The sequence below is a fragment of the Haemaphysalis longicornis genome, unplaced genomic scaffold (assembly GCF_048455015.1).
Source record: "Haemaphysalis longicornis isolate Haplotype H1 unplaced genomic scaffold, Haemaphysalis longicornis Haplotype H1 scaffold_1, whole genome shotgun sequence".
NCBI lineage: Eukaryota > Metazoa > Arthropoda > Arachnida > Ixodida > Ixodidae > Haemaphysalis > Haemaphysalis longicornis.
This window is the reverse complement of record NW_027526203.1, coordinates 435514833-435659011: the sequence shown is the minus strand read 5'-3', so window position 1 is coordinate 435659011 and position 144179 is coordinate 435514833. Positions and strand designations below refer to the sequence as shown.

The 144179-nt window shown below is 46.3% G+C and overlaps 3 protein-coding genes across 10 annotated transcripts; 2 read left to right on the top strand and 1 right to left on the bottom strand.

Moving 5' to 3' along the window:
* Positions 1-27589: 27589 nt before the first annotated feature.
* Positions 27590-64021, top strand: LOC144155781 (uncharacterized). The gene is made up of 8 exons (XM_077687437.1): positions 27590-27667; positions 46220-46755; positions 52508-52634; positions 53612-53730; positions 57187-57342; positions 60102-60399; positions 62088-62237; positions 63870-64021. Exons 1-8 carry the CDS (start codon positions 27628-27630, stop codon positions 63977-63979), a joined length of 1536 nt encoding a protein of 511 aa, XP_077543563.1. The 5' UTR covers positions 27590-27627; the 3' UTR covers positions 63980-64021.
* A 475-nt stretch (positions 64022-64496) lies between these two features.
* On the bottom strand, positions 64497-71056 carry LOC144155783 (COP9 signalosome complex subunit 8-like). The gene is made up of 7 exons (XM_077687438.1): positions 70648-71056; positions 70102-70172; positions 69977-70025; positions 68458-68587; positions 66386-66493; positions 66254-66316; positions 64497-65644 (listed from the first exon to the last, which is right to left on the bottom strand). The coding sequence occupies exons 1-7, from the start codon at positions 70732-70734 to the stop codon at positions 65565-65567; spliced, it is 588 nt and encodes a 195-aa protein (XP_077543564.1). The 5' UTR covers positions 70735-71056; the 3' UTR covers positions 64497-65564.
* Positions 71057-71280: 224 nt separating this feature from the next.
* On the top strand, positions 71281-116148 carry LOC144155780 (MPN domain-containing protein-like). 8 transcript variants are annotated; one of them, XM_077687430.1, is made up of 18 exons: positions 71281-71539; positions 72849-72964; positions 73601-73786; positions 77608-77754; positions 82189-82257; positions 83513-83578; positions 87943-88001; positions 88083-88102; positions 89855-89942; positions 90046-90142; positions 91097-91169; positions 91654-91730; positions 93507-93678; positions 93757-93786; positions 100307-100377; positions 102660-102749; positions 109446-109599; positions 111815-116148. In XM_077687430.1, the coding sequence occupies exons 3-18, from the start codon at positions 73604-73606 to the stop codon at positions 111895-111897; spliced, it is 1479 nt and encodes a 492-aa protein (XP_077543556.1). In that variant the 5' UTR covers positions 71281-71539; positions 72849-72964; positions 73601-73603; the 3' UTR covers positions 111898-116148. The 8 variants fall into 8 exon arrangements, with proteins under 8 accessions (XP_077543556.1, XP_077543555.1, XP_077543560.1 ...); XM_077687429.1 differs by lacking the exon at positions 72849-72964; XM_077687434.1 differs by lacking the exons at positions 72849-72964; positions 83513-83578.
* The last annotated feature ends 28031 nt before the right edge of the window (positions 116149-144179 follow it).

The following is a 144179-nucleotide window of genomic DNA, read 5'->3' as shown; positions in this document are numbered from 1 at the left end:
GTGCGGGCGAATGTATCTGAATTAGTGCATTTCGCCAGCCGATTTTTCAGAAAAAGTGAAAAAAAAAAATGACTAATTGGCGTATCTTCTGCCAATTTTTCAAAAAAAGTGCGAAAAACGATGACTAATAATCAGCTTAGCGAGTTTGTTACATCAAGGTTAACCGTCGCAACGCCTTCGTTATATAGAGGTCCCAAACACATGGGCTTCAATGGGGCTAGCAATAGGGAATTGAAAAACCTTCAAGAATTTCTTGCATAGAGGTTCATTACACACTGTATGGTAGCCGCATCTCCCTCGACGGGGAATCATTCGAGTCGGTGGTCGTTCCCTGTGAATTTGTAAACCAAAATTTCATCCAAAAGAAAATATAAGAATTCGTATTTTGGTCACTCAAATAAATATAAATACCATGTTTATTCGCTTGCGCCGGAGCGCGCCACACATGCGCAATGGCGCTCCCGCTTGCTACCGCGGTCCATCAGGAACCTTCAGCTAAAACCCTCTATTGTCGCTTACGTTGGTGCTCGGCACCACAGCTTCGCTGGTCATCCTTCTTTAAGAGCGGAAGATCATGTTGAATTCCAATGGCAGTTGCGGAGCGGTCGCTGAGCTCCGCCGCCGAGCACACTGCTCCCTCGATGAGCAGGTGCTCCAGCCACCTTTGGAACGCACCCGCTCCCTCCGGAGCAAATGCCGAAGCATGACAGGAGCAGCTAGGCAGCCTTTACGTCCTACCATTCCAAAAACGTCTGCTGCCCTGCGAACATTTTTTCCTTTCCCGGCCTCAACTGAAATCGTTTATGGATTTCGTCTCGACGGCGTCCAATGCTGACCACGATGAAAGCTTCGTCGGCCTTTTTTCATAGGCAGGCAAAAAAAAAAAAAAAAAAAAAAAATCAGCCACGCCACGTTCATGTAGTAGTCGTTCGAGCTTGGTTGCTCGCCTCTTGATTCCGAGTTCCGAGTTTTGGCGTCGCACTCGCTTCCCTCGTGTAGCAAGCACGAGCGCGACACGGCGTGCAGTATGTTTTCCCTTCGTGGACGCTGCTGTGCGCGTTCGCCGTGCGGACGCCATGGCGGTTGGAAAAGGAGAATATACTGGTAGCACATGGCGGCGACGTCACCAGGGCCGGATTAAAGGGGGGGCTACGGGGGCTGCAGCCCCGGGCACCCAGCTGTCAGGCTCGATCATATGAAAAAAAAAATATTTTGAGTGTGCTCGCTGACCGCATTGAAAGTTGAAGGTAGGAGCTTCAACCTCTCCTTCACACCGAAGCTGACTAACTCGTGACAAGTGGGGAGGAGTGGGGGCCCCTCACGTTGTGGTTGACAATCTTCGAGTCCATTTCAATTTAATTTGGTTATTCCTACTCCTCCTCGTTTTCCCAAGGTTTATGAGAAGACGTCTTGAACCAAAAGTCATGGGTACACAGCTTGACCGGGCCTAAGAAGCCACATAAAAAAGGTCCCGAGCTCGGCTCCGGTCTTTTTCGGCACAGGTCGTTTCGGTAGTCTTTTCGGTACGCGGACATCGAAGTACGCGGACGTTTCGGCACGCGCACGTTTCGGTATAAGAAAGGGTCAGGCATGCGAACAATAAAATAATGTCTGAAGAACATTGTAAATTGTTTCAGCCGGAGGGACGTTATGTATAATTATTGACAACTTAAGCACTGCCTACGGGCTCATACACAGTTTCTGCCGCAAATTTCAATGTATAGCGCTTGACAAGGAAGTTCATTGCGATGACGACCCGTTCAATAAAGCTAGTGGATTAGTTGAATCGCATAAGCGTGATTGATATCGACTCGATATTTCTCGCTGAATGGTCAGCGTATATATGGTTATTTAAATGTTCAGAGGTTTTGTAGGCCACTCGCGGGGTCGTTCGGCTTCAGCCCGCGCCTCTGTGCTGTAGCCTCTGCAGGCTGTCTGAGCAACAAGCGTTGCGGAAGCTACATGTCCGCGCGACTCCATTCGTAGCGTAATTCTCTAGGCGCTACTCCGTGTGGACACAGAGGCTACCGGGCCAGACCGGCCCTAGCGGCTCCCTTCGAGCTGGGGAATCAGCAGGCCTAGGCGGTGTGAAAAGCTCAGGCGTGGAAGCCAAAGCAACAACAACGTCTGTTTCCTTTCGGGATTACGAAAGCTGTGTCCACTTAAAAACGCATCCTGCGTGCGGCCCCTTCGATGCCGCCTTGAAAACGGACCTCCGCCGCTACTCGGGGACGGTAAGCTGCTGGTTCCCGTGGGCGCTTTTCGCTTTGGAATGAGCCGGCGGACGGCGCAGACCAAAGGGTGGCCCGCAGACCTGGCCCCGCTTGGGCGCGGCTAAGGTGGCTAGGGCGGCGGCAGGAGGAAAGGAACCCCCGAAGGAGCGCGGGAAAACAGTGGACGCGGAAGACGTGTTGAGGACTCGAAAACGAGAGGTCCACCCATACTCGCCTCCGTCGTAGACCCCGAATTTAGACGAGAAGCGTCAGCGTGTTTCCACTGCCAGTTACGACAGAACGACGACCCCGACCGATCGACAACAAACTACTGACTGCTGGAACTGTTGCGCGACACCTACGGGAGCAGCAGCGCGGGGGTGAGCAGATACATTCTATCCCTATTAAACTGTTCTCTGATGCCATCTCTCGTGCTCACCTGTCGCTCTCCAACCCAAAGGGGACCCGTTAATAAGTAAAGGCTTGCCGACTAGCAAGACCATCACAGCTGCGCAACAGTTCATCGCCGCTGAAAGTTCGACGGCATGCGCAAACCCACGCACGAAGCGGACCACTCCCCAGACAAAAAAGTGACATTTTTTCTGCTTATCGTCTTTGTGCTAATCGTGCTGCGATAGGAAGGTTGCGTTGCGCGACATGTCTGAGCCCCCTTCCCCCCCCCCCCCCCCCCCCCATTTTCTTTAAAGGTGGCGCGTGTTCTAATTGCCGCGTGCTTTCTCGTCTGCGCGGGTAACCTACAGGATTTTGTCCCGTAAGCCGTGGCGGCTGACTGTTTGGCAGATGTCTGTGAGTGACAGCTGCCTGCGCGGACTGAGCCCTCCCATAAATGCAGGTGGAGAACTTTACAATGAAACTAAAACCTTACAGGCTTAAAATATGCTTCTTGTAAGAAAATACTCTTCTGTATGTTGTGCAGGCCGACACGGCGCTCCTATTAACTGTGAATCTGTGATGGACCGGAAATCAAACCCTACTAACTTTTACGCATGATAAAATCCGTTATATAATACCACACATCAAGCCAAGAAATTAGTTTCCGGAAAGCGTAAAATTATGTATAATTTATCACTGATTTTCGCATATTAAAGCGGAATCATTGTCATCATCACCATCATCATCATTATCATCATTAGGGCCCCAAGGACGCAGTAGTCCCGGGCCCCAAAGTTTCCTAATCCGGCACTGGACGTCACGCGCACCCCGCGAGATGGTTGCTCTGAAATTGCTCCGGATCTGCCCTTGGAATTCAACATGAATTTCTTCGAAAACTTTCTTAGTGGGACCGATGGCGTCCTGTCAAAAAACTAACGCATTGCCTTTTCGAGGGTGGAAAAACTGAGCGTGAGAGACAAGACAATAAGGAAGGGACTGGACGGGCGCTTATTGTCTTGCCTTACTGTCTCGTGTCTCACGCGCAGTTTATCCACCCTTGAAATGCAGTAGCAACTAGCCCAACAACATGCGGTAGTAATGCATTGCCCCATAGACTGGTTGGCCGACCGAAAAGCTCATAAAAAGTACAAAAAGGTCCGAGGGCCTCATACCTTCATGCAAAATAGCTGATTGCTCATAAAAAAATGTCTTCCCAGCAATACGTGTGTGTCTAGAGGTGAAGCCGACTATCAGGGTATCGATGTAAGCTTGGTCTTTGTAAGCTGGCTTCCCCACATTGCCTGTCCTGCAGTGAAGCATGGTCAGCTACGGAGGGAGTATGACTATTGTTATCAGAGGTAATCCGAAACAAATTACATGACAATTACCCGATAAGACGACTCTACATGCATGAAACCGGGCTTCTATTGCGTGTTAACGCGGTAAGTTGGAAATCGCGAAAAAGGAACGGTTCCGGATAGGACAATATATACATCGATCATGAAGAAGGAGTACAATAGTATATATCTTATAAATCACGTATTGTTATACATTTAGATCGTTCTTCGATGCGTTTACTTAGTGCGCAAAAATTGTCGCTTTCGCGCTTTTCTCAACTTCCTTTGGATGATAGGTTTTTTTATAATTACCTTTTTGCGATTGATTCTTTTCGTTTTTTAGGAGGACTTCTAATCGCAAGACAAAATTGTGTGTGACAGTTAATTCACGCGAGCTATGTATTTCGGTGGCTGAAGCCTGCAACAGGGACCGCGAATCAATGGGCCAGCCAGAATTAGGTTCTCATGCATGACACCGCCTAAGGTACGATCAGGTCACAGACCGTGTACATTTCAAGCAGATAATGCTGCTTAAAATGCACAAACGAAAAGATGCTTTCCCGTGAAAAGTAAAAAATAGCGTTATGTTATGCGAATAAGTAAACGGTGTGGACGAGGGGGGCGAAATGTCTTTTTCTTGCAGTCCGTGCTGTTGAACGCTGATGCGACGGATCGATGCATTCGCGGGGTGACAGTGAGCTGCAGTTGCAAGAGTAGCGCGCGACCCCCGAGCCGTCGGCTTGGAGCGGCCGCGACACCAAGTATCCGGAGTGTGGTCACTTGTGGGCTAGGGGTGAGGGTGATAATGACTGATGGGTCTTGGTTGCGGGGGTAGAATTTACTGAAAATCTACGAATCTGTTATGGTAGCTTCGTGGAGCTAGCACGACACACTTGCGATGCAGCAGTAAAAAGCACCACCAGGGGAAGTTTCGCATTTTATCCGGGTGGCCCATCGTAGCGCCGTTTTTTTAAGGCATGCAGAATTTTCGGGTCTTCCGCTTCTCACAGTGTCGTGATTTTGGCCTTACGGCAGGGGCGGATCCAGCCACTCATTTTAGGGGGGGGCGGTCACTTGAAGTACAAATGAAGAGGGGGAGGGTGACTTTTGTTTTTAGTAGTTACTATTATCAAAGGAACACCGTCAGAGCATAAATACGGTCAATTTTTGCTCACAGTGGTTCTACTCATTTGTTCTAATCAGTTTTCTAATCTTAATGAATTTCAAGAAATACTACAAATATCCGGCTACCATACTTCAGATGTAGGCACATTTTGCTGTGCTAAGCCTTTGTTAGGAATCGGGTTGCGTGGGCGGTGCGAACACGGGTTGGTGTCGTGCCGGGCAGTCATCAGGACAAGTTGATGTGAGAAAGAACGCTTTCTTTATACAAGTATTTACATTATCCGGATCACAGTGAACAGGCACGGCGATTTCCGGTGCACCGGCACCATATTAAATGAGCCGATTGACGTCCAATCATTTTCCCTCTTTCGACGTGGTCACCAGAATTCCACTAATTCTTGGATATTTCCGGGGTCATAATGATGAGCACATACCTGCACTTCAAAAGTGAATGTCCCATTGATAACCAAGCATTACTGCAGATACAATGGGAGTTCATGTACGAGACTGCAGAAACAATGCCACAGAAATATGTGCAGCTAGAGCACCACGACGTCTGGTTGGTAGATTTGGGAACTTCTACTGAAAGTTCTAATGTGAGCAATCCAATGCTACAACACAAATTCCAACCTCCGTCGTCCACGATTTCCGTTGGCGAAGCGATCAATAACTTTTTCACAGTCAACAGGGATGTCTCTGTGCGTATGTAGCAAGGCGAGGCCGGTCAGGCGTGTCTCACTCATCTGTGATCGCAGCCATGTCTTTAAGCGGCGGAGCGTAGAGAAGGATCTTTCGGCGCTGGCGACGCTGACAGGGAGGGTGGCCAGTATTTGTAGTAGTGCTTTGATCGAAGGAAAGATGTCGACGTCGCACATGCAGAATGCTTCAACAGCAGTCGCAGGAATGTCGGCTCTTTGTTCAGGATCGAAACTGGAGACGCGCTTCCTCTGAAGTGCAACCCAAGGCCCATCAGTCTGTCCAAAAGGCAGGTGACCGATAAGCTGCTGGACGAGATGTTAAAGGATGGCGTAATTCGCCGCTCTCGCAGCGCCTGGGCGTCTCCAATCGTGCTGGTGCTGAAGAAAGGCGGCACCTACCGGCTCTACGCAGTGGCGCCACAGAGTGGCAGCCGGCTGGTAAAGAAAGCGTCACATACCTTCGGCCAACGCCTTCGGCGTCCTGGAAGCGTCTCCCCGAACGGACCCCCGCGCAGGGCGCGCGTTCGCGTCCAAGCGAGAGTCGGGTTCGGGCCTCGTTCAAACGGACCAATGAGGTGAGGTTAGCTCCGCTACCAGGGCGGAGCGCCCGCTGCGTGACAGTGTTTTATCGCCGCAACGGTCTCTGCAGGCTTCACCTCACGCAAGAGTTTGAGAGACGGCTCGGCTCTACACAGAGGCGCCAAGACGAGCCGGAATTTCGGAGGAGAGAGGGGAAAAGCGCCGCGTGATGGCACAAACCCAGTGATCGCGCAATGGCCTGGGCGACAGGATCCCCACAATGCACATCAACGCACTCCTTCTGGTAGAGACACTCAACGGAAGCGTGTGAGCCAAAAGGTCCGAGAGGCAAACTATCGCCAGTATGAACTCACCATCGCCAACGGCGACGCGGAGCGTCCTTGCTTTTGCAGCGCTTTGAAGCTCCTTCCAGTTGGCGACGGCGTCAAGAGCTTTCGCCACGAAGACAAGAGAGTCCCGAAATTGGATGACACTGTCATGTCGCTCCACCGATCTCGTCTCGCAAAGGCTTTTCAGCTGGTGGCCAAGTGTGTTCTTTAATACACTGTTTTGTTTTGGTGAGGCGATGAAGAAGGAAATTACCTCCTTCATAACCCCCACCGCGTTCCTAACGGCTTGAACGCGCGATGACTTCGAGATCGACAAGTTGAGTGCGTGGTTAAAACACGGAGAGCGAACTGCTTTTGAGTCACACCGCTTAATTTCTGACACGGCGTTACGCAGCTCTGACACCATGAGGCTGCATCCATCTGTAGCTATGCCGACGCGCCTGCCCAAGTCGAATTGTAGGTCCTTCAGCATCTTCAGAACCCGCTCACCAAGTACTCTTCCTGTCAGGATAGGCTAAGTTATGTTGGCGTCGACAGCATGGCTGTCATTGCGAGGGTCAACAAATTGGAAAAAGCCCTCTCGTACAGCGTTCTCGTGTACATAGCGCAGAGCAAGACTTGGCTGCGACGTGTGAGATACATCGGTTGTTTCGTCGAACATAATGCTGTAGACGCCCGACTCGTGCACCCACTGAGTAAGGGTAGCAAGAACCTCTTCTCCACAGCACTTGATCAATTCGTTCTGGGTCGTCTTGCTGATGTACGTGGCTCGAGATGTGTTGGCAAGGTGCTTCTGAAGTTCAGTGTCCCCGCTTGATACTCGAAAGCGCAGAAGCTCGCGGAAATTGCCCTCATTCGAAGTCATTGAGGCCTCATTTTACCGCTCAAGAAGTCTTCCGTCGTTTCGATGCCCACGAAATGGTATGTTTTGGCGCCCTGGAAAGATGATAGACGTTATAATTGGGACCAGGCGGTTTCGGTTCTCGTTCACTTGATGTAGACGCTGATTGCTGATTTGGTTGGCTACATCTTTTTCGGGTGCCTTCAGACGTGCGAGAAATTCCTCCCCAGCCTGGATTGCTTCATTGTGGTACTTGCTTGCTTCATGTACAGAAAGATCGCCGTCCTTTCCCAGCAGTTTCGCAAAGGATGTGAGCGGCTTGGTGACCAGTTTTTGGAGGGGGACATTTTTCTGGTAGCCTCCCATCGCACCTGTTAGCCTCCCATCGCACCATCGCACGAACAAAACGCAGTACTTGCAGTACAGGCCCCTGCTATAATCGGACAGGACAAGCCACTTGAACTTGTTTAAATGCGACCGACTTACGTATCGCTTCTCATTTTTGCCGTTTTTCCGGTGAAGTGAGAATGGAAAACTGTAGTTATCCGGAGGGCACCAATGAGTTTCCAACAAACGTCGTTTAGTGTAGTCATCGACTTTCCTACCGATGAACTTTCCTATGTCACTAGAGAATTCCGCGGAGATGCACGGAGATACCACGTCCAATCTTTCACTTTCAAATTCGGTAGTCTGGTCGCATGGAGAAGAAAGGGGTGAACATTCGCCTTGCAGAGGTAGCGATGGGCTACGTGCTGCCGACCGGGGAAGAATACAGGTGTTAGCGTATTTCTCGTCCAGTCGTAGCGTTGGCACAACTGCTGATGAGGTGGCCTGTTCCGTGCCTTCGACTGCAACATGTAGGGATTTCTTAGCAGCAGGAAGGAACTTGTCGATCTTCTGCGAACTTGCCCTCTTCATTCTTCAGAGAGAGCTTTGGGGTTGCAAACAGGCGAAAGAAAATGTGATAGTCCAATGCTGTCGGTGTACATGACAAGCCGCAATTGCGAGCTTCATGTTTTAAGGGGCTTCATGTATCAATATGCAGACTACAAAAAGTAATATTTGCTGACCTGACGATAGAACGAGAACTCATGACTTAAAGCCACATCCTAGAATCTGTACAAGAGTATATGAGCATTTAAATTACTAGCAGGGGAGCTTACCCATGCAAAGAAAATTCTTCGAACAATAAATGGATACACACAGGAGATTGCGCAAGCACTGCTCCACTTGCTCATCTTCAATCGTGCGTTGCATCGTTTTAACAAGTAAAACAGAGCGAGAGCAACTTCAACGTGCAGAAGCATCACAGACGACGAAAATTAGCAAACGGCGCAGTGCTTAGGCATATTTACGTAAACCTTACAGGAGACTTTCAGCGGAATACTTTAAAAAGAACTGTTCATCGTGTAATCGAAAGAATGAATCACAAAGCGCGTAGCGACATGATGTCGTGCTAAGCTTGAGCAAGAGAGGCTGTATCGGCTTGCGATAATCAAATCGCTTGTACTTTAGCAAAATTATTTCAGTCTATATATGAGACATTGCTTCACTACCTTTGAAACTCCCCAGCATAAAATCGTGGGCAGTGTTCATTTCATCAATATGAAACAACACATGCTTGTATTCTTTGTAAACGCATGTTTAGAAAAACGTACCTTGAAGTTTTATCATATGAATAACCTATACTGCTGCAATAAGTACTTAGTTCAATCACTGATGCATATCGTCGTAGCGGGTTCTATAGGATTTTGGTACATTCCTCGTAACTGCGTTAGAAGGGTCAGTATAGTAACTACAACATCCAGGGTATGCTTGGCTGAATACTGGCGTGACTGGCATCTCGAATACTGCAGCTAGCAATGATAGGCACGTTTCAAGTGTTCTTGTACTCAAAAACGAAACAATTAAGAGGTGCGGGTATCAAATCTAAAGTTCTAAACGCAAGCTATACAGGGTGTCCCAGCTATCATGCACCAAGATTTAAAAAAAGAGAAATTGCGTAACTCGAAGAAAACCTAGTGCATAATGTTCGCAGTACTGTGAAGAAGCGGAGAGTATTTTTTTCGTTAATGAGACTTAATTAATTAATTGTAATTAATTATCTAACTCGAGAAATACTGTCCTAATCACTAAAGTGTCAATGAGGCACTTGTAGGTAACCACGAGGGGCATCTAACCGCGCTATTTTCAGCGACGAACTAATTGCGTACTCATTTATTCTGAGTGATAAAGGAAACCCGCGAAATATGAAAAATACCACGTGACGACGCTTACGCGGGCATTGTAAAGCAGCGTCCCCAAACAAAGCTGATTGAAAGCAACTGCTTCGCGTGTTACCCGCCCGAAGAGACAGCGCATCACCTTGATAATAGCATGCATGGAAGGAGCAGCAGCAGCAAGATTCGCGGGACACACGTGCAGATAAGGAACAAACTCGGTCGCGATTTCTTCTTTCTTTTATTGTCTATTTCATTCTGGCTAACTCAGAGGCAGCCTGTTTGAGGGCGTTGCTTTACGGTCCGCGCGGAGGCGCCGTCACGTGGTATTTTTCATATTTCGCGGGTTTCCTTTATCAGTCAGAATAAATGTGTACGCAATTAGTTCATCGCTGAAAATACCGCAGTTAGATGCCCCTCGTGGTTACCTACAAGTGCCTCATTGGCACTTTAGTGATTAGGACAGTATTTCTCGAGTTAGATAATTAATTACAACTAGTTAATTAAGTCTCATTAAACAAAAAAATATTGTCCACTTCTTCACAGTACTGCAAACATTATGCACCTGGTTCCTTTCGAGTTACGCTTTTACTCTTTTTTTAAATCTTGGTGCATGATAGCTGGGACACCCTGTATATTTGCGCGTGGCCAACGCTTACCTCGAGTCGTCAGGATGGGTCAAGTGGCTACTACAGTACCAGTCGTCAGATTCATGCGACTCGGCCGACGAAATCACGTGCTGGTCATGTAGTGAGCACGTGAGTGTTTCGTCACCTTCGACTACATGTCACATCTCCTTCAACTTGTGCCGCAGTACTGAACCAACTGAACCACCGAACCTTCTTGCCTCGTAGGCTGACGAATGACGATAAAAGCGTACACACCGATAGGTTGCTGGAACTCAAGTGCCTTTATTAAGCGAAGAGAAATGGTGACCCCCCCCCCCCCCCCCCCCTTCCCCGGTCCCCGATGGCGCGGCAGCGCAGGCGTGGAACACGATATCTCACGTGTCATACATCCGGCGGGTCAGGTAACGCGAACCGCCCGAGCAAGCGTGAGAAAGGCACCTTCAGTGAGCCGTGAAGTGCGCGTCCACTACACTTCTGTTTATTTTGATGGGAAAAAACAGAGCGGTCAGAGCGGCTGTAGCTATCCCGGCTACGCAGCGGCGGCCGCAGCTTATTGCACCGTCTGAATAAATACAAAAACACACAAAAATGTGGGAGGTCACTGCTCTTTTTGTTTCAATCTCCTGAACGACAGCATGCGCGAAGAAAGCGGGGGCAGAGAGAAAGCCCAAGCACGGCCCCCCGCAGCTCCGCGAAGCTGTCGATTAACTTGCGCCGGTTCACGGCTGGTGCACCTGCAGCTCCTCGGTTTGTGAGGGTAAACCGTGCTTGCCTAGCTCGGTTTGCGATAACCATGGTTAGGAGACTAACTTCGGTTATGCCTGCCGTGTAGCTACCTCTCAAGCCGTGAAGGCCGATCATAACAGCCGTTCTAGCCATTCGGTTTCCTCTGCAGTTAGGGCAGTCGTGTCGGGGCAACCTGCCCAAGGAGGTGGCCACATGCACTGAAGGGAGGGGGGAGAGGGGGGGATGTTGACACAGGCTTTGGGGGGGGGGGGGGGGCGATCGCCCCTACCGCACCCCCCCTCTGGATCCGCCACTGCCTTACGGTGTACAGAATCCTTCGTATTAATATACTGCTGCCGCTCGTTGCGTTGTTCACGCAATTTGCTAAATAAGGATACGCATTTATGCTTTGTACCGTGATAATGACCACAAAAGTACATCTAAAGAGCGCGATTAGGACCGAATGTCGTGTGCCACTAGCCAACCCCTCGGCGGGGTAGTATCTGACGGCCTATGTATTTACTGAAGTCAAAATGATCGCAGCGCCGGCCACAACAGTGGTGGTCCCCGAAAGCAAGTCTAAGTGCCAAATCAATACTGCAAAGTTTTCTCTTTCGCTGTAGCGTGTAAAGCAGTTCAAAATGTGTTGTCACGAATGCGTTCATTACGCGCAAGCGTAAGCGGTCCGCCAGTGAAATCGGCGTGACCGTTTTTTGGGGCTCACAAAATGTAGCTGGTCCCTGCTGATTTATGGCCAAATTCCCAGCTGGGCGCTGTTGGTCCCTGTTGGGACCAGCGGGGACCAGCAGCACCCAGCTGGAATTTGGCCATAAACCAGCTGGGACCAGCAACCATTTTCTCTAGTCTCCCAGTTAAAAAACTCGCTTGCGCAAACTTTGATGCACAGTAGAGGGTGGTGGCGACGAGCTGACGTCAACTGGTTCCCACAGCTTGAGAGAGAGAGAGAGAGAGAGAGAGAGAGAGAGAGAGAGAGAGAGAGAGAGAGAGAGAGAGAGAGAGAGAGAGAGAGAGAGAGAGAGAGAGAGAGAGAGAGACTTTATTTGAGCCCCATGGGGGTAGTCTGGGTGGCGGGTGACCGGCGGTGGTAATCGACCGGTGACCATTGCAGCTCGCTGCATGACCTTAGCCTAGACCTCACGGTCCGCAGCTCGAAGTACAATGAGTAAGTAGGACGTTGCTTAATTGGAATGTCGTAAGTCTCAATTAGAAGGTTACCTAATCTTCGGCCTAAACTTAGGATGTTAGGCCTTACACCTTGCTTTGTTGTCTAACGCCGTAAACCGGTACCCATCGGAAAAAGTATTCGCTGTGGTCAACGCACATCCAGCTTCGGGTATACCGGTTGACGTCGTAATAGCTAACAGCGTGACGTTAGGCCTAAGCTCCGGCGCTACGCCACATATCCGACAGTTGCCATCGGTAAAGTAGCAGAGTTAAACATACCCGAGAGTTGAAAATATCCGCAGCAGTGCGGTATTGGACAACGATTTATACACAGGAACGAATGCTGCTGCAGTGCTCTTTGCTACAGACGCTGCTGGGGTATGCAGCAATCAGCATTAGCGCACCCAGGATTTTTGTCTGGGGGGGGGGGGTTAATATTTTGACAAAAAATATAAAATATAATATTAAGCAATAAAAATCTGAAAGAACAAATATAAAGACAAATGTAAACAATAAAAATAAACGTAAATAAACATAAATAATAAAATATATGAAACACAAAAGAGTAGTCTTATTTTTCACGAGAAAAAATCAAGCGTCAGATCAGCTCCCATATCCTATATACAATTGGCCTCCAGGTGGAATGTGGATACACCTTTACATAACAACAAAGAGACACGTGAAGCCTTTTGTTATTGCCCGGACCCGCATTTGGAAGTACAATGGGAACGAAGGTAAGATGGGAGATCAGGGTGGGAAGGAAATGTGTACAATTAAAGCATCCCTGAATGCCTTCTTCGCTGATGAAGTCGAGCAAAGCGTAAAGCACGTGCAGTCTCCTCGTGACCTTTATTTTTGCAAAAATGCAGAGAGAAAAAAACTTTGCACTACAGTTGACTATTATAGTCGAGAGTTCGACGGAATGCCGTCTGGTCAGGTAAAGGCATTTGTATAAAAAGCAGGACACTGTGCAACAAAATTGACGTTTCGGAATCCGTACGGATCCCTTGTTCACAAGGATCCCGAAACGTCAATGTGCAAGTGATCCGTAGGGATCCCGAAACGTCAATTTTGTTGCACATTGGTCAGTGTACTGCTTTTCATACAAAAGTTGACTATTATGTAACGACGAAAATTACCCCTTCTCTACCGCTACGGTAGCATGGCGATCGGCAGTGAAGCAGTCGAGAAATGTCAGTATTTTTAAGGTTAACTGGTATAATTTACTAATAACATTGGCGGACCTTTAAAACATAAAAATTTCAAACAATACACTTACTACGTGAAATGAGAAATTGGTCAAGGGAGCAAGAGTACTAAACGGAACATAGCTGATGGTGCTATGTTCCCTTTAGTACTCTAACGACGGGCAGCAGCGTTTCTGAAGTGAGACCCCGGCGCCGGCAGCTGCTCCCCGTGAATCCGGCGGACAGGGCTTTGATTTGCTTCGACCGGACCATTAAAAAAAAAAGCGCATTCTGCAGGACATATCTTAACCCAAAGCGGCCACAATCCCGCTACAAAGAAAGAGACCGAACACTAACAGACACAAAGTTTGAACCCGAAAACGCGCACTTCGACAAAATAATTATTTACGTAGACGAAATAGTTGAGACAAAAGCGTGAAGTAAAGAGTGGAAAAAACAGGAACTGCCGTTAGAAGTAGAGAGGGCTCGGAGCCCGTGTCAGAGTGGCCGGTTTTAGTAAGGACTTGTCTTGGAAAGAGATTAAACTGTTTAATGACAGGAAAACTGATTACATTGCGTTATAGGATCGGGGAAACAGCACTGAGAACGTCCGTCGCGATGAGCGGCGGGACTGCGCACGAAGTTCAGTTTACCCTCGCAAGCGAGGGTCCGAAATCCGAACCACACGTACACAGCACGTATAAACGCGGGCGCCGCTCGGGGCCGCGTGATGGTACGTATAAACACTGGCGGCGTCTCGGGGAGGCGTTGGCGGCAACGTTACTAGAATGGTTGGCGGCGTAAGCTGTGGCGGTGTCGTATACACTGCAGGGCCGTCTTCTCCGCTTTCCGTTCGTGCTTCTATTTTCTTTCGTTCGTCGGCCCCCAGCGAATTCTTCGTAGCCCCTGACACGACCTCCCTTTAGAAGGATCTGTCCCCAGGTCCTTCACCGAGTTGGCGCCCGATGGAGCTATCCGCGAGGCGGCGCGAGCTATGTGGGTGTCCGCGTTGTTTGACGTCCGTTCGTATCCAGAGACTCAACTGTGCACGGCCGTTTGCGCAGTTGCTCGATGCTGGCGGTTTTTTTTTTTTTTTTTTTTTTTCGTTGCTCCCGATAAACTTCGTTTAGTGGGCGTTCATTTCGAAGAGGTCGGCGAATTTCAAACTGACTTGATTTTTTGCGTACCGTGGGATTCGTTTCGTCGGACGTGAACTTGGGAGCATTTACGGCGTTGCGTTGGTCACGTCGCTTCCGTCGGCGATTGAGTCTGTGTAGCTTCTTGCGGGTTTGATGCGCGTGGGAACGTTGGCGTGCCTTTCGTCTGGTGGCGAGATGCGTTCCGTGAAAGTCGCGGAGTTCGGTGCGTTGAGGGCGTTGTTTTGCTCGAGGTGTGCGTTTCGGACGGTTCGGGAGCCGTTTGCCCTTTCGTTCAGCCTGCGGTGGCGTGGCGTTGTCGTGAAGTGGCGCGGCTGATCGGACAAATTCGTTGCGACTCCTTGCTCGCCTTCGCCGTGGTTGCCCTCGGAAGCGAAGCTGTTGTAGGAAAATGGGCGTAGTTCGCCTCGTCCATTCGGTCCCACAATCTTTGGCGTCGTAGGCGTGGCTTCCTTGGTAGGGCATTCGATGCCTTTGTCTGGGTCGGTCTCGTTCGTTGTCGTTCTCGCCGTGTCCGTGTCGTCGCTCAAGCTCTCGTTGCTTGCCAGTTCGGTCGAAAGTGCTGCGGTCGGCATTCCTCTCGTGCAAGCAGGCTCGATGGCGTCTCGTTCACCTGGTGCCCATATATGCTCGCGGCTGCATCCTCCTGTACCACGGTGGCGTTTGTCGGATGAGTCTCGATCGGAGCAGCGGGGGCCGGGGAACTTGTACGTTCCGGCTCGAACGTGCCGCGTGCGCTGGGTGCGTAGTTGCTCGTAGACGGGTTCACCTGCGCGAGTACGGTGTCGTTCGTTGGGTGAACTCGGGCTGGAGCAGCGGGTGCCGGAGAGCTCGTACGTTCCGGCTGGGTTGAACCACGTGCGCTTGGCGTTTCGTTTCTCGTGGCAAGGTTTGTTCCTGCGGTTGTTACGTTCGCTGGCCAAGTCCGGAAGGCAGCAGCGGGACCGGAGGGTGTCATGAATAACGTTTCCTCCGTGCGTGCTGGCTTGGTCGTGTTCCGTGCGTCGGGCGTTTCGTTGGTCGTGGTCAGCGTCTCTTGTCTGGGTGCGATGTCGTTCTTGGGCGGTACCTGGACTGGAACAGCGCGTGCGAGGGTTGTCGTGCGTACCAGCTCGGGTGCGTTCCGTGCGCTGTTCGTTTCGGCTGTAGTGGTGAGCTCCACCAATCCGGGTGCGTTGTCGTTGGTTGCGTGGACTGTGGCCGGGACAGCATGTGCGGAAAATTTCGTATGCACTGGCTCGGTTGCGTTCGGTGCTCTGGGCGTTTGTTTCGTGAGCTCCACCAATTCGGGTACGGTACCGTTCGTGGGCGAAGTCTGCACGGAAGAAGCGGGTACCAGGTACGTGCTGCGTTCTGGCTCGTGCGCGCTGAGTACGTTGCGCGTCTCGTTGCTTGTTGCCGGGAAGACCTGTGCGTGGGTGATGTAACTCGTCGGTTGGCTCGGTGTCAGAGCAGCGGTTGTTCGCGATCTCGCCAGGAATTCACTGACCTTCGCGTGCGTTTCCGTAATCGTGGCGATCACCTGTGAGAGGTCCAGTGAGCGGGCGGTGCACCGTTTTGCATGCGTCGTTTCGTTCGTGTGCGTGCTGTTGTGCGTGCTGCGCGTCTCCGGACCAAGGTGTGCGTCGTATCGTTGAAGGCTTGCCGCTGGCTCCGGCACCGTGGGAAACGTGTGGCCGACTCTCGCCAGTTGTCTCCGAAGACGTTCTCGTTCTTCGCGCAGCCTCCTGTTCTCGAATAGCGCCGCTTGCAGGTTCGTCTGCCATTTGTCGTCGTAGGCAGCCTGAAGTATCGTTGGCACATTCGATCGTTTGGAGAGCTGGCGACGTTTTTCGTTGTCCTCTAGGAGACGCGAGACGATGTCGTCCTTACGGCCAGAGCAAGGGAGCCCTCGTGATCGTAGTTCGTTCACCAACTGCTGCTTCTTCGTTGAACACAGGACGTCGCGTTCCGTTGAAGTCAGGAGCCAGTCGATCACCGTTGACGTGGAGTCCGTCGTTGCCCCTCGTCCGCGTGCACTCTCGTAGTCGTGGTGCAGTTCGTCCGCGTCGTTCGTCTCCTCGTCCGTTCGTTCCGTGGCCTCAAATCCTGATCCTGTCGACTGCGCCATGTCAGAGTGGCCGGTTTTAGTAAGGACTTGTCTTGGAAAGAGATTAAACTGTTTAATGACAGGAAAACTGATTACATTGCGTTATAGGATCGGGGAAACAGCACTGAGAACGTCCGTCGCGATGAGCGGCGGTGGGGCGACTCTCTGCGCACGAAGTTCAGTTTACCCTCGCAAGCGAGGGTCCGAAATCCGAACCACACGTACACAGCACGTATAAACGCGGGCGCCGCTCGGGGCCGCGTGATGGTACGTATAAACACTGGCGGAGTCTCGGGGAGGCGTTGGCGGCGTAAGCTGTGGCGGTGTCGTATACGCTGCAGGGCCGTCTTCTCCGCTTTCCGTTCGTGCTTCTATTTTCTTTCGTTCGTCGGCCCCCAGCGAATTCTTCGTAGCCCCTGACACCCGGAGCGAACATCACAGGGGGTGCAACGCGGAAACCCGAGCTCCTGCGACACTCGGCCAGGACGGTCTCCTCACCCCGTAATAGCCGCGTCTTCTGATCGGTCGGCGCGCAAACACAGGCCACATGCGTTTCTTAGTAAAACGGGGGCCTTGACTGCCGAAGCAGTTCTCAACAACAGGGAAAGACAGCAAGTGCAACGAGGGCTTCACAGAAATTGCTAAAGTTTGCCGGGCGAGGGCAGCGCTGATTCTATCGCGAAGCGGCGTCCTTTTCGTTTCGGGGGAGTGATGGGCGTTCCCGCCGCCCTTTGTACGTGCTGGCTTAAGTGGCTCGTGCAGCCGGCGGTCGCTTTGTTCGCATTGCGGAGTAGGGGGGACGGGTACTTCGAGCGGTCGGGGAAGGCGGAAATGAATCCGGGAGTGTGACAGCGTGCACAGCGAGCTGCACGAGCCGTTGTAACGGACCGCGCGGGCCGGCGGGCGTCTCCCTCGGATCGGGTGCGCGGGGCGAAAGAGCAGACGCTCCCGCAGTCGTTTCGCGATGTCTAAGGTGGTAAAACTGAAAGCAAAGCAAACCCCTCATATTGTTGCATGGTCAGCTGTTACGAAATTAACAAGAAGGCGAAAGAAAAGAATCCATCCGTTAAATTCTACGAATTCCCGGCGAAAGCGCGCCAAAAGAAAAGTCGGTAAGCATGGATCACTGTGGTTCGAAAGGTGAAATAAGTTGGCCCATTTTTGTTTGTATGTGTGCACTTTCAGTTTACATTTCCCGGATTTGAAAATGCGAACTAGTGTTCTAACGAGTCCTCCCTTCTACTATTTTTTGTGTGCTGCCAATGATTGTTTTCCGCTATAATAAATTAGCTTGGGATTTGTTTAGCTGGTGCCGTTCGATATCGTCCGTATATGGCACAATAGGTTCACATTTTGCATTGGTGAAAAAGAAAAATAGTTTCTACCAATTTGACTGGCTGTACGTAGTAGCTCCATTCATTCTTGTTAGCGGGTGACAAACATTGCAAACAAAAATTTCATCAGGGACAACTGAAATGGAAATGCGGCGCTGTGTAGCGCACCCCTTAATTGGCATGTGCCTTTTTAATGCGTTTTTATAAGATGCAGCTGATTGTTTCAAGAGTAAGAAATAACCTATTAACCATAATCAATCACGTTTATCTTACATTTCTTGCAAGCCTCAGTGTTGCTGCAGTTCATAAAATCCGAATGTCCGAAGCGCGAACACGTGAAGGAAGTAACAAACAAGAGAAAACTACGCTGTGACAAGCTGCACAGCAGCCGACGACCGCCGAACAACGCGCTTCTCTCCTTGAAATCGTCGGGGCAGTCTGCCGGTCGGTCGAGCGGCTGGTAGCAGACGGCGCGTCTGTAGCAGACGACAAGACAAACCCCGACAAAAATAAACTCACTAAATACTCTACGTTTGAACCGAACTTTCTGGACATGTGCTGACGCGTACGGTTTCATAAGTCGAAAGGAAATTTTACCCAGCCCTCTTCCTAACGCGAGAAATGCAGCACGCGCGCAGCAAAAAAAGCACGTGCCGAAGCGGCGGCAGCCGCCGCCTACTCACGCGGAGGGTTAGGGACCTTAGCGGAGGGTAGAGTGCCTCGATGCGCGCGCCAGCGCGCGAGCATCAAGGCACCCTAGCGGAGGGACCTTAGCGGAGGGGAGAGTGCAGCGCCACCCGGCGATCGTTCCGGAACCTATACCGGATACAAAAAGAGGCTGTTCTCCTGTCTACCAGATGTAAAATATCGTTTGCACGGCGAAGCCAGTTTCAAGGAACAAAGATAGAGCTCAAACTTGAAATACGTCTGAATGCGAAAGTTTACTCAAATTTGGTCTACCTGCAAGTGAAGGAGATCTGTTTGTATACGTTGGCACAATTTGTGCTGAGCAGTCAAATTAACCCATATTTCTAAAAGAGTATTCAACACGACATCATTGTTACCCGTGTTCACAGGTTTTCCTAACTGCGTACAAAACGTTGCCCCTTTCCTCACTATACGCCTCGAGCGCTGCCTGTAGGGGCGCCACTGAAATCCCCCTAGCGGCACGTTTCGAAAGCAGTCGCGGGAGTCGCCGGCCCGCTCACCACTGTCGCCGTTGCTTTTGTGGCACGCTTGCGACTGATATTTTCCGTTTGTATGCGTTGGAAATACATATTTATGTGGAGCGGTCACTCTGTTCGCAAATGTGGTGTATTTACGAGAGTGTAAATGCTCCTGACGCGATCTCACTGCGGTACATTCGGTCCGCAGTAGCGCCAGGTATGTGTCACAGGCCGGCGTCACGAAACCGGTATATATGTATGGAGCTGATTGTAATTCCACTGCCCTGAAATTTACTAACGGTACCTCCGCAAGCAGCGTTCGTTCAGATGCTCATATTACAGCTTACACTGCGATGTAAATCGGTTTCGTGTGCTTTCATATAATCTAACGGAGCACTCATACCTGACAGCCCGCCAGTTACGCTTCATATCTCGGATATTGATCCCTACCCGGAACAAGCAAATGTGGCACAAATTTCACGGACGTTGTACGCAATAAGTACGATGGATAATGCAAAATTACATGCGGGAGTCAGCTCAAAGAATTTACTGCTGGGTCGTCTTGTCGCGAGGTGAGCTTTCCCAGTCAGTCATCGGTTACATATATCCTCCGGTTATATCTGCGTCCGTGACTAAACGCTTCTTCGAAACATCATCATATGACACAGAGAGCCTGCAGAATCTAGCACACACTTCCAACGACACCTTTTATCGCTTCGGAACTTACTGTATACTTCAAAAGTGTCCGCCGAGTGATCAGCTGTTAAAGTCGAAAAACAAAACAAAGGTGCACGCGCAGATTGTGTGTGATTACTAAAACGGTCATTCCTTGATTTCGCTCCGCAATTGTACACAACGACAGTTATGCGCCTCCCTCCTCCCCGTCCCTGCCTTGGAAAATATCAGTGCATTTCGCATCTAGTTGGCCTAGTGAGTTCAACCTTGCTTGTAAGACTAACGTCTCAAGGATTTCTGAAACTGCACTGGGTTTCTTTCATTCCCGCACGAGCTATTACATTGCTTTCAGACTTGGCAGACCATTTATTTTTCTGTGGTTTCATTACTCTCCTTGGTCTATGGTATCAGGCGGGAGTTGGCACATATTTAACGACCCACAGACTTGGAATATACTTAACATGTTCGCGTGGCCTCTATTTCTATAAAAGGCACACGTTATTGTCAGGTCTTAGGTAATCACCTCCCCGAGTGATATTTTTCTACGACGTGTGCATTCAAAACAAGACCGAATTCGTTGTCCGCGCGGCAAAACAAAACCAACCTCGCACTGTGCCAGTATCAGGTCTAAACGAGGCGTCAATAGAATTCACTTGCGCCTGAGATATTCGGAGGTGACAGTGGTGATATGCCGCTGCCGTCGCCGACGCCCGTAAGAGAGGCGAAGAAGCGCGCAGTACCGCGTCCCCGGTTAGCTCCTGTTGGCGTTCAAGCACTTTAATCAGGACGCAGCTGTTTTTTGAAGTGCCCTAAACGTACTACAGACATCAACATAACCAGATGTTTAGGGCGCGTAAAGGCTAAAAGAAGCGAAAGAGAACCAAAACACTGCATGAGCCGCTATCAGCTGCGCAGTGATCGCGAAGCTCGAGGCGTATAATGTTACAAACTCAGGTGATATATATATATATATATATATATATATATATATATATATATATATATATATATATATATATATATATATATATATATATATATATATATATATATATATATATATATATATATATATATATATATATATAGCACGAGAGAGTAGACACACGTATGAAAACGATGATTGAACTAACGTTTCGACCGGCGTCCGGTCTTCGTCGAATATCTCAGGCGCAAGGGAATTCTATTGACGCCTCGTTTAGACCTGATACTGGCACAGTGCGAGGTTGGTTTTGTTTTGCCGCGCGGACAACGAATTCGGTCTTGTTTTGAATGTACATGTCGTAGAAACATATCATTCGGGGAGGTGATTACCTAAGACCTGACAATAACGTGTGCCTTTTATAGAAATAGAGGCCACGCGAACATGTTAAGTATATTCCAAGTCTGTGGGTCGTTAAATATGTGCCCACTCTGACGAAGACCGGACCCCTGTCTAAACGTTAGTTCAATCATCGTTTTCATACGTGTGTCTACTCTCTCGTGCAGTTTTGAAACCAAATCCCGGATCTTATTCTTCGCTATATAAATAAATATATGTATATATATATATATATATATATATATATATATATATATATATATATATATAGTCTGAAAAGATAAAAACTCACACAGAGCGCGAAAAAAATAAGGTTAGTAGAGACAGAGACAAACGAGAAAGACGTAGAAAATAGAAATAAGTTTACTGACGTTTCAGGGAGATGAAGAAAGGGAGTCCTCCCCCTTAAACGTCAGTAAACTTATTTCTATTTTCTACGTCTTTCTCATTTGTCTCTGTCTCTACTAACCTTATATATATATATATATATATATATATATATATATATATATATATATATATATATATATATATATATATATATATATATATATATATATATATATATATAAATATATATATATATATATATATATATATATATATAAAGGAAAACCGTATCTTTTTTATTCAACGGGAGAGGGAGGGCTATGTAAGCTGGTACAGTGCGTAATGTTGAAGAAAAAACAGTTTAAGCTTTCAAATTAAAGAAATAAAGAAAATAAATTCGATCTGATATTATTAGATATGAGTTGAGGTCAGAAGGCAAGCTCGACAATACTGAGTCCCAACCTATGTGAAATTTTAGTGTCCTTTTTTTTCTAGAAGACGTCGAATGATTCAGATCTCGTGACAGAAGTTGCGCACAAAAGTTCAGAAAATCGTATAATGTGGCCCTACAAAAATTGTGCTACCAATTGCACTTTAGCGTGGGCTATGAGGCGTGCCGTAGGAGGGAAGGGGGGCTGCGGTATAATTTAAACCCCTCAGGGATTCTTCAGCATTCGGAAATTTCCTACCTACGGGCACTTTTTGCCTCACAGAAATTTTTTCTCATTCTTTTTCTGAAACTACTTCAAATTATACGCAGTTGGGTCCGCACAGTCATTTGTATACGCACAGTCATTGGTAGGCACAGTCTTAAAAGATCGTGCCCTTGTATTCCTCCTATTTTTTAATACCTCTCAAACAATAGTCTTCGAGATTTCGCTACGAATGTCCAATAATAAAAGCTTCCCAGACAACACACTTCGCTCGGTGAACTTCGGTTTCGGTTCGGTGGAAGAGGCCTGCGGAGGGGGTTTGGGTCGACGGATCGACCTCTGGGGGGGGGGTGGTGCTTACAACCCCCCCCCGTGGTTGCGCCACTGCAATCAATCAATCAATCAATCAATCAATCAATCAATCAATCAATCAATCAATCAATCAATCAATCAATCAATCAATCAATCAATCAATCACAGTGCAAACGTACACTGGCAGGGTTGACCATAAGGAATCCGCGTCCGTGCTCTGAATTCTGCGTGCTCTAAAGCCCAGCAAAGTACGTGTTACACACAGAGTAACACATATGTTGGGCAACAATTTAAAAGCAGCAACGTATATGCTGCTTTTACACGGCATTCCGTGGTTGTTCAGCCAAAGAGTCGAAAACTATAAAACGCGCTTGCGCGTAACGTACATTCACGAAGTAAAATGTCTTGCACTCACCATACTTCTGCGGATATCGACGAAAAGTCAGGCCTAAGCTCCGACGCTCCGGAGCTTCTGTTAAAACTATAGTGCCTAGAATATACTAGGCATTATAGTTAAACCAACACCGAGGACACCTACGTACTTATGAAATGCGAATTAAATATGCAAAGGCCAAATGCCCAAATAAATGCCGCTGATCAGTGGCGTTTGGCGCTGCCAAGGAGGTTATACTAGAAAGTTTAGTATAACCTCCTTGGGCGCTGCGACTAGTGGTTACATCTTGGGCCGCTATGCGAACTCAGTGGGCGCGTGCTGCGCCGCAGGTGTTTTTCTTATGAATGCTTAGAACTATAGTATTTAAATTGGACATTAACTAGAGGCCTCAAGATAATGCAGAGTTTTACGTCATGGGGTTTATTTCACAGCCCACGTCACGCACGGTTAGTCAACGCACAGGTGTCGTCATCTTGCAACAACCGCTGGCATCAACTGCCGTCGCGGTCTTCAACGGCAGCACCCATTATGTTCTCTAGTTGTCCAAGGCGTTACTACAAAAAACATGGGCAAATAAAGATGTGTTTCTTTCCTCCGTGGTTGAGTTTAAGACAACATTTCATTTTATAAAAAAGTTGCAGATGACATCAACGTTTATAGGTCTTAAGATGTACGATGTGGTTACTTCGACGCCGACAGAGCGTTTCGGAACGAGATTGCTGTATTTACAATTTATGATTTTCAGGCACTGAAAGGAGACAGTGTCAGTGTTTTAAAGTGTTTTTTACCTAACGTCCAGCCGGTATGAGCGTCTTGGGTCTTGCTGAGATAGGAAGAGAGGGAGACAGAAATACAAAAACTTTGTTAAGTAAGAAATACTGGCAGTTAGGGGAGATGGGGACCCGACTTCCAGAGCCCCAGATGCAGCAGCTCCTTCCCTGATCCCACAATCAATTCACGCTGATCTTGAGGCGATGAGCTGGCCAAAGCTGCTCCCAATTTCTCAATAGAAGTGGAGTATGTAATGTCTAAGTTCTTTCCTGAGCTTACCTTTGAAATGGCTAGGTTGCCTGGAAGAGGGTGGATGTTTCCCGCGTTTAGCACAGTTAAAGGCTAACGTCGGATGTTCACTACCCAACACCCTCAACCATCTAGATTTCGAAATTTACGTATTGCTTTGTATCATGCGCAGAGTTTGTGATTCTTCGGCGTTGAGACCTATAGATTTTCTCAGTAAGAAAGAAACTCCATGTTGAGACCCCCTTATGTCACGAAAAAGATCGTGTTCCTAAGCACAGGAGGAGTAGGCTTTTCTCATATTTCCACGAAGCATATGCTTATGTTTTGGTTACTTATGTGTAACATCCGGCTTCTGGCCGCGCCAGGCTGTCTTGTCTGTTTTCGAAGCGAAGCGCGTTCCCTTCTCTTTCTTTTGTATGCCGCACAGGCTATCTTATTTGGTCGGGGGAGTACGTGTTTCTGCTGTTCTTTTATCGGAAACATTCTCGATCCGAATTAAACGGTTCCAAAAATAATTACGTGGAAAGATAAATGCTCGCCGCGGGCAAACGCCGTTCCATTCGATTCGTATGCGCTGGTCTGTGCAGGTCACGCCATTGACTGCTTCTACGCCGCTTGTGTTTTCCTTAAGTTTATTACGGAGCGCATGTTCGCTACAATAAACGCTCATTGCTACAAGAACTTCGTTTTCTTCTTCACTTCGTGACAATATTTTATGAGGGAGGGGAGTGTGGTAGTCCTTGGCAAGGAACACGGCATGTGAGTTGGCGTTGTTCTTGGTCGGCTCCGGGTGTCCATGTAATGTGAACTTACTTCATTGTGAATGGGTAAATCTTTCCGCGGCATTTAGATATTCTGTCTATATTGATGTCTGTAATGCTGTAAGGATAGTCTATAATAATATTTGTGCTTGGATTTGGTAGTTTTGCTTGTTGTATTGCCAAGAAGACGGCTCCACTTTCCCCTTATTCCATTCCTGCGTGTGTGGGAGGGTAATGCAGTCACAAAAATTGCCGGGTTATTTCACTGTGACGACTGTTGCCTTAGCAGTTTCGTACATCCAGGCGTCGGTGTAACTGCGGTTTCATGGTTTTGGTACTTTAATGAAAGGAATTCGATCCTGGCTTCTCTTTTGTCCTTTTGGAGGTTTTGATCGGATGGTCTCGGTAGGGAAAATTTTTGGAGGAGCAGCTTGGTCGGTGGCATGTCCATCATGGCGTCCAGTTGTTTCTTAGATGTACACGGTCACATCGCAAGAATCCTGGCTGAGCACGTCAGCGGAGCCCCAGCCAACACGTTTCACGACATTGCCCGGAACTTCCGCTTCTGAGCTGATTTGTTAGGCACGTACAACAAACAGCATTCCTCATTTCTTGCACAAATTGTTTGCTGCATCATTTGTATCAGGGGTTTCCCCAGGCATCGAATCAAGGGGGGGTGTCTCAATAACTCAGGGGGGGGGGGGGGGGGTTCACAAACTAGAAAAGCTGTTTTTTTATCCCACTAGTTAAATAATAGACATCTGTTAACCAAACGCTCACCCCGTGACGTACGTTTTTCATTTTCTATATATATATATATATATATACATATATATATATATATGTATATATATATATATATATATATATATATATATATATATATATATATATATATATATATATATATATATATATATATATATATATATATATATATATATACACCTGAGAGGCGGTGCTTTCTATCCAATCTAAGAAAAAAACATATTTAGAGAAATTCATTTTTTACCATGAAAGGTCCGTATTCAGTTTTTTTTTTTTTTTAATTTCTCGCCATTTTTCAACGTATAAGGACATTTTCGAACTTGTTACCAGGGCCAGTGACGAAGTTTGAGTTCTCGAAACAATGTTTAGGTAGTACACGAATTATGCAGCACTTATAACAGGCACCGATTGCACGCTCCCGATTTATTAAAACGCCAGGATTAGCTTCCGTCACGCTTTTCGCTACTCCCTGGCTGGTAGCAATGTGCTCGCGGCGTGGTCAGCCTCAAACCACTTTGCCCATTTCCTTTGAAAGCCTTTTTTGTGTGCACATACGAACTTGCCACGAGCTGTCGAAAAAAAAATAAATACGTGCAACGCTAACAGCAAGCTCGGGGGGGCGCACTTTTGTTTATTTTGCCCGAGGCTACTGCCAAGAATAGCGGACGGGCAGCCCGCGCATGCGCAGATCGATACTGAAAAAGGTCCATACAAAGACTGACAAGAGTGAAATTTCGGGATTCAAGGGGGGTGTCCAGAAAAACTAGGGGGGGTCTACACACCCCCTAGGGGGGGTGTAGGGAATTCACTGATTTGTATATCATTGTGTTCTTACTTTTTCTGCGTATTACGTAATACAAAGTTGAATCCAATTATCATTTTAGTTTAATTAACGAAGTGCGACGGTATGTTTATCTTGCTTCTTGCCCATGTGTTATATATTTATGTAAGCCCTCTACCCTATCCCCCTGTTCCTATGTACTCTTTCCTCCCTATCCCACCTCCCGTATACCAGCAGGCGTTCCGGTGTCCGCCCCTAGGCGAGACAATTTACGCCTGTAGGTGGACCTTCCTTTCTTTCTTATTTTTTACAATAAATTTTTTACAATAAATTACAATAATTTTTTTACAAAAACTTTGATGCACACTGGCTATACTTTTTTTTATTTAACGTTCCAAAACAACTTCTTAATGCGAGTTTTCCGCGTGAAGAATATTCCGGTAATACGAGAATTCCTCGTACGAGGTTCCCATCACAAGTTGGCATTCCTGACCAGTTTGTATAGTATGACGAGTGGGCCTAGACCCAGTTGTGGCGTTTGCTATTGTGTCCTTGTCGTTACCAGGGAATGAACTGAATAAAATTCAACCAGCTACCAAGTGGTTCCACTTCCCTCAGAAATGTGGGAACAAATGTTTAGGAACTTGTGGTCAACAGCCATCTTGGGCCTTCTAGGGGGCAGGATGAGGTTAAGGAAACTCCAGGCACGGACAAGGTTTCACGCCCGAATGGATGGACGAGCTGCTTTATTGATACTGGTAGCTTGTCTCCTCCCCCGAGGCATCATCGCTTCTTGCGTAGTGTTAGTACGCGCTTTGCCGCTCGTGCATGCGCGGCATGGGATAGGACGTTATGTTTCACGCGTGAGTACACAATTTATTCTGTATGCTTGATAAAAAGAGCGAAGGGTCGTCAATGTAGTTTTTGCGTGCTGTTTCTGATTGTCCACTTTATCACAGTGCAATTAAAACAAGTCTTAAGCTCGAGCCTTCCTCCCCCACCACCACCGCGCGGCAAACCATGACACAACCAGCTTCGTTGACATGTCTGTTTGTTCCAATTCGTAATTCCAGCCACACTTACACTTTAACAGTTGGAAGTGTTCGCCGCGCGTCGCTGCCATTGTGCTTACAAGATACGAGCACCGTTTTTTTTTTCCTCATGTGCTCCAATCAGATCATGACCCTTATTACAGGGCAATGTTTTATGACCGGTACCTACAAAAAGCGCCGCCTCGTTATCGACTGCCGAGCCATCTGGCCATATCCGCTGTCGAAACTGCCGGCGTGGCGAAAGATCCTCGAGATCTGTGGGTGCAGCTCCTGGCTGCACGGCCTCGCATGATGGTCCAGGGGGCGAGGGGGAAGGGAGAGGGGCGCCGCCTCACCGCGCACGCATCAGCGCGGATGGCTGCGACCAGCGGCACTCGGCCTCTGGGTGCAGGATGAGATGCTGGACCATGTTCCTGCTCCTGCGCATCGCCGGTGAGCCGCCTGCCTTTGACAGCTGCATTGGGGCCTCTTGTTCGCATAAAGTGCGCCCACCCCATGCCAGCTACCGCAGTCTCTGCGCGTGCTAGCGTGCTAACTTATCACGCGCACCACATGCTGGCGGGGTGGCGCTGACGATAGCGAAGTGCGGACCCCGAATTTTTCTCTTTCTCGTGGGGTGATTGCTCACCGGCAAACGTTCAATGCTTGCGCACTCGAAACATTCACCCGTCACGCACGCGTCCTTTGGATGATAGTGCTATCGTTTATCGAGGTTAAAGCGACAATAGCCTTACCATGGACCCGCTGCTATTTTATTTATAGTTTGGTCTGTGTAAAGATACAAAATTAGCTAATATCACTATCACTGTGGTCAGATAGAACCTCGTCCGTGGCTTAAACTATAAAAAGTGCGGAGAGCTCAGTGGGCATACAAAAAAAAAAAAAATGGATACAGTGGAATTTCATTGATACGATTCAGCATATTGCGTTTTTCGGCCTAATACGTTTTTATTTTCGTTCCCGGCCAGCGTCCCTTAGAAATAATGCATTTTCGTACGTTGATTACGATCACATTCTTGCCTAAAATCGGATAATACGATCGCAAAAGCGAATCTCGGCCGACATTTCTGGTAATCTTACGTTTATTCTTCGGTATAATACTCGCTCAACCCGCATTGCAACAAGCCACGACCTGCACGTTGCAGAGACACCGAGGGAGCGGAAACCGAGGCGAAAACATTACTGCAATGCGTGGCCATTCCGTGCAAGGCTGACGATGTCAGGTGATGCACCCCGCCGTGTAGCAAATTGTATCATAATCAAGGAAGAAGGCGCCCAATGCTCCCGGCAGGCGCGACTTCCCTTCCCAACTTCTCCATGAACCGTGCTTCCCACGCCGTGATTTGTTTTTGTTTTTTTGCCTTGTTGCTATGCGCGGCCGTGTTTCCAGGCTCGTGACAAAGTCAAAGAAATGCAAGGCGCAAGTGGAAATCGTACGCCAATTCGAAGAAAACCCGAAGAAGAAGCGCGTGGGAATGGCAAGCGAGTTCGCTCTGCCAGTGTCAGCGCTCAACACTATTGTGGATCAGCAATAGTAACTTCTAAGGAAGCTGCAAGTTTTTGGACCTGGTGTAAAACAAACGCTAGGTGCAAAGCATGAGTAAAAGGAAAACATCTTGCTTACATGGTTCAAGGAAGTTAGGGCGACAAAATCAGTCCTACATCGCGCTCTCCTTGGATATTCAAAACTTTCAAGCACCCGAGGCTGCCTTCGCCGATTTACGGCACGACACGGATTGTCGTACAAGGCAGTGTCTGCCAAAGCAACAAATACCGGCAGCTTCTTTTTGTACGTTTTAGGAGAATTTACTCCCGGACATTTAATGAAGAAAGGACAGCACAAATAAGAGCAGATACTTCAATGTTGCTCCATAAAAGTGAGTTGCTGACGGAGCATACATACTTTCCTTCTTTTGTTAACCTATTTGGATAATAAGATTTCTGGATAATGCGTTTTATTTTCCGGTTCCTGTGAACAACGTATCAACGAGATTTCACCGTATACATGATGAGTGATTTTTCTTTGGGTACTTGCCGTCTTTCTCGCAGCATTTATTTTTAGAATATGTACGTGTCAACATGTCCAGCAACGTGTATTATGAAGCTCGCCTCCACCAGGGTACATCACAGTTGTTCGATCCGTCAGGTCAGACGTATTTCTCGAGCTAAGCTATCTCTGCAAGCGTTGCGGGCATCGGAGAGACTGAACGCAACCACAGACTGGGTCGAACAGTGGGAATTCAGCGGGCAGCGACAGGACGGGTGACGTTTTTGCGGTTTAACTTGTGAGGTGGTATGACGTACTAAGGAAGCTACACATATGCCAATGGCGGCAGAAGATGTGCAGTTTCGCAGTAGTCAGAGCATAAAATGCTTCACAAACCAGTACACGTATGTATACTATATTGGGAGGCAAAAAGATCCTACCCCACGAACCCTTTATAAAAGAAATAACTCCAACAAAATATTGGCAGCCTTTAGTGCTTGTGGCATTGGTCGTAGCATTTATTCGAGATATAAGCAGTGTATACGGGCGTAGCAGCATCTGCAAGCACCACTATTCCGTGAAGATAAGAAGCGAGCACCGTACTAGAAATTTCGGACAGAAGTTCGTTCCGAAGTTTAGTACGTTTAGGGTGATGTTTAGTACGTTCTTCTTTTTGTCATTATATTCCACGGTCAAGCTGGTGAGGGCTGCAGTTTTGTGAGTTCTGTATGCTCTGACCTGTCCGTGACATGACACGCGCAGACGCTAGCTGTCGGTCTGTTAGGGCTGCTTGAAAATTTTCTGTAAGTACGGGCGTCCACACTCTTTGCTTACTTTACGCTAAGGCAGAAGGAGACGATAAGTTGGTAAGGCGGTGCTCCAGCTAAGAGGATGGACGACTGTACCTCGGTTGCAACAATAAAAAAAACTCATGACACTCAGTTCGGCTGCTCCAACCACAGGATATCGTCAATAGCTGCACACACCCCCGCGGGCATGTGGAATTCTATAAATATATGTTACTTTGCTAGGCTTATGAGCACGCGCTTATATAGATCCAGAGGTTTCTTGTGGTCGACTCTCCTGGGGTTTGCGCTCTATGTAACTGATTGTTTGATTGATTGATTGATTGATTGATTGATTGATTGATTGATTGATTGATTGATTGATTGATTGATTGATTGATTGATTGATCCATCGATCGATCGAACTTCTTTACTGACTTAAATGATCGAGTTGAAACGCCGTTTTATGAACTGCTGTTCAACAAACCTCTGCAGCTCTGTGCCCCCGCCGGTGAGCTTGGTTCTACTTGCCTCCATGTTTTCGGATAAATACTCAGAAATAAATCTGAAAAAACACTCGGCGGTAAAATGTTTGTCAATTCGGATTTATTCGATAAACTCCAATTTTGTAGGTGATGGTGGCAAAAAAATTATGGTCGAAGTTCCGTCTCTAGAACGTTTGAGCTAGAACTCAGTTATCTGAGGCACTGGTCGTTTGCACCTATCAGGTATACGAACCCTGATATCATGAGCGAACCCTTGGGTGTGAAAACTCCCAAAGTTTTTCATAAAAATAGGTTTATGGCGTGCGCGGAAAAATCGCACACATGCAGGCGTTTGTTTTTACGGCGCAAGCTGTATATGTCTAATCCACCCCCACCCCGGTCAACTTTACTCGGCAGAGTCGGCATCGCTTCTCCGCTCCTCCTTGCCACCACCGATGCCTCTTTAACAAGTTTTATACACCTCGCCACCACCGATGTATCATTAACAAGTTGCACAATTGGACTATGGGTCCGTCGCGTGTCGTTCGCTTGGAGGAAGAAGAGCGGGAATTGAATTAGGGTCGGCGCGTGCAGAATCGCGAATGGGGGCTAAAATAACGGAAAGTCGCTGCCGCAGAACGTGCAGCCGCCACCATGGCCGCCTCAAGTTCCACCTCGTCGAGAAGCTGCGAATCCCTCCCGGATGAAGAGCAACTTGTCCGCTTGGAACACCGACGTGAGCTAATAATTCTTGTTCAGCTTGGAGGGCTTTTGGAGCGACGTTATCGCCGATGTCTTTCTCGTGTAAGCACGCGCACATAATCCGTTGCCGGTTTATGCATGCACGGGTGGGGGCTTGGAGGAAGTGGGGAGCTAGGCCTTATACCCTCACCGATTACATGTATGGGGCTGATGGGAGAGTTAAGCGTGGACGTCTCATTATCTTATGTCCCCTGTGGTCGAGCGGTTTGGGTTGGTGTGCTGCACAAACCGTATACCACAGCCCACGACGCGGGAGGAAAACGGGCAGCCCTAAGTTTGTCCGCTAGAATAGAGCTGGACTCCTTCCACGTTTCATTATGCTAATTGGTTAGGAAGTATCCTCAATCGCAAATTACGAACAAACGTGTTTTGTATCCTGCACTGCTCGGACTGCACCAAGCTTCGCTAGTCATGCTCCTCCACAAGTGGAAGGGCACTGATTTTTTTCCCTTTTCCGACGCGACTCCCGCGCATCCAAAACAACTTTTGCTCCATCTATAGTAGCTTTGCTTAACCGCGCTGGCGCGATCTTTTCTCGCGCGGCCTGCCGCCGATGACCGTCTGCATCGGATGCAGTTTGCGGACGCCACACTTCATCAGCACACTGCTCTCTGAACAATGGTAAGATATATTTGGAGTAGAGCGAAATTAAGCTTATATTTTTACACGTCTTCGTAATCACTTTCCAGTACCTGATTTCCCTGATTCTGGGGTTTAATGCGCCAAAGCTGCACGCAGGCTATGCAGGGCGCGCCCCTACTATTTTAACAGCGGAGCTGCTACAGCGATGACCCTGACGAAGTCTCTGCTGGTATCGGGTCACGCCCTGCGGAGTACCGACACGCTGACTGTTTCGCTCTGGCAGTAGTTACTCACCCCAATTCCCTCGCCGTACGCACCTCTTACGGCGGATGAGGCGTCAATAGCTCTGGCTCTTATCTCCAGGCCACAACCACACATTATAATCACTGAATCGAAGACGGCCGTTCAAAACTTTAATCGCGGTAGCATTTAGGATACGGCACTCAAAATTATCCTCCAAATCCCCTTACCCAACCAGTCGACATCGTCTGGGCCCCGGCCCACACTGGGGTGAGACCGTGAGAGGCAATAAGGCAGCCCACAAACGGCACGAGAACTTACTAGCTCCCGCTCCCCACCACGGCGCTCGGTCACAAAGAAATCACGGAGCGTTGCCGTCTCTCCCACTGCCGCTATCCCCCTGCCCAGACGGCCCCCGTGCCCACATCGCTCACTAACGATCAGGAGCGCCTATACCAATTCCCTCGCCAGTCGTTCCCTCCTGTACAACATATATCCTTCTCAATTCCCTTCCCCCAACTGTCCCCTATTTGACTCCCTGGACAGTCTAACTTACGCCATGCAGGCCTGTCCCCTCAACCCCCCCCCCCCCCCCCCCTCACTAGCATCGAGCAGTGGTTGGATGCGCTGGGAAGCTTGCAAATGGGGGTGCAACTAATTCTGATTGACCGAGCCGCCACCGTCGCCGCCAGTCTTCCACGCGGTCCCAACTTGGAAAATAAAGGGATCTCTCTCTCTCTCTCTCTCTCTCTCTCTCTCTCTCTCTCTCTCTCTCTCTCTCTCTCTCTCTCTCTCTCTCTCTCTCTCTCTCTCTCTCTCTCTCTCTCTCTCTCTCTCTCTCTCTCTGGAGCAGGTTTTTCCGCCGCGAAAAAACCACTTTCCACTACAGAAAAATTTTAAAAATGAAACAAATGTCCTAGGGCCTCAATATTTTGATATAAGACGGCTTATATTGCTCCTGAAACAACGTCTTCCCAGAAATGCATATGTGTTTAAAGGTGAAGCCGACTTTAGGGGATCGGTGTATTCTGGTTCCCAGACCCACCCACAGATTGCGCAACTGCCGCGCAGTGGTTAGCAGGATTCAGCGTACCGCTACCCTGTGTGCGCGTGCTACAAGTATGGTGTAGTGCGGGGAAGCTTCGTGCGCTTGGCGGCAAAGCCCACCCTCTTCAATAAATCTACGACACGCAGGAGCGTGTCCGCCGCGCTGGCGCGTGCTGGCGGTGAATCACGCCGGCGGCAATTGAAAAACAAGCTGTTCAAGCGGGGACGTGTGGAGACTTGAATCTGCGAACAGACTCCCCTCGCCGAGATCTCCTCTCCCACCTCTCTTAGACTCAACATGCTCCGGCTTTCACGACCCCGGGAAAGAGTGTTCTTGTGCGCCTGTATCCTGTTTGGGCCGTGTGCAAAGCCCTGGAAGTAGCGGAACCGTTGCCGCTTCTGTGTATAAAACCCACCCTCTCGGTGGTTAGAAACAGTCGACATTTGAGGCTGAACTAAGAAGAGCGCTGCTTTGCCCGTCGGCTTCATACTGTTCCTGTATCTTCACTGTTCATCTCTCGTCATGCATTAAAAACCAGTTAAGTTTGCTCTTGGCTTTTTGCCGTTAACACCAAGGCAGTTCATCTGTTCACCGCTCGGCCACCACGCTACCACTACATGACGGAGGTGACGGAGCTCGATACGGGGACGCCTTCGCCAATGTAACAATGGGCTTCCCAGGATAGAAAAACAAATGAACGAAAAATTTAAAAAAAAATACCCTTGTGCCTTCATATTTTGATGTCACACCTCCCATATTGACCCCGGAAAAATGCCTTCCCAGCATTGGATTCTATCTTCGGGGTGAAGGCGACTTTAAGGAGATCAGTGTAAGCTTGGTCTTTGTAAGCTGGCTTTCCCACATCAGGGTTGCACAGTGAAGTATAACCACCTATGGAGGGAGTATGATTACAGAAAACGACTTTAACTCTTGTGTTATCTAAAGTATCCCGAAACAAATTATATAACAATTAGCCGCTAAGCCGCTAATTTACTTGTCGTCATCACAGCAGACTCCCGTGAAGACGAACTCGAAGGGACCGTAAACATTTGTTCCTATTATGAGAAATTCGTCTTAAGCGGATATTTTTTGCATTGTGGACGTTACAAGAGAACAAAAATGTTGTTCATCTTAAGCGAGTTTGTCTTAACGGGAGTCCACTGTAGTTAATCCACAGTGAAGTAGTAAACGCTACAGGATTAGTGTCTGTTGTCAGTGCATGACCATCTACGGAGGGAGTACGGTTTCAAAAAATGGCTGTAACTGTTGCTTCACCAGAACTATCCGGAAACAAATTATATGACAATTAGCCGCTAAGACGACTCTAACGTCACGCACAAGAAAGAAGCCGAAGCTAAACGGAATCTTCGTAAAGACAACCCACAGCTCCGCTGTTATAGCAGATTACCCTCAGGGTAGAACTCGGTTTAGTTTTTTAACCACCCGAGCATCTTTAACGTGCGCCAAAATTTTGACACACGGGCGTTTTCGCTTCCGCCTCCATCAGCAAAGCAGCCACCGCGGCCAGGATTGAACCCGCGACCTCGGCGTCAACGCCTTTGCAACTGCCCCACCGTATACTTTCCAGTACCTGCGGTAATGTTAACTTACTCAAGATTTCCGATACGGGCATATTGGAACATCTGGGCCAGCCAAGTGTTGCGTGTACCCCTAAGAACAACGGGCGTTGCTACGTGTGCGCACCCGCATGCTGCGGTGAGTGCTTGAAGGTTCTTTGTGGAGCAAAAGTTAGAAGGCTTCTAACTTTTGCTCGTCGCGAAAGAGCATTATTTATACTTAAAATAATAAAGACGAACGTGTTTGGTTGGCGGAATTTCGCTCTGCTGCGGGTTGAAGTTTTAAACAACTTTTAGAAGGCAGTCGCTGCTTTCGGTTAGTGCTCAGTTACTGTGCACGAAGGGTGCAACATTGAAAATAGCGCCATTTGGGTGGGTACCCTTTACAAAGCAGCACAATTATTGAATACCCTTGTAGTCAACCTTCGGATAGTCCTTCAACCTTCGGATAGTCCTTCGGATAAATTTCATTTCATTTCATTTCATTTCATTTCACTTTATTTTCAATTCCAACATGATAGTTCAAGAAAGCATTGCATCAAACTTGGAAAGCATTGCATCAAAACGAAATTGTCAGATTCAGTTTAGGAGATCCAAGTACGCACATAATTTTGGCGTGAAACAGGCACAGGCTTGGTGGGTGTATGCGCATTATCTGAGAATTCGTTTGATGGCTTTCTCCTTGTTGCCCATTTGCACGACAAAAAGACACTTCACGCTTGGCGAATGAGAATTCGTGTGTATAGGCGGGGTTACATGCTGCCAAGTGTCCAATCCATTGCAAGGTGCGCATGCGGCATGCGGCTTTATGAAAAGTTGGATTATTTCCACATATGTGCATGCAAGGCCTCACAAATATGCACCACTTGACATAGTAAGTCCCATGTGTGATAACAGCCGCTGTTACGCAGTCAAAGTAAAATCTGCAATCGCCCACTCAATTAAATGAAACCACAACTTCGCGAAAGTGTTCTTTTGGGCCATTCTCGTCAACGACGTGCGGCAGTGACTGCAGTTGTCCCCCTGCTCATGGAGCGGCGCTCAGAAAATACGCGTATTCCTGTAGAACCACTGGCAAACGCATTCGGAATTGTGGTTATTATACGCGGCCACTAACTCTGCTTATCCTTACATAACGGCTACTGATAACTATGTTTTTGTCACAAGCTACACACCACCTTTACGATGTTTGCTCTCACCCCTAACGATTTTGCAATGTCTTTTAGTTAAAACGGAAATGAACAAAACAATCCGAAGGTCATAGGAGTGCGCCCATGGCAACCCGAAGTTTATAACCTCTGATGCTGTGTGCGTGTCTCGGATTGATTAATTGAAGAGCTTTTACTGAGCTTCAAATAAAGAATGGTGCGCGCAGGCTCACCAGATGGGATGGTTCCCTATTCGCGGGACCCATATGTGTCCAGTAATTCTTCCCCTCGAGCCAGCAGCTGTTGCTGAATGGCGAGGTCAGAGCTGGACAGTAAGGTCTCCCATCGCTCGAGCGGGTTGGGGTTGGGGGGAAGGGTGTAGGGGGGTGTCTTGAGTTTAGTGCACTCCCCAATTATGTGCGCGAGAGTGCGGTCTCCCTTGCAGAACGGAAAGATTTCTTTGTTTTTCTCTAGGTTTTTCGTGTTGTTTTACTTTTATTTTTCCTTCCATATTCCGCCTCTCTCTTTGGTGGAAATCGTTCACCCCCCTTCCCCTGAAATCGAATCCTGCTCACGCCACTACTGCATGCAATCATTATCACTGTCATCGGCGATTTCTTATCGCGGCGACAGAGATGAGCGGCGGGTCCGTCGAAAATCTAATCGACCATGAAGTGCTTTAAGAATAATTCCCTCGTATTATGCATAGCCTTGTTTTTCCATTCAGCGCGGAAGTGTGGGGTTAGAGCTTGTAGATCCTGCCTTTGTATTGCAACTGTTCTTGGGCTTCGGAAAACGCACCATGTTATCGTCGTCGTCATCATGGTCACCATCATCACCTCATTCATGTCCACTGTAGGATGAAGGGCTCTTTCATAGACTCCCATTTTGCGCTGTGCGAACCTATTATTTGTCATCAAACTTCCTCCTCTCCTTCCACCGTAGAGTTACCGTTTTCTCCCATTTTTATTCCCATATCTCGGCCGGCTGTACGTCAGTTCTCCTGCGCGTCACATCATGCCCAGCCAAACTCCCCAATTCTTCCTATTAATTTCAGCTGGGATGTATTCTGAGCCAGTTTCATCTTAAACCAAAACGCTTGTTTCCTACCCCTAAGCGGTACGCCTATCATTCTTATGTCCGTGGTTCGCTGGCCGACCCAAATTTACTTTCAATGCGTTTAGTAAGTCCCTAAGCTTGAGTCATCATTGGGAGTACGCTCATGCTGTATACCAAGGTAGCTCACTGGTCATTATGACAGAGTGCAGCTCTGTTTATGATCTTACGGCCTCGTAACCACGGGGCCGTAAGATCATAAACAGAGCTGCTCTCTGTCGGCGCTGACAACTTATCAAAGGTAGTTATATTTATCCACCTCTTCTAGTATTTCGTTACCTAGACTAAATGTGACACTTTCTGCACGTCTGCTTAAAAGTACGTTCAACTTGTTAATAATTATCTTTAACGTTTGGCTAAGCTTTCTGAGTATAGTTCCTAAAACATTCGTTGCAGATCACCAAATTCACTGAACAAAACGGCGTCCGCAAATTTCAACTGCCGCAAATATCCTCTGTTTACTTGTGTCTCTAACTTGTCCCGATCAAGCTTCCTAGATATACCTCCATGTCTTATACTTCCGTAAATATGGTTGGGGCTGAACTGGGACTCCTGCAAGCACAATGCATGCGCATTCTATAGGTATAATGCTGATCGTAGCACACGTTAATAACCGCGCTACCACCGACAAAAAAAAAAAAAAGAAATTGTCTGAGCAGTGAGAGCTTTTGGCTTATGTGTGTCAGATCAAGCTACACGTCAAGTTATCCCATATCTATGCGCTCATTTTATTGCGGATATTTTAGCCGGATTCGTATTAATCAATATAAAGCAATATGGTATAAAACATTCCTATAAACCAACTGGAAACCTTTGGCGAAATTTCAGGGTCAATGTCTCTTTTCAAAGAGATCAGAAAGATATGGCTGCAATCGTGCACCCGCAGATACCCTCCTTGCGTTATTGAGGGCCGCCTTCTATGAGGCGTGAATATCCGCCGTTCACTCCGAGCCTCACATCGGGAGAAAGTTGGTGACGATGATTATTGCGGCCATACTTCATTATATATGGCACTCGGATGGGCACTTCTTGGAGCCAGAGAGGCATCCATTGTCTTCTGCGATAACGCTCTTTCCACTACTACTGCACACCTCATACGTATAAAACTGCAGGAACATATACAAAAGGACACGGCAAACAAACGTTGAAGCATAGGGTTTATGTTGTCCCGAAGCCATGGTTACAGTGGTTACAGCTTCGCGCTTTGTTTTCTTCGCACAGATAGTAGGAAGCAAAGGGAGGAGAAAACTGTATATAGTACATAATGACGCATGGCGCTATTTGTTTTTGCTCCTTCTAGCAGGCTTTTGTGCAAGCAATGTCGCAGTGCGGTACCCTGACGTGGGAGAGCGCACGCGCGTGCTGGACATCGTGACACGCGTTGCGCAATGTTTTCTTGGGAGCTCCTTATGGCGTGCACTCCGCTGAGCATTCGAGCTCTCTCGGGGCGCACGCAGCAGGAGGCAGAGCTGCTGCATTCACAGAGCGAGTGAATGCCCACCAGGCCCACTCCCAGCGGCCCGGTGCACACGGACCAGCGACTTTGCAGCGCGTCGGGGGCGAGTGAGATAACGCCCGCCGAATTACAATTAACATTCGTGGCCAAGGTCGCCGCAGCGCCACTGTCCGTTCGAAAACGTCTTCACGCTGCGCTGGCGGAGCATAGATTCGAATCTAGGCCGAGGTGCCCTTTCAGGCCTGCCTCGAAAGGCGGACAACAAAGGAGGGAGAGGATCACACGCGGTTCCGCATCCCCTGCCCCTGTTGCCGCGTGACAGCGGAGCTAGCCGGCCGAGGACAGTCACTCTGGCCGGACGCTGCTGGACGGGGCGCGACTCGGGCGTTGTCCAGGAGATCCGGACCCAGAGTTGAAGGCCCTTCGGGAGACGAATGCCCCGCCCACGCGCCCGTCTGGACCAGAGGAGACGATGTGTCGTCCCGGAAACAATCGTATACGTCGATTTCGGTTTCCGATATGCGTACAATGTGTTGTGGAAGGTGCAACGTAGTGGCGTTGTTGACTAGTCGTATTGCCAGTAAACGGTTCGCAAGCATACCAGTTCTTGTGAATTTAAAAAGTGAGCCAAATCAGTTTATACCAATGGAGGGCATCTCGTTGCTATTGTAGTCGTGTATACATTCGTTTTGTGCAGGCAGCAGAATCCTGTTAAATTGAAGTCATATACGAGCTGGGAATAAGGTCGAGTTACCGAAGTTTCGGTGTAGGCAAAATAGTAGCAAGTTTAATGCACAGGTTGCACATTACCCAGATCGCACATTACTGGGGCAGTACATATAGCAGCCGCACAAATGAAAAAAAAAAACTATTTAACAATTATCACAGCGCAACTGCGGCTTTGCTCGTTATGTAAATTGATTGATTGTGGGATTGAACGCTCCAACGCAACGCAGGCGACGAGGCGCGTCGTAGTGGAGGGCTCCGGATTAATTTTGACTACCTGGGCCGGAACTTGTACACACGGGCGTGTTTGCTTTTCGCCTCCATCAGAAAAGCGGCCGCCGCGGCCGTGAATCGAACCCGCGACCACGTGCTCAGCAGCGCAACGCCTTAGCCACTGAGCCACTGCAGCGGCTTTCCTCGTTATGTAAAAAAGCAGTATTAAGCACTAGGCGCTCTTCCACGCTGGCACCCTGGAGAAACACAGGAGAATTGATTTTTTTTTTTATTTCAAACTAAGTATAGCACTTCGCTCTCAAATGCTTTCACATCTGCTTTGTTTTTCTGTGGAACTTGGTTTAGGAGGACATTTAAGAACGCTTAATGCGTCGAACAACCAACTACAACCGAAACAAAATTACGGAGGCGGTGGTCTTAAAGAGGCCCGTGGCCAGGGGGGGCGTCAACAATGGGGCAAAGAAAATGATCCATGAAAGTCGGCCATGCAGCTTTCCTGCTCATTTCGGTCATTTCGCTAGTCACTCAGGGGGTTTTACGAGCTATTCAAAATATTTTCCCACAGCTGTTGCAGACACCATAGAGCTCACTTCGTGCACAATATGAAGTTCGTGTTTTAGATCATGCTAAGTTACGTGTCAATAGAGAAAAAACGGCCATAGAGAATAAAACGAGCGCAGGTCGTGTTCCTGTCGGCTTCAAAACTGTCACGCAGTTTACTGAAGAGCTGACACGAATGCCTGGCCCGCTGCCAGTTGCTTTCAGTCTTTGTGAACTGCGGTCCGCAGTTGATCACACGTTTCTGAGTAACGGCGCGGCGTTCCGCAACCGCCTTTAAGCGGCCCGAATAAGTTTCATCAATAATATTCAAGTCAGGTTAGCGTGTCTATAAAACTTTTGAACTTCTTTGTCCTGGAGCTGCCATTTTATCAGCGGTCTGTGCTGGCGGCCCTATAATTGGCGCTGTCGACAGGAAGATGTACCTGCGCATGCGCAACACAGCCCAGAACATGTCATCGTTTTATGAAAGATTAACGGATGAAAATGTTTATACACCGACGAGTTGATTGTGTGCTATCAATAACACCTGTTGGGCTAGCTAAAGGCGAGTTCCTGTGGCGTGAAGCTCAACTCGGAAAGGCGAACGAGTAAAATACAGCACAGCGCAAGTCCTTCATTCTACTCGTTCGCCTTTCCATGTTTATTCACACCTAGGCATCTGTGCGACTATTAATATCAATCTGGCACGCGTCCAACGGCCGGCATAGCATGATTGCAAAAACTGACCGCTTGCAGATATGTTTAGGCTGCAGAAAATGAAGGTTTATAGTGTACGCGCAATAAAACGCCCCAAAAGAATGCTCTAAAAATTCTACACAGGCGGTGGCGTGGGGCAGACCACCTTGATGACGAGATGCATGCAGATGAAAGCGAACGCACTGTACAAGCATCGCCCATGTGCGGTGTTTTCGCGGCAAAACCGGTAAGCTGCTCTGGTGGTGCCGAATGACACGCGCTTCCGTGTTCACCCTATAACTGTGATCCAGATAGTACAGTGTGCACAACAAATGTACAGAGGATTATGAAACAAGTTTTATCCTAAAAGAGAGGAGGGGAGAATAGAAAGAGTATACACGTGCCGCCCGTCTGTCTGTCTGTCGCGAAAAGCAGAAAGGTGCGTTGCCAACTTAGTGGTCCCGCAATGCAGAATTTCTCGCATTCTAATGAAGGCCGAAAAGTTGTTTCTGCTGATAAAACAAAAACTTAATTTAGAAAGGAAAAAAAGTAAGTGGTAGGAATCAGACCCAGGTCTCATGTTTCCAGAAGCGGACTCAGGCTGACCTCCTGACATGAAAGGGGAGATTTCCTTGGGAATTCGCTACAGGATTGGGATGAAGAGCACTGCAGACTTGACGGTGATGATTCAGAAGATATTTAGACTGCTCCACGCTCTCCGCACACCGCTTGGATCCGGCACGGCACTGCACGGCACGGCACTGAACTGCACGAGTAGCAATCGCGTACGATGCCACCTCTATGCCATAAACAGTTTTGTTTAAATTTTATTGCGCCGAAAGCATGTCAACAGGCACGCGCAGCACAGGAAGCAAATGGATAATCCTCAGTAGATATGGGTTGCGCGGAAAAAAATACGGTACCAGCTCCGGAAGAGTGGGTCACGGTATGGCCGGCCGAGAGCGTAAATGAATGCGTAGGAAGAGCGCGCATGTGCTCAGAAGAGGGTCCCTTAGGTGTCCGCGCTGCTACGCGGCACTGCGGTCAGGGGTTGAACGAGGCAAACCAAGCGTGTCAGCGGGCGCCTGCAACTGAAGACGGCTTGAGAACAATGGTGCCACCGCCGGAGAAGGACGCGAGGCTTCTTCCTGTGGCCGGCCGCGCAGCGCCGTGTCCTCGTACGCAGCCATTGCGGCACAAAGGAGCGCGAACGACAGCTCGCACGAGGGCACGGTCATTAAGTTTGAGGCAGGTGATAGCCAACTAAACTGCCCGCTCACCTCTCTTGATCTTAATATTTCACCCTCGTAAGTTGCAAAACATACATGTGGGGCAGTAGGCGTGCAGTTGTACACCGGGAATCTACTCACTGTGTCGATCCTCACTACTTTCGGGCTAGATGTGTTCGACACTTTGAATTTGAGCGTCGGTATCCTGAGACACGTTGTTGGACTGGGGACTACTTGGAGAAAACTTACGCTTACATAATGCGGTATTTGTAAGCCTGCCCCGTGTGTCGTAAGCAGATTACACGTTTGGTTTACGGACAAAAAAATTGGCTCGTATCAGCTCATTTTACGGCAAATGTCGCCGAAAAACGACAGTATTCTGTCGCCTCTGCAACGTAAATGCCTCTCTTCTCTCTCTCCCCCGGCCACCTCTGATGCCGTTCCCCTCCTTTGAGATCCTCCCAGGATAAACACGGAGGAGGTTTGCTAACGTCAATTCAATTTTCCCGCGATTCACTGCTCGCGCCGTCTACTGGAACATTTTGTTACGTTTGAAGTTTGACGCTGCCACGAGGTCCAGGCTCGCGCGAGCCCTTTTTGTATTTTTGGGTCAAAATATTGTTTTCGGCGCGTATTAATTTTTTGCTATCGCAAATATCACGTCCACATTTATTTTCAATTAGAAGAACACTGCGAATAGCAGTTGTGCGTTGACGTTTTGCCTCAAATAGGCCTAATGTTTTCGTTTTGCTCAACGATGTTGACAAGTATGCAGTATGTTCAGATTTAGTTGTTTGGAACTTCGGAAAGGTTTTCACTACATAAACTTCTCGTTCAGGAAATATTTATGATGGGTGAATTTACGGACAGACATACAGACAGACAGACAGACAGAAAGACAGACAGACAGAAAGACAGACAGACAGACAGACAGACAGACAGACAGACAGACAGACAGACAGACGGCTTCTGTAGCATGGCAAAGAATGGAAGCGCTAACACAAGGACAAGCGAGTAGTCTGTACTTGCTTGTCCTTGTTGTGTTAGCGCTTCTGTTCTTTGTCATGTCCTACCAACAGGCCCAAGCCAGCACTCTCCTGTAGTGTGATCTTCAAAATGGTGTTGACAACTGGTGTTTTCCCTGCAATGCAGTTGTTTTCTCTTCTTATGCATGTCTTTTTCCTTGGTTTACTTACGGCTTGGTGCCATTGCTAAATTAGTTCAAGTTCTGCGCAAGCGCCCACAACGGCTGAACTCTCCGAACGCTAGTTGAAATCTCCGAAAAACGAAAAAGCGCGCACGTAGTGAAGGCTTCACCACATAGCATAAAAGCGCTGAACGAAGCTTGAAGCACAGCGGCGCGCTGTGCTTTGCTTTTTGAGGCTAGAGCAGGTTGCTTGCGAGCTAAGAGCTTTGTGAGAAGTATTTACAAAATGATGGGGTATGCGTGGTCTGTGGAAATTTATTGCGGCGAGCTTCAGGCGCTGATGGTTGGGCGCCCGCAGTTACAAATCAGCTGATGATGATGATTGCTATTGGTTTCCCATTTGTAGCGGGGTGATTGCGTGTCATCTTACCAAAAAGGACTAATATACCTGTGTTTTATACTCTTGGTTTAATACTAGCGCTGCTTAGGGCAGGCACAAAAACCTTATTAGGCCAAAATACTTTTTTTTCCTCTTACAGGTGGTAACTATCCTAGGCAATATTCCCCTGTCTGCTTTTCGTCCACCAGCATTCTAATCTTCTTTTCGTCGCCTCGACAGCCTTTTACCGTTCTCTGTGCTACCCTTAAATCCTAGGGCTTCTGGAAACCGAATATTTCCCTCATGTATATTTGGATGGATACCCTCGCATTCTAACATTATGTGCCACATAGTTTCTGTTTCTTTTCCACAGACCACGCATACCCCATCATTTTGTAAATACTTCCCACAAAGCTCTTAGCTCGCAAGCAACCTGCTCTAGCCTCAAAAAGCAAAGCACAGCGCGCCGCTGTGCTTCAAGCTTCGTTCAGCGCTTTTATGCTGTGTGGTGAAGCCTTCACTACGTGCGCCTTTCGAGTAAGCGTTTCTGTGTCGGTGACTCAGGCTTGCCGCGACAGCCAACAGATCCCAACGAGCCGCAACGTGCCTGGGAAGTCCGGATCGCTGGCGCCTCGCTGTCGGCGGGATTCAAACTTCGGCGGTGCAGACAAGGCGTGCAGAGACTTGTCCGAAGGACGCGGAAGCCGCAGCGGAGAAACCCTCCCTCCCCCTCTCTCGAACTCAGCGTGCGCCGCTTCTACCGACCCCTCAAGAACTCTAGAAGAGCGTTGTGTGTGTCTGTACTATGTCGCGCCGTGTGCAAACAAACCAGAGGGAACGCTTGTTTGACCGTTAGCGCTTTGGGTATAAATTAGGCCCCCCTAAGCGCTGAAGTTCTTTCCTGTTGGAACAGTGAATCAATACTGTCACTCTGCTCGAGTCCTGTACTGTAACCTCGCCCGTTGGGGCATTGTTCTTGTCTTGTTTCGGCTCATCTCTCGCCACGCAGTAAACCAGTTAAGTTTGCCTACGGCTTCCGGTCGTCTTCTCCAAGGCAGCAACATTTGCTGGCCGCTCTCTTCACCACGCTACCACGCGCGTGACGATGGCGACGGAGCTAGGAGGATACGCCTTCCCGAATGCAACAACGGGTTGACAGCGGTGGAATGGCAACGTCGCAACACCCCCCATTGGGGGGCCGGCCTCCTCGAGTCAGGAAAGCTCTGGTCCGCGCTGGCTGCCCTGGTCCTCTGCATCTGCACCAGGCTACTCTGGATTGAGAGGGCGGTGCTGGCCAGCTGGCCCGCCCACTGCTCGTAGGCTGGGTTAGGACTGGGGATAAGGGGCGGGGTTTTCTGAAATTCCCATACCATGTGGTACAGGGTGCCAGGTTGAGGACAGAAATTATAGGTAGCGTAGTGGAGGGTAGGGTACATGGCATGGAGGGGAGTGCCATGTGGATAGAAGTTAGTCTGAAGTCGGCGAAAAGTATTCACCCGCCACGGCGGCTCAGTGCGTTGTGCTGCTGAGCACGAGGACGCGGGTTCGATTCCCGGCCGCGGCGGCCGCTTTTCTGATGTAGGCGAAAAGCAAAAACGCTCGTGTGTACGAGATTTCGGCGCACGGTATAAGATCCCCAGGTGGTCAAAATTAATCCAGAGCCCTCCACTACGGCGCGCCTCATCGCCTGTGTAGCGTCTAAATTACGTTGTTCCACAAAAAAAACTGTTCGGCAGCTGAACACCTCTTGAAAAATGCACTTGAAAAATTTGGAAGTGTATTTGGCAGTGTTGGGACGGCCTGCCTGTACAATTCGGTTAATGCATACGCGAAAATTGCCGGAGTTGTACCTAGCAGTCCTCATGTAAGAACATGTTTTATTTAAGTACCGCCCTTCTTGCGTTTATTAGTTGTGTCTTTATGTTGTGTCGAAATTTAATTTCGACATAAGAAGCGTTTTTTTTAATCAGTAGTCCCAGGTATCAAGTGCTCTTTTCATATGCGACGCAAGTGACAGTGGCTATTGAACATGAATGTGAGCAGCGCGCTTGTTGAATTAGACCAATGGATTTTAGTAGTAAAGTAGTTGAACGGCTATGTTCAACTGTTGGCTTCTTCGTGCTATCATAAACAATAACATTTTTGGTGTTCCTGTCGTGGATACAGGTCGCACATGTCCTCGTTTGATATCTTTTTGCAATTACGTAAAAATTTATGGTGCCTATATTTACGACGCTGGGGGCCTAAAACGTTGTTTGGCCTGCCTACTTTTGGCGCCTAAAACGCGCTTTTTGATGCCTACAAATCCGGCTTCTAGTTGTGACATTCTACGTTTGTCACGTGTGCGCCGCGGTCTTAAGTGCAACATAGCCAAGTTCACATGAACTATCGAGGGCTGGTTCCAGCTCCATTGGAGATACCAAGAACTGACCCATCCATTCTGCACTCCAGCAACTTTTTCCAACTTCCCTCCCTCTCCATCCCGCTTTCCCATCGTGACCAGAGGTCCTTCTTTCCAGTTAAAGTTTTTCTACTGCTATACTAGCCAGCGCACTTTCCTTTCGCTCGCGTGTACGTAAGAGCGGCGGGCTAGGTGTCAGGGATTGGCCGCTCTTACGGGTTTGTTACCCTTGTTGGCCTATGGCTGTAGATATGTTACCGGCGCGTTTATATAGGCTGTGGTGGCGACGCAGACCTTTCAAGCTGTTCGTGAATTGGGGTAACAAGCTGCGTTACTGCTGCCGAACGCTTGTTCCACGTGTACAACTTTTATGCAGGATAGGTGCTCACGGAAATCGGATTGAAGGGAATACGTTTTTTTCTTCTTCTCTCTTCTTGCTCTCAAAGGGAGCGTCCAGGGTTGTGGCGTGCCCAGCGGTATCTCCCAGCTGCTGCTCAAGATGGCCAAGCGGTCTGTCGCCAGCCCGATCGTGCATTCCGCGGACCCTCCGTGGACGACGCCACGGCAGTGGGGGTCGCCGCAAGGCCGATCTGGACGAATACCTTCGCAGGAGTTCCGCACCACCGTCGTCCTGACAGATGAGGAGTACTTCGCTTCGCTCCACCCGGCTGATTCGCAGAATAGCCCCGAGGTTTCCAAGCGGAAACCGTTCTTAGACGGATATCCCTATGGAAAACCGCGAGAGCCTGAAGGAGGTGATGCCGAGGATTCTGCGGCCGCGGACAGCGACACTTACACGGCAGCTCCGAGATCAAGCGTCAGAGTTCTCAGAAACCACCTGGAAGGTTTCTTGAGCAACATGAGAAACGACCTCGACACAGGCCTCAAGGAAAGAGCCAGGGTTCGAATATTCAACGAATTTCTCGACTATGGACTCGAGACCCGTTACCAGAACTTCAGTGGCAAGTTTTACAGGGACTTGGTAATAGTCGAGTTTGTTACGTTCTCTCTCGGGGTGTTTATTTTGCATTATATGTATACATATGCTCTTTTGCGCGTCGCCACTGTTTTTTTAACAGCGAAGCTGTTTAGCATATGTTATTTTTTTGTGTCTGCAGTTAAAAATACCAAAAAATTGCCGAGCGCTCGTGTGTGCGTGCCACGCGACGACCGCCCAGCGTCCCCAGCGCACGTTTGTCAACTTCAGCATACCCTCTTAGGGAGATTATCCAAGATTGGCCAAAAAAACTCTAGCGTTCGCCGTAATCGTGGCAACATTTGCTCGGAACGAGAAAGGAACGTCATAGCGTACACCGCTCCAAGGTGATGTCCAGTGATTATCACTTCAAACAAACAAACAGAAAAGCTGACATTTTGAACTACAATGATAGAGCAAAGGTCGTTGCGGCAGCAAAGAAGAAGCAAATCGGCTGCAATCATGGACTTAAACCTTCATGATGGTCGTGATGGCTGCGCACAACATCTCTACCTTCAAGTCTTACGCGCTAGTGTGAGCTTCCTTAATTTTTTTATTTTTTTGCGGACTATGAATAATACCATTCATTTTAATGGAATTTGTTTTATCAATATGAGCTCATTACAACACATTTTGATAAAAATATTGCCCACTATTTCAACGGCGCGCTATTGCCAAATTGGTTTACTAGCAACAGCTGACGCCGGCCCGTCGTGTCACACTGAGTGATTGTTCTAAGATTTAGTTTACACACGATTGAATACATTTTCATCGCCAGTATAGGGTTTTTATTACCGGTGTTTGCGTCATAAGTACTTCATTATAGCTAGGTTTTCATTATCCGTAATGAAATTAATACATTTCGTTATTGGTATTTGCTCGTTAGACAGTACTAACCAAATTAATAAAAGTAATTAGCGAAGGGGCCTGGGATCTGTCTCCTCTAAAATAGTGGTGTGGTGGGAGCACTGTTCCTCAAATTCTAGAAAAGATCCCTCCTAAGGCCCCTCATGGGACGCGAAGCAAATAATTAATCAATTGTGCAAAGCCACTTGTTGTGACTGAGGGTTTGAAAGAACAAGGCTCTGTGATATGGCTTCATTTTCACAAGCTTGAACTTCGAGGTATCCAATATTGGTCCTAACGGATAGAAAAAAGAACAGTCACAAGGGCGAACAACCGCCGTAGCCACTAGCAGAGCCGGCTTGGGTCACTTCAGCAACGCGGCTCACGCCGACAGCGGCAGCATGCGGTACTTAGTTTTTTTACAGTGAAGTGGTCTATAGCTAGTGTGCGGTATTTTATGGCGTCCGCGCGGAAAAAACGTCATGCGGTAAAGGCAGCTTACAAAGACCAAGCTTGCACCGATAATGTCATGGAGCTTCATGTTATGATACAAGACGGCTTACAATGCCCCTGGAAGAACGTCCTCTCTAGAAATGGATTTGTGTTTAGACGTGAAGACGACATTAAGACGATCAACGTAAGCCTGGTCAGCTTACAAAGACCGAACTTACGCCAGTAAGGTCCTAGGGACTTCATATTTTGATATGAGACGCCTTAATTACACTCCTGTAAAAATGTCTGCACAGCAATGCAGTTGTCTACGACGACGATGGTTGAAGGCGAAGCTTTCTTGTGATTGTGATGGATTTTTTGGTTGGCCAATCCCACACTGCGAGTATATGGCCCACGCTGCGAGTATGTGGTACTCTGGAGGTACGCACCACTTTTCGAGAATACCCCCAGCAACTCTCGGGTGTGCACTCCGTAGGCCTAACGTTTGGGTTTGGGGTGTGGGGCGACTCGGCAAGAATCGCTTGGGGTTCGGTTCGACCATATGTTGAAACTGAGCAATCGGACAGACGCCGGCTTCATAACGCGAGAGACCCAGGTTCGATTCCGGCCTCGGGAAGCGCTTTAATGCGTAGCATTTTTTGCCGAGTACCACGCAGCCAGGACCGTGTAACGCCCTGCATTTCCACAATAATGCAGATTTCGGAAAAGTTCCAAATGTTATCGTTGTAATAATGTAAACAGAGATAATTGGTCGGACGAAATTGTGAAAAAACCAGAAACTAAAAAAAAAATATTAAAATTACGGAAAACATTAAAACGTACACCGCATGGCATTTCCACAATAATGCAGATTTCGCGAAAGTTTCACCTGTAGTCGTTATAATAGCGTAAGTGGAGATAATCGGTCGAACAAAATTTTTAAAAACTAAAAAAAGAAAAGAAAAAATTAGAATAATTACGGGAAATGGCGAACCGTGTAACGCCCCGCATTTCCGCAATAAGGAAGATTTCGCGAAAGTTTCACTTGTAATAGTTATAATAGCGTAATTGGACATAAATAGTGACACAGGATTTAAAAAAAACAAAAAAATTTGACTGGAAAAAACTCACTCAAGACAGGCGGCAAAGAATGCTAGGCATTAGTAGATAATTATCAGAATTTATGCAGAATTTTTTTCTTTCACTGCACCCACGATCATTCATCATCGATGATAATGATGATGATGATTGCTATTGGTTTCCCCTTTGTAGCGGGGTGATGATATGTCATCTTACCAAAAAGGACTAATATACCTATGTTTTATACTCTCGGTTTAATACTAGCGCTGCTTAGGGCAGGCACAAAAAGCTTATTAGGCAAAAAATACTTTTTTTCTGTTGCAGGTGGTAACTCTTCTAGGCAATATTCCCCTTTGCTTTTCGTCCACCAGCATTCTAATCTTCTTTTCGTTGCCACGACAGCCTTGAAGTAACTTTCTCTGTGCTACACTTAAATCCTATAGGGCTTCTGGAAGCCGAATATTTCCCTCATGTAGATTTGGATGGATACCCCCGCGTTCTAACGCCATGTGCCGCATAGTTTCTGATTCTTTTCCGCAGACTACGCATACAGTGATGCCAACCTGAGGCAACGCTTTATCCCTAGAATGACCCCTCAAAAATCCTTAGATAGCAGACAAAATCCCCAGATTGCATTTTTTTTTATTTTCGCAAGTTGGCATTCACCTTTATTAGTCTAAACGCAGCTTGCTCTTCGCTTCGTTTGCTCTGAATATTATTGGAGTTAAGATACAGCTTACTAGCAGCAACGGCAGCTCTTTTTTTCTACATTTTCTCTTCGTCCAGAAGTTGCCATTTCACATGGAGCGCGCCTTCACTTTGCACAGTGAAGGTGCGCGGCGGAGGTGAATTTCGCGCGTTTTTCCGTGCAAGTCACAATTGCACTTTCACTCGCGAAGCCAAGTAGTCAGTCGTGAAGACAAGTTCGGAAAAGTTCCTTCGAGTGTACAGCACACCTCAGAGTTTCCACAGTTGCACTTCACTTGCGAAGACAAGTTGTCACTCGCGACGACAAGTTCGGACAAGTTCCTTCGACAGCACACCTCACAGGTTGTTACTGCGAGAACCTCGCGTTACAGAACCACAGTCGCCCTCTCTCGGCTTGCACAACACCAATGCTGTTTTAAATGAAAAAAATAGAAATAGCGAAGGAAAGTTAAAAATGAAAAATAGAAATTAGCAAAAAATTACATTCTTTGCATTCACTTATTGTTGAAAACGCGTGGTTACTCAGCAACACCAGTCACTAAGCTGCATAGCGTTTCATTTCAACAGACTCTAAAAAATCCCTAGATTTCACAAAAAGACGCCAAATCTTTAAAAGAGACAAAAAACCCCTAGATCTAGGGATAAATCCCTAGGGTTGGCATCACTGTACGCATACCCCTTCATTTTGTGAATACATCCCCACAAAGCTCTTAGTTCGCAAGCAACCTGCTCTAGCCTCAAAAAGCAAAGCACTGCCCTGGGAATTATCATAGAAATTTTCCTTTCTGATGTTCAATTCCTCAGCCCTGTACATCGTCGACAGAGAAAGTTGACTTTCCTGTAGGGCGTATTGGCAGTGAGGTCACTAAAGCTTCGGTATAAAAATCGGTGTAAGCTGATGATGATGATTGCTATTAGTATTCCCTTTGCAGCAGGGTGATGACGTGTCATCTTACCAAAAAGGACTAATATACCAATGTTTTATACTATTGGTTTAATACTAGCGCTGCTTAGGACAGGCACGAAAAACTAATTAGGCACAAAATACTTTTTTTTTCTGTTACAGGTGGTAGCTTTCCTAGGCAATATTCCCCTCTGCTTTTCGTCCACCAGCATTCTAATCTTTTCGTTGCCTCGGCAGACTTGAAGTAACTTCCTCTGTGCTACCCTTAAATCCTATAGGGCTTCTGGAAGCCGAATATTTCCCTCGTGTAGATTTGGATGGATACCCTCGCGTTCTAACGCCATGTGCCGCATAGTTTCTGTTTCTTTTCCGCAGACTACGCATACCCCATCATTTTGTGAATACTTCCCCACAAAGCTCTTAGTTCGCAAGCAACCTGTTCTAGCCGCAAAAAGCAAAGCACTGCCATGGGAATTATCGTAGACATTTTCCTTACTGATGTCCAATTTATCATCCCTGTACATTTCTAACGACGTTTTAGCTTCCATTTTTTTCTCTCCATTTATTCGTTTCGAACTTCCTTGCCTCTTTTCTGGTTACCTTGGCTGTTTCCACTCTTCTTTCCGTACGTTAGCATTCTAGTCTTACTTAACCAGTCCACGCTTTTCAAGTATAGGTACCTAAAAACCTTAGCTGTCCACCTACGTTGATCCACTGCTCTCAACCTTCTCTCAAAACATATTTTACTCTGCGCTTCTCGAACTTCAAACGACGCCCAGCCCAGCCCATATCTCCCTGCACTGCTTTGTTAGTTGTTGTAAGCTGGCTTTCCCACATTGTTTGTTTCACAGTGAAGCCTACTCAAAAGAAAAAAATTCCCCGCATTTCCCCGAGGGGAAGAATGTGAAAGTGCGAATGCACGAGTTGAATTTGCGCGGTTCGGTAATGTTCGCGAAAGAGAGATCACACACACACACACAACTACAAAGAAAGAAAGATGCATTTATTCACAGACACCTATTTGTGTTGTCGTTGTACTTGATTGCTAGAGCGGATCTCAGCTTTGAAATTTCGTGTCAGTACTCCTTTAAGCAGGTGCATTAGCCCTTCTCACGCCCGATTCTTGGCCAATCCCCCACGTGGGTATGTGCCATGTCAGCGGCCAGGCAGCGCGCGCCCATCTCCCCCCGTTGCCAAGGAAGACGAGGAGATTCCTGGCCAATCCCCCACGCGGGTATGTGCCATGTCAGCGGCCAGGCTGCGCGCGCCCATCTTCACGTGCGCGGACATCGCCGGTGGACGCAGGTTCAGGGTCGCTTAAGAAGTGCATTGCACTTAAAACGCGACGCGGGCGGGCCCCGATAACAGCGACGCTAGTGCAATCGCTGACGGAGTGCCAACACTACTGCGGCGCCCTGCGAGCGTGTCCTTAAGACTGCACGTAAGCGACGAGCAAAAACGTATGCGGCAGACTGTGGTTCGATAACGACCTGACCGCAGACACGAAAGTGCGACCCACACTCGCCGCTGACAAAAGCGCCGTATTAACATCTCCCCCCCCCCCTCCCCCCCTCTTCTAGAATTTCACAGAGTGGAATGGCAGGGTGAATATTAGGGCGCAGCCCTTTCTCAGCCTTTACCTGGATGTCGCTCCACATAGCGGAGCTGCACAGAATGATCATAACCATAACTACGCGGCCAATCATAATCATAACTACACGGCCAATCATAATCATAACTACACGGCCGCGGTTTCACCAATAAATGTCTGTGCATTGCATATTGCAGGTTGGCAACAGCCAGCAAACATCAGGCGTCAACATAATTGGCGTGCTTTCTGGGAAGCGCAGGAGAACTCCAGAGGATCAACTCATCGTTTTAGGAGCCCACTACGACACGTTTAACCGAACGAAAGGTATAAACTGCAGCAATGCTTCCGAAAGTTTGCTACCGTGCTTTTCGCGTCACGACTTCTCCCTCCCCCTTCTTTTTGTGATGCTGCATGAGATGTGGGCACGGATCAGCGCTGAGCATGGCAAGGTCCCGTGAGGAGGGTGGATCGTTTGTGCCACCCGAACGAACGTTTCCCCACCGTGACGTTTCAATCTGTGACATTTCAGTCAGATGATGCACTCTCCTTACGCCCACAAGAGATATATTTTTCATGTGAATCGACCCTTAGCGGTGCGACGGGTAGACATTATCCTGTCGCGGGAGTAGGATGGGGGGAAGGTTAAGGACCATGGTGATTTGTGTCTGCTATATCTCACGAAGTATCTACACAGCGCGTATCTCGATTACGGTCACAAAGACCTCCGTTCGTCCACCCATTCGCCCGGAAAAAGAAATATGTCCGCCCGTCCCTCCATTCTTTCAGCCTCAAAAAGCAATCTCTTGTCTGTATTCAATCATGAAGAAAAATGTTTTCAGTGGTGAACCCCGTAATTACATCTTGCAGTTTTCTTTCTTTCTGGTGTTCCTTTACTCATATTTTGGCCCATTGCTTGCTTCTTTGGTCGTTTAGGACAAAGACTAGGTCCTAAACTCTAGGTTCTCTTGCTATATTGTAGCAAGAGAACATCTATTTGCATCTGTGTTTCGTCAAGAACTAATGTGGATTGCCAAAAATATGCTGTTTTATCATTCTTAGCTTTAATTACCCCTTCCCTCCTCCCTGAAGTTTATTCTGAGCATTTAGAGATTTTTAACGTCTATTTATTTATTTATTTGAGTGTATATTTATTTATTTTGAGCGTTTAGAGATATCCGGGTTGAACAGCGGCTTTCATTTTTTCGAGAGGTTTACTTGCGAGGGTTGAAATTATGCATACGGGAGATTGTATTACACGATGCTCGCACTCTGATGTCAGTAACATACATGTTGAGTGACAGGCGTCAACGACAACGGCTCCGGTGTCGCTGTCTTGCTCGAAGTGGCTCGGGTCATGACAGCGCATCAGTGCGAACTTGATTACACGGTCATCTTCGTCGCCCTGGATATGGAAGAAATTGTAAGTTTCAACACTGCCCGCGAACCGCATGCTATGACAGTTCTTTCCTTTTGTCAAGGCCACGAAAAAATTGTGTTGCAGTAACTCAAGGTCAGCGACAGCTGTCCGCTCACCACTGACCCAACTCTTATCAATAACTGGAGGGAGCACGTTTTGTTACCTTCTAGATAGATGTTGCGAAGCCTGTGACTTTTTGCAAAGCCACAGGCTTCGCAAAAATAAGAATTTCTAGTTCAGAGTTGCGTTGGCTTTTCAAGACTGGTCATATAAGACCAACCTCCTAGCTGTTTATATGGTTTTAGGTAGTGATTTAACATAGATAGTATACTCGAGTCTTAATACGACCGCAAGTGCATTTCGGGTGTACCTCTCCCCTCGCCTTCTCATCTCAACCACCTTCACGTGGTGTGAAGAGCTAGGTGCATTTTTTGCATGACATCAAAGCTGTAAAAGAAGCCAAATACAGATAAGACCTCCACACCTTCACGCAACATCGGCAGAATGATTAAATCTGAAGCGCAAGGTCATTTGAATATGATAGGCGTCAAAATCCTTCTCTCTCCCCGAGCTCCCAAGAGGAGTGCCCCTACACATTTACCAGACCAGGAGGAATGTACCACCCATAGTTCTACATCACTGTTGCAAATCGTCCCCGTCATCATCAGCCTATACTTATGTCCACTGCGGGACAAAGGCCTTAACCGTAGTCTTTAAAGCGCTCACACCTTGCGCTGTCCGAGTCCTTTCCTGCTCCTGAATTTTCTCATCTCAACCCTCCCCCCCTTAAGTTGGCTGGCGTCCTCTATTTATATTCCCACCTCTCCGCAGCCATTCTAATGGTCTATAGGTTGTCACTTAATTCTCCACATTGCAAACCCGGCCTGATTCCGCTTCTTTCTCTCAAGTTGAGCTGGAATTTCTTCGACCTGAGTTTGCTTCCTAATAGAAAATGCTCTTTTCCTATCCATACGCGTTATATATCATTCTTCTTTCGAGGGATCGCGGGGCTGACCTGAGTGTCCTTTTGAGGCGTTCAGTTAGGCACCAAGATATATGCATTAGTTGTATGCCTTTCTTTTTAGTGGCGGAAGTAGTGCCTACCAGTTATTACGTGACAGTGCTTGCTTAATGCCCTCCAGTTCATACTAATTCTACGTCTGATTTCTTTCTCGTTGTTCTGATCAACAGCGACAACTTGTCCGAGAAAGTTATATTCATCAACCTCTTCCAGTATTTTATTACCTGAGCAGAAGGGGAGTCTTCTTGCATGTCAGTTGAACATTAAGCAGAGTGGGAGTCTCTCTGCATGTCTTTTTAACATTACTTTTGATTCATTCAGATTTATTTTTAACCCTATGAGAAAGATTTCAGTGTTCAGTTCCTGCAGCATTCTGTTCAGGCCACATCGTGACTCACTGAACAAGACAATCTCATCCGTAAATCTCAAGTGGCTCAAATGTTCGCTGTTTACTCCCAACACTGATGCCATCCAATTAAGCTTCCCAATTACTCCCTCCATAAGCTGTAAATAATTTCGGAGAGATGGTGCATCCTTGTCTGACGGCCTTCCTCATAGGAAACTTCCTAATTCTTTATGGAGGGTTATAGTGCCCGTACATCTTTTATACATGTCTTCCAAGAGTTGGGACTCCAAGAGAAACATTTGGAAGCATTGGGCAATAAATAGAAAGCTCCGCCCCAAGAGAAAATATTCTGCTGGTTTCTGCTGGTCCCCGTTGAGGTGGTTTATGGCCAAATTCCCAGCTGGGACCAGCAGGCTGCTGGTCCCAGTTGGGACCAGCAAGCAGCTGGGACCAGCAGGCTGTTGGTCCCAGCAGGCTGTTGGTCCCCGTTGGGACCCACAGGCTTGCTGCTGCCAGTTAGAATTAGTCACTTGGTGGGCAAAATATATATCGCCAGTGGCATGTGCCTCCAGCTAGAACAGCATGATGTACACATTACACATGATGCATTCAGATGCATTTTATTTACCAGCAAATGTTGCAACTGCCATGCACACTTCCCTTGTCGTTTTTACAGCGAATTAATTTCCTGGCGTCTTGAACTCCTCTGGACAACTTATACAATGGATATTGAACAGCATTCCCATTATGAATTTATATCAGAACGGCATTCACCTTTGCACAGCAAGCGATGCAGGTAGCGTCTTTTCGTCGTCATCAGGAATTTAGTACACAGGGCACACGACCTCTAACAAAGACACACGAAGCGGCGAGTCCTACGTACCACACCATGCCGCCGCGACATGCGGCCGTGTTCACGCTCACAAAAGTTCGGTGGGCAAAAAAAAAAAAAACCTCTTCGGCAACACTCGATGACATGACGCCGACTGTTTTGATGTCGAATTTCGCTACAAGGTGCTCAGTTGGCGCCGTATTCGTCCCGCGCAAACACACGATCACACCACCGCACACCGCACTTCGTAATCGTCGCCATGTTGGCTAGGAAACAACTAGCTTGGCATGGCTTCAGTTGGCCAAGTTGGCTTCGCGGCCGGCTTGTTAAAAAAACGTTGCCGGTACGTTAACGAACAATCAGCGGCAAAAACACATTTATACCTTGAAGCTGCAAATTCAGGTTCCTTGTACAATTGTCAGCTTTTAGGTCCGCTCCGACTTGGCTGCTTTATGAAGGGCATAAGTGTGGGTTAGGGCATGGCCGATTTTTGCATTGTTGGTGGGCGAGGGTTCGTTTTTCTTTCTCTTTGGTTAAAAAATAGAATATTCGGCGAGTATATTATGCCTAGAAATAGCTATAAAACCAGGACTCAAGGACCGAAGTGGGCACATACACTGCAGCTCTCCAATTGTTTCGGGACCAGGCTTATATTTATTCGTTTTAAGAGCACAAAGTTGAGCTTTAGACGTCCTAGACGACCTTCGGCTAATGATTTGCTGATTCTATAGGTCCTTTAGCAGAGACAATCTGGGTACCAAGAAGTCCTGGGAGCAACTGTTGGTCCCAAATGCAGCCATTATGGTCCCAACTGCAGCCTTGTTGGTCCCAACAGCAGCCCAGCTGGTCCCAACTGCAGCCTTGTTGGTCCCAACAGCAGCCCAGCTGGTCCCAACTGAAGCCTTGCTGGTCCCAATATCAGCCCAGTTGGGACCAACTGGAGCCTTGCTGGTCCCAACTGAAGCCCTGTTGGGACCAACAGTGGCCTAGCTGGGACCAGCAGCACCCTATCTGGGACCAGCAGCGGCCCAGCTGGGACCAGCAGAAACCAGCAGCGGCCCAGCAGAAACCAGCAGCAGCCCAACTGGGACCAGCAGAAACCAGCAGCGGCCCAGCTGGGACCAGCAGAAACCAGCAGAGACCAGCTAAAACCAGTTCAAATATTTTCTCTTGGGGCAGTAACAGTAATTCTTGTTACTCAGAGTTAAACGACCGCTAAAACATGTAGTACCTGGTTAAGTGCTCAATTTTTATGTGCAGGGGTGCGTTGGCAGCTACTACTTTGTGCACGAGTTCCTCATCTCAAGCGAACTTCTGCGAGACAAGTCCATGTTTCAAGGCGCCATCATTCTGGATACGATTCTACACTACAACGATACCATGTACTCTCAAGATATTCCCAAGGACATTCAAGAAGTAAGTTGAGCCATGAACGCGAACCACTATCTTAGTTAAGTTTTGGTGCTGCAAAAGCTCGATTATTGACAAGTTTTGGTTCTTTCACGGTGCATAAACAGAAAGCCAACCCTGTTAATCCTTTCACAAGAAAATGAGTTTTGAGTCCTCCCGCAAGGAAATTATAGCATGAAAGTATAATTTGCTATGACGTCGGACCCTTTTTTACAAAAATATTTGGTATTATATTTAGACAAATATCAATGTGCCAACTAATATTAAAACATGCAGAATAAATAATTTCAAAAAGCCTGCAGGGTTTAGTAGCCATGGGTGTCCAGGAGCTCTGGGTCGCCGCATCAGACAGATCTGCAAAGATTCTGCAAGGCGGAAGGAAGAGAAAGGTTTATGTGCATATCACGGTACGGATGTTAGCGCATGATCGACCCGCTGGATCCTCCGGGGTCACTCGAAGTAAGTCCACGGACCAGTCAGTGCGAAGGGCAGATACGAGGCACGTCACTTCCACGACTTCAACTGATGAGTCCTCAGAAGTCTCTCGATGTGGAACCACGGACCAACCATCGTGAAAGGAAGATAGAAATTATAATACTGGGGAGGGTAAATCTCTCAGCATCCGCAGGAACGCACTGCCGCAAAAACATCATCTGCACTCTGAGTTCGGCCGAGTTATGCCGGTGCAGCACCTGGGGGATTCTGCTGCTTGACTTAGGTTGTTACAAGGGGTAGCACCTCCTTTAAAGGAATTGAAGAGCACAATGTGAACGCAGTTCACTTGATTCGTATGCGCAAGCGAGCGCACACCCATATGCATGAACCTTAATTGGAGGCGTATGGTCTATACTGGAGCAATGCCAAACCGGCTTCGTGGCAAAACTGGTTATCCGGTTATTCGATTCGCCGATTATTCGAATTTGAAAGCCGGATAACCGGAGTGGTCGGTTAGCGTATTTTTAGCTGGTTTTGTATCCGAATATTCGGATATCCGGATTTGTTTTATAATTCAAATATTCCGAAAAGTGCGTATCGGCGAAATTGTTTTAACATTAGGAAGTTGTCAAAAGATTTCAGAATGTATGTTAAACAACGTATTTTACAAAGTACGAATTAACGTGTTTTTCACGATTATAATGCGGGCCTTTGCTTACTAAAAGTAGTCTTTAAATTTGTGTGCGCGTTGCAATTGGGCTTAAAACTGTAATCGGCTTCAAAGCGGCGAGCAGCATTACCAGAGACACAAACCCCTCCCTAAATACAACTCAATCCAATCCATTGTTAACATCAAGTGAGTAAATTTTGGTGCACCCATTCCTTAATGGGCGTGCTTTATTTAGCCAGCTTTTGCACATATTAGGGGCGAAGCCCCTTAGTTTCTGTCGGCGTCTCATGTCGTTGTAGTATCAGATAGTCACAGCACTAAAACACCAGGACACTCGTTTTCCAACACCTCCCGCTAGAATATTGTTTCATCTCCATGGGAAAAACGCGTACTAAAACAACCCACCGGGTCACATGTTTTCCAACACCACACGCTAGAGTGCTTCGTGCTTCAAAGACATGAGACTTACAGCAAAGCTGTAAGTCTCTGCCCTCCAACGGTTTCATCTACGAGGGCAAAAACGCCAAGGCGCCAAGAGTACACTTATACACTGCATGCTTCGCCCCTCCCCAGGTTTCACGTTAGTGGAGATGGCCCTGGATTTTTTTCTGCTGCTGCAATTATCACCTAATTTTAGTTGTTATTGTTCCGAAAACTTACCGATGTAAAGCGTTCATCAAGCGCAAGGTAATTTTACTTGCTCACAGCGAGGAAAACCTAGCAGCATCACACGCATGCTGGAGGTCCCGGAAACATGAATGCACAATTGATGTAAAAAAGCAGAGCCATATTTTCATTCCAATTGCTTCACCAGCCCTGTAAGCGGATGTTTTAAAGAACTTGAAGGCTCCCAAGTGGAATTCATAAATTAGTAGAGAATGAACCAACGGCCCCCGTCACGTCTAAAATTACGAATGTCATTGCAGTTGAACTTTCAGTGACAACTAATGTCTTCTGCATGCACGTATGTGGTGTCGTGTCTATTACATCTGCACGATAGAATCGGCGTCCAATTTTTTTTATTGCCCTCAGCAAACTACCTGTGCGTTACAATGGGAGGAAGAAGGGGGGGGGGGGGGGCGTTAGAATTGTGCAAGTACATGAGCGTACACACGATCGAACCAAGCAATCGAATAGCATGTTAGCACCTCCAATTATTGCGTTCAAACATGCGAATATCCGGTTAACCGGCTATTGTAACCAGATAAACTGATTATCCCTTGTGGAAAATATGGATACCCGGATAACCGGTTTTATTACCGGTTTGGCAGTTATCCTGCTGCAACCCACGTCTTAACTTGCGCATTTTAAAACTTATGCCACGTTTGCCAGTTGAGAAGACTATAATGGTGCCAGTGTATGTTTCAGTCATCACCATTGTTTATAAATTACTGCTCGCAGTCATACAACGAATAATATGACACCGCCGATTAGCAGCCATTGCTGTGGCCGCAAGGGGTTCGGGAAAACAGCTGGTAAATGCGTTCTAATTCCCTCGTGATACTGTGGCGGACTTGTTTGGTATCTATCTCGATGATACCGACTAGGTACACAGGCGCCCTGCCCCGTTTACCCTGCATGACTGCTGCTAAGGTGGCGTATACTGCCACTCACTGTAGATGAATCTTCTCCCTCGTGCTGCTTTCATCGTTGCGTGTAGGCCAGCGCGATGGTGGCGCAGGAGATCGCGGAGGACGGCTTCCGTGGCAACTTCCTGGCCAGCATGTCGCGGTGGCAGCTGGATGGCCCGCTGGCCCTGGCCTTCACCCGGGCCTGGCGCAGCCAGGGTCAGCCGCACTTCGGCCTCCACAGTCTGGCCGTACAGCTAGGACCCCAGCTGCTGGAGTCCACCCTCACTGATCACCCCAATTTCCTCCGGAGCGACCACGTCACGTTCTGGTACCAGAATCACCCCGCTTATGACCACAGCCTCAGCGCCATACTGCTCACGGACACCGGTGAGAATTCTCCCTCCCAAAGGTCAACACACCATGTGCATGGTCTTGAACAGCCCAACAGATAAGACTCCCCTACAGTTCTGCACGGGTGATTCAACCAGGTAGCATCAAACCACACCTCCATTTCATCAAGCAGCCATGGGCGAACCTTGCCCCTAGATTTCATCAAGTGGCTTTGGTCGAATTTCCAAAAAAACGATGCCCTTGGAGACAAGCCCCGCGTGTACAAACTTATCTCCGTTACCGATGACACCAAAGAAAGCCCTCGGCATGGATAACAAAAATAGCTTGCCATGCATGATGCTGTTCCAAGGCGCCTGCGATTGAACAGAGGTGGGCTAGTCCGGGAAGCCGAGCGTTCAAGCGTTAGGACATTTCGGTTAAAAAACCGACAGAATTCTAATTTCACAAAAGCGTGAGGGGCAACCCACATTTTCGGATATTCAGTAATAAATGAAAGAAGTCGGTATTTAAGACGAAGGGACTCTGATTACTATTTTTGTGCTCTCCAGCAGGTTTTTAATCCTTTGACAGAGTGAAGCACATCACAAAACCTCACAAGTCTGCTGACATTCGCGATACAATGCTGCCGTGCACTTTTCACGTCGTCGTGTTTTTGTTCACTCGTACAAATATCAGCAGTTGACTATTATTATGCTCTTTCAACCCCTCAACCCACGCGCGCGATTATACTTTCGTGCTTTTCATGAAGAGAAAAGTGTGATTGAAAGTCTTGTTGCTAAGGTTGCCTGTACACCCCTCCTGTACCGTACGCGCTCTTGATTATTTATTTTTAGTGTGTCGTCTAGGGGAATTTCAGAAAATAACTTGCGGTATCATGCTCATACATTGTCAAATTTTAAACCCCATCACTTGCCTGCCAGAGCGAAATGTATCTCGTGACAGCAAGCCCACCATAACAGCACGAGCTTTGGTCAGAAGAAATGGTTTCAGTTAAATTATTTCATAATTAGCTCAATGTGATTGTAATCGTTCTTATTTGTTGGAACACGATTGCAAATTAGAAGCACAAACACTGCAAAATTAGCGCCATAAAAATACCGTATATTTTTAATGACCTAAAAATGCTAGTAGAACTTTTTGCACTCAGACTATAGCTGTTCTTCCGGTGATGCTGAGCCCAGCCAGGCATGCAATAAGGGGGGGGGGGGCATTGGAAAGACATAAGGTAGGACTGAATTGTTGTGGGGCAGAAAAAGAGTGGAGAGGCAGTGTTCAAGATTACAGCAGGGAGCTTGGAAACCAGGAACAGGTTTAGTCCAAATTAAGTTTAAATTGGAAGAGACCACGTGAGGTTGATTCGCAGAGAAAAAAAAAAAGAAGCCTGAAAATTTTATTTCCGGGTGGTCCTCCTCATTTCTTCTATGCCTGTCGTATTTGCGCTGTTTATTTTTCGAACCGAACCTTTACCAACTTGGTAGAGGTTTATTTGATATGGAGTTTTGATAAGCTTTGATATGGAGTGTCACAAGGAGCAGTTGTACTCATGACGATTAACAACACCCTTACACGTACCCAGTTCATTATTGCACTTGCAATTGATTGGCTGCTCCGGAAAAATTGTGTTTAACTTCTATTTTTATATCTGAAGATAGTAATCGCATTATATCCGATCGGTATGACATGTTGGCCAATTGAAACTTATGCCGTCCACTTCCAATTTTCAGGACCATTTCGCGGTACAATGCGCGAGTGCTACCACGAAGTATGCGACAACATCACGGCACTCACTGATCTCAATCTGCAATTCATTGAAAAAACTGCAAACTCGCTTGTTGCACTGATTATAGATTTGGCCAGGGGGTCTTGCAGCACAGGTAAGGAAACTTTTAACATTTATTTACTCAAGTTCTTCGTGCTGGAGCTTCAGAAGTGTCCCTTTGAATGCAATACGACTCGCAATTATTAAGTGTTTTTCATCAGTAAAGTGGTTCTCATGCCCAAATGCACCACGCCACGCCTTCACCACTTATAACTGCCGAGGCCAGTCTTCTACGAAAAAAAAAAAAAAAAAACTATTCATCATGCATGCTGGTGTGAATCATGTGGCCATATTTTGCCTTCTGTAGTACGTCTGAATTGTTATTTAGTGAGTAAGATATTTTCTTCTCTATCGCAAAGTTGTTGAGCATCCGAAAATACGCAGCAATCGTCACTTCAACTGGAGGCATTTTCTAACGCTCCAAAGACAGGGCACAAAATTTAAGCGTAACACGAAATCGCAGCTGCGCGTGCGATTTCATCCACCGTGCCATCACAACCATGCGTGCGCTGCATTATTCAGGTGCTTCAACGGGTGGCTTTTGGACTGATGTGTTTCTGGTAACTTCATAGAATTTTTTTGTTTTTACCAGTGGCGGACCAGAGCGAGGGAGGATGCATTTGTCGTTTTCTGAACTAGCAGTGAGCCACCCCCACTTCCCTACCTACCATGTTCGAAGGAAGCTGGGTCTTGACCATGAGTGTGCCAGAGATCCCTTCTGGGCTTGCAAACATTGATTGGGGATTAAAGCTGTCTCTCAACGTAACCGTAATTACAATAAAACGTAACACTAAATTTAATTTTTTTTTTCACACTCATTCTATAGAACATGACATAATCACATTTATGTCAACATGTGGCCTCCGCGATCAGCTGCCGGCGGGGCAACAGTGCGCCGCCGGTAGCTGATCGTGGAGGTCTCGGTTCACCAAACAGTATCGTGCTTTTATCAGGTCTCTGATATAGCCCGATACACAGCTACAACAGAAACAGTGGAAAGGGCAAATGTATCATAAAACACTTTTCTATCTCCTTTTCCCATCCATTGTGCTTCAGAATTTTTTATAGCCGGAAATGCAATAACATGTCTTCACCTGCCAGCCGTGATATTTTACACAATAGCAGTAATTGAGCTGCAAAAGTGAAAGCAGTATTTAATATCTGCTTAAGTAATGGTTGTTCTATGGTAGATCAAGATAAATTGGACAGCTGAAACTGCTTCGCAGCTGACCACTGTCCTCCTGCCTGCCTGTTGTCCTTTTTTTTTTTTTAACTTCCTCGCAAGAATGGTGGCTACGTACAGTCTTTGTCAAAATTTTGTGGGCCAAGCCGGGAACGCGCAGGCTGCAAAAAATTCAATGTACAAGCTTCCGTCCCGAGCGAGGTTGCAACTTTTTATGCAGGAAAGCTAGAGAAAACACCTTTCTTTCGTACTGCATTAAAATATTTTTGTCACATTTAAAGGTAAAGCCGATTCTTTCAATTCTTTGTGGCCAAGAAGGCTTGGAATTGGCCCACAAAATTTTGACAAAGGGTGTACATTCTAAATAGAGAGCCTTTATTTGCCCAAAAAAATGCACGTGTTTCTTCCGGAATAGTCCATCTTTATTTCATCCCCACCGCTTCTTTGATTTAGAAAATACATATATGCAGCTTCTGGTCACTAATGGCATCACGTTTTTTGCAGCACAGAGTTCAGCACTTCACTCGCACAGGTGGCAGAATAAAGCATCGTCAAACAAGGTGCAAGAATGCACACTTGTACTCCTCTGTATATTAGTGTTTCTCACAATGTAAATAACATCCAACAATTACCAAAATAAAAAAGTTTGCTGCAGACTATTTTGTACTCTCTGCACAGACACAATGAACAAAGAATGTACAATGAACATAGAACATGTTGTGAATGAGGAATGCATAGCTACGGTCCCTGCAACAAGCAAGCGGGTCAACAAGAAATGGCGTGCAGAGCACCCCTTGGCGCGGCTCCGACAAGATCTTAAGCAAACCCAGTAGGGCTCTGACGATGCCGCAAGAGCTTGAAAATGGACAGCCCTCATCAGTGTGGAATCTTCCAGCACCAGTCACGCGAATACAACAAGCTAGGTTCCCATTTTGCTCCCCTACTTTTCCCTCCCAATTTTTAAATAGACGGATGTACAAGAGAGGCAGAGAGATAGGTGACCAGAAAAGAGAAGTGCACAACAATGTTGCCATGGGACCACAACCGGTGAATGCGCACTTTATATTAGAAGCATTTTCTGCTAGGAACATACTTTGTTAACTTAGAATAGTTGACAAACGACTCAAACAGTACAACATTCAAGCATTTAATGAAATTTTCATAGAATTGCAGCCAAGTCTGCACTTTTGTTGCATCAGTACTATGAAGACAGAATGCAAGCTTCATTCATTCAGAAGACTGCTTTGTTCCAATAATAATGATTACAGTTTTAATGCAAACTTCAAACAATTAATATAGACGAGGAAAACAGCTGAAGTAAAAGCAATTCGCCAGCCACTTTCCGTCCCAGCCCTCAGACGTCCCAGGCACTTGTTTCTGCGATGGGTGGCTACTAACCAAAGCCACAGGCAAGAAGCGTGACTGCGATTGTAGTGGTGCCTCTCGTTCCACTTGATCACACCACATGAATGCTAACCTGGGATTAACACAATGAGAACTCTGTTTTTAGCTTTTCCCCTATTACGTTACTGCTGAAGCTGTCTATCGTGAGAAGTGCAAGAGACAGGAATGGAGTTCAGTGAGTTACCAAAGGCTAGTGCTTTCAAATAAAATAATGTTGTATTTTGTCTTCGTTGTCCCTTCAGCACGATTTCTTGAAGCTAATACAGTAAAAGCTCGTTAATTCAAACTCAGTTAATTCGAACTTACGCCCTGGTCTCGGCACAGCCCCGTATATTTCAATGGGGGAACACTCCTGATAATTCGAACGTGTCGGCATCCAGAACGGTTCATTCGAAGTGGGATCCCCTGGTTTCCATCGCTCCTCGCAGAAGAAGTCAGCCCAGAGTGATTACAATGTGTTGCAAATCCAAACCAAACCAAATTTCTGGAGATGCAAAAAAACTGACTGATCAATTAATTTCGCTCGCTGCTTGAGCTCCATGAACATTTACAAAATCACCTTCCACGAACGTGCAGTAGTGCCTAATACGTGATAACGAGTCCAGAGGTGGCTTCTTTGTGTTCTTCCCGCGCAGTGTGCGCGATGTCCATTCATTCTAGCGCAACCCGATAATTCGAACTCCACTTAATTTGAACAATTTTATGGTTCCTTTCGAGTTCGAATTAACGAGCTTTTACTGTAGTCTGAACATGATTGGTCTGAATATGACTGTCTCCACTTGAAGAACACACTTCTCAGTTTTCCAAAAAGGCTACAAAGTCCGTCAGCTTAGCCAGCTGCTCGTCGCTTGGTGCTGACCCTTCGTTTGTGGTATCTGGAAAAAATAAAGGAGGTTTCGGAATGGGAGGAAAAAAATGAGTAGGTAAAAATTAAAGAATTTTATTCACTACCAATACAGTATACTGAACCAAATTCTGCAAGTTACCAACCACAATAGAACCTCACTGATGTGTGTTCGAAGAGCTTAAAAAACAAGCAAACAATAAAAAAAAATGATTACAAGAAAAATATGTCATCTAAACATATTGAACTACAAATCTGTAGCATGACCAAGCTTTCAAAAGTGGGTTTCACTGCCCGTTTTATCGCCATACCTCGTCCCACTTAAAGAAAAAAAAAGGGGCATGCACGCACATGCATCCAAGTTGGGACTGACTTTTTTTTTTTCTGTCAAATTCATGTCTTCACCATAAGCGGGCCCCTTACAGCATTGTTCTATCGTATTGCAATTATGCTGCATCTAAACTGCCACCAAATAAACAAGGTTTTGTAATAATACACTCACTTTTTGCAGCAGCCAACTACAAAAGTGTTTGCCATATAAGAAAGGATCCTTTCATTACTTACCTCACCTTAACTCACTCCCCCCCCCTCCCCCAAAGAAAGAGGGGCTTACTATCCCTGAAGTAAAAAATACGCCTACCTTTGTGCTTTGGTGAAACGATGCCATTTTCAACATCAACGACCCAGCCCAACGGCCTCACAACTGGAAGGCGTGAGAGAAAGAGAGAATACAACTGTTACACAGCTCTACGAACATGCCACTGGTCCTTACCATCTGCGACTTCAGGCCTGGGAACACCCAGAAAAGAGGCGGTATCATCAAGGGAGATGGAGGAGTATGCCTTGGCCACCAGTGCCAAGGCACGCCGCCTTGTGCGTTCTGCAAGGCAGCGCACACGTTATTAGCACTACCAGCCACTGGAACTCGTTAACAAACTGAGGTCTTGTTTTTGAGATTCTCACAGAAACAAGGAATGACCAGTCTAAAGCAAAAGTAAAAGAAAATGTATGGCTGACACACAGCTCAAAACAAAAAGAAAATGTATGGCTGACACACAGCTCAACAGCAACAAAAAAGCTCTCAGCACTATTCAGGGAGATGCCCCACGCTGTGAATCAACTGTGTGCGGAAATTTTGTGTAAATCAAAGTTGGCAACCACTCAAAATTTGCAAAATCGTTTAGATTCTCACCCTGAAAAAAAAGATTTCTGCTTTCAAATGAAAGCACTGTACGTGTGGTAATATATCGTGCAGCCCAGCATGGCCAATGCAGCATTGTATTGCATATGTTGGCATCATAATTACACCTTTGAACTGGCAACAGGCACAACAGTCAAATGCTGGTTAGAATTAAAAGGGGAAAAAACAAACAAACACGCCTGAAAAGAAAACACCAGATGAGATGTAGGAGCCTCGCCTAGCATCCAACTGCTTGCTGTTGCGAGAATACGGGACCATGAATTGGTGGCTTAAAAAAATTACTATTTAAAAGATGTGGTGCAGAAAGTGAGAAAAAAATAATAAAGGCACCTGGAAAATAACAGCAGGATGCTTCCTACCCCCTTCATGCCCTTATATGGGCATGTGACGGCTAGACTAACAGGCTACAAAAAGGGAAGGCCATTGAACTTTTTCTTTTCTGGAATTTCTGAAAAATTTGACCTCCACAGCCTCCCGCCCCCCACCTTACCTGGGTCAAGGTGACAAACTCTGGCTGGCCAAAATATTGCTTACACTCAAGGCACCCTACTATACAAGCCTAAGTTCTTCCCTCAGCCCTGCACCCTCTACCCATGGTGTGCAGAAGCCAATTAAAGGCTGACTGCAGCAAAAATTTCAACCTCTTGAAATCCCTAGTTCCATATAGTCTGCAAGATAGAAAATATCACAGCTGAAGCATGCACACGCACGCTGCAAGCAACCAGCAGCAGAAATCGTCAATTTTGAAAAAAAAAATTGAGGAGAGCACGGCCATTATGGCGAGGCTGAAGTGATGTTGCAGCCGACCAGCGGCTCAGGAGAAAGCCTGCCTGAAACCAATTTGCGCGCACGGTATCCCTGAGAGAAGCGCGCCCAGTGGAGCTCAACCGGTTCTCCCGCTGCATGGCTGGCTGATAGACCAAGAACCTGGCCAACGGGAAGGTCACTTCCACTTCCTGGCTGTGTGCATGATCTGCCAGCAGACGCTGCGTCACCTGCTGCACAGCCATTTTAACCCATCCTGATTCATGGGGCTATTAGTCATGTCCCAGTTTACTTGCTGGTAAGTACTAGTGTTCACAATAAATTTCGGTGAGGTGAAAGTTAGGTTCAGTTGGCCTTTAATAATCCCCACCCAGTATACAAGTGGCCAGGACAGCTGACCTGGTTGACCACCATCACATCCCAGCACTGACTTGTGGTGAGGACTGGATGGCCCAGGACTACATCAACCAGGAGGCCTCTCACTGGGCAGGAGCCTGAACACCAGCTTTAGCTTTAAGTAAAAGTGTACTCAAGGAATCTATGCTCATGACACGCGTGCCTTTATAGCTGGGTTACCAAACACATTCCCTGTTTTTCCCCCGAAACAATCTCCAAGTTCACACGTTCGCCACAAATTGAATGAAGTATCTAAATGTAATTTCGCCACAGAAAAGCATTATTTGAGAACAATTTTGTCAAGGTGCACTAAGGCAACAAGCAACACAAACTGTGTACTCCAGTATGAATTAAGTTTGCACCTTTTTTTTTAATGCGAAAAATTTTCTTGCTGTTGACTCTAAGAATGGCCAGAACAATCTCTCTATACTCTAGAACGCTTGCAAACTTGTGAGAAAAGTGCAGATAAATCTTCAACTTGCCTCCCAGTTCTTTCATGGCGGGTTTCACGTAATCAGGCCAATCCTGGTTTAAGCCAGTGTATATGGCAGGAAAATCTTTATACCAAAGGCCATGGCCAACTTTCCAGATATTGCCCAGCTCAGAGTGGGACTGCTCAAGAAAAGGAAAAAGCATCATTATCACACTTAGTAATTATAACAGTGTTCTTCATGCTTACAATTAGCAACATGTTGCTAGGGTGTTTCAATTAACAGTGCTTAAATACCATTTGAAGTTTCGTTTTAGTTACATTGAAAAACTGTGAATGCAATTAGTTTAGTAACAATCAATATTGCTATGCCAATTGTTAATTAGCCTAAACCTTTAAAAATCTCAGTTGAAAAAGCAACATTTACCGACAGCCTCTGCTGTGGAGAAATTATATCTGATGCCAGAAAAAAATTGCTGCATGACACAGTTACCTAATATTTTACAGGCATAAAATGTACCTTGTAATGCAGGCAAACAGCATAATAAAGCAAGTTAGCATCTTAATACGGATAGCCTTATCTCGCTGAAAGAAACCTGAACGAACGAACTAGTCAACCCTGTAGCCATGGGTGATGGGTGTTTGCAAGCAAGGGGGGGGGGGGGGGGGGGGGGGGGGGGGGAGGGAATGTAATATCAGCTTGGGGGCGTAATACAATTTGAAAACATCGTCATTAGCTAAAACTTTCAGCTTTTTTTGGCGGCGGGTTTCAAGAAAGACCCATGAATGGCACAAAATTGAAACAGAAGCAAAACACAAGTTTGGGTTGTCAAAGAGACTGATTTGTCCCAATAACAATGATACCCATTTCAACGCAAACTTCGAGCAAATAATCCAGATATTAAGGAAAACAGACGAAACAGTGCCAACTCACCAGACCCTTCTCACCGGCTCCTTATAATGTCATAAGGACTTGTAACATTTTTTTCAGTTAAAAAATGTTTTTCTGGGCAAGTTGGGTTGGATACCAAAGGCTCTTCAAATTAAATTAATTTCAATTCAAATTAAGGAATGTATTTTGTCTTCCCGACCCCTTCCACTGCGCAAATTAGCGCAATGATCACACTGTTTCGATAAATTCTGCATAGGCAGCCAAGTGGTTTTTCTTTTTTTTTTTTTGTGGCCATAACATCATCTCTTTGCCTGGTTGAAGCATGCCAGACGGCAACTTTGCCTACTTGGACTCCTCCCCCGAGAGCATTCTGGCTTCCCCATGCTCAATATGGAGCCATAAAGCTACATTGCAAACGAGGGCAATGTTGTTTGTAGCAGTAAGTGAAACACCTGCCTTGTGCATAAAACAGCTCTGCCTTTTTAACCCCCAACCTTTGGCATAGTCCAGAAGGAAATAAAAGATAATGTGAGTTGACACGATAGCCACAATTTTGCCAAATTTTTCTATATGACTCTTCTTGATCCATATGCTCTATAAATGAAAGGCTAAATATAAAGTACGTTTCAGAAATCCTGGATTTGCCATAGGGACATGTCTCCCAAGTATAATTACGTACTTGCTTGATTTCTTGAGGAATCCTCTTCCATAGAAATTTCGCATTTGGTCTAGGCAAACAAAAATTGGGCTTGTAAGACCTTGGCGACGAAAGTTCTCAGAACTAAACTAGAGCTTGATACCTACAGGTCATTCTGAAGCAAGTAGATTGCTAGCAGTTGGCCATAAACTTGCGGACTCGCCAGGCCATTTGGTGCCTAAGTTGGGAAGAGACGAGCAAAGAGTAAGCAAAAAAATGCAGAGCTTCCGGAGCTCTCAAAACAAGAAAAGAAAAGCTAGGTTTTTTGTTCAAAGCAGACGTAATTAACGCATAGACCCATAAACGGTCCCGTCCATCAGTGCGCCACAGACGCTTTGCCTCCAGCAATGACTAGTCACGCCCACAACCAATTACTGCACAGATCTAAACACACGCTTGCTTTTGCCTTTTTCGCGCAAAACAAAATGTTGCTGCAACGTCACAGCAGTTTCTACACTTTAGTTCCCAAGTCAACACTCCTGTACACACTATCACTTTTCTATTCCTCTCAGTGCAAGTAGAACTTTCCGCTTGCTGTACACCAAGCTGTCAGTTAGCCTGCGGTATCATTTCGTTCTCGGTCAGTTTGCAGTGAGCCATCTTTTCACCGTTTACAGGAAGCGCCCACTGCATTTTACCTAACGTGCTCGTACCTCCAGCTCTTGAAGTTCAAGATCTGCAGCCAACCTCGAGTACTCTGGCACCCCAGCATCTCCACCTCCATCAACGACCATTTCCATCTTGGATTCTACGATTCTACTGCAAACGTGATTTCATCACCGCACTGGGCTCAACTGGCTCAATCAGCTGATCGCTGCATGGTTGTAAGGTTGTAACAGTTGAACACTTGCGGCTGCTGCCTCTCTCTTCTGCCAACTAGAGCTTTTTTTTTGTTTTTCAAATCGACAAGGACGGATCTAAACGAGTTGTAGTAAAGTAAAGTAAAGTAAAGTGAACTATAGTAAAGCGGAGTACTTTTAAAACTCAGCTACATGCCGACCCAGCTAAACCGAGCTACAATGTACCGAGCTTATGAAGCAACCGCACCGCACGCATGCTGGCACGTGATGATGATGATAGCTACTCAGTCACTTTATTATTGTACTTTATTTGTTAAATTCCAGTAACCTTTCTCGGCTTTGAAATGTATTCAAATTTTTGTTGTAATTACTTTATTTTATGTTGTTTTGCTGCAGTGATTTAAGTTTTTTATTTTATACGCTCAGCCAGCCCGGCCTCGGCCTTAGCCGTTGCCCAACCCTCTTCCTTTGTTTCGCTTTTATGATTTTTTTTTTCTAGTGCCGCCGGGTTGCCGTGGCAATAAAGCCGGTGTGGCTACCTCGAAGTTGCTTGTATGTTCGCATTATATAAATTGTTTCACCGTGATCAAATATCAAAGAGGTGCTGTATTGTGCGCTCAGGCGAAGAGGAACCTTTGACCCGTACGGAAAAGTTGACGAATGACTGCCTTATTTGTGTTAAGAGACTGGATGAGACAGCGCCAATGGTTAGCGCACGTCCCTCTCTAAATTTCTTTGTTGTGAGGTGAGTAGACCTTTTCGTGGGGTTTCCTCCCTGTGCGTTCTTTAAATAAGGCTGGCATGGTGCAATCGCCGTGTGTTTGATGATAGTGTGTCGTTGCCTAACTCTAACAACTCGGTATCCGATCTTTTTCACCGTACGTATGAACAGATATCAAGCAGCCAACGTGCGAGCTAACGTTGCTCCCTGTTGGATGTCGTCAGGAGAAAAGGTTGAAGGTTTTTCAGCTGGCCGCCCAGATGCCGCGTTCCTGGTGAACAACATTACAATAGGTTGTTTGGATCTGCTGCTTTACAGAACTGTTGGGCGCGAAAATTTTGACTCATCCAGAAAGCTCTGGGAAACGTTAAGGAGGCAAGACAATAAAAAATGTTTAAGCAAGCATGGATTCGCCGACGAGGTGACCTGAAAAAGTCATGAGTTGCAGGGAACCTCAGAATATGAACGTACTAAGAAAAGCGTACGGATGGGTTTCAAGGCAACTGTTTAGCATCGAAGTCGTAAAGAAGCGCTTTAAAAAAAAAATCAGGCGAAGAATTTATATAGGCGTGTTGCATTCAAAGCGCAATCCCAAATAACGTAAAGCTTCCATTGTAAACCTTTCATTGAAAAGAAAACTTCCAGTGCTCAAAATGAAACAGAAACTTGAGGCCTCATGAAGTGCTTCAAAGAAAAACCAGGATCAGGCCAAAAAGGCCACGAAAAGAGGCTAGGTCGCCTAGCAGAACACCGAACACCCAATTTCATGAATTACGGCGCTAGCCAAAGTCGCATTCTATCTCCTGTATAAAGTAAAAATTGAGAATGTGTAGCTGGACAGCATATATGTGGTGTGACGGACCGATGGTAGGTGATGATAGTGTAGCTGTTGATGGGTGAAACAGGGAAAAGCAGAAACCTAAATAAAAAGATGATAGAATTTGGAGGCAGAGATTAGATTTGGCTGACACAAGATTAAGGTTAGGACAAAAGTCAGTTGCTTTTAAAAACCCTGCAACATGCACCTAATGACTGATGATGATGCTGATTGGTTGAAAAATAACCACAGTAAAGGCTCGCTCACACTTGCAACAAAAGTGATGTGATTTCTGTCGCGCCGACAAAAATTGGTAAAGACCAAGCGACAAAACCGATCGCTGGGCGACTGAAGTGATAGAAATCGCGTCTCTTCTATCACACCAGTCCTAAGTGTGCACGAGCCTTAATAACGCCACTGTTTTGGTGTTTTTCCAGGGTTTTATGTGGCACATGGTTGCAGGCTCACAAGCAGCACACTCATACAGCCACCCAATTTTTTTTTTTTTTTTTGCAGGAGTGTCAACTGGCAGGCCAATCAGTGCCATGTCACCAAATGGTGCAGCAATATGTACATGCTTACGCACAAAGCATGCTTTTTTATGTGAGGGAGCGAAGTGAGAAGCTTAACAGGTGAGGCTAACAACAGATTGTGTTTTGCACATAGGTGCCTATTCTCGCCCATCTCACTGCACTGCTCTGCAATGGGGCACTGACCAGCATGCCAGTTGGCACTTCCAGGACATTTTTTAAAAGACAGAGGGTTGTGTGTGAAATATAAAAACTAAATGGAAGACTGGGAGAGAAGAAGTAAAAGTTAAGTGGCCGTAGACAGCTAGACTGCCACTTCATTTGTGGCTATGTAGTTGCATCTGTGAGGCACTTTCAAGAGATAAGTGGCTAACTGAAGGAGGGCCCTGTGTATTCTTCGTCTCTTTCTTTCTTTTTCTCTCTCCCGTAGCCATCAGCTTAAGTCAACTTATTCTGGCAAACAAAAAGGTTGATCAGTTTGTATTAACAATCTGCATAGCACTGCGTAGGTTCAGTCATGGTTGTCGGCAGGATTTTGTCTTGAGGGGACAAATCCTTCACATTGCGGGGGGAGGGGGTACAAGTGCCCTTTTGTCACCCCTCTGCTGACGCCCATAGGTCCAGTGGTATGGCTTGCAATGTGGTGAAGTTGGCTTGCAATGTCGTGACTTTTCTCGACGCCTGACTGCTGCTTTATACACTTGCCAAAAAAAGGTTGCTGCTTCATACAATGTGCAGGCCATGTCAACAAAAATTGAAGATGAAGACTTGGATGGTGCGGAACAGTCAGGAGATGAGGAGGATGAAGAGGGAGGAGGGTCCAAACGTCGGGGAGCGCAAACAGGGAGGAGTGTCACACTGAGCATGCTCATGTCTGATGGAATCCTACAGCACGGCGAGAACGTCTTGTCCATTGACTATCTCGTGAGTAGAAAGTGCTTTCATTTTAGTAACTTGCTGTTCCTGTTACTTTCGTTATGCATGGCATAAACTGCAAACTTGTACATACTACTATGTCTTGGGGTGCTTCGCAACTGAGACACACGTAAGTCTGCTTTCCCAAAGTGATATAAGGCAAGTAGCTCTTGCTTCTGTTGACAGTGCTGCAGGCAAGGTGTCTCGGTGAATTTTGAGTCCCACCTTGCTGTTAAATGTTGGAAACATTTATTCACTGGCTGGTTGTTGATTGAGATTATAATAACGGTTATGTTTTGCAGAAATATGTGGGTAATGTGACAAATTGTTTTTGGATTGAGATGTTGACTGGTGCCCGGTGTGTAACGTCGTCTATGGCAGGGGTTGGCAACCTGCTGAGGCGGAGGGCCAAGTTGCATGAAGCTGACACGGCGAGGGCCGGGTGGCAAATGGGGGAGGTGGGGGTGAAGACATTGTTAGTCTAAATGTGAAAAGGGGCGACAATGCCTACTGGGAGGGATTTTTCTTTGTTCCTGTCTTACTCCATTTGAGGTCAAAACTGCCACGTTGGCATATAAATAAGAAATTACAAGGTCGGAAGGGGTTCTGGCATCGTGACGGAGGCTACATAATGCCACCCTGCAGGCCTCATGTGGCCCACGGGCCGCAGGTTGCCTACTCCTGGCCCATGGGATAGCAGGACCCTTACTAGAAGTGGGCTAAAACTTGAGTAGTTCGACCAATCTTGGTTAGCCTGACTGAGCGTTATGTACCGAAACTCGAGCTGCGTCATGGGGCACCAAGCAAGAAGCAAGGTGTTCAACTCACTGCATCTGTCTTTGTTAACATCTCGATCTGATGCCGCAGCATCACTTTTTATGACATGCGCGCGGAACCCACGTGCCGCTGATTATCGGAACTGATTACCTTTCCATCTTGTCTAGTTGGGATAAGAGTGCACTGGTTGTGTATGTGTGCACCTCGTACTAAAGCAGCTTTGCATTACGGAAAAGCATTTGCAAAGGCGATGGGCTGCACTGAAGATTTGAGAGGCGTACTGTAGGGGAATGGACCTTTTTCATTACCTTTATTTGCGCATGCACTTGCCGGCGCCGCCGTTACTTTTGATGGCTCGCTCTTCTCAGAATTTCCGCTTCAGGCGGATGTGGTAGGTACGCCGGACCGAACTCCTAGCTGGTTGGCATTTGGTGGCCACGGCCGAAGCCTTAAGTTATCGAGTGGGCAATCACCGGTGTAGGAAACCGTATTAAACTTTGCAAACAGTGCACCTAAAGAGCGACCCTTGTGCATGAAGTAAGAAAAATGGAGTGCGGTTTGCATCAAACCAAGCCCTCTGATTAGCATTGTTGGATAACAGTACCACCGGCAACCATGGTCGAAAGAGTCTCCACTTGTGCCCTTCGTATTCACCACTATTAGCGCCTTTCTTGGCGTGGAAAAGGTCTATAGCTAGAACCTAATGCAAACATCTGGGTCGACCGGTCGACCCAGGTTATGGGTTTGTCACATTGGGTTTAACCATAAAATTGCGGCTCATATACAACTCTGTTCCACACACTATGTGCTTTCACCCAAGTGAGCCAGTTTAGGAGTGCATCCGAGCAACTGAGCGCATCCGAGGGTAGTTTCTGCGGCTTTTGAAGCATGAAACCACACTTTGAACCATATGCTTCTCAGTTTTTAATCTTTAGTAGCAAAACTACGCGTAGTGCACAGTCCTGTCTCCTTCGTCGTAGTCCTGTCCTTTACTTGCAGTTTTTTTGCTTAAAGGGGCCATGAAGACAAAATACAAGTTTGCTTTATTCGAAAGATTTCGTGTTCTATAGTGCCCCCAGCGCTTGTCCGGAAGCAAACGACGCTTTATTCACTGCGGAATTAATCAATTTCAGCTAAAATTTCTATTCTTGCGCCAAAATATGTGTTTGAAAGACGTTTGCAATGACATCATTAAGAAGAGGTCTTACAGCTGAACTTGGTGTGGAGCGGAGACTTGTTTACAGTTAGTCAATCTAGATGGCGCCACCACACTATGGCAAGCCGTTTTCCGCCTTTGGTTTATTTGGGACCGTATCGAAACCTGGCTTGTTTTCGTTGATGGAGAAAATAATCGTTTCGTGAAACATAGTGCTCGATTGACAAATATGGTCACGTAAGACACCGTTGCTTGTGTCAATCGGCCAGTGTCGTCTGAGACAGCCCCGCAGTGCTGTGTGTCTAAACCAAGCATAGTGCACGCAGTACCAACAGCAGTACGCCTCGGTACTTCTATGTTTACGTGGGCTTTCGTAACTTCCACTGTTTGTCCCACCATTCTTACTGATATGAAAAGAATGTGCCTTAAATTTAAGTGCAAATAGCTTGTTCGGCAAGCTTATTAGCCCTGCCTAATTCGCGTTTGTTTTTGCCGGCCTCCGCCAATTGCAGAGCTGGCTGGTATGACATCACAGGTTCTGTTGTGGGAAATGAGCTAGTGGGTCGCATGGCCATTCCCTTTTTTACTAATTATACAGCTTATTTGAGCGAAGTGTGGATTAGAAGTGGTGTCAGCATGATTATAAAGAGGCAATCTTTTGAATGAACCAAACTTGCATTTTGTCTTTTTGTCCCCTTTAAAGATGCAGCACCAACTAGCCCAACAACATGCTGTACTGAGTTTTGAATCTTTTTTTGTGTGGGCTAAGAATACCCAAGTTTCCCACTCGAACACCTGTTCTCCATTGCTTTTATTTGCTTGTCATCCTTGTGCTTTTTAGTGCCAGTCTAAAAGGCATCATTTCGTACGAAATTGCATCACTGCGCACACAAAGTTCTTGATGTACGGTTTTACTCCAGTTGATTGGTTTTTTATGGTGCAAGGCCGGCTACAGGCAAAGAGCACCAATGACATGACCAAGGGAAGGTCATGTCAAAAATAACCTCTGTTAAAAAAGGGTAAAAGCAAAGCAGATTAATTGTAGCACATCAGCTGCACGAGGCTGTTCATTTTGAAAAAGTATATTTCCCAGTGCTTACAAGAGGGAAGGAGAGGATAAAGGTTTGAGACCGCTCTTGTCAGGCCTTGTCTGGGGCCTGTAGAGAAAAAAATGCACATCGTGTAATGTTTACATTGCACGGGTACCACATATTTTCGGTGCATGACTTCTGTTGATGAGAAAGCGTGTTTTTGTTTGACAGCGATGTAACATAGCCAGCCAATGAAAAAGCTTGTAAATATAGGCACTCTGGTTGCTATTTTTGTGCTCAGCCTGGTCATAAAAAAAAGACCCCAATCACTAATTAGCAGGCTGTACATGTAAAAGCTGCAAGATGCCTTATGAAGACATGGCCCCTTGCTTTGTTGTAGTTTATCGCACTAAAATTGCACAGTCAATGTAACCCTTCACCAACAGCAGTGACAGCTCTCCTCAAAAGCTAAAAACTTGGTCGTTCTGCGTGGCCAAAAAAAGAACTCGATGCATTTGTCCCATAACATTAATGTCTAAAGTGCCCAAGCTCATTACACACCATGTACCCAAAACCGGCACCACAGTCGCGCATGTTTTCGCCCATTGAGAACACACAAATCTACAGTGTGCTCGAAGCTCCATGTCACACCGCCAAGGTGGCAATAAAATTTTGTGGGACCCATACAATGAACAATGAGCCGCTCTTCACTGTAAAAGGTAAGACAGTTCTGACACAACTGAATGTTTGGTATTCAGCTTCCTGCCTCATTCCTACCCCTGTCGTCTTAGGCGCTTTCATTTGAAGCCTGTTCAAAGCAAGCATCATGGGGTGTGGCTTTCAACATACGTGATGTATTTTTTCAGGGCTCGAGGTTCACCGGTGATTTGCTAAAAGACGGCAAAATCAAGTGGCGGGAAACTCAAGAAGTGTACTCATCACCCAGCTCTTGGGCAGTCCATTGTAAGAAGTTGCTCAACCCAGATAAGAAGTCCGGTTGTGGCTGGTCCACGGTAAGATGCCTGCAATTTTTTTTTAATGAGAAGCAATTATAAAGCTCCCAACAAGAGCATAAAAGCACGGTAGAAAGACGTTAAGATATAATAACAGGTGTAGGTTATCCTTGATAGTGGGCTTTTCTCTTTAAGTAATGCCTCAAGAGGAGGCTATGAGCATGCGTACCGGAATAAATCGATGGAAAGATGATGTCACGGTCAAAGAAGACACGGGGACCTGTGGTGGCCGGTTGAAGAACAGCAACAATAGGCGTTGAGGCCTTCTTGGAAGGACAGTTCTGACCCCCTGCTGGGTAGGCAAAACTGTAACGCCCCAACGCCTGTTGCTTTTTTCAGCCAGCAACTGTAAAATGCTACGGCGAGTTAGATGGGCGGAGTGTCGAGAGCCGTGTACGTAGCATTCACAGTGCTGCATGAAGCTTGTGAAGGGAACTGTGGTAAGACATTGATGGGATTGAGCATTTTTGGCCTTTCTTCTCTGCTTGTTTTCTGCAGCGTGTAAAATTTAATATGAACTGAATATGCTGAAACTGGTGTTTTGTCCCAGGGAGTGAACACATCAGCTTCGCATTGAGGTAGTATATACTTGCAGTGAAGTAAGAGAGCCTACCATTTAAAAACAATTTTTGAAGTTTCTTGAGCTCCCTAGCTGTTTGTGTTTGTTTGTGAACTGATAATTCTGATTGCTCAAGTTCATCGGAATGAAACCGCTGTTATTGATATACTTTTCTCCTCTTCGTGCAGCTTATAGCAAAGCAGCTGTGAGGGTTATCATCCTAGCATGAGGGAGAGCTATGACTTTACACTTCGCAGTGGTTCCTTCCTTTTAAAACTGCTTTTTTGTTCTTAGGTTCTGACTTTTATTATTATTATTATTGCTGTTGTTGTTGTTGCTTTTATTTTTCCTGTACAGTTGCCCTTGAGGCTAAATTGTGTTGTCAAGTTCCGGGGGAATGTTGTGCCATGTCTCGTAAACATTCCTACTCTTTTTCCTTTATGAGCTGTTCTGACTGGTTTCTTTCAAATCTTGAATGTGTACGAAAGAAGGAGGGCCAACTGGGAATGCTGTCATTGAAAGTAACTTGGCCTTTGCTTCTGATTTATAATTTCCAGTTGTAATCCAGCTGCACCAATTGCATTTGCTGTAGTTACGCTTGCCTGCGGCTCGTGCCTAATCAAACGTCAACTGCACCGAAGGGCAGAATTTTCACGAAGCATTTCTTACAATGCAATTGTTTTTGGTCTGGCAGCGCTCTCGAAATACAAATTCAGTTTCCACTCCTGTCCCCAGCTGCTTCTTGGGCATTTATATAAAGCATCAAAATAAATGCGAATTGTCTCTTAAATTAACTGCGCTGGTTCTCAACCATGAGTGTGCCAGGGACCCCTTTTAGGGTGGCCAAAGTGATGGGGTACCCCACTAGGAAATGGGGAGATGTGTGTCACAGTTTCAAACAGCTTGCTCATTCAGCTAAAGTTGTGAATACACCAATTCAATGCCCGCATTTTGTGTCTCTTTTATGCTGATTCGTAGCATATTGTCAAAAAGTGTGCTCTCGCTGCTAAATGTTGCCAAAACCCCTATATACCGCCTTCTGTGCATCTGACTTTTTGCACAGCTCGCATGTTGCGCAAAAATCTGACGTTAAAACGTGTGCTACGTGGGTAAGTTAGACTTTTGCATGCCATGCAGCGAAACCCCCCTTTTTTTGTGTTGGTGGTTTCGCAAAAAGAAGAAAAGAATCGGAAGGGGGGGGGGGGGGGGCATATTTTCGGGTAGGGCTTCGCAGACGCTTGAAATGTCCTCGTTGACTTTTTGGGGTTCGCAGACCCCCATTTGAGAACCACTCCTTCAATGCGTGCGTGCTCTTTGTTAGTAACTTCAACACAGTTGAAGCCTTCCGCTGGAATGATCAGCCTTTGTTTTGTTATCAGCCAAGGTAGGTCATTGCTGGGCTTGAGCTTTTTTATTAGAACTTGCTTTTCGCTATTGATGTGTATTCATTGACAGCATATGCTGAAGTCACCAAGTGATGACGAAAAGACATGACCATGAAAAGATAAAGCGACTGACAGCCAGATATAGCATGCGATCGAGGGTCATTGAGGGCTTGCCGCCACTCCTGCAGGGATGAGTTGCTTCTGTTTTTACTGCGACTGACCAGGTTTCATTGGCATGCTTTCTGGAATGCTTGGATTTAAGTGGCTCATTTGGGCAGCAGTGGGGGCAGGCATCTCGGTGACTCGCCATCTGTGTCGTTTGGTCGTCACTTGGTTTAGGCTGTCTATGGCAGTACATCATCAGTATGCAGTACTCAGAAGGTCGTAGCGGCCTTCTTGTTGAGCTGCACACACCACACTTCTTCAACGGTTCCGCTGTCCATATCTCCCAGTGGGTGCTTTCGTTTTCTCACTCCAGAGGAGCTGTATGTTATAGGCTACCACTTGTAGCCGTAGCAAAAATGGTGTTCTGGGGAAAATTGAATGTGAATCATCTGTATTTTATTGTTGTTAGCTGTGTGCTTTTATAAAAGCAAGAGCAGGAAATGCTTCCCTGGTGAGAGGGAACTACAATGTTGAGGCCTTTTGCATTTACATTGTGTCTAAAGTTTCAACCTGACGAAGACCCCTAAATTTTTAGCACGAAGTATGGGGCCTTTCATTTCTACTGTCAAACAGCATTTTATGCAGTGTGCCAAATTGCTACATTTTCATTTTTTAATTCTTAAGGTGTTTCAACATCGTAGTTTTGCAGCCAAAACAAATTGCTCGAAATCCTGAACTGGCTAGACTGCCAATGCACTTAATTTATCAAATGAAATGCTTCAAATTTATCAAATGAAATGCTTCAGTGTTTGTGGCTATTTATCCCCACATAACGTGGCAGCAGATTTAAAGCATGAACTACGTCACATCAAAAATCATCCCAGAACCTCTTTAAGAGGCCGTGCAGACAAAACACAAGTTTGGCTCATTTGAAAGAGTGCCTCGTTAGAATCATCCTGACACCACTTTCAACGGAAACTTTGCTCAATTAAGCTACATAATTAGGAAAAAAGGGAATGGCGTTGCGACTCACTAGCTCATTTCCCGAACTAGAACATATGATGTATGCACAGCCGTGCGATTGGCTGAGGCCGGGAAAAGCAAATGCAAGTTATGCAGGGCTTATAAGCTTGCAGAACGAGCTATTTTTGCTTAAAGGCCCGTTCACACTTGCGACGAAGGCAAAAGCGATCGCCACCCTTGCTGTTCACACTTGCATGCGACTTCAAGCGACGGCGACGACGATTGTTTGCTTTTCTTGTTATTGTCTCGCGCTCGGAGTGAGACTTCACGGGAGTTTCGCCGCTTGTGGAGACACAGCATCCGGGTGCTTTGGCAGGATATGATGTCAGGAAGTCTCACCTCCTGCTTCCGCTTCAAAAGCGACGGGGTGACGGAGGCGAAAAAAATTGGTCGAGACCGATCGCTGTCGTCACGCAACGAAAGCGATGCCAGGCGACGAAAGCAACAGAAATTTTCGTTGCTTTCGTCGCTTTCGCTCGCTTTCGTCGCAGGTGTGAACGTGCCTTAATTAAGGGTAATGCATATTCATTTTACAGCAGTAAGAGGCAAAACAATGGAAGTTACGGAAGTACTCATAAACATAGCAGTACCAGTGCATACTGCTGTTGGTACTGCGCACATTATGCTTGTTATAGCTGCATAGCACTGCGGCGCTTTGTGATTGTCTCGTATGACACTGGCCGATTGGCTGGAGTGACGTTCTCTTACGTGACCCTATTTGTCGAGCATACCTCATGTTTCATGAAACGGTTACTACCACCGTAACAAAAACAAGCCAGGTGCTAATACAGTCAAAAACAAAGCAAAGGTGATTAGTGGTGCAGAGCAGTATGGTAGCGCCATCTGGGAGGAATGATGGTAAACAAGACCCTACAGCCCGCTGCTGGCTGAAAAGCTCACTTGAAGTTCTTTTGAAGACCCGTACATGTCATGGCAGACGTCACAAAACACACGATTTGGCAGGAGAATCAAAATTGGTTAATTTCTTAATGACTAAAGCATATCACATGCTGCCGGAAAAGCGCTGAGGTCACTATAAAACACCAAATCTTTCGAACAAAACAAACTTGTATTTTGTCTGCATGGCCTTAAATCTTTAAGCTATAGAAAATGGTGAGGCTGTTCATTAAAAAAAAATCTTATGGAACATTATTTTAATTGCACTCAGTGCCACCAGGCATCAGCTTTCGAAAAATCTGTGTCGTGAAATTTACAACCATTTTGGCCAAAAATACAAGGAAGGGGAAGTGGGGCCAGGATAACTCAAAATAACTTAATATATGCAAAATTGTTAATAACGTTAGTCTTGGTATATTGTTTTGAACATACTAACTTCTTGCACTTGGTGTTTATGCTTTGTAGATCCGGTACAAAGGCAAAAAGCTGGATTGGTACAAGGCAACTTGGTTCAGGAAGCAGAGGATAAAAAAGGTTTGCCAGTCTTGATTTCTTAAGCATGATTTTTTTTTCAGAAATTGTAGCAGTTCTTATAGCATATGTGTCCTGCATAGTTGTGTCGGGCATAGTTGCATCGTATTATATATATATTATTGTAACTAGTAGCCTGTAAACTGTGTGGTACAGTGTACAGTACACTCGTCTACAACAGAAAGTTCTACTTCAGCTCGCTATAACTGAAAAGTGTTGATGCACTCTTCAAACAAATGTTAGGTACTGAAGCAGTCAGCGTAGACTTCTACATGTTGCAGCACTAGGTTTCTTCAAATTACTTTAGGCCAATGCAGCAGAAGGCTGGGAACCGGAAAGCTGTGTTATATCAAATGCAAAATGTAATTTTTACAAGGAAGCACAAATTCAGTACATCTAACTCTGAATGTCTGTGACCCTTACTAAAACGTACCAGCTTCTTTAGATTTTGACACTGGGCTTCTTTGCAATGCACCATTGTGAAATCAGAGCCCGCAGCATTGTCGCGACTCCAAGTGTCTCACAGCTGAGGACAAGTAGAAAGCCGTTGAAGTGTGTGCATCTCCAAGGTCAACACAACTTAACTTTTTCTTTTTTTCCCCCTTTTGCTGGTAGGGATATTAGTGTGATTGTGCATCGAGAAGGCACGTTGGGCAGTTTTGTCGACAGGTCGACAGGTGTTTTATTTAATTCACTTTTGTTTAGAAATTATTCCACCTATACTGAATTTGGGTTATATTCATTATACGTGGGTTTGGATATATCATATTTTTGTATATATCAAACTAATTGGAACTCATAATTGCTTATGTAGCAGCAAAAAACAAACAGTGCATGTTAAAGATGGTATCATGCAGATTATGCTTATGGCAATTTTAACACATGGTTTAATCAAATGAGCTACCTGACAAAGAAATTAGAGGAGAGGGTGGCAACTCGCAAGCAACCTCACCACAATTTAATTGTGATGTTGGATACTAATTTGCATGACTGGCTAATGTCGACAGAAGCAACAGCAAATTAAATTAGTTTGATGAGCTTGCAGTCTAAACTGAAAGTCAGAATAATGCTGTTTTGCAGAGTTAAGGAAATTAACAAATGACTTCAGTTCAAAAACAGATGGAGAATTGACATAAAGCAGAGGTGAACGTTACAAGCTCCAAGGATGCTGCACCATCCTGGAGCGGCTCTCATAAAAGTGTGATTGCATTTGAAAAGCGAAAGAGTTATGAACAAATTGCCCCTGCGGTTTTCTCAGAGGACCACTGAAGGTCCAGGTGAGCAGAAGTCATCAAATTCTAGCAAGTTCCACCGCCCGAAGCAGGTACGAAGCCCATCACTGTGATGTCACATGGCGCAGTGTTACTACGCAGTGAAACTACCTGCTAGGTTTTTTAAGGTTTCATTGGCAGTTCCAACCTTTCAGATTCTGTATGATGGCATCATGTCTCTGTACGGACTGCCCATTTTTGGCTGCTCCTGCAAATATTTCGCAGAGCAGGCGTGTCACCTTTGTGGTAGAGGAAGCGGGAAATTTTAAATCTGCTTCTTTGAACAATAATTCCTTGGTGGCAGCAGCAACAGTTCCTGTCCAACAAAATTATAGCGAGGATGAGCTACTCAAGTTGTATGTTGTTTTCGTGGTCCCTTTAAGAAGCCGTCAAATAAACACAAAAAGGAATGAGTGATCCAGAAATATTTTAGTTTGATGTTGAAGCGAGCACTACCTACCTTGCTTGATCTGAATGTCTACTCAAAATTGACCTTGGTTTTTGAGTGTCATATTGAGTGCTGAAGAAGTTGAATTTTGTGAGTGGCTATGAGTGAGCGACTTGCATTTCCATAAGAGTATTGCCCCTGCCTAGCTAGAGCAACGTGGAACTTTAGCCAGGCTTTAGCTTAAGCTTTTTGGCACTGCTAATGTTAGACACCGGATATTGTGGAAAAAGAACGGCTCCCTGAAATTTTAGGTCTCCGCTCAGTTGTGAGGTGATAGACAATGGGCAAAAAAGAAGAACCGCACAGGATGAGCCCTGGCCAGTTCTTCCTTTGCACAGTTCTTGCATTTGTCCACAGTCTTTCACACCACTTTAAAGTGCTGCCAAGGGCAACATCTAATAAATTTCTTTCATCGCATAATTTGCACATACACCGTACCCAGTGCCAACAGTTTTTTCATTGGTACAGAAAAGATGAAAATATAGACGGCTACCTACATTTCATGATGTTGGGAATTATAAGTGCAGATTAACAGCGCTTCTTCAAAGACTCTAATCAAGGAGGATCTTCTATGCGTTTTCAAATGTAAAATTAAACTTTGGTACTACGAGACAGCTTATAACGAAACCATAGCTATAACAAATAGATCGTAATTCCTCTTGAAGGTTGCCATAGAAATTTACGTATTCAACACCCCGCTTCTACGCAGTAAAATCTGCTTATTGTGGGCTCTAGCAAACAATTTTCACTCTAAAATAAAAATTGTGAGCCAATTTCATGACAGTGCATGATGTGGATCTGAGACAGTGCACGACGTGGTGACTGTACTTAGCCATTGAACGCTCCTGCCAGACAACCTCCAGAAACACGCGTTTAACTGGACAACGCACCATGTGCTTTTCTTGCTGTGCTTGCAATGCCAGTGATAGTCTGCTGCGTCCCCCTCCTTATCTCACTCACCCTGGAGCGTGTGCACCCACCTGTGGTCAATAACGCTGTTGTCACTTGTATGCTGGGATTTACTTGTCATGAAGGCGAGGGAGCCGCAGTTTTTTCTTTGTTTTGATTTGGTATTTGCATTGCTCTCGTGTTATTTTTTATCATGCTACATGCATGATAACCGGGAAACAAGAGGGTGAAAGCTGGAGGCGGCTATGATGACAGCCATCGCATATGGCATGAAGAAGACCAGGGTGACAAACTTAACAAATACACTGTCAACATTCACAGGTTGCAAAAAATCTATCGCCAATGCTGTTGCATGCAGTGGGATAGCAAGTAGGGATTATGAGCTCCTGCCTTTAAAACGGTGGGCAGTGATTCCGTTTTCCAAGTCTGTGCAGGCCGGGCACTTCTGGTGCGATACAGAACTTTAAATGTGTGATAGGCTCCTCTCTGCACCTAAACCAACGTAAAGGGTACTAAGCCACCCTGATGAAAAGAATGTGAAGAACTGATTAAAGGAAGAATTTTCCCATTAAAAAATTCTGGGAATGAAAAAAAGCTATCATTGCTGGGGCTCGAACCCAAGATGTAGGCGTTAGGAGCCGCGACACTACCCGCCAGGCCACAGAAGCCCAACAGCCAGCTCTTTCAAGAATATTGTGGCAGTGATCAAAGGTAACCACTAGATGGCGCTAGGTGTCACAGGAAGTGCCCGGCCTGCGCTGACTTGGAAACAAAATGGTGCATCTGCCACAGGCCAGGGCCGCTAGTACTTTGGCATGCACTAGGACGGGGAGGGAGGGGGGTAAAGTTAGCCCTGGCAGCTGAGAGAGCCATCGCTCGCTGTAGGAAGATGCAACAACCTGCAATCATGGACTTCTTCATAGCAAAGTCTGCCTGAAAGGCGAGTTTGTGAGTGCAGTAAACTAGGCACTTGCCTTTTTAAAAAGACGAAAGCCGAAGCTTAGTGTGCATCACCGAACAGGTAGCCCAACTACTTCACGTAGAAGGCCTTGTTTCGATCTTAACAAGCTGTTTTGCCTTGTTTTAGAAGTGTAATAGAAGGATTCGTAAATATTTCTATTATGCTTGCTGACTAAGGCAAAGCACTCGCATCCAGCTTCATAAAGTTAAAGGGAAACAGGAGATGGAAGTGCCAGCTTTAATTTATTTTGAAACTAATAGAGCACAGTTTGTCATAATGATAGTTGAATAAAAAAAAACTATGATTGTTCAGTTAAATCAAAAAGTTATTCAGCTTTTAGTGTTCCTTTAGCAAGCGCTGTTGGAAAAAAGCACAGTCATGATCATGGTCTGTGACTTCTTACGCCATGTCACACACACACACACACACGCAAAAGGAAGAGAGAGGTGAATGTTGGCTTCATTTACTGGTTTCCAAGTAAAGAAAACACCATTCGTCACTGAACAAGTGCCGCAAAAGCTGTAAAAGGGGCAGCCTTGCTAAAACAGAATTTAACTTTTCCTTAATTTGTCATTAAGGGGGGGACAAGGAAAGTAAAGTTATTTCTGTTATTTATGGACCAAATCTAGTCAAATTAGGAGAATTTATGTAGTTAATAATCTAACAACAAAACTTGAATCGGTTTAAAAATATCTTGTATACTTTTTGAGTTACCTGTCTAATTACCTTCACCAAGTTGCCCCAAGATAAATTAACTAATTAGGCAAGAACTCAACAAGATTTTTATGTCAGCGTGACCAGGAAGGTCTATTCTGTGCAAAGAAGCTATTAGATTACTGCTTTATATTACTTCGGTATTCAAAAAGAAAAAAGTTTCACCTTTTTTTTGACATGAAACTTTTCTGATTTCGAAAGGAAGGAGAAACTTTTCTTGTTCTTTCTTTATGCCTAAAGGATATAAGGCAATAATCTAATAGCTTCCTTGCATGGAATAAGCATTTCTGATTACACTGACGTACAAATCTTGACTTCTTGCCTAATTAGTTAATTATGCTTAATTCAACTTTCAGGTAATTAGTCTTCTAACTTAAAAAGTATAGAAGGTACCCTTAAACCCATTTCAGTTTGGTTGTTAGAATGATTGGTTACATAAATGCTCCTAATTTGATTCAGTTTGGTCCATAAATAAAATAGTCGTTTTACTTGCCACGTTCCCCCTTACTTTGTCCGTTCAACATAAACTCATACCACCTGGCTTTTCAATGTCAATTCCACTATCTTTGCTTTAAACATGTTCAGCTGACGACTTGCATGCAGAAAAATAGCCTTCCCTTTTTTTTTGATCATGTCCTGTTTTATACAAACCACCCACCTACGTTGCTCAAGTATGATTTTTGGATATGAAGATCTTGTGGGGCCTTGGATAATGATTCAGATATGTATCTCATAAGGAATCTTCTGAAATCTGAAGTAAATTATTTTAACTGTATTTAAACCTAGTTTATACAGTGGGCACTCAATAAAGTGAACAGAACTCCACAGTGGCGAAAAGCAAAAACGCCCGTGTGTACGAGATTTCGGCGCACGATAAAGATCCCCAGGTGGTCAAAATTAATCCGGAGCCCTCCACTACGGTGCGCCTCATCGCCTGCGTTGCGTCGGCGCTTTAAACCCCACAATCAATCAATCAGAACTCGCAGTAACGTTGTGTTCTGTCAACTTTATGGTGCTTTTTACCCTCTTTAAAAAGCTTCGTACTCTTGAAGGATGTTCACACAGAGGCATATCATGCGAGGTTGTCTGGCCTTTTTCTGTGTGTGAGACAGAAAAACCAATTTGCCATCCTTTGAGCAGTATAATTTTCGCATATATTTCTATCCAATCTGCACCTGTTGCTGGCTTTATAATTTTCATGTCTATTCGAATTCTACTTGAAATTTTGGAGCAAAAGCATGTCGTGCATCCCTAGAAAAGGCCTGTGTGTATGCACTATACCCTAAGTGCCTTCATGCTATGAGCTACTATTTCTTCATAACATTTTCTGAACTGATGATGTCATCCATTCTTTGCAAAAACATTTGACACATTGATTTCTACAGGATGACAGGGAGAATAATGTTGGGGCAAAGGCGCCAACTGGTGAGAAAACGAAGTCAGGGTAAGTGTAGTTCTTGTCCTTCATTGGGGAACATATGAAACAGACGGCGTGCTAATGTGTGTTCTGCTTTTCATTTTTCAGGATAGTAATCAAGAAACCTCGTAAGTTGCTGAATTTAATTTTTTTTTAATTTAGTGCTTTGATCGGGAATGGTAGCTTTAAAGGAACATTTACTAGTAACAGCTCTGCTACATCATACCCAATTCTGTGTTCCAGCCTGCTTTTCTGTAAAGCAAGCAATGCAGGTGCAGCCCAGGGTTCCACTAGGGATGTTTGTGCAGGTTATACAGATAGGTCGAGGCATACATGGGCATTGAAAGTTGTGTGTAAAGTGTATAGTAACGGATAGTATAGTATAGTAAAGTGTAAAAGGAAAGCTTGAAAATCACAAACTAGCTTAATGAGAATAATGAAACTTAGGCTAAGGTTAAATTCATGAAGTTGATTATTTGTGATCAGCACTCCACTCGTTCCACTTCTGTCAGTGCAAAAATCTTTTTACGCATACTTTCAACATAAACTTGACAGGTGGCCATATTTATTTTATTTCTTTCATTATCATTTTTAAGCTTCGGGCACACTTTTATTTTTTTTAGATTGGAGCAGAAAATAATGCTTTTTGACCTGCCCAGTTTCTTCTTCTTAGTACTATTTAAAAATTTTCCCACTGCATGTAGGCTGTACATGGCAGCTATGAATAAAGCGTGTCCTTTTTTTTTTTTTTTTTTTTAAGATTGCGTACAGGTGGGAATTCCACAAAACATGTCTTAGCGTTTCTTGTGCTTGTCTGTGAAATGTACCTCTGAACCCAAGAATACTGCAAAGCAGGGTTTCTCTTTGCACGTGGTAGACAATTTTAACTTTGCCTTCATCCTTGAATCATTGCTGAAGACCTCGTCGTGCCTGCACCTGTATGTGCATTGCTGTCCTGAAAGAAAGTGAAATGCAGCTTGTCTCTCGGGTGGGATCAAGATGAAGTGTCACTGCCCCTCATTAGGCACATGATCCAGGGGGAGATCCGAATGAGGCCCCCTTGAAACTAGTTCTGTCAAGCCTAAAGTGGGTGCCTGCCCGCACATCCCTTGAAAGAGCAGTGGGATAAAATGCCTTTGTGAAGAGCGAAGTCTTGATTGCACTCCTCAGTGGAATGTGTGGAACCATGCGGAATAACCACATAAGTATTTTGCTGAGTAGGATTCAAGCCTGTCCTTTTGCTGACTCCACTCATCCCCCCCCCCCCCCCCTTTTTTTTTTAACCCTAGGAACAAAATCTCAATGTTTTATCTTCGATTTTGTGAGCTGCATCCTAAGATGCCAAAGACACTACTTATTGTAGGCTCTTGTCAAGACATGCTCAGTTGAAATGAATTTATAATTGCTGTGAACAAACAATAAAAACAGAACATCCACTTAGTGTATATTTTTTAATACGAAAAGAATTTTTCGGTGCCTATGGTGATATTTTTCTATTGTATGTGAATGATTTTAATTGATTTTTGTATGAAGTATCACAATTGGGAATTATTCTTTGTATGTTTTCTGTTGAAAGGCTGTTAAAGATTTTTATTTAAAGGAATAAATTTTTTTTTACATGCTTTCCTGAGTTGGGGAACCTGCTGCAAAGGGAAGGGCAACTGTTTCATTTTGCCTGCCTTTAAATTAATATTAGCACACTACAAGCCAAGAAAAAACTGTTTTTTTTTTTTTCAAGAAGTGAGAACTTTTTGAAGTGGGAGAACTTTCAAAGTGAGAAATTTCAAAGTGCATGTACAGAAGAGTGGAAACCTTGGCACTTTGTATATTTTGCGCCTATAACCGGTCATTGTTTTCTCATGTCTGAATGCTGCTTTTAGTGGCCTATCAGAACGCACCAGAACAGCCAGCACCAAAGGAGACCCTTATTCTAAGTCACGGAGCTCTTGGTACTCGCAATGTTGACTGGTAAGAGTCTGCGTGAAACATTGGAATGTCGCTCCCTCAACATCAAAGCTGTTTTGCCCAATGTCGGTTGAAGACAGTCTTGCTTACCTTTTCTCCTTTTCAGTGATTTGAACACCCTGGTTATCTCCACACCCTTCAGCGTCCTGGACAGAATTCAGCCATTCACATTGACAATATCCACAAACTGCTTGCTGCTCATAGTGAGTCTTCTTTGTTTTGCCAGTTCCCCAATGAAAAATTGAACCGATATCAGAAACAAAGCTGCACATTTTGTGCTTGATTTCCAATCAAGAAAACTTCTTCAGCACAGTCACAGTATTTACTTTGTAAAATTACCGTACCTTTTGGCATCCAAGCATTGGTTCAAAATTCAGGTTTACATTTTTGAGGTTTTACGCATCAAACCTATATACTTCAGGTATGAGACATGGCATAGTGGAAGTTAGTTTAGGCCACCTGGGGACCTTTAACGTGTGCCGGAATCTCGACACACAGGCATTTTCGTTTTTCATCAGAAAAAATGGCCGCCACGGCCGAAATCAAACCTGTGTCCTTGGGCTCAGCAGCACAATGCCTTAGCCACTGAGCCCCACGGCGGGTACGAAATGTTGGTTTAGTGTGTTTGTGTCTGCAAGATTTCAGAGGAAGTGGGGAACTCAAAGTGGCTTGAATTAAACTGCTACTATCCACTACACCTGCTGGTAGCCCACGTGTAGCTTTAGCGCTGAAAATCCCAACTTGACTTTGATTCAGTGTTATTATTTCTGCAGTAATAAGCATCATGTGCTTTAAAATTAGTAACTGTATAGGTAGCAGCATTTGCACTGTTTGTAAAACTTCTTGAAAAACACTTTTTTTTTTCACCCAAAAGCGTAGCTCGAAAAAAAAAAAAAGGCCAGTATCCCCCCATAATGTGTACTGTCTGCATCCCTTGACTAAATGACTCGCTAGCTACTGCTCAATGCTCTCACATAAGCCAAGCATAGTAGTCCGTTTAAAAGAGCCACTGCCTAGCATTCTAGCTCTCATCTGGTTGCCGAAGAATCACACCGTGTGTACTCTATGCAAATAAGCCATTCTTATTTTTCTTTGATGGGTTAAAAGAATTCAAATGTGTGAGTACAGTATGCTGCATTCTTTTCATTGTGTTGCAGGACTTTCATTGTCATCTGACGGAGAGTGAAGTGGTTGGCTACCTTGGCGGGACATGGGACATTGCAGCACACAGTAAGTGTGTCTACTGTTATTCAGGTGTTCTTTTTTTCTTTTCTCCTCTAACTATTTTATACAGACATAGGGTGACAGAAAAGAGCCACTTTAACAGGTCTGGTGCAACATTTAAAAAAACAAAAGTCTGGTTAACAGCAGAACAGGCTGTGTCGCAGCGAAGCAGGTTGTCAAGATTATTGTTTGTCACCTATCCAGTAAAAATTACTCTGCTAGGGAATTTTACACTGGTTTTCAGAGGCGTATTGAAGTAGAAACCTAAAATCTAAATTTTAAATAGTACCTGAGAAAAAGTAAACAGTACATATTGCTAAAAAATAAAAACTGAGAAGTTCAAACCTTATCTGTAACTCTTCTGCAAAAATGTGTTGGGTCTGCTTTCGTAGCTCCTCGTTTAACAAAACAAAAATCCTCTATAAAATACACATGATGGGTTTATGTTTGCACTTGTGCGGTTGCTTAGTAGGGATTGTTGTTTGTGCAGATCTGTCCATACTCCAAGCGTTCCCATGCAGAGGAAGACTGGGTGACAAAGAAGCTGCTCCAGCCATCGAGGAAGAGGTACAAAAAAAATGGCTCAGGTTTATTAACACTTACACGCCTAGTTATCACGAGTGAAAGCAAAGGCCATGCTCACACAGTGTTTCGTGAAAGTTTGCCTTTGCTTGAGATTTTGCAGCCTGCCGTCTAGCTGTCTCGTCAGGGTGATTGAATTCATCTTTTTGCTTGCACTGAAGGGCACGCACAGACAGCCAGTGCACCGTTGATGTCAAGAATGAGGAACCAAGCTCCGGCCAAGTGCACTCAAATTTCACCTTGACCAAATTTATTTTTAATGTGTAGTAAGTACCGCCAAATCAACTGGGACACGAGTGGTAGCCCCGTGAAATGCCTCGTTATTCAGTCAGAAGCGTTTAAGGGGCACACTGGTCTTAGACCAAAAAAGTTTATTTTTGCAGTTATGATGATGAAAATTGGGGGGCGTAATAGTTTTTCATTCTGATTGTAGATATATAATTTGTTTTTGTGTAAAATGATTATAATCAAATTTATTTGGATTTTTATATTTGATTTTTTGACAGCCTTAGTGAAAAACCTGCTGGAGGGATGCAGCCGAATAAGGTACCAGTGGGCTGTACACAAATCAAGGAGTGCAATAACATCAACAGTATCATTCTGTCTGGTCTGTAGCAGAAGTTACGACCGTTTGAAGTTTGGGCCTGAAAGGTGGCAACCAAAAAAGCCGGTTTTGCCTTCAGGCTCAAACTTCAAACGGTTGTAACTTCTGCTACGGACCACATAGAATGATACTGTTGATGTTATTGCACTCCTTGATTTGTGTACAGCCGACTGGTACCTTGTTCGGCTGCATCCCTCCAGCAGGTTTTTCACTAAGGCTGTCAGAAAATCAAATATAAAAATCCAAATAAATTTGATTATAGTCATTTTACACAAAACCAAATCGTATATCTACAATCAGAATGAAAAACTACATATGCCCCCATATTTTCATCATCGTAACTGTAAAAACAAAGTTTTTGATCAAAGACCCCTGTGCCCCCTTAAAAAACTTCCGCCGCGGGCCACGCTGCACCTGCCGGCATATGCGTAAACAGCCATGATGCCCCTGTGACACTCTGGCCGACGGGGGCTTCTTCCTCTGGCCAGGCACGCAGCTGGAGAACCGGTCAAGCTCTGCTGCGAATGCTTCACCCATTTGCTGCCCCGTGCGCGTGTAGAGCTTGCGCGCAGGCTTGCTCCCGAGCTGCTGACCGTCCGGCCGCTCACTTGCCGGCTGCAACGCCATTTTAATGGCTGTGCTCTCCTTGATTTTGGTTTCAAATTCGCCGATTTTTGCTGACCGCTTGCGGCGTCCACGCGCGTATTTCAGCTGTTGTATTTTGCATCTTGCTTTCTGTTTCAGCAGACTATACGGAAATAGTGTTTTCAAGAGGTCAAAATTTTGAGTGCAGTTGGCCTTTAAATAAACCCTTGCATAGTCGTGGTTCGCTTGCTCTGAGGAGCGCGCACAGATGGTCCAGCCGGCGCTGAGCGAGCAAATGTAGGCGAAGCAGCCGCCTCACCCTCGCCTAGTCATGTCGTACTGCAGCGGCGAGGGTCCGAGCGAGTGAAGCGATAAGAAAGAAAAGGGAAGCTTGCGCTCCAGTGTCTGAAGGTCACTTGTGACACGATTAATGACCTTGAAAGAGGTAGCGTAGCGGAGCTTTCGCTCTAAAGAGTTTTGGAGAGCTCTTTTTTTGATGACACAGTTGTGGTGGAATTTTCTGCAGTGCCATTCATGGCCGCACTGATTTCCTCGCATATTTTGGTTTGCAGATCCGTGAATCGCTGGAGCAACGCCACCTGACTGTGGTGGGCTGGTACCACAGCCATCCGAAGGCTCCTCCCCAGCCCAGCCTGCGAGACTGCAACTCCCAGCTGGACTATCAGATCACAATGAAGGGAGAAAGTGACTCCTCATACACACCCTGTGTTGGCCTCATATGCTGTACGTACTTGAAGTAGTATTTATACACCATCACTGAGCCTCAGCGTCATGTTCAGCCCTTTCTTTGACCTCTTTTAGGTTGTGACCAAAGCATTCTCTCAAAATCAAGTATGTTTACATTGTTTTCACATTACATAAATTATAACCAGTGTTTTACTTTTGTTGTGTTTATTTATTGTAGACAATCTGCCCAGGTTGTTTCTTAATTTATTTTGTATTCGTTAACTTCAGATGCAAGCAGCAGTTATTATTGGTGGAAAAAGTTGCTAAGAAAGCTTTAAAAAAGTTTGACATTGAACATGTGGTAACCCTTTATACAAATGTTGCAAAAACCTATCCGGAATATAATGCATGTGTGCACAGGATATTGCAAACTGTAAAGCCTTTAGTATTTGAAGGCCCTCCAAATTTTGAGTTTCACAAATAGAAAAATCTACCAACTTCACAAGTAAACGCAGGTGCGATGCTTAAAGGAACTAAGGGGACAAAACACAAGTTTGGTTCATTTGAAAGATTGCCACTTAGTGTAGCAGTCATGCCAATTTTAATAGTTCCCACGATTAGGCTAGATAGTAAGGAAAACAGACAACCAGCCACTTTCTTGCGCTGTGATTGGTGGCTGCCTACAGAAGCTGCCACCAATGAACGTGATTGTGCATATGTATTGGTACCCTGGTTTGTTTTATCACAATGCTGGAATGCAAAGTAATACTGTTAACTCTGGCTTTGGCACGTCACCAATGAGATCAGTGCTAACGTAAAGTGAGGTTTGAAAGTTTGCCAATACGTGGTACTTTTTGTGTTGGAAAACATGTTTCCAGGCCCGAGTGGAGTGCAGCGTGTTATCAAAGTTTCATTCTTTCAAATAAAACAAGGATGTATGGTGTCGTCATGGCCCCTTTAAAAACCATGCTTATTTTATATAGTTTTTTAATGCCCTGGTTGCAACAAAATGCTAGGTCAGATGCAAGGTGGAATGCCCCAACTGAATACTACACTATAACAAATTCACAAAATATGACATAACAGATATTTGACACCAAGGCTCGCACCACATCTCAGTTGATCGTATGTCATAGGTATTGGCATGCAGTTGTTTTATCGGTGGAGTCCTCTCAACAACTCGGGAAATTGCTGCAGGGAATAAATTGCATGGGCATTCTCATTGTCAATGAAGCGGCCACAGACCGCCACAATATCATACTGTTCAATATCAGATCTGCAAACGTGCTACAAAAGCTTTTTAAGTAAAGAAGTAGTTCTAGGGAGGACCTCAATGCAGTGCAGAGGAGGTGGGGGAGAGGAGGAGGAGTGAAAGCCCTGCAGGGGTAGTCTAGTGTCGCTTTTGTGAGCATAGAATGCAGGCCTCTTCCGTTATGCCTTGTTGCTGGAAGAGTGTACTATGGCACTTTTTGTGGCTGATACCTTAGTGGGACATAATCTGCCCAATGGTACTGCTACTTTCATTGCTCACATACACAGTCCTGGTTACTTAAAGCACTTAAGGAGTCTCTGTACTAATTGCATAAAACAAACTCTCTTTCTTTAAAAATACTGCCTGACACTTTCTGTCAGTAGCACTTGCATTATGTTGTCTCAGAAGCACAGGAAGAGCTCTGTGTTCTGTTAGTACGTAGGTGCTAGTTGCTATTAAAGGGACACTGAAGTGAATTTGTCAAGCTCCTGTTTTTGCTTGCACTGCTTAGACAGGCTCAAATAAACGCACTTCTCATCGTTTATCCGAATGATAAGGCAGTATTTATTTTATAAAGTCTGAAAGAAGAAAAACTACCATGTGCAGTTTGTGGCAGCCACGCCAACTACCGTATTTACTCGCGTAATGAACGCACTTTTTTTCCCGTAAAACAGAAGCAAAGTTGGGGGTGCGTTTATTATGCGGGGTAATTTTTCGGAAACTTTTTAGGAGTGACGAAAGAAGGCCACCACGAAACAAAGTAATGCATTATATAACCTACCTTTCGCAGTAAACATACACGTACAGAATGGGCAAACACAAAGCGTTTTTATTAAACTACACTCGTGTTTGTTTGTCAAGGCTTCACTTCGTCAATTTCGAAATGTCTACCGGCATCATGGTTGCCATGCTCAACTGCGTACTCCACAACCTTTAACCTAAAACTGGCCGTGTAACTGACATTTCGGCCCATCGCTGACTGAAAAGGGGAAGATGAGCAGAAAAGCAAGCAAGTAACAAAGCTATCACGAAAAAAAAGTAGGGCTGAGGCGCTCAGTAGACTGAGCTGACTGAGCTTCGTTGTGATTGGCTGTCCAACGACGCCGCTCCGGAGTGTTTGTTCGTGTTTACTCCGAGAGATAGCTCTAGGTTGCATGCGCGATCATCATCAGTGGGAGTGAATGAAGTGGAAAAGCTACAGTACGGCCATTCGTGGGACTGCAGGTTTGGAAAGTTGGGGGTGCGTTTATTACGCGGGGGAAAAAAAGAAACATAATTTTGATGACTAAAGGGGGGGCGGGGGGGGCGTTCATTACGTGAGTAAATACGGTAACAGCAGTGAACTCAGTACAAGGTGCTACGGGATTTGACAATATCTAAGATAAGAATTCAAGCTAGTTTCGGTTTCAGTTCTGTGAAACAACATGCTTGGCATCATGTTATCATTGGATAGGCCTTCTTGATATCTCCGTAATTGACATACCACGCTTCTGCCTTGTTGTCGGCTGTAAAATGAATCAGATAAGCCTACCAGGACGGCTTGGAATTGTAGCAATCACTAGCCGAGGCATACACAGTGGATGAACGCCCTCCGTGTCACCGCAGATGCTCAAATGTGATGCGCTTTTTCTCCATCTTTGGAGCTTGTTTGGCTCATGCCTGTATCGTAAAAAACGTGTTCGCACCAGGCCAAGGGCTACTGATTCAGGACTGTGCCCGTAAGCAGTCGGTGATTATGGCAACAACACGCCAGCGAGAACTCGCCGGCGCGTCAGTGTCAGTCTGCACACGTTCTGCAAACTTGCTCGTGGAGGAAAGAACGTTACAGCGCAAAAATGGTGAATTCAGTCTAGAAAACATTGCCCAAAAACAAATAAATCAACTTAAAAAAAAAAGCACTATCAGGGATTCAAGCTTGCGACTTGCAAAACAATATACCTGCTGCTCCAGACCACACAGTCATAAGCCAGCGCTGTCAAGGGCGAAAATCTAAAGTATGTAATGTATAGCCAGTTTACATTTTTATTTAGTTTTAGCATTTCAAGCAGCTTAGATGACTTTCTTGTATAGCGCTGGTGCAGAAAGCGTCTCCCAAATTTCCACAATACATTGTGTCTAGCGACTGCATTCCTTAGATGGAAAAGTGTTCGCAGATGTGTGGTCGTGCTGCTGACCCCTGTGCTAGTTCACCCAGCGCAAAAAGTGCTTCCTGCACCTTGGTTTTGCGCTGTACTGTTTACGGTAAAAGTTTCAGTTGATTTTAATTCCTTAGTACCTATATTAACTTCGCTGACTCTTCTCCCGCCTTCAATTGGCCTTGGATTTTTCTACTAGCATACCAATAAGCGAAGCGTCACATGTGCACTTGTGTGAAGCGACGTTTTAAACTAATTTTAATACAAACTAACAAACTAAAGGCCCGTTTTTCCTGGCACAAATGTGCCGTGGCTTAGTTTCACCTGAGCGAAGGAATCGCGATGACCTGCAGGTCGCCGGGTGACTGAACGCTGGGCCGACTGATTGTGTCGTAGGGTCGGCGAGCTGTGCAGTAGCACAATCAAGCCTAGCCGTCTTGTTTTGACGTCAAAGGAAGTTGGCAAGGAGGATGCAGAGTGGAGGACAGCATTTTCGAATTGATTTTTCCACTAAATAAATTTGCATAAATGCAGCGAGAGTGGTCAAAACATGGCCTAGAGGCTCCAGACTCCAATTTGCGCTAGTACTCCCGCAATGTTTACGAATCACTTCAGTGTCCCTTTAACACATGAGTGCTAGTTGCACTTTCATTGTCGTCCATGTGATTCTTACCCCCATATTCAGAATCCTAACTTTTACTTGTCTTGAAGGAGTACTGACACGAAATTTCAACGCTCGAATAACTATGTAAAAAGCTTCCTTTGTATATGGAGACACCCCTTCGAAAGTTTAAACCGTAACCGTTCAGTAGAACATATTTTAATTCTTGCACGCACGAGAAAGCTCATTTGCGCCATTGAGCAAGCTCATTACGTCATCTGTGCCTCGACCCAAATGGCCGACGTCAAAGCTCTCGTGACGTATCGAGGTGGCCGTGGTGCTGTTGGCACGCGCTTTTCCGCCTTGTGCATCACGTCACAGTTTTTGGGACTGACGTCACGTGCGACTACGGCTGGTCGGGCTGTTGTAGTGTGCGCGCGCATGCCCAGACCAGCATCGGCTGAGGTGCGACGAGAACAGTGACGTCAGATGCACCTTCCCGTCGTGGCGGCTGCCTCGGTGTTTGCTTCACCAAAACTGAAACTGACACGAATAAACGGAGGTGTAATTAATTATTTATGCTGCAATTGACAACCTAATGCACCATTCTATGATTAGCGCTCGTAGGCACCTATAGCCGCGAAAATAACGTAACACAAAAATTTCTTGTCAGTACCCCTTTACTTAGATTTTGTGCACCTTACTGCATTTCAAGAATAAAACTTCGGCTAAATGTGTGCCATTTCGTGACCTTATCTACCCAGAAAGTGAACTTTCCTTATCAAAATGGCCATCTGCAACATTACCTGAGCTGCATTTGTATATCTGTTGCGCACAAGAAATAGAGAAGGCTGAACAGCATGAAGTGTTTTCTGTGCACCAAAACATTGCTTGTGCACCGAGTGTATGGACACAGCCACGAACGCACTCGTACAATGCACGACATGACGAAGGGCAACACCGCGGCACTGCATGCAATCGTGAACTGATGTAGATAGCTGCACCTACAGCTCGTCACTGCTTGCAGGAATGGAACTCTTAGCGAAAACAGAGTTACACTTGCAGGAAAGGGGACGATAATGGAAGGGAATTGCGCTCAGAATCATCATTCGTGCCACTAGGGAAAGGGGCCATAAATATTCACCACGATGCTAAGCCTAAGTGTTTTAGGCAGCCCAGCTAGGCAGACCTCACTGGGGTGAATGCTTTGAAACCACCGCCTTAGGTGTGTCCCTTCTTATTGGCGCACAAGTCAGGCCCCGTACACGCAGTTAAGCTGATGGGTGCAGGCTGCCCTTGCTTATAGGTGCCCAGCTTCCTCGGAAAAGGGTGCCTTTCATAAGGCCTCCTTGGGGGGACACTGACCTTCAAAAACTTTTAAAATTTCTAAGTAAACTCTGCGAAACTTGTCATTCTTGCTGCTTTTTTCCTGCTGATTTCAAATATGGCATTATTTCTTCAGTTGTTCCGTTAGTTCCCGAGATAATTAGAGATAATTACTCATTTTTGGAGGAACAATAGACAAAACAGCATTGGTCATAAAACTGTAATCTTTACATTTTCCAATGCTATGAACACTGGTGAATGCAATAAGAAAATCGGTTTTTTGATTCACTGCTTGGAACTAATTTTACAGCTCATTAAGCTTTTGTGGCACCAGCGGCAAGGAACATTTTGAATGCCCATTTCAAACACCCAAGTTTAATGAGCTGTAAAATTATTTCCAAGCGGTGCATAAAAAAACTGATTCTCTTATTGCATTCACCAGTGTTCATAGTGTTGGAAAATGTAAAGATTACAGTTTTATGACCACCACTGTTTTGTCTATTGTTCCTCCAAAAATGAGTAATTATCTCTAATTATCTCGGGAACTAATTGACCAACTAAAAAATAATGCCATATTCGAAATCAGTGGGAAAAAAGCAGCAAGAATGACAAGTTTCATAGAGTTTACTTAAAAATTAAAAGAAATATTTTTGAGAGCCATGCTTAAGTTCATATAAGGAAGGCTTTTGAAATATCTGGTGGCCTTTTCTCATGCTTGTCAATATCCCCAGCAAGTTTAGTTTGTTTTCTGAGTACAAGGGTGTTACATGCTTTCTATCAGCATGAATCTCAGGCACTTTCTTAGACTACAAGCTACTTTTTTAAACGCTGGCAACATTACGGAGTTGCTTATTAAGGAGTTTGAGATGTGTTCGAATGAGTAGCAAGATACTGAGTAGCAAGGTACTCCCCACGATAGTGAGGAAAAAGATGAAGTGCCCGTGCCTGTCATGAGGAGCATAATCATAATCTCGCTGCCTGTGCTCCTCCTCAGGTTAAAAAGGAAAGAGCCAGATCAAATGTCACTTCTGCCTATGCCAGTGAAGTCACTCCTTCCCTACTGAAAGCCTCCGTAATTCTCCAGGTGTTGCGTAGCCATATTGCTGAGAAAGAGGCAAAGGCCTGCCAACTTTACTTTCTGCTGCTTGTACAAAAGTCCCAGTTTGCCATGTCAGAGTTGACCGGTTAATTTCTGGTTGCTACTTGACAGTAATTGTTTTGAATTCAATTATAACTTAAATTTTTCATCTCATTTTAATACTGCAAACAGTTCACTTTCAGCAGCTTTTTTTTTTTTTCTTCTTTTTATTGCAACGTTGTGTGGGTCAAACATGCGCACACATGATTTGAGCCAAAGCATTGCCTTTTCAGCTCCCTATGTGAAAGACGAGTCCTGTGTTGATGCAAAATACTTGGCTTACTGGGTGATGCCGCCGCCAGAGGTAAGGCTGTGTAGAGTGCGCAGACACTGAAGCGAGGAGGTGGAACTGTCAATTGTGTAATTATACTACATGTGGCTAAGGAAAAAAAAGCGAGTCGTGGTGCTAGTACTCTCAGTAATCTCTGCTTCAATGTTCTGTGATGTAGCAGCAGATAAAAGAATGTTTTTAGAATGTTTTTTGCATACTGTTTACCACAACCCGAGTGCTTCACACTCCTGCGCAGTTGTATTAGAGTACAGATGGACCGCAGTATGGTGTACACTGAAACGTTCTATTTGTTGCAACTGTACTAAAGAAGAATTTGATATAAATGATGTCGTCGAGAGGAGCCAGCCGTATCCTTCACTTAATGGTTGGCTGTGTGCAAGATAATTGCCATGTTTTCTTTCTTTCTTTTTCCCTCATTGTAGCCATGTAGTGGCCAAGCTGCTGTACCGCTACTCCTAAAGTTGCAGGTTCGATTCCCAATCACAGAGGCTGTAGAGGCTCTTCAATGTGTGGCTGCTGCTGTGTCGCATCTCCCCCCCCCCTTTTTTTTCAGCAGTAAGAGCAATCAGGCCTACAAGCTTTACACTGGGTTGCTTTCTAATTAGCGCACAATACTGTTTGCTGCCCATGCACCACTTAAACCAACTGAGCTACTCAGAAATTGGTGCAAGCCTCATGTTCTACAATGGTCGAGAACTAAATGAGAGAAATGTGCTATTATTCGTGCTTTGGGGTAGGCTTGTGTTTTTGCAGATCCTGGCACTCCATAAAAAAAGCTCTGCTGCGCAAAAAACTCATTTTTGAGTAGCAGAACGGAGTGATAGAAATCTAGAGGATGGTGAAAGCAGAATCAGGCCCTCATCCCGTTAGAATTTAATGTTGAAAAGAGTGAAGTTTTAACAATTGAAAGACATTAAGCAGTGTCTGTGTTGCAATTATTTTAATTATCACCGTTATTTGGTGCTAATTGTAACCTTTGCATCGCCTATCTAAGTGAAGCAGCATCTTCACTTGTGCGGTTATTAATGCGGTTATTAATCTCATCTGCTTTATTGTGTGCAAGAAGTGGCATTTAATTATAGGCAGATCCAGACTGTTAGAAGGGCTGGGGATAGAAGGAATTCTTTAGAACAGTTGTGCAGAGTGTAGACAGCACACATTGGAGGCTTAATGACGCTGTTCAGTAGGCACTCTGTTTTAAGGGAGAGGGGATCGTTACTAAATCTACGATCCCCTCTCCGAAATTTTCGAAATGCCTCACTGATAAGAAATTTTAAATGGTCAAAAGAACAGAAAACACCAAAGGTAAACAGTACTGTCTGCGACTTCGGTTCCCAATCAGCTGTATGCATACGTTCAGAAAGAATGTTGTGTTGTGTTTCTTCTTCTTCTTCTTTCTTTCTTATTTATTTATTTATTTATTTGCCAGCCTGCAAAGGCCGCGGCGGCTTGTTTCATCAGCTAGTCCAAATAGACAGGTGCTTTCATATGAAATGAAATTGAGACTTGACGTCAAGGTGACTCATGAGCTAGACATTGTGAATACATGCATTCCAAGTTTACATGAACCTCAAGACCATTATTGCCATGTTTAGTAATCCATAAAAGGTGTTCAGGTGTGGGGCAATGCATATTATAGATATTTATGTATATATAATATGCATTGCCCTGCACCTGAAGATATTTTCTGGATGTGTGTTCATGCGTACATGCATGCGTAGGTAAATTTGTCGTGTAGAATGTGTAACAGTAGCTGAATGAGTACATGTTCAATGAGATGCATTGTCTGTGGGTGGAAAACTGGAACCGACTCCTCACAGCAGAACAAATTGAAAATGAAAATATCTATGGTCAGAAATGTAGGAGATTAAGTGTTATTGTGATTCATCCAAGTACCTAACAAGCTTCTTCAGAGTCCTTTTTTTTTTTAATCTGTGTGTCTCAATTTTCGGTTACAGTACTTCTTTCCACTTGAGCCATTGCCCGTGGGTTAGATTGAAAAGCTGTTTCGGAAATTTAAGGTTTTGCACTGTAAATTAACTCTTTAAAGTTTACAGCAACATCTGCATAAAGGTTACGATATCACATAAATGAAAGTGTGATATCTAACTTAGCAGAATGGTCAAGCCAGACTAAACCATGTGGAGATGCTGTTGTTTTCATAATGCCTTCCTACAGCATCTAACTGAAATTTGGAATCGAACATAATGCTGCGGGTGTATTTTTTTGTTGCTCATGCCAAGTGTACAAGCATTCTCTAGGACGGCATGTTTCATATATTTTTATTATTACAGCATAGGCCCAATGAGTATGGGAAGCCAATGCAGATGATGTACAACATTGCTCAAGATTCATTCTTGACTCAGGATCTACTCATGGAAATGGTAAGCCAAGAAAACAGTACGATAAAATTCCGAACAAGCGCCCCCACCTGTGTCAAGGTGTCAAGATTTGTGTCAAGGTGTTGTTGCGGTCGATGGTTGCTTCAAACTGCTCCCAAAAGGGCAAACACTTCATAATGTCACCGCTAAATGGTGCTATTTCAAGTGGCAGAAGTGTAGGTTCTATGTTCCTAGATTCCAATTGCGCACGTGACATTGCGCTATTTCCAGAGGCTGTTTGTACGACAACAGCTCTTGTTTGCTCTATCGTAGTCCGGAGAATCGACATTGCAATGCTGAAGCTCTGCATCCGTGGAGTCTAGTGGAAGGTGGGGCTCTAACTCACCTTTAAGGGCGGTGAGATCTGCGTTGAAAGTGGTTAGACGATCAAGCATTGACTGAAGGCTCACCACATCAGATGTGCCAGACTGGATGGCGGACTTAACCTCGTTGACCAGCCTCGTTGTTTGGCTGCAGCGGATCTTCCGCTTCAACTTGGTCGCTTCACTGGCATCGCTGTGGTCTCGCTTCTCGGTCTATCTAAAGGTTAGAGTGGTCCGAATGAAGCCAGGATTTCGGCACCAAGATGTGAAATAACGCGACAAGGAGACAAGGGCCGGGTGTTCTCTAATATTGCCACACCTACTTGTTCCTCTTTATTCTCTGCTAATCGGAAGCTGTTACGAAGCGGCCTCTTCTTTCTCAACAGCACCTATGGGAGGTAAATGCATGGCGAATAAAAATTTCGACTTAAATGGTATTTCGAGCTATACGAGTTCGAGTTAATGAGTATTTACTGTATGTGAAATTTGTGGGGATCCGCTTGATCCCCTTTCCTCCTCCCGCGAGCGCGATGTTCGAACGAGCGCGCTTTCCCGCGCACGTGACGTCAACCTCGCGGGCCGACGTGCCGGCGGGCACCGACTGTCCCGCCGCCGCTGTCGCTCCTCCTCGCCCGGGAACCTGCCTCCTCTCCTCCGCGCCTTAAAACCGCGACGCGCACGTTTCGCGGGTCTCTCTCTCTCTCGGCTCTCTGGGCTCGGTCGGCTCTCTCGCGAGCTCTCTGGATGTCTCCCTGACTCCAGGGACTCGGGAAGGAGATGGAGGATGGAGGATAGGGAACGCGAGGGGCCGCGGATCGTATCGCACCCTCGCCGCCCCACGTCCAGGAGAAGGGAGTCGGATACCGGGGCGCTCCATGCCCCCGGCCGGCTCGTCTCCTCCCCGCCGCGCCGGCCGGTCGGGCGCTGTTTGGCCCCGATCGGACGCGTGTCGGTACAGTGTAGTTCTTAACCCGGTCTTGGCGTTATTATGCACTGTACGACTCGGCCAATAAACCCCATGGTTCGTCCTGGCCCTTTGGAGCCTGTCGTCGCCTGTGTCGGTGAGTCGAACCCGTCGCGGCGTCTCCCTTGTGGACGCCGCGTACCTCTCTGGGGCATTTTGGATGGGTCATTTCCGGGCGTCGAGCTGACATCGTCGCTCAACGTCTCTAACGAGGCTAGCCGGGGTCGTTGGTTGTCCCGTAGCCAGACCCAGTATACCCACATTGGCGCCCAACACGGTATCGACACTGCGCGACGGAGCAGGCCCCTGGCCTTAGTCCCTGTGCGATTTACTGTGAGGTGAGCGGTTCGGCTTCCGAGCACGACGCTTCGGCGTAACGTGCTCCCGCCGCTCACCGCTGTCCGCGGATCGAGGCAGTTATCGCCCGACCTGCGCCAGCACCTCCTGTGTTCTGTACGACTCAACGTAGCGGCGATCCCGAGCCTGCGAACTTGACGTACGATATGAACCTGGAGCAGAGCCATACGCTCGCTACGTCGGAAACGAGAACACCTTTTGCTCGGACGACGTTAGCCTGCGGCCAATGTATCTCCACGTGCAGACGACAAACGGCTTTTGTGGCCAAGTTTGCGTTTCGCCAAGGAGCCCCTTGCGCCTCGTCGGGGAGCATCCTGCTCCGACGACGATAACGCGCATTCGTCCTACCGAGTGCATCATCGCACGCGCGGACGCCAAGGCCCTGTCGCAAAAGAGCGCATGTTGCCTCCACGACACGGCCGGGACCGCATAGCACATCCCCGCGCAGGCATTGTACGACGCTTTGTTGTCGATCGTGCCGGCGCGCGTGAGATGCAGTGCGCTGAGTCCACAGCTAGGCCCACTGGGGAGCACTCTGTTTCCCAGGCATAGCTCGCCTTACGATCTCGTGTTTCCAAAGCACGGCGGCCCGCTCGCCGCGTAGTGCTACGGACTACTTAGAGATCGGGCCACACGTTCCGAACGAGTTTGACCGTTTCGTCGACAAAAGTTCGTTCGTAGTGGAGACGGACCACGTGGAATTCAGCTGGCTTAAGCGGATACGCGAACCACGCGTGCTGGCCATATAAGCTGCGCCCGTGAAAACGTCACCGTGCGCAATGGGAGCGGTAGCACCACGTGGTGGCGGACACATTACGTGAGCCCCCGTGGCCGCTTGAATGTTCCTAACGCGCCTAGCGCCCGACTGACCCCGTAGCCACGCGCTGAACGTCGGCCAGTTGGTGCGAGCCCCGAAGGGAATGCATTAAGCGTGCAAACGTTGCAATTCCCGGGCGATATCGCATACCGAGCAGACCCATTGTCAGCCGGTATTGCATTCAGCAGAGACGAGCAGGTGCCCGGTGATCAGAACGATCCGTGTTGTAAATATGATTTTAACTGGCTCTGTGTGAGTCGTGCTCTGTGTGAGCGGGCGACGCGGTCGCCGGAGGCTACTAACCGCTGGTATTGTGGTCAGCCTCGAGCGCTTTGCAGCTCGTACTGCTGCAGGCGCGTTTTTTTTTATTTCTCGGATTCGTATCTGCTACATGCTCAATGTCTCTCGCTGAAGTTTATCCCACCGAAGGAAATTCCCCTGAGAGTTTCACGGTGGTGAGCACCCGCAGTTTGAGGAAGGTGTACGATACTTCCGTGACTCGCGGGCGGCTGGGCGAGTGGCCGCAAGACTTTACGAAGTTGTGCCGCTCCACGACCTGGCCAAGCATGTAGCGAGTTGATCTCCACTATCCTCGCTCTTGCCGTTGCGCTAAAGGAAGGGAAACGCGAACGTGGCGGCGGATATTAGCCCCCGTCGCTAACCCGGAGTTCCTGACGCGCGCCGCACTTGACGGAACATACGACCACGTGCTCGAATGTGTTCGTCGGTGCGATCGTCGAAGGGAACACAGCCACGAATTTGGCAATCCCCAGACGAGAGGCGCACCCGGGGACCACATGTTGTCCGCCGGCATCGCCTTTGGCAGAACAAACCTCCTCCGAACGCAGCAGTAAGGTCCGTTTGTAAATATGTAAATAGTACGTCGTTTGGCTCTGTGTGAGTCGCGCTCCGAGATGGAGCGGGCGACGCTGTCGCCGGAGGCTGATGACCGCTCGTGTTGTGGTAGGTCCCGTGCGCTATGCAGCCAGGCTGCTGCAAGCGCGTTTTTTATTTTTTGTCTCGGACCCGTGCTTGCAAGGAGCGGATGGGAGTTCTGCCGATAAAATCTCACCCGACAATGTCCCGAGAGGCGCATCTAGGGTGACGATTTGCCGCAGTCTAGGGAGGCCGCGTTGGGCTTCCCCGACTCGCGACAGGCCGGATAAGCGAGCGACCGTAAGACTTTTACGAAGTTGAGTCACTCTGCGAAATAGTCCGGCCGCGCACACAGCGAGGAGGCTTTTCTCTTCTCGCTCGTGCCGCGCATGCCACAGCGCGAAGTCCGGATCACGCAAGTTATCCCACTTCATGCACCCAATCGAGAGGCGCAACCACGGCAAAATGCGGCGTACACTTGGGGACTCCACCCCGGTAGCCGTAGTCGTCGGTTCCTTTCGGGCTGCCGCTGTTTGCTTCGCGGATCGGCGACATTTTCGCCCTGCGGAAGCGCTAGGCATGCGCGATGAGGACAAAGGACCGCGATATTCACCCGTTTGGCTTTTTCCGCGGGCCTGATCATGCGTCCTCACGTCCGAGCGGAGCGTTGGCGCGGGGCGACGTTTCCGCCCCATGACCAACCCTACCGAGCGCCAGCGAGCGCCAACGCCACAGCCACGGAGAGGTTGAGTTTGCCCCCTCTCCTCAGTGGCCGGCGGAAGCGCGTCACGTCAGGCGACGGCCCACCAACTGGCCCAATAAGCCCACGTGACACGGCAGGTAGACCCTCTCTCATGGCGGATGTCGGAGAGACACCGCGGGAGAAGGGCACGCCACTCAATCGGCGGCCTAGGGAACGACGCGGGCCTCACGCCCTTCGTTCCAGTATTCTTCCCTCTATGCCTTCGTCGCCGATAGCGACGCTTTGGAAGGGGGGGAGGATGGCCGCCGACGAAGCGAAACGGGGAATGCCGGCTACCTTCCGTGCGACCGCTGTTACGCACTACGAAGCCGTTAGCTCTCCCCAGTTTCTCGCGGCACCGGCGTTACGGCCACTTTTCGGCCCGAGCCTTTGCACGCCCCTATCGCTGTTCCCGGCAGGTAGTTTTGGGTTTCGCCTTTCGTCTCCCTTTTTGCAGCACTGTACCTTGGCTCGGTCCCCAGCCCGGTGTTCTTCAGTCTTCAGTTGCCGCACCACACACAGCCCTTGCCACACGCCGTCCTGCATCGACCAGCGGCTTCAACGTCGCCACTAACCAGGGCCATGGCACACCCAAGCAACTCGGGCGCTCCAGCGCTTTCCCGGGGCACTCCCTCACGATGCCTCGTGCGGCGTCGCTCGCTGCGGCTCCTCTCCCTGGTGCCTTCGGCGAGCGCGCCCTGGGTGCTCCTTCGGGACCCTCAGCCGGTACGGCACCCTGCAGCTGCTGCTACTTCCACCTCCGGCGGCCCTCTCCTGCTGCAGCTGGTCGAGCTGCGCCTGGCGGCTTCAACCCTCGAGCCTGTTGCTCGAGCGGCCGGCGTGAAGCTGCCCCGTGGCCTGGCGGTCTTGGGCCTGGTCTCCGGTGTCCTGGCGAGTCATCTAGACGGCCCCTGCTCGTGCCGACCACTCTGGCGTCGTGTCGAACTTTGGAACGGCGTGTCTTCGAAGTGTGGGCGTGTGTGTCGGCGTGGACTCGAACGTGCGGACATTCGCGGACTTCTTGGGCTGGGGACCCGTTGTAAGCTCGTAGGGTATGTGCTGTGCCTGCAGTCGTCGAGCCGGTCCTTCAGACCGGGCTCGGGTCTTGAGGAGGGGGGGATGTGGGGATCCGCTTGATCCCCTTTCCTCCTCCCGCGAGCGCGATGTTCGAACGAGCGCGCTTTCCGCGCACGTGACGTCAACCTCGCGGGCCGACGTGCCGGCGGGCACCGACTGTCCCGCCGCCGCTGTCGCTCCTCCTCGCCCGGGAACCTGCCTCCTCTCCTCCGCGCCTTAAAACCGCGACGCGCACGTTTCGCGGGTCTCTCTCTCTCTCGGCTCTCTGGGCTCGGTCGGCTCTCTCGCGAGCTCTCTGGATGTCTCCCTGACTCCAGGGACTCGGGAAGGAGATGGAGGATGGAGGATAGGGAACGCGAGGGGCCGCGGATCGTATCGCACCCTCGCCGCCCCACGTCCAGGAGAAGGGAGTCGGATACCGGGGCGCTCCATGCCCCCGGCCGGCTCGTCTCCTCCCCGCCGCGCCGGCCGGTCGGGCGCTGTTTGGCCCCGATCGGACGCGTGTCGGTACAGTGTAGTTCTTAACCCGGTCTTGGCGTTATTATGCACTGTACGACTCGGCCAATAAACCCCATGGTTCGTCCTGGCCCTTTGGAGCCTGTCGTCGCCTGTGTCGGTGAGTCGAACCCGTCGCGGCGTCTCCCTTGTGGACGCCGCGTACCTCTCTGGGGCATTTTGGATGGGTCATTTCCGGGCGTCGAGCTGACATCGTCGCTCAACGTCTCTAACGAGGCTAGCCGGGGTCGTTGGTTGTCCCGTAGCCAGACCCAGTAAGCCCACAAATTGAAGCGGTTCTGCGTGTGCCAGGTCTGCTGTCTCCGGTCATTGCTTTTTCTTGTCTTCGCTTAGGCATGTGCACGCATTACAACAGTAGAAAGTAACAAGGAAGTGCATTTTGTGTCTATGTATGTCTATGACGGTGCGCACCGCTGTGGCTATAAAATGATAAGAGCATTAAAAAATGCTGTGTATCGCTTGCCCGTGGGTTGAGTTATAAACAGTTTTTTTTTCTTCTTCTTTTATTTTTTTATGTGTGTGAAGTATGCTGGCATAAAGTGGGAACATAGAATGGGAAGGAACGTAAGCCACCAATCTAGTGCATAACCTTTTGCACGCATGTAGTAATTTATCATAGGCCATGATGTGTACCTGGCTTCAAGCACATTAGTCTGTATGTCACTGCATCGCCGTCACTGCCATCATCAACTGGGACAACCCGGGGAAGGGAACAGTGCAAATAGGCAGGGCAACACACATGCCCTAACCTCCAACTATTGTTGTTCGACGTTAGTGCCTGTCATGTGCATTTCTCTCTACGTTCCATTCTTGCTTGCACTCTTTTGCTTCAAACTAAAAATTATATTACATTCTGTGGGGGATGCGAGAGGGGGGATCCGGTTATTTGCGTCACTTCCGTCTCCTGTCTCTGAATAAGAGTATCCTGCTGTTTAGTTTATGAAAATAATTGAAATACACTGAAATCTTCCTCTTGGCAATTTAAGTGCAAACTGGGGTTGATTAAATTGTTTGCTTAATTTTTCAGCGACTGCTCTCCGAATACTACCGTGGGTCACCTGATGCGCTAAACTTCTGCAAGGACTTCGAACCTCACAACATGAGCTACTGGGAGAAGCTTAAACGCTCGCTGACCTCTAAGCTTCCCCGCGACCTGCAGGTCACAAGTGGCGACACTCAAGGTCAGGCAGTTGATCACTTCTGGGAGTTTGTGAAAGGTCTCATTATGCCTGTGTAGCTAGGGTGAGTAGGGGGGGGGGGTGGCCGGTTTTTAACTGGCGTACTGCTGTGAGGCAGATGAAGTGCCGAGCGTTTACAGAGCTGCTGTGTGCCAACTGCTACTAGCATGGCTGCCATCGTAAAGACTTCATATAATGCAAGGCCAGCTAGGATTTTAGCCATTGGGGGCACGGCCTTCTCTTATGAGAGGGGTTTGTGGAGGTCAGGTGAGTTGTCCCGTCCTTTCATGCCCACTGTAAGAAGAAATCAGCTAGTTGAATCCGACTGCTAGACTGATTGTCTATTGTGCAGCATTGTTCATCTGGCCAACGAGTGTCCGCATAGCACCCCACTGTGCATGCACTGCAGGATGGTGTTCTGATAGAGCTCCCCAGGACTTAGTGGCATGTGTCCACAGCTGGTCAGTGTAAATATCTTTTTGCCGCCATATGGTTTCAATCGCATGACATTTGAACCCCTTTATAAAAGACACACACCAGGGAGCAGTTTCCGTCTCTATGTCTCTTATAAGCAGGGTGCCATGTTTTCACTTACTGATCAACCCCCAGTTCAGTGTGGGCACACTACGATAAAAATAAGCTCAAAAGAATGCTACAGCATGTTGCAAAATGTTTATTATAATTCATGTTATGTCACCACAATTTATGAAGTGGTTCTGAATCTTTCTTTGCTTCATGGCTGTATTTACACTGTTTTTTTTCGCTGTTTGCAGAAAAAGAAGCATCGCAGATGTTGAGTCTGACAACCTGAGGAATAGCCAGAGTGCACAGCGGACGAAACTGTGCACTCTGGCTATTTATCAGGCTTGCGGGCTCAAGATCTGCGTTGGTTCTTGATTGGGAGCTACGTGATCGGGAAAGGCCACTGCGCACTCCCAGTGTTCTTGGCTCGCGCAAGCGCCCGCCCGCATGTGCAGTCGCACTTGTATGCTTGGCAGTAAGCTTTTCATGTTACGTGTTTTTTTTTTTCCCCCACTGCTATGGGTGCCTACCAGCCCACTAATCATAAACATTAGACGGTCGATTGCAGTGTAAACAATTATTCACGACGTCATTTATTCGTGTCAGTTTCGGTTTCGACAACACGAACGCCGAGCGGCCGCCATGATCGGAGGGCGCCCTTGACATCACCATTCTTGTCGCACCTCCGCCGGTCTGGACGCGCGCGCACAGACCAGCCGAGGTCTTTACCTTCTCCACACGCCTGGGCAGCATGACGTGAGTCCCAAAACCATGATGTGATACACACGGTGTAGGAGCGCGCGCCAACCGCAGCCAGCGTGTCGGCTACGTCACGGGAGCTCCGACGATGGCAGTTTGGGGCAAGGAGCAGATGATGTCATGCTGGCTCGCTCTGGGCTTTCTCATGCAGGCAAAGATTAAAATGGATTTAAAATATGCTATACTAGACAGTTACTGTTGAAACTTGCTGGGAGATATCTCCTGATAAAAGGGAAGCATTTTACATAGTTATCTCAGCTTTGAAATTTCGTGTCACTACTTGTTAAACTACTTCTGTACATGGGGTTTCCAATTCCGGCTTTTCGTCATCGTTTCATAGCTGACTGCACATCTCTCGGCTCTCTTTGTTTCCACAACTGATGCAACTGAAGTTAGCGACTGGTGGCACTGCATCTAAGGTTAAAATTAAAATGTCTGTTACAAGCGAGACTGAGGACGAAAATTCAAGCATAACCTGTCTGTTACAACCAACTAGCTTCTATATTCAGTGTCTGTTCTAAAAGAAGTAAAATTAATTCTAAAGGTAGGGCAGCCAACCACGTGGGTGAATATTGTCTCTTTACTCAATTGGCTGTTACATCTATGTCTCTTATAACGGGGTTCAGATGTAATAAGTTGCTGCTTTGAACGCTCCTTATTTGAGGGCAAGTCTGAACAAGAGAAGAGCTACTTTGAACGGCTTTGTTTTTGAGACAAGTGGCACCGCTGTTTCCTTGAGACTAAGTAGCAAATTTTTTTACCGTAGACAGAGGTTTCAAACTTCCTGTGCGATTGAGGCCATATATATATATTATATATATACATTTTTATATTGATTTTACACCATCATTTCAGCTTTTATTGCTTACACTCTCCCAACTTTCACTGTAGCTGTACATTTTTGTGTTACTGATTTTTTTTATTACTTCTGTTACAGATGTTGTAAAAAACATTCTTGCTTTTAGCTTTATAGACGGTTTCAAAGCCCTTTATAGCTTTTTACAAATGCCAACACTCTGAGGACAAGCCTTCATTTTAACTGTACATTATTCCGTCATTGATGTTCTCATGACTTGTATTTTTGATATTCTGAAGCATTCTTGCTTTTGCTTTAAAGGCATGCTTTTTTGAACTTTTTGTGGCCTTTTACGTGCACTGCACTGTCAGTGGTTGCTTCTCTATACTGCAAAGCCCAGCTGTGCCAGAGCTGTACATTGTGTAAACTTGTGTAATGTTATCAGGAACAGGGGCACCTCATCGTCACCCTGCAGACAGTACGATAAAGGGAAAAAAGGGCCTTTGTTTAAATATGTTAGCGAATTGTTCAACATAGTTTGCATGGCACAAAGAGTTGCTCTCATATCCAGACCCTGCAATATTAGTTCTGCCAAATTTATTTCAGTGCGGAGACTAACTTTCCAAGGCTTTTTTGTAAATTTTACATGCTTTGTGTGCCACACTTCACAGTTTCATGAGACTGGGGTTGTTATTGCAGAAGGGAGCAAGTGATTGCCTATAGCCATAATTATTTTTCATTGTGAACATTGTGCGCATTCTTTTGCTTCATCCTGTTTGAAGTCTTAGAAGTGTATTTTTACCTGGTGTAGGAGCAGAAGGCCAAATGTGTGTGCGTGTCGGGCAACTTAAAGGGGCCATCAAGACAAAATTCAAGTTTGGTTCAAGTTTGGTTCATTATAACAGTGTAGGTCATTTATATAACGTAACCGCTTATGGTGCAGGACCAGATATAACGCGGGTTTTTGTGACCACCGGTTTGCCTCCCATCGGACTCAATACATAAGCATACCGCTTACAATGCGCTTGGCCGAAGCACAGTGCCGTTTATAGTGCAGTTTTTTGGCGAGTCCACTGATCGACTGGTGCAGCCGGGGCATTGTTATAGGGTTGCGAGAAAGAAAAAGAAATACTGGATCAGCCATCTGACACAGCACACGCACCCTGCTCTCCTCTAGCTTCAATGCACACACAAAAAAATAGGCACCCTTTAGTTCACGTGTTCTGTTTGTATGACACACCTCGGATGATGGCAAGCCTATCCCTGTGCTAACTGCGACCAATTTATCTTTGCACACTTCCTGATCTCATCTGCCCATCTAACTTTCTGCCGCCCCCTGCTGCGCTTGCCTTCTCTAGGGATCCACTCTGTTACCCTTAGTGACCAACGGTTGTCTTGCCTTCGCATTACATGCCCTGCCCACGTCCGTTTCTTCTTCTTAATTTCTACTAATATGTCCTTAACACCCGTTTGTTCCCTGACCCACTCCGCTCTGTTCTTGTGCCTTAATGTTACACCTATCATCTTCCGTTCCATTGCACGCTGAGTCGTCAATTTAAGTTGAACCCTCTTAGTGAGCCTCCAAGTTTCTTCCCTGTAGGTGAGTACCGGTAGGATGCAGCTGTCACACACTTTCTTTTTCAGGGACAATGGTAGGCTGCCATTCATTATCTGAGAATGCCTGCCGAATGCACTCCACCCCATTCTTATCCTTCCAACTATCTCTGCCTCATGGTTGGGATCCAGGGTCACAACTTGGCCTAAGTAGATATATTCACTCAGCACATCCACTGCCTCGCCACCTATCTCAGACCACTGTGCTCTCCCGAGGTTATTAAGCGTTACTTTAGTTTCTGCGTATTAATTTTCAGGACCATGGCTCTACTCTGCTTGTCCAGTGCGGTAAGCATGCTTCGCAATTCGTCCCCCGAGTTACTTAGCAAGGCAACATCATCAGCAAATCTGAGGTCAATGAAGTATTCTCCATTAACCCTTACTCCCACCTGTTCCCAATCCAACGTTCTGAATACTTCTTGTAAGCATGCTGTGAATAACATTGGAGAGATGTGTCTCCTTGTCTGACACCCTTCCTTATAGCTATTTTACTGCTCTCCTTATGGAGGACGATGGTAGATGTGGGCCCATTGTAGATATCCTCTAGTATGCTTATGTAATGCTCATCTACACCCTGATTCCACAATGCCTGAATGACTGCTGGGGTTTCGGCAGAGTGAAATGCTTTCTCATAATCTATGAAGGCTTTTACTGGGGTTGAGTATACTCCGAACACTTCTCTATCACCCGATTGATGGTGTGAATATGGCCCATTGTTGAATAGCCTTTACGAAACCCTGCTTGTTCATTAGGTTGACTGAAATCTAAGGTGGCAGAAATTCTGTTAGCGATTACCTTGGTGAGTGCCTTGTAGACGACTGACAGTAAGCTGATTGGCCTGTAATTTTTCAAGTCCTTCATGTCACCTTTCTTATGGATTAGGATGATGTTCACATTCTTCCAAAATTATGGTACACTCGCAGTCATTAGGCATTGTGTATACAAGTTTGCCAGTTTTTCTGTACAATTCTGTACAATTCAGTACAATTTGCCCGCCATCCTTCAAAAGGTCTGCTTTATCTGGTCCTTACCAGGTGCGTTGCCCCCTTGCATTCCTTTCAAAGCCTTCTTTACTTGTGTTGTTACTTGTGGGATGTCTATCTCCTCTGAACTACTTCCTCATAAGGTATTAGCTTGGATACTGTACAGATCTGTATAGAACTCCTTGGCTACTATGACTATTTTATCCCTATTTCTGGTGGCATTGCCTTGCTTGTCTTTCCGGAGCGAGACAAGGGAAAGGACCAAGAAGGTCCTATGTTGTGCGAAAGAATGGTTCCGGAGGAACATCGGTCGGTTGAAGGGGGCTTGCTGGAAGTGAGTGAGGTGTCGTTCGGCATTGGTAACGGCCAAAAGCCATGACGTAGAGGCTGGGCCAGTAAAAGCATCGATGCATATGGTCGTAAGTCGGGGTCGCGCCAAGGTAACCAGCAGTTGGTGCGTCGTGAAGTGGTGGAGGACGTCAGAGTGCAAATGCTGAGGTACAGCAAGAAGTGCATCAGGACCGTCCGTGCGGAATTTTCGGCAGAACAAGACACCATTGCGAAGCATAAAGGCTGCGCAGTGGGGCCAGCTGACTTAGAGCTGATGCCCTCGATGATTGATCTAAATGGCGGATCGAGGCGCTGGTGGTCACCAATGTTGAGCAAATCCAACAGGGCGACTACGCAGGAGTCTTCGTGAATTCCAGCAGGGTTGGTAGGTCTACAGGGTGACGAGACAGATAGTCCGTGTCCCTGTGCCTTCAACATACTTGGAGCCGACGGAATAGTCATATTCCTGCAGTCATAATACCTAGTGACCAAGTCGTGTGGAGGGGCATTTTAGAGAGGAAAGCCGGCGTAGGGCATGGTGATCCATGATCCATAATGATGGTAAATGACCTGCCGTACAAATATGTACGGAATTTTCTTGCGGCCCATACAAGAGCAAGACATTCACGTCCCATGATGGAAAGGTTCCGTTCAATGGGAGACAAGAGGCGACTGGCGTACACTACCACGCTAGCATGAATGCTGAGATGAATGCTAACACTTGAGTGCTAACATGCAGTTAATACACTAATAACTATGTTTTTGGTGCTTCCTAAAAGTCACATAACGCAAAACGTTGTAAAATTTCAATATTTCTTTCATTTCTAGTCGTTTTTTTTTTAGTTAAAGAAACTCCTTTCGTGGCTCAAATAGAGCTGAGTTAGTTACCAAAGGTTGGTTATTTCAAATTGAATGAACAAGGTTGTATATTTGTCTTCGTGGCTCCTTTAAGTGACCTATTGCTTATTGCTGTCAAGGTCTTGATGAACCGTATTTATTGTGTTGTTCGCTTGGAAGTTGGTGCTGTGTCTCTAGCATTTTCCTCACGTTGAGTTGTCCTGTGAATGCAAAAGCATGAGATGACCTATTGAGAATAAAGCTGGTGTTGGCATCATGAAATACCGTTGACTGCGAGGCATTCTGTATTGAGTGGGCCAGAAACAAACCCAAAGCTGCTAAGAAAAGCAACATGCAAGCATGCGCAGAGCCACGTGGAAAAGCAGAGAGTGCCCCTAGTTAAACAAGGTTGTGTTTGTCATGCTTTTGTGGAATAGTGCCGTGCCGTGTTCAATTTGACGCCTACCAGTGTTCTGTTGGACATTAATGCTTTCTCATCCACAACTTGTAAGAAGTGCTTAGGTGTCCTTTCAGTTTTCTTTTTGTATCAGTACTTTATATTGTAATTTCATTTCGACAAGAGCAATGTAGAACCGCAGATTTATCAAATGAGTGTCATGTTAGAGCAGCATTTTCATATGATGAAGACCTGTTCAACTGCATCAACCATAAAAAATAATAAACTCTGAAAATAAAGTTGTTTTATATGGTTCTGTGGTGTTGGTGCTCACTTGCATGCTGTTCTTCTCAGTGCCTTTTTTTTTGCCTTGGTTGTTTGCATGTGTGCATTGTGGGGAGGGACATTATCATGACGACCTACACATACTCCTTGTGCGGGTTGTCTGATTAAAAGTGCTCAGTTATGAGGTAAGAGTGCAATCAAATCTCTGGCTCCACCTTATCACCAGCAACTGTCGTTTCTACATGCCGCACAGAATGGTAGTCAACAAATTCTGCTTTCTACTGGTACAAGCACACACCATAGCTTTAAAGCGGAAGTTATACATGATTTTTTTTTTTTTGTCTTTTAGTACTACTGTGTTCACCCTGTTATAACAGATGTTATAACTTGTATTCAGCATAACATGCAGCTCCCTCAGCACAAAAGTCCGGAAGACTTGGCATGCAGCTGTTAAGTTGGCATGGTAGCTGGCCTACTGCCACTGGTGAGGAACAGTGAAGCCATGATGTGTTTTAATTTTAGATTAAGCAAGTCTTTTCTATAAATGTAATATTCACTTCTCAAATCGAGGAAATTCATGTTAGGAAGTCTTGAATGTGCAAGCATGTGCCCCAAAACCAACAACTAAACGGTTAGTTAATGAACTTGAGTTAGTAATTACTTGGTTGATTACATGTATTCACGTTTGCTTGTGTCCCTGTGTAGGCCGCATTGCAATACAACTCTGCTGCTAATATGAAACTAGGGTAGCTGTTATAGCTTTCTGGTTAATCTACAAATTGGCATGCTTAATGGATCCAAGGGTAACCTGCACCCCATGTATTAAAAAAATGCTTCGCTGATGGCTACGTAAGTCGATACCTTCTGAACAATTGCATTGTCATGAACACCAAGCTGGTTGAGTCTCTGAAAAGCAAATGTAACTGTTTATTTACCTGACCAAGGACTCCATGGTTCTTTCTACGGTGCCTGACCATACCGCATTCGGTAGCATTTCGGCTGGCGTACCCGCAAATTTTCCCGCCATTTTTTTCGCGGGGCTACCATGGTTGCCAGACCAGGACTGCCCTCCCCTTTACGGACTGCCTTTACGTATCCCATACGTTTGTAGTACCTCCCCTAGGGACTAAGCGAAAAAAAAAGAACGAACCCGGGCCCGAGCCCCAGCCGCGGCGCGAGCGCGCAGGGGTTTGTAACCAGAGCGGGCTGACAAATCCGCGGCCTTTACGGGCCCCAATACATTTGTAGTACCCGCGAATGTATGATGCGAGCTAATCAACAGAGGACAGTCCTGGTCTGGCAACCATGGTAGCCCCGCGAAAAAAATGGCGGGAAAATTTGCGGGTACGCCAGCCGAAATGCTACCCAGCATTCTGTCAACCACTTTGTTGAAGTGAAACTTCATTATTATGCAGAAGATCATGGAATAACCACGGACAAGCTACGGAAGGGTCATTACACCAAAAAAGCTCGCAAAATTATTAGTTTGCCTCAGCCTGGAAAAACACCAATCCAGTTGGGATCCACAAGAGGGGAGATGTCAAAGAGCTTAATACCCCCTCTACACTGGCGTATCGAATACTTTCAAACCGAATGTCATTCGATTCAAATTCAAATCTTGTGCAGCTCCACTGGATTTTAGAATGGCATTCGGCTGAAATGACAATCGAGCCAAATGAGCACCTCGTGATACATTTGGGACTCTTGAATGCCATTTCTTGCACTCTTGCGCACGCCATCTTACAAGAGGATTACAAAATACATAAAACAAAGCAAATGTTTTTAATTTTGGGACTTGGTTTACTTTTTATTTACTTCAATTATAATTTCAAGGTGAAATAATTCTGTACTCTTAACACCAGTGCGAGCAAGCTACAAACCAGTCTGGCCAGACAGAACAAAACATGCAACCAAAAGTATAAAAAACCTTGATTGCTATTCAAAATTAAACAAAAAAACCACAAAATGAGTGTCAAAGCTTACATTATTCATATTTTGATTTTCATTATCAGAGACTGCTTCTAAATTTGATTGTTGCATGATTCGATCAAAGCAGAACTCGACGGCAGCACGGTAAGCAATTGCTAAAGCTTCCAAATACCATTGAAATTGCAGTGGAGCATGGCGGATTCTGAGTGGCATTTGAAGCCCTTCATTTGAGTTGAATGACATTCGATTCGAAGGCATTTGAGATGCCAATGTAGCAGGGGTATAAGATTACACACCCATCATCATACTTTCGATTGTATACACGTTGTTTATTAAGGTAATAATGAACCATATAAGCGACACCTCAGATTTCCAAGAACCTAGAGAAGGGATTAGATTTACAGAATTCTTTCAATCACTCCATTAAAGTAAAACTTCATTACCATGAAGTTGAATTCGAATTGAGATCACTTTGTTGTCTAATTCTTGCCATCAGTCAGGTAACAGAGAAATCTGTGGGGTATAATAAACCCCTTTAAATTGCATTTATAGATTACAAAATAGCATTTGATCGTATAGACATATCTGCAGTACTGGAAACACTGAAGGACTAGGAAATAGAGACATGCATATGGCTCTTGGAGGACATATAGAGGAAATGCACGGGCAGGGTAATAGTTCACAAAAGGAGTGAAAAGTTCCTGATCAGAAAGGGAGTGAGGCAAAGAGGCGCTATCTTCCCAAAACTGTTACAGCCTGTCTCAAGTGGGTATTCGGGAAGCTTAAATGAAAGAACTAACTGCAAACAATGCTTAAAGGGGCCATGCAGACAAATTACAAGTTTGTTTTATTTGAAAGATTTCGGGCTTTATAGTTCCCCCAGCGCATGCTTGGAAGCAAACGATGCTTTATTCACTGAGAAATTAATCAATTTAGGTTATAATTTTGGTTCTGCCGCCAAGTCGTGTTTTCCTGACATCTGCAATGACGTCACAAGAACAGGTCTTCAAGCGAAACCTCAGGGTGCCATTAGGCTCGGCAGCCGACCGCGGAGCCTTAATTACCGTCAGTCCTCCTATATGGCTCTTAATTTCTTAATTTGCTTAATTTCTCAGTGAATAAAGCATTGTTTGCTGCCGCACAAGCACTGAGGGCACTATAAAACACTAAATCTTTCGAATAAAACAAACTTGTATTTTATCTACATGGCCCCTTTAATTAAGGAGCTGTACTGAGAAAACTTTGATGGGATCAAAGATATGAAGAAATTGAAAGTAAAGTTAAACACTTGCATAACAATTCACATTTAGTGTAGGTAATGAAATACTTGAGGTGGATGAATATAACTATTTTTGACAAGGTGTCAGTGCTGATGGTACCCACAAAAAAGAGATCCAGTGAGAATTAATATTTTGACAAGCATGCTTAAGTATTGAACAGTAAGCTCTCTCCATCACTGAAAAGAAAGGTATATAACCAGAACGTACTGCCATTGATGACTTAAGGGGCAGAAACTTGGCACTTACTAAGCACCTTAAAGGAAAGCTTAGGTCAGCCAATGGGCAATAGAAAAAAAGATTACAGGAACGATGCTTGGAGATTAAAAAGTGGCCATCCCGTATCGGAAGGCAAACTCAGGTGGAAGTCATCAGAGCTGAAATTAAGAGGAAGAAGTAAACGTAGGCTGGGCATGTAATGCAGAGAGCTGACAAACGGTGGACCATCAGTGTAACAGGGTGGCTACTGATAGGCGAGACTAGAAGTAGGTGAACACCGTTGCTTGATGGAGAGCTGAAATCAGAAAGTTTGGAAGCAAAGAATGGACTACGGCATCGCATGACTGGAACAGCTGGAGTAATGTGTAGAGTGGTTCGTCCTGCTGTTGGCACAATTGGGAGATGATGGTGATGTATAGAAATAACGAAAGCAAACAAACAAAAAAAAGCCTTGTTCAGCATTGACAACACCAGGAGCCTTACAAAATTTTGGCTGTGTTATCATACTGCACTCTTATTTTCAAAACGCCGTACACAATTTTTTCAGTACTTAGATGCAACGTGAAGCATCTCGGCGAACTGCATTAAATAAAGGAACGTGGGAAGTTGAACTGCCTCCGAAACCACTTGTACCTCGGCTTAATTACTCAATTTATATGTTTCGTGCCGTCCACAACTGGGTTTGTTCCAATTCTACTACTCCCATAATGTCTCCATCTGTCAGAACACCTCCTCACTTATGAAGCTGTTAATGAGCTCAGCAAAGTCTTGGAGCACCTCAGCCATGCACGCTGGGACAACTTGAGAACAGCAATGCATAATGCAGCTTCATTCACAAGAATTTAGGCTGCATCTTTATTGTAGGTACACACTAGCATTCATTTTGCTTCAGAGCATTACACTGTGTCTCTTTATTCTTTGCCAAATATTATTCTTGGGCAAAGAGTAAACGCCTGCCGGCAGGCTTGAAATAAGGTCCACTCGGTGAGGGAACCATTTTTAAGATTGACGTGAGATGTGATTCAGTCGCTACATAAAGCGAACTGATGTCATAGCCATTGTAATACACCCATGCGAAGTGATGAACAAAGAGCGAATTTTCGTGACAAGTATTTTATCATCGAATCACCAGCCACCGAAAGGTAAGATATGACGAGACCGGCATTTCATTTGGGTAAGGAGGGGGGAGAGGATGTGTGAAGAAAAAAACGGAGGGAGAACTTAATAAAAACAAACCAATAAAACAAGAAACAAATAAAACAAACTTCAGGGCTCCGTAGGTGTACTCTACATGAACTTCGGATTGTTCTCTTTTGGGGCACTGCAAAATGGCTCGTCGTGTTAAGAGTCGACATCCAAGACACGTATAGGCTTTGTGCATCGCATGCTACCTAAAAATAATTGTATGCTTTCGTTACTTAATGACCGAGCCTCAGTGGCCACGTCCGTGCCTACAGTAGGTTATTCGGGAGAATCTCTGTGCGCATCCTAGCAGCCGTTGTGCATGTATTCGGATTGTTAATACGAGTTGAATCACATGTTTGCCTGGCTAGCACAAAGGAGAAATCGCCAGAAATATGTCCCGTTGCATTGGGCCTCTCCTCGTGTTGGACAGTCACTGATCGTCCAGCATGTTAAGGGGCGGTTCATCAACGGGATATCCACTCCCCACTAACGATTGAAGATAAGGGCGGTGTTCTTGCGTGTATACCAATACACGCATCAGTTTTCATCATTATGTTACGGGTCACCCTCGTTGGTAAAGAAGCTGCTGTAAACAGCAGCTCCACGTGGTGCATGTAGCCGAGCCACGAGGAAGACGAAGGCAACAATCTGTGGCGCTTGACACGAACTGAATATCGGTCAGAGGCGCGCTGCTTCCTTCAGGTAAAAAATAATGATGGTTGGCGTGAGTGTGGGGTCGTAGTGAATACGGCTGCTCACACGCTCATACAAGGCCGAGCCAGTCGTCCGTGTTGTCGACGTCAGCGGTTCCACAAAAAGTTTCAGGATCCCGCGGGTGTGACACCATGATCGGCTGAAGCAGTCGTCCGGAATCAGTGGCCTTCGTGAGCTGATGAAGTTGGTGTCTGCTGTGAAGCGCCGTCGCCCTACAGGATCATCGTTGCACCTCACCAAGATGAAACGAGGTTGACATGGTTAGAATAGCTGTATTTACACCATTTACAGAGAGTTAGTATGCACTGCAGCGGAGACGACAGGTGACCGAGGTTCAGTTCGTTTCGGGCGCCACATCCATTGTCGTCTTCCTCCTGGCTAGGCCACATCTACCACATAAACTGCTTTTTACAGCCACCTCTCCCCTAAGAAGGCTTCCCCGTAACAATAGTCTGTATTCTTACCGATTTTAAAGAGAAATAGTCACCCTAAATCTCCATCTGATTTGTTTTGTTTTGTTTTTTGCTGGATCGGACGGTCACGAACGTGACCAGAAAAGGATCCCTGTGCAGATGTAAATCCCATTGCAGCTCGCTAGCAGAACAGTACAATCAGAGAAGGACTCTGGTACAATGTACAGTGCCCTCGCGGGGGATTGGATAAGAAGCTAAACTGAAACCGAAAGCATTTTTCTATTAGAGCAATTTAACACAAAATCACGTCTGAGGGTAGAGAAAAAGTATCACGCCATGATGGTGTGCGCGTCTTGATCACTCGGATTTGACTGTCATAGTGTTTGGCATCCAGGGTGTCGAACCGGAACTGAACTCAAATCGTTACTTTTTGGTGGAACTGCAGCCGAAACCTCACCCACATTCTCGCAACAAGCATAAACTAAACTGGACATGGAGTAAAATAGTAACCAGTAAATTATTCAGGCAACCTGTATCGCTGAACTTCGCTCAATGGCACTTGCTTTCTTCTTGAAAGGAAAAAAAATCAGGCAAGCTTGCACTGACGTGCAAGACTTCAATGGCGACGTTGTTGTAGGTGAGCATTGCCAGACACTTAAGTTTCAGTATCTTTTTTTTCTTTCATAGTTGCGGGGCTAGTAATTGCCGTCATATGCATCGAATAGGTCGTCGTCTTCTTCGTGGCGAGTGGAGGATGGAAAGTCATCCTCAGCATTGTGGATCTTCCACCAGCTCTTCGTCATCGACTCGAGGCAGCAGTGGCGGGATTTTGCAAGTGATCTAGGGAAGGAGTGGCACACTTTTAGTCATGTCTCCAATTATCGATAATGGCTTCTAGAGAATGTGGCGGCCGACGTGAGCTCCCAAGCAGGTGTCTATTAGAAGCTGCCTCGCGCGAAGGCTTTATCCCGAGCGCATGCGCGCGTCGACACGAGGGCGAACGAACGAGGGGCGTACGCTATTGGCGTCTTTCTCATTCCGAGCAAGTGTTGCCGCGATTACGGCGATATATATATATATATTTTTTGATAAAGCTGCTCTGCACGAACCGGGGACTCGACGGTCGCCGTGAGCACGCGCTCATGAGCGCTCGGCATTTTCTTGGTATTTTTTCCTGCAACACCAAACGTTCGGCAAGTAACAACCGCTCCGCTGCTAAAACAAACGGTGCGAAGACGACCGCGGAAGATCAAGGCACGCAGAGGAGCGCCAACCAGCAACCATTTCACTGTCAATGAAGCATTGCTCTTACTACACTACACAGATTAGGCGCCACAAATATATTTGACTGAGGGGAAAGCGGGCGCACAGATGAACTTATCAGGGCGATAAACACTAGTTTCCCTTCTTCCCGCTGATAACACGCATTTATCACGCAGACATGTATATATATTGTGAACATTCTGAGTCTCGGCGTGATATCATTTTACAATTGCGCAATGGGTGGTATCATCCGCACTGGTGTCAATGAGCGGCTAGGTGGCGACTCCCCGTCGACCCATTCAGCAACAATGTGGCGTCCAGTGGGTCGCTGCACGTGCCAGGTCGTTTGACCTGGCACGTGCATCTAACAAAACGGCGAGCATGCTTCTTTGCGCAGGCATGCTCTTCAACGTCCTGCTGGTACACCGTTTTTGCATTAGGCCCCCAGGCATATTTGGAGGCGGAGAATGCGTTTTATTGCCAGATTCTCCTACCATTTGTCGAATATATAACGCGATGCCTTGTTAACATAAGGTATGGCGCACTTTCTCGCAATCGAGGCGTATGTTTTCGCGCGATTGGCTCTGAAATTGATAAACCAGCTAACCAGGTAATGCAATAGACAAAGGTTTTACGCGCCGATGCTACAATTTAGACCACCCGGGGATTTTCAACGTGCGCCAAAGTTTCGACATGCGCCTTTATCAGAAAAACTACCGCCGTGGCCGGGATAGAACCCACGTCTCTGGGTTCAGAAGCACAGCGCCTTAGCCACTGAGTCACCGCGGCGAGTAATGCAGTAATCCGTAATGAATTTCGTCAAGTGATTAATCGGTGAAAGCAGGGGTTTATGCAGAATTTCGATTTTGGGGGGTGTCGGAGGGATGCTTGGGGGGGTGTTGTATAAATCCCTAGGCAGGTTGCTTGTGGTTGTGGAATCTTTTTGAGGGGGTGTCGAAGTCCATCTGGGGGGGGGGGGGGGGTGTTTGGGGGGGGGTGTATAAATCCCTGGGTGAAAGTATTATGTTCGAGAGTATTTGATAAGGATCGCATACAAAAATGTACATAAATTCGGAGAATTTTCTACTAATGCGTGAGCGCTCCTACTCCGCTTCTCTTGATTTTTTTCTTCCATTTATAGTGTAAATTTACACTATCACAACAGGGAAATGTGTTAAGTTCGCAAATTATTCATTTTTTCTGTAAATACAGGTGCGCGGTTGGTGATTTCTCACAATTTTCTGTTTGTGTTTCGGTTTCTTTTTCCGCGGCTTTTTTTTTTTATTTTTGCCGTCGTCGTGTTAGGGAAGATGCAGATTTTTCATTTCGTTAGTTGATCCTTGATATTTTCTTTCCATTTTTGCAAAATTGGTTTCTTTTTTAATTACCTTCGATCAATAATCTCCATTTACACTATTCTCACAATTGCACTTGTTAAGCCCGTAAATTATGCATTTTAGTGCGGGTGCAAGGCGTTCGATGGTTGGTGCTGTGGAGCACTCGGTAAATAATGTTTACGCAATGAAATGTTCGGGGGCGCCATGCGGGCGAGACCACACATGGGGCTCCGGTGAGAGAAACAGCCGAGCGTGCGCGAGAATAGCGGCGGAACATGTTGGGTTCATCTTATGGGCGTAAAAAAAAACAAAGAAAAGGGAAAAAAATCCTCGGGGAGTGCGGGTGCTCTAACCTCGCATTTCTTTTACGGCGTTGGCTATTACGGGAAAGGCGTCGGCTATTCATCGCATGTCCGTGCCGGTGAATTCCAAACGCGATTCCCGCGTGCATCGTCTGCCGACGCTTTGCTTGGTCTGCTGCAATCGTACATGCGGTTGATAGTGCCCGCCGTCCGGCGAGCTCATGGCGCTTCTATCCATCTTGCACGTTTTACAGCTTTTGCTGTTTCATCGGAATGGTGTCGACTGCCCATCATGCCCGTACCACCATCATCGGTCACGAGGCTTGCCTGTAAAGGGTACTCCGCAGCAAGCACACTGCAGGGGCAACAGCGAGAAAAACTACTTCAGCGCTCGCTGTTATGCGGTGGTTAAACTGATAATAGATACAGGAGAAAGCAGAGGCTGCGAGGCAATGCTAACGCTGAGCAATCCCGTCACATTTGTGTAATTGTGTGTCAATTCTTTGCTGCATTTCTTTCAGTGCCATCTTCGTTTGCCGACCAGTTTAAAGGCTCTGTACAACAAACTGTTCAAGCTTATCAGCCAGCGAGTTGTTCATTGCGTCCACGGACTACTTGCCAAAGTTGTCAGAAGCTCAGATTGTTGGCATAAATGCGACAACGCCTGAGGGATGAGTAAAAAAAAAAAATAGTGCCCTTCCACTCTGTGAAGTATGACCTGCGTAGCTAGACGCAGTCTGCGGAGTGCACGAAACAAAACACGTTCGTTTGTAATTTGCGATTGAGAATACTTCCTAGCCAATTAACTGAATGAAACTTGGAAGGACTCGAGCTTTATTCTAGCGGACAAACGTGGAGCTGTCTTTCCCTCCCGCGTCGTGGGAATCTTACTAACCCAAGCCGCTCGACCACTGCAGATACCGGACAGGCCGCATTGGGCCGTTTGACGTGCACGTTTAAACTTCCCGCAAGCGCGAACGAACGTGTAATCAGTAACGGCATGAAAACTGCAGCTGCTTGTGCACGCCGCCCCCCCCCCCCCCCCTCCCTCCACTCCCGACCCGTGCACACATAAACCGGCCACCGGTTAAGAGCGCGTGATTAGAAGTGAAAGACGGTGTCAACAATGTCGCTGAAAGCCCTTCAAGCTGAACAAGAAATATTGGCTCATGGCGGCGTTCCAAGCGGGCAAGTTGCTTTTCATCCTGGAGGGATTCGCAGCTCCTCAACGAGCTAGAACCTGCGGCGGCAGCGGCTCTCTGTTGTTTTCGCACCCATTCGCGCTTGTGTTCGGGCTGATACTACTTCAATTCCCGCTCTTCTTTCTCCAAGCGAACGGCGTTCGTCCCATAGCAAGTTAAAACCTGGAAGGCATCGAGCTTTATTCTAGCAGACAAACACGTGGCTGACCGTTTCCCTCCCGAGTCGTAGGCCTCTTACTGTCTGTGTAACACACCAATCGAAACCCAAACCACTCGATTATGAAGTACAGCTGACAGGGCGTAGTGGACCGTGAGACTTCCACGTTTAAATCTTCCGCCGGGGCAGTGTACATGTCATCTGTAGCGGCATGAAACCTAGCTGTGCGTGCGCGCCCCCTTTTTTCACCTCCAACCCGTGCACGCTTAAACCGGCAACCAGTGATGGGCGCATGCTTTGGCGTTTAATACACCAACAAAAATGTCACTCGGGAATCTTTCCAAGCTGGAAAAGATTTATGAGCTCACGTTGGCGTTCCGAGCGGGCAAGTTGCTCTTCACCCGGTAGGGATTTGCAGCTACTCTACGAGGTGGCAACGGTGGCGGCTACATGTTCGGCGGCAGCGGCTCCCCGCTGATTGCGCAACTTGTGAAAGAGGCATCGGTGTTGGCCAGCGGAATAACAGTTGTGAAAGAGGGGTCGGCGGTGGCAAGGAGGAGCGCCGGAGCGGTGCCGAGTAAAGCGGCTACCGGAGTGAAAACTGGAGGGGGGGGGGGTAGACATATACTGTATTGCAGTAAAATTAAATACATTTTTACACTTGTCTGATGACCCCACACTGCGTGGCAGCTTCGTGGCCATTAGGTTAACGGCATATATGCAGTTCATTTATTCTTTTCCACCGCCGTCAGCACACTATTTTCCGTCGTTGAACCATTTTTGGCGGCTGCCACGGGCAAGACGGAACCTCCGGGAACGCGGCAGTAACCGCTGTTCTGCTTTCCGCGGCATCACGAAAATCAGCGCTGATTGTGTGATGCTTCATATTTTTGTTATATGTTGCAGGGCACAAGAGCTCGAAAATAACGTATCATGAAAAGCACAGGTTACTATAGCTGGTATTCTATAGGTGGTATTCATTGAAAAGTTTGGCTGTCAATTTCTTCGCTTGGCAACACCGGAAGCGGCCAACGGCGGACTCAAATGGTTGCCTGCATGCGTACCTCGCCAGTGAATACAAGCTATATAATCAGCGCGGAAAAACTGTATGAACGAGAAAATTCCCACACCGCTCTAGGCTTTATCGTGTCGTCTGTTTTCTTGCCGTGAATTTTTCGAGCTATTTCTGCGTTCTAGAAGCAGTTGCGGCGCTTTGAGGGTGCGGTCCGTACCGGGTATACGATGGCGCGCACCGGTGGACAGCGAGGTTACATGCCTCGCTGCCGAACGTGTGGTCGTTCGTTCATAGTCGGCGCCATGCTGACTGAAAACTGAATGTCTGGCATCGAGACATGTAGCCTCAGGGCTCGTGTCAGCTAAGGGCTGTCGGGCGGTATTAATATAGCACATCAAGACATAAAACACGCTCTTCCAAGGCAGGACTTAGGTCTTTCCTGTCAGATAAAAATCCATTCCAATTCATTCACACTTTCTTTATTTATTTATTTATTTATTTATTTATTTATTTATTTATTTATTTATTTATTTATTTATTTATTTATTTTTCTTCCTTTCTTTCTTTCTTTCTTTCTTTCTTTCTTTCTTTCTTTCTTTCTTTGGTCTCGATGCGTTCGATAGGTTTCTCATGGTGGGGGCAAGCGAGAAAAAAGCTGCAAGACTGGCGCCGGGTCAGCGAGTGTCGTTCAGTAACCATGAGTGGCATGGGGGCTCCAGCGACGCAATGCGGCCAGCGCTCACACCCGTTGGTAGGACAGCAGTAGCTTGAAGTGCAAGCAAGCATCAGACGCCATGTGCTGAATGGGAGACTTCTGCCAGCCCGTTTAAGACCAGGCTAGGGAGTAATTCATTCTCGTCCGGGTTACCCCGTGAGTTTTTAGAGGGGTGGGTTGTTGTTGACCGCGCTTAAATCGGACAATTGCGTATAGAAAATAACTGTACTGCAGGTCAGTCATGAATAAGGCGGCAGAAGGAAGCACGAGAGAAAACAAAACAAAACGGAAGAAGTGCCGGAGCGACGCTGGCCACCACCCCGAAAAGGCAGGATGCACTTAAATATGGCATGAAACGGAGGGAATGCAGCCGCTGCTGTCCTAGAGCATTGGGGAGACGCGCGCAAGAAAATACAGGGCAGGCGCCAACTTGCATCGAGGGCGTTATCCGACAGAATGGGTTAGTATCCAACCCGGAACGCATATATTTTCATCATTTTCTTTCTTTCCTGCCATTTAGAAATTCCTATTTTCCCGCTAAAAAGGGGCGAACTACTTCCCGGGCCCGAACGTGGGACAGGTAGCGCTGCTGGCACCGTTCAAAAGCACCACCCGCGGAAGAAAATCGCAAAAATGGTGGGGACATGCCCTGGCGTGTACATGTGGAGCACGCGGGTTTCCGTGTTGTTTAGAAGTGCAACCGCTCACTACCGTGATAATGTTATTCATATGACACGCACATTTTTTTTTGCCAGAAATTAGGTCCGGGCGACGCGCGTTCATATAAATTATTACAATTTTAGGTTAATTAATTATTCATTAGTCATTGATGAAGCTAAAACTCAAATTGCTGTCACTAGGGCTTGTGAGGTATTAAATTAAAGGTCTCGATGAAGGGAATCACGTGGGACAAATTAACAATTGCTTCTCCGTTATATGGACCGGAACCTGCGACACTAGCGCGATTTTTTGCCGTAGCGGCGGAAAACGTACGTTGTGGACGGAAAGTTAGCCATCTCGCCCACAGCTGCGGCACGTTCTTTTTTTTTTTTTTTTTTTTTTGCGCGCGAGCGTTGTTTTCGCTCGCCGGGAGTTTTCCCAGAGGCACAAGGGCCCGAACGGTGATTACCTAATGTAGGTTAATTAGTTAATTATTGATTAGCCAGATGGGGTTCAAAATCAAAGTGATGTCACTAGGGCGCGAGGTATCAAATTAACGGTCTCGATCAGGGGAATCACGTGGGAGACATTACAAATTGCTTCCTGGTTATAGTCCTGAGATAATCACGTGAGTCATACCTTGGGTTAGAAATCAAAGTGATGCCAGTAGGGCTTGTGAATCAAATTAAAGGTCGCAGTGAGATGAATCATGTGGGACAAATTAAAAATCGCTTCTTGGTTATAGTCATGAGATAGTCACGTGAGTCATAGATTGGGTTAAAAGTACAAGTGATGAAACTAGGGATTGTGAGGTATAAAATTGAAGGCCTCAGTGAGGGAAATCACGGGGGACAAATTAAAAATTGCTTCCCAGTTATAGTCATAAGATAGCCACGTGAGTCATACCTTGGGTTAGAAGTCAAAGTGATGCAGTATTGCTTGTGAATCAAATTAAAGGTCGCAGTGAGATGAATCATGTGGGACAAATTAAAAATCGCTTCTTGGTTATAGTCATGAGATAGTCACGTGAGTCATAGATTGGGTTAAAAGTACAAGTGATGAAACTAGGGATTGTGAGGTATAAAATTGAAGGCCTCAGTGAGGGAAATCACTGGGGACAAATTAAAAATTGCTTCCCAGTTATAGTCATAAGATAGCCACGTGAGTCATACCTTGGGTTAGAAGTCAAAGTGATGCAGTAGGGCTTGTGAATCAAATTAAAGGTCGCAGTGAGATGAATCATGTGGGACAAATTAAAAATCGCTTCTTGGTTATAGTCATGAGATAGTCACGTGAGTCATAGATTGGGTTAAAAGTACAAGTGATGAAACTAGGGATTGTGAGGTATAAAATTGAAGGCCTCAGTGAGGGAAATCACGGGGGACAAATTAAAAATTGCTTCCCAGTTATAGTCATAGATAGCCACGTGAGTCATACCTTGGGTTAGAAGTCAAAGTGATGCAGTAGGGCTTGTGAATCAAATTAAAGGTCGCAGTGAGATGAATCATGTGGGACAAATTAAAAATCGCTTCTTGGTTATAGTCATGAGATAGTCACGTGAGTCATAGATTGGGTTAAAAGTACAAGTTATGAAACTAGGGATTGTGAGGTATAAAATTGAAGGCCTCAGTGAGGGAAATAACGGGGGACAAATTAAAAATTGCTTCCCAGTTATAGTCATAGATAGCCACGTGAGTCATACCTTGGGTTAGAAGTCAAAGTGATGCAGTAGGGCTTGTGAATGAAATTAAAGGTCGCAGTGAGATGAATCATGTGGGACAAATTAAAAATCGCTTCTTGGTTATAGTCATGAGATAGTCACGTGAGTCATAGATTGGGTTAAAAGTACAAGTGATGAAACTAGGGATTGTGAGGTATAAAATTGAAGGCCTCAGTGAGGGAAATCACGGGGGACAAATTAAAAATTGCTTCCCAGTTATAGTCATAAGATAGCCACGTGAGTCATACCTTGGGTTAGAAGTCAAAGTGATGCAGTAGGGCTTGTGAATCAAATTAAAGGTCGCAGTGAGATTAATCATGTGGGACAAATTAAAAATCGCTTCTTGGTTATAGTCATGAGATAGTCACGTGAGTCATAGATTGGGTTAAAAGTACAAGTGATGAAACTAGGGATTGTGAGGTATAAAATTGAAGGCCTCAGTGAGGGAAATCACGGGGGACAAATTAAAAATTGCTTCCCAGTTATAGTCATAAGATAGCCACGTGAGTCATACCTTGGGTTAGAAGTCAAAGTGATGCAGTAGGGCTTGTGAATCAAATTAAAGGTCGCAGTGAAATGAATCATGTGGGACAAATTAAAAATCGCTTCTTGGTTATAGTCATGAGATAGTCACGTGAGTCATAGATTGGGTTAAAAGTACAAGTGATGAAACTAGGGATTGTGAGGTATAAAATTGAAGGCCTCAGTGAGGGAAATCACGGGGGACAAATTAAAAATTGCTTCCCAGTTATAGTCATAAGATAGCCACGTGAGTCATACCTTGGGTTAGAAGTCAAAGTGATGCAGTAGGGCTTGTGAATCAAATTAAAGGTCGCAGTGAGATGAATCATGTGGGACAAATTAAAAATCGCTTCTTGGTTATAGTCATGAGATAGTCACGTGAGTCATAGATTGGGTTAAAAGTCAAAGTGATGAAACTAGGGATTGTGAGGTATAAAATTGAAGGCCTCAGTGAGGGAAATAACGGGGGACAAATTAAAAATTGCTTCCCAGTTATAGTCATAGATAGCCACGTGAGTCATACCTTGGGTTAGAAGTCAAAGTGATGCAGTAGGGCTTGTGAATAAAATTAAAGGTCGCAGTGAGATGAATCATGTGGGACAAATTAAAAATCGCTTCTTGGTTATAGTCATGAGATAGTCACGTGAGTCATAGATTGGGTTAAAAGTCAAAGTGATGCCGCTAGGGCTTGTGATGCATCAAATTAAAGGTCTCGATGAGGGAAATCACGTCGGACAAATTAAAAATCGCTTCCTAGTTATAGTCATGAGATAGTCACGTGAGTAATAGATTGGGTTAAGTTGCCACTAGGGCTTGTGAGGTATCAAATAGCAGCTCCGGGGCTTCTGACGTTATCTACCGCTGCCCGATCGCGAAAGGCAACCAGGGCTGTGACTGCACCTCGGACAGGGGTCGTTTGCTTTTACGAAAGAAGGCTGTTTGGGTGTATTTTAAGAAGAAATAGAGATCTTTTCTGAATTCAGTGTCAAAAAAAATATAAGATTACCCCCCAAAATTTTTTTGAAAAGTTCTTGAGCAGCACTTTAACAGCATGTCGAGTTTTTTATATGTTCGGAACCGTCTTTTTTTAATTTTTGATATTTTCTAAAACACTTGAAAATGAGATTTTGTTCACTCCCTTCACTATTTCTTGGAAAGTTACATCTCTACTGAGGTGGCATCTCCTTGCAATTCGAATGAACGGTTTTCCGTTATATATAAATTAAATAAACTCATTTGTTCTGCCTATTTATTGCCACTTTGTTACTCGTGGCTGATATGCCATGTGGAGCAACGTAGCATCAACACAATATACTGTACCACGATGGTAAACATATTTACGGTGCTTTACGATTTTATGGTAGTAAACAAATATACACACGACGAACCAGCGCGCTTAGGAAGCAGCTTTACATCCCCTATCAGTCCTACGGCAGTAATTGAAAATACCGCCCGCTGCAGTGGCTCAGTTATGCTGCTGATCCCAAGGACGCAGGTTCGATCCCGGCCGCGATCTCTGCTTTTCATGTGGAGGAGAAAAAAAGGCGCTCGTACGTAGAGATTTCGTTGCGCGTTAAAGATCCCCAGCTGGTCAAAAGTAATCCCCGGGTGCACAGCTGCGGCGCGTTAAACCCCTATAATTTGAATTTTCAACTGAAATAATACAAAAAAAGGCCGCGTATCTGCTTTCTTTGCTGCAAATGTCATCGAAAGACAGTAGTTTTCTGCCACCCGTGCCTGTAACACCCCCTTCCCCACGCTGGTCTCCTCCGCTCCCCCTCCCCCATCATGGATGCAGTCGAAGTTTGCTCAATTCGATCCAATTTTCCTGCATTCGCTCCATCTGTCCAGAGCTCTTCTTTCTATGGCTCTTTGCCGCGAATTAACAGCAGCCCGAAAAAAAGCAGCACACAGCACCTCAAGAAAGCAAGCGGTGCTTGCTCCAAAGTAGTGCATAGGGAGCGTCGTGCTGCTAGCAGAAAAAGAAACTCGAGCCACCGTAGGGAAAAGAGTTGTCAATCACGAAGCACAGGAATTTGAAAGGCAGGTGAAGTAAAAATATAACCTTTTCCAGCAGTCCCATGGCGCCACCTGATGGCGGTGCCAGACTTTCCTGTACACTGTGAAATTTGGTATAAACGACTTCATGCTCTAGAGGGTATGTTGCAAGCCGCCGACAGAACGAGTGACGCCACAGCCACGTGATGCGCCGTCCAGGATGACTGTCACCAAGAATATTCCTGGCGACGTCGCCCTTTTTTCAGGGAATGCGCGCTGCAACAGCGCCATGATGCGCCCTTCAAGAAGTTTCGCTGGATTACTCCTTTAAGGTAACAGCACTATACTTTCTTTTCTGCTCCTTACTAGTCTAATGAATAAATCGGCATACATGTATCTCAGTATTGAGATACCTGTTTGTGTCGTCTCGGTACAACTATTCACAACTATCTGAATACTGGCGCCACCATTTGTAAACTATTCCACCATGAAGATAAGGAAAGTTAGGGAAAGGCGGTGACCACCTCTGTCCTGCAACCGGTAACGCCATCTTAGGAGTGTTCACTTTTTCTTGTATTTTGAGCACATTCGCCCTTTGATTCTCCTTAAGTCGCTTCTCGTTTCGTCTTCTCCAACTGTGCCTCTCAGCCTCTGGACACTGGTTGGAATTGCTGTGACGTAAGTCTTCGATTGGTCGGTGCTTCACCACACCACCATTACCACAACGCCAAAACTAGTGACGCCCGAGGGCGTGAAAAGAAACGCGGATACCTCCACATTTCTAGCAATACGCCGGATGGATGGGAACTCTCCTAAGAGTTACTCGATGAGATTTTAATAGCCTATAGCCCGTTCTGCATGGTGCGAATTTCCTTGCGAATTCCAATTTGCGGCACTGTTCGAGTGGTAAAACGACCTATTTTGTAGCTTCCGCAGCAACGCAAAACGATTGTTTGGATTGTTTTAGGTTGTGCAGCAACACAACATATTACCCGCCGCGGTGGCTCAGTGGCTAAGGCGTTGCGCTGCTGAGCACGAGGTCGCGGGTTCGATTCCCGGCCGCGGCGGCCGCTTTTCTGATGGAGGCGAAAAGCAAAAACGCCCGTGTGTACGAGATTTCGGCGCACGTTAAAGATCCCCAGGTGGTCAAAATTAATCCGGAGCCCTCCACTACGGCGCGCCTCATCGCCTGCGTTGCGTCGGCGTGTTAAACCCTACAATCAGATCAGATCAGATCAACACAACATATTGCCGCACCAGCGACGCCGCAGATGCGAATTCGCACGTAAATTCGCACCATGTAGAGCGGGCTTATGGCACCCTACTTGCATTTCCGCAAGAGTAATAGATCAATTATTGCCACATGTGCGGTTCCAGAACGTGAATACTCATCCTCCTACTTTCCTTCCAATACCGTATGAATTCCAGGCGTCGACAAAGAAATGGTTATGATTATCATTGTGACGATCGCTCTTCTGCAGCTCATTAGCTGAACATCTTGTATTTCATCCCATAGCTTAGCTTTGAGGCTCACTTCTTTCGACCGCTACAGTATATATATCGGAACCCGGTTTCCTCTTTTTGCAGAGGCTGAAAAAAATCAGCCCGTATTTAGAAATAACCCCATAGAAATATTTTCGGGGTGGACGGAGAGCAACACATGTGAGGCTTATACTGTGTTGATTGATTGTAGGGTTTAACGCGCCGACGCAACGCAGGCGATGAGGCGCGCCGTAGTGGAGGACTCCGGATTAATTTTGACCACCTGGGGATCTTTAACGTGCGCCGAAATCTCGTACACACAGGCGTTTTTGCTTTTCGCCTCCATCAGAAAAGCGGCCGCCGCGGCCGGGAATCGAACCCGCGACTTCGTGCTCAGCAGCGCAACGCCTTAGCCACTGAGCCACCGCGGCGGGTTCTCACTGTGTTCCATACTCGCCCTTGTGTTACTTTACCATCGCGCCCCACGTGGGCCAACTACATTACGTAAGCGGCGAGCGCGAACGTTGTGCAAGCCATGTATTGGCACGGAGTGTTCTGGAAAGGCCGCATCACCTTGGGTACACAAGCGGCTGGCCCAGAAACGCTTCACCTTATTATTATTTTATTTTATGGGCAACAATATGATATTACGTTCGAAACTGCGTAGCATATGTAAAACCACTATCGGAATGCGGATCAAATTATAGTGTGAGTGAATGACATTTGGTCTAAATGTCAATAATTCAGCGCTACAAGACAACACCGAAGGACATTTGAGGCGAATGACCATTAGCAGCTAACTGAGGTTCGGGCGCTCATTTAGTGGCGAAATGAGTAGTTTCGACAGCAGTGGTGCATCACCAGAGAGAAAGTTCAGCGATACACCAAAAAATACGGTTTCTAAAAACTGTCAGCAAACATCTTGCCCCTCATGTTGTTTTTACACTAAAGACAAGCAAGTACTAGCTAAAAAGAAAATCAAATCCACAATGCGCGCTCTACCCTAATACATATTTTTCGCGGATTTGTCTCGGCTTGTGATGTCTACTGATGTTACCTATACCGTTGAATTTTCATATTTTTATTTTAAAAATATTATTTTGTTATCTTTCAAAAATAGTTTGTATGAAAATATTCTAGATAGAGACCTTTATTTGATCTCTTCCAAGCACCTAGTGGCATCACTTTGAAATTTAACCCGATCTATGACTCACGTGACTATTTCATGAGTACAACCAGGAAGCAATTTCTAATTTGTCCCACGTGATTCCCCTCATCGAGACGTTTAATTTGATACCTCCCAAGGGCTACTGGCATCACTTGAACTTCTAACCCAATCTATGACTCACGTGATCATCTCATAACTATAGCCAGGAAGCGATTTTTATTTGTCCAGCGTGATTTCCCTCATCGAGACCTTTAATTTGATACCTCACAAGCCCTAGTTTCATCACTTTGACTTTTAACCGAATCCATGACTCACGGGACTATCTCATGACTATAACCAGGAAGCAATTTTTAATTTGTCTCCCGTGATTTCCCTCATCGAGACCTTTCATTTCATACCTCACAAGCCCTAGCGGCATCACTTTGACATTTAACCCAATCTATGACTCACGTGCCTATCTAATGACTATAACTAGGAAGCAATTTTTAATTTGTCCCACATAATTCCCCTCATCGAGACCTTTAATTTGGTACCTCGCAAGCCCTATTTTCCTGCCTTTGACTTTTAACCGAATCCATGACTCACGTGACTATCTCATGACTATAACTACGAAGCAGTTTCTAATTTGTCCCACGTGATTCCCTTCTCTGAGGCGTTCAATTTGATACCCCCACAAGCCCTAGTGACATCACTTTGACATCTAACCCAATCTATGACTCACGTGACTATCTCATGACTATAACCAGGAAGCAATTTTTAATTCAACCCACGTGACTGCCCTCACTGAAACCTTCAATTTGATACCTCACGATCCCTAGTTTCATCACTTTGACTTTTAACCCAATGTATGACTCGCGTGACTATCTCATGAGTATAACAAGGAAGCAATTTTTAATTTAACCGACGTGATTCCCCTCATCGAGACCTTTAATTTGATACCTCAGAAGCCCTTGTGGCATCACTTTTACTACCGAATCAATGATCACATGACTATATCATGACAATAACCAGCTAGCAATGTTTAATTTGTCCCACGTGATTCCCCTCACTGAGACCTTCAATTTGATACCTCACAAGCCCTAGTTTCATGACTTTGACTTCTAACCGAATCCATGACTCACGTGACTCTCATGAGTATAACTAGGAAGCAATTTTCAATTTCTCCCACGTGATTCCCCTCACTGAGACCTTTAATTTGATATCTCACAAGCCCTAGTGGTATCACTGACTACTAACCCAATCTATGACTCACGTGATTATCTCATGATTTTAACTAGGAATCGATTTTTTATCTGTTCCACGTGATTCCCCTCACTGAGACTTTTAATTTGATACCTCGCAAGCCCTACTGCATCACTTTGACTTCTAACCCAATCTATGACTCACGTGACTATCTCATGACTATAACTAGGAAGCGATTTGTAATTTGTCCCACGTAATTTCCCTCACTTAGTCCTTGAATTTGATACCTCACAAGCCCTAGTTTCATCACTTTGACTTTTAACCCAATGTATGACTCACGTGACTATCTCATGACTATAACCAGGAAGCGATTTTTACTTTGTCCCCCATGATTCCCCTCATCGAGACCTTTAATTTGATACCTCACAAGCACTACTGGCATCACTTTGACTTCTAACCCAAGGTATGACTCACATGATTATCTCAGGACTATAACCAGGAAACAATTTTTAATTTCTCCCACGTGATTCCCCTCATCGAGACCTTTAATTTGATTACTCACAAGCCATAGTGACATCACTTTGACTTTGAACTCAATCTGACTAATCAATAATTAACTAATTAACATAAATTAGGTAATTAACGTTCGGGCCCTACTGTCTCGGGAAAAACTCCCGTTGAGCGAAGACAGCGCTCGCGCGCGCGCAAAAGAAAAAAAAATACGAGAACGTGCCGCAGCTGTGGGCGAGACGGCTAATTTTCCGTCCATAACTTCCGTTTTCCGCCGCTACGGTAAAAAATGGCGCTAGTGCCGCGCAGCAAACTCCAGGTTCCGATCCCTCCTTTCTAGGTTTCTTGACCGGACCGACTCGATGACCCGGTCTAAGGACGCTTCACCCACCACCGTCTTCCCTTTTTCTTTGTTCCAATAAATGCTTTATACTACTAGTACTACTATTTTCCATGTTGACCCACCGAGCCCCCCAATTCCGTGCACATGTAACACGCACGCACGCACACGCACACGCACGTATGTATGTATACTGTAATCCCTCGTTATAACTAAGTCAGCGGAACGGCGAAAATTTTCGTTATAAGGGGTGTTTCGATATAAGCGACCCCTCGAGAAAAGCTAAAGCAGTTCAGCTTTATTTGCACCGCAACTGCGAGGAATCAAAACACAATGTATTCAGTGAAATAAAACTTCATTCGGGTGGGAAAAAAGCGGTGAGCCATTCAGCGCAGCACCGTCGTTTTTCAATACAGTTGACAAGGTAAACAGCGGCATGCAGAATTCCTTCGCGATGTTAGTTTTTTTCAGGACGCCTTTTTCCAATTCTGCTAACGAAACACTCCGAATAACACACAATCACATAGCCTGCAGTTTGGACCCAAAGGCACGCGGCGTCGGCGCCAAAGTGACTGAACGCAGCAGCGGGTGATGCAGGAAGAGCTTTGGAGGAGCAGCGACGTCGAAACTGGCTGGGGAGGTGGTTGACATGAAAGCGAGCGAGAGCGGTGACTGGCGTCCGAACGCCTTGCAGACTGGAGAGCGAATGAGGAGGAGAAGGCAGTGGCCACTTTTATAGGGGGTCGAGTGGGTGCTGGCGTCACAGAACGCTACCAGAGTTTCGCGCTGGAAATCGCCACTAATGGCGCGGCTCGAGTCTGAGGTTGTGTTTGTTGAGGTCCCAAGACGACTAACCGCTCATTGTGGGTACACAGTGGAATCATGAAAACTGATCGGTTTTGCACTAGGGCCTTTGCGTGATCACTAGTCAGTTTTTTCTCGAGGTGTGCAGCCGTAAAGTTTGCAAAGCAAGAGATTTTCGGCGCCCTGTTGTTGACGACACTGTTAATTCTGCGGTTCGAGTGTCGACGTTCGGGCACCGTTACGTCCACGCCATTGACCAATGTCTAGGAACAAAATTCAATGACCCTACCACGCATTTGGACGGTTTGTCCAAAATCCTTTTGTCCAAATATATATGTATATATATATATATATATATATATATATATATATATATATATATATATATATATATATATATATATGTATGTATGTAGCGAATTAGAATAGGAAACGAAGGGCTCGTTGAAAATAAGACAGAAATAAGGTTGGCAGTCAAGAAAACCTTGGAAAACAAAGGGGAGGATATGGTAGGTCATATAAAGATAAAGAATTTAGAAAGAAAGGAAGTGGAGGAAAAATGGCCGCCAGGTGGGATCCGAAACCACGACCTCCAGAATACCGGTCTGGTGCGATAACCACAACGCTACCGGCGGGGCTATTTTTCCCCTCCACTTTCTGGGGTATTTATGTCAATGTATTTTTCCTGTGCTTGGGGGTGGTAGCCAGCGCCACTACGACTTCTCGGCGTGAAGGGGACCTTCTTTTTAACCCCCGGGCCGTGACTCGAGTGTCTACATGTCGAGAGTGGTCGACCAGCGTTGAACCCTCTTAAGCTCCCTATGGCACCAAGACTGCCAGAACAGAGGCCCTCGCTATGCATGTAGCGAATTAGAATAGGAAATGAAGGGCTCGTTGAAAATAAGACAGAAATAAGGGTTGGCAGTCAAGAAAACCACGGAAAGCAAAGGGGAGGATATGGTAGGTCATATAAACAGATAAAGAATTTAGAAAGAAAGAAAGTGTAGAAAAAAAAGCCGGCGATCCACTTCCTTATTTGGCGCATATACACAAATCACTCTACATGCCATTTCCGAGTACAAAAAATCGCACACAATAAAGCGACCGCGTTCGCAAACACTGACACTTCCTTCAAAAATTCCCAGAGAATTACGCAGAAAAAGCGCACATCCAGTTGACGCGCCTACCGAGTGGGACACGCGAACGTTATATCGTGCTCTGAAAGTTTGCACCATCCGGTCCGTTTGCTCCGGACTTTCAATTTACGTCTCTTGAACGGCGATTATGTCGATATCGTCTTCCAGAAAAAGGCGAGATGTTACAAACAGCCCGGTTTGTATTTCGCGCGTTCGTTTTTCGCACTGCCATGATAGTAGTTCGCGTCGCATCTGACAGATGGCGCCACCAGTCCACGGCGCGCGCGCCGCTTGTGGGACCTTGTTCTCGGCGGTTGCACTCAATCTCTGCAAGAGGTAGCGTCAACATCCCCCTCGCGAGGGGCACGATCAAATGCAGAGCATTTCCGGGGGCGCACGACGTTAAGTAGTTTGCGTTACGTTAATGTTGTTGCACTTGTGGCAACTGCTGACGAGAGAGCGCTCGTCAGCAGTAATTTGAATGAGTCAAGGATATAAGCCGCGTCCGTAGCCTCCCAATCTGTGTCGGCTTTGTGGCGCAGTGGGTTAAGCACCATGTACATTGCGTTCCGCCCGCAGGGTCGAGGGATCGAAGCCTGGCGCCGGATGGTATTTTTTTATATAGTAGGGAGGGCTGCGGTGCGGACTACGGACGCCAACGTGGGTGACATCGTGAGTTACTGAAATGCTCTGCATTTAAAATGCCCGCAAGGTGGGATCCGAACCCACGACCTCCAGAATACCGGTCTGGTGCGATAACCACTACGCTACCGGCGGGGCTGTTTTTCCCCTCCACTTTCTGGGGTATTTATGTCAATGTAATTTTTTCCTATGCTTGGGGGTGGTAGCCAGCTCCACTCCGATTTCTCGGGGGTGAAGGGGACCTTCTTTTTAACCCCCGGGCCGTGACTCGAGTATCTACGATATGCAGAGAGTGGTCGACCAGCGTTGAACCCTCTTAAGCTCCCTATGGCACCAAGACTGCCAGAACAGAGGCCCTCGCTATGCATGTAGCGAATTAGAATAGGAAATGAAGGGCTCGTTGAAAATAAGACAGAAATAAGGGTTGGCAGTCAAGAAAACCTCGGAAAGCAAAGGGGAGGATATAAACAGATAAAGAATTTAGAAAGAAAGAAAGTGTAGAAAAAATGCCCGCAAGGTGGGATCCGAACCCACGACCTCCAGACTACCGGTCTGGTGCGATAACCACTACGCTACCGGCGGGGTTATTTTTTACCTCCACTTTCTGGGGTATTTATGTGAATGTAATTTTTTTCCTGTGCTTGGGGATGATAGCCAGCGCCACTCCGACTTCTCGGGGTAAAGGGAACCTTCTTTTTCACCCCCGGGCCGGGACTCGAGTGTCTACGACATGTCGAGAGTGGTCGACCAGCGTTGAACCCTCTTAAGCTCCCTATGGCACCAAGACTGCCAGAACAGAGGCCCTCGCTATGCATGTAGCGAATTAGAATAGGAAATGAGGGGCTCGTTGAAAATAAGACAGAAATAAGGGTTGGCAGTCAAGAAAACCTCGGAAAGCAAAGGGGAGGATATGGTAGGTCATATAAACAGATAAAGAATTTAGAAAGAAAGAAAGTGGAGAAAAAATGCCCGCCAGGTGATATCCGAACCCACGACCTCCAGAATACCGGTCTGGTGCAATAACCACTACGCTACCGGTGGGGCTATTTTTCCCCTCCACTTTCTGGGTCATTTATGTCAATGTAATTTTTTCCTGTGCTTGGGGGTGGTAGCCAGCGCCACTCCGACTTCTCGGGGTGAAGGGGACCTGGCAACAACTCGACAGTCCACTGTATATATATATATATATATATATATATATATATATATATATATATATATATATATACAGTGGACCGTCGAGTTGTTGCCAGTTCACATAGAGTCTGCCGCGTAGGACGACACCAAGACGGCCAGATCCCGTTCTGATGAAGGAGCACTATTTGCATCCCAGGGAGCCTTCATATTATTGTTGGACCTGTATAGTATTCAATACCGGAGATAATCTGTCACTGTCGTAGCCCTCAGTTCACTGCTGAACGCCTGTGTTGCCTATTTAGGGGCCAAAGACACCGGGGCCTGTGGCGTACTCATCAGCTTCCTGAGAACAGCGCAGAAAATGGACGAAGGAATGAGTGTGTACTTTTAATGAATCTTAGGGCGGGGACCTGCGGATGCCAGGTACGTTGCAAATTCAGAAGCTGATGTAGTGGGCAGCGTTCCTTTGTCACGTGGCCGCTCAAATGAGGGGCCGTGGCCTAAACGACCGGCTCCTTCAGCGCGTGTGCCTTGCATACGTCCAAAAATGCGTAATTGTCTAAGTTAAAAAAATCGTCGGCATAATATTGTAAATGTAGAGCATTGCAAGAAAAAATAAAACGAAAAAGCATAACCAAACAAATCGAAAAGTCGGCCAATTAGGTTATAGATAACAATTCTGGCAACCATCGTCCGTCGCGACAAACTAGAGCTGTATATAAAAAATTAAGAAGCTCAAACTGAAGTAACGTAATCACGAAGGTCAATCTAATCCAATGCCCCCACGCGATTACCTAAATATATCTTTAAAAGGAGAAAAATCCTTCACACGATGTGAGTGAGTGAATAAACGTCATTTAGACGAGCTTCAGCGGTGATGGTTGGGCGCTTGCCCGGTGGCCCTGGTCCGCGCTGGCTGCCCTAGCCCTCTCCACCAGGGTATACGCTGGGCTGAGAGGTCGCAGCTAGCCAGCTGGCCCGCCCGCCCACTGCTCGTACGTTGGGTGAGGATTTGGGGTAAGGGATGGGGTTTTCTGACACTCCCATACCATGTGGTACAGGGTGACTAAACAAGCAAAAAAGCAGAGATGTCTGAGTTCCATCAGTGCCACCATGGAAACGGAAGGTCAGTGAAGCGAAAAATCGGCTTAAGAATGCTTTAACTTTGGTAAACAATTGTCAGAATTTTCGTATTTCATTTTATTTTCGTATTTTATTTTCATTTAACTGCGCATACAGGGATGAACGCCGGCATTGTTTTCGTGCATATATTGCTGCCCTCTCTAGCGGGAGATATAGAGACCCTGAGATTTTGCGTACGCACTCACCGAAACTGTAACAATAGATTGCCTGTCAAGACGCCCAGCTATCACTGTAAATGAACCTCTAAAACGGACTGCCCCGACCAAAGCGGAGTGTCTAGCGACTGGTCATCCTATATAAAGCGAAAAAAAAAACGTTTTAAGAAACTTGCTCCCGAGTGGGGGCGCTCGGGTAAATGCTTAAAGGAGCCATGAAGACAAATAACAAGTTGGGTTTATTAGAAAGACTGCTTACTCCCGATAACAATGATACCAATATCATCGCAATCTTCGAACAAATAACGAAGATATTAAAGAAAACGTGTGAAGCAGTCGCGACCACCTAGCCCATTTCCCGCAACTTTTCCATGACGTCACGGAATCTTGTTTGTGCAACTGGCGGCCGCCTAACTGACCTGTAGCGATGACATATGACTGGACGTCTGTAATGGGGCCTCTAGTTCCATTTGACCGCATCACTTGAATGCTAACGTACAGTTAACGCACTGAAAATTATGTTTTATTGTTGGCCCGTATGACGTCGTTCTTGCTCATAACACGTCACTGTGGCGCAAAATTTGGAAGTTTTTAAATACTTCTTGCTTTTTTTTTCGTTAAAAAACATCTTTTGTGGCTGTAATGGAGCTGAGTGAGATACTGAATCCTAGTTCTTTCAAATTAAACGAAGTTGTATTTTCTCTTCATGGCTCCTATTGATAGGCAGCTCTGCAATAAACCGGGAGTCTCGTTAAAGTTGGCTTCACTATTACACACAAACTCATTGCTGGGAAGAAATTTTTTCAGGTGCCATATAGGAAGATTCATATCTCGATCACAGTCTACTTTACTTTGTACACTGTGGTTGGGAGTGGCCTTCAGAAAAGCCTACTTCTTCCTCATCGGGATGGCCAGTAGTAGGGTGCCTGGATGTTCCTCCTCGCCGCCCCTCCGTGACGGGTGGAGACAACTGCGTCGTCTGCTACGGAAGCCGCCATGTTGAGCCCCGCCGCTGGGGCAGCGCGCTGCAAGCACGGGGATGTCCTATCGGATTCTTATATGCACACGCATTCCGTGGCCACAAACCGCTTCCAGAGGGAAGGAGAACTTATTTGTGGGCTTGTTTGTACGTCTTAACAGTGAAAACACTGCGCTAGCTAAGTCGACAAGATGAAATAGCGGGAGAAAAGTTGCGTCTTATATAAGTGCGTTCGACCGGCAATGTATTGTGAAAAGACTTCGCGGGAGAGGTATATGTTGTGGAGGATCCAAGAGGAAAGGCCGACCCAGACACCCGTTCTCGTAAGGCGATGGAACCAACTGTGAGCGAGGCAGTGGGCGCAGCTTCGTCTTCTTCTTTACCCCAGCTATCGCCCTCTGCCTGCGCCCATCTCATTTATTTACAACACATGTTACATGAATTGCCCTGTTCTTCCACTAAGTCTGTCTGATTTCGCAGTTAACTGATATTAATCATGAGCCTTCTTTGCCGAAAATCATAGCCGCAAAAAGCATACCTTGTATATGCAAGATAATGCGCAAATGGCGAAGCGAGGGCACTCAGTTGTTGTAGTAGTGTATGTAGTTGTTTCTCCAAGGGGAAAACAAAAGCTAAAAGTGAATGAACGAAATAGCAGAGGCTTATCTAAAGCACCGCAGTTAACACAAAGAAAAAATCTGCCAAGAAGCCCCAAATGTATAGCGCTTTGTAACTGAAGAAAAATGCCTAATCG

Coding starts and splice junctions, on each gene's coding strand:
- LOC144155780 (XM_077687429.1), top strand. CDS start 73,604: ATGTCAACAAAAATTGAAGATGAAGACTTGGATGGTGCGGAACAGTCA. Junction 89,943..90,045: donor GGTACTCGCAATGTTGACTG/GTAAGAGTCTGC, acceptor TCTCCTTTTCAG/TGATTTGAACACCCTGGTTA. Junction 91,170..91,653: donor ATGGGACATTGCAGCACACA/GTAAGTGTGTCT, acceptor TTGTTTGTGCAG/ATCTGTCCATACTCCAAGCG.
- LOC144155781 (XM_077687437.1), top strand. CDS start 27,628: ATGAGATGCTGGACCATGTTCCTGCTCCTGCGCATCGCCG. Junction 27,668..46,219: donor CCTGCTCCTGCGCATCGCCG/GTGAGCCGCCTG, acceptor TTGCTCTCAAAG/GGAGCGTCCAGGGTTGTGGC. Junction 57,343..60,101: donor TTCCCAAGGACATTCAAGAA/GTAAGTTGAGCC, acceptor CGTTGCGTGTAG/GCCAGCGCGATGGTGGCGCA.
- LOC144155783 (XM_077687438.1), bottom strand. CDS start 70,734: ATGGAAATGGTCGTTGATGGAGGTGGAGATGCTGGGGTGCCAGAGTAC. Junction 70,173..70,647: donor TTGAACTTCAAGAGCTGGAG/GTACGAGCACGT, acceptor TTCCCAACTTAG/GCACCAAATGGCCTGGCGAG. Junction 70,026..70,101: donor TACTTGCTTCAGAATGACCT/GTAGGTATCAAG, acceptor TTGTTTGCCTAG/ACCAAATGCGAAATTTCTAT.